General features: G+C 45.6%; 1 protein-coding gene across 1 annotated transcript; it reads right to left on the reverse strand.

The window, feature by feature from the left end:
* Positions 1 to 48,516: 48,516 nt before the first annotated feature.
* FNDC1 (fibronectin type III domain containing 1) lies at positions 48,517 to 121,356 on the reverse strand (the record flags this gene model as incomplete). Its single annotated transcript, XM_082481094.1, has 20 exons — positions 48,517 to 48,759; positions 50,212 to 50,334; positions 51,737 to 51,898; positions 54,154 to 54,183; positions 56,278 to 56,357; positions 64,746 to 64,854; positions 65,997 to 66,227; positions 68,167 to 68,328; positions 70,289 to 70,354; positions 75,071 to 75,451; positions 76,420 to 76,531; positions 78,305 to 78,438; positions 80,196 to 82,568; positions 83,269 to 83,457; positions 86,723 to 86,830; positions 87,480 to 87,667; positions 88,381 to 88,495; positions 90,339 to 90,437; positions 92,274 to 92,483; positions 121,269 to 121,356. The coding sequence occupies 20 exons, from the start codon at positions 121,354 to 121,356 to the stop codon at positions 48,644 to 48,646; spliced, it is 5,076 nt and encodes a 1,691-aa protein (XP_082337220.1). The 3' UTR covers positions 48,517 to 48,643.
* Between the last annotated feature and the right edge of the window lie 5,692 nt (positions 121,357 to 127,048).

Below are 127,048 nucleotides of genomic sequence, written 5' to 3' on the forward strand. Positions count from 1 at the left end.
TAAACATTTTAATTGATGAATATAGTCCCTTCGTGCCAGAAATTGCCTGTAAACAGACCATGACTTCTCCAGAAATACTTACTATTAGCTGAATGTTTTCCACAAGCAAACATCTGCCTGTGACTGACTCAAGAGTTGTTCACCACAACTATTTGTTCACGTATCTGAGATCCAATATTGGAGCTACACGATTAGTTAGCCAGTCATATGGTATTGCATATCTTGTCAGACACATCTGAATGCCTACAGGAGCAGCTTCAGCACAGTGCTTGTTGAATATACTGAATTTACATGATTTTTCACCACTGCCTGGCAGGAAATGCTGTTGAAAATGGAAGGTCCACCCCCCAATCAGTGACTTAAAAATTTGCAAATGTAATAAAATCATAATAGATTTAGGATTGACCAACATCTTTGAAGAATTCTTCGCCCATCTCTGGTTTCAGCCTAATTTGCTGTACCTTTAACCAGCATTCATAAAGAACTGAGGTTTCTGTAATCATAGTGTATAAGCATATAGGTGTATACCTTTGTATATATATCCCGAGTAACTTTTGTAATCTTCTAGCCAGTTTTCCTCAGATTTGACAGAGGAGAGATGCAGATGTTAAGTTGCTAAGATGCTCCATGCATCAGGGAAAGAGATGGCTGTGCAGAAGCTGCCCAGCCTATTAGTGCCACCAATTAAGAAAAGACCTTCCCTCACTACAGTTTGGAGCCCAGAAACTCCAAGGTTCAGCCTTGGCAATTTAAAACAAAGCAGATTTCTTTGGCACTATTACCCACCAACTCATGAATTATCTTGATTTGCAGCATACAAAATAGGTGGAAACTTGGTGGACTTCATTTAGAAGAGGGAAAAATGTTCTGTTTCACTTTATTTTTGTCCTTTTTGAGTATGCCCCAGTCTTTATATAATTTTTTTCAAGTCAATCATCTCCTTTGTCAACCTCACACGCTCCCTCTCATTTACAGGCTTTCAGCAGTGCACCGTGAACAACCTTGTAATAAAAGCCTTTCTGAAGAATAGAGACTTGTCTTTGTGGTCCTTTCAAGTGCTGCAAGCACAAGTTGAAGGAGCACAGGTATGAAGCCACTGGTCTTGCAGTATGGGAGGGAACAAGCTATGTTTCAGAAATTGTGCTAAAGGTTTGGAGTAAAATGTTGAGTAATTATCATCTGTTTGAGGTCTTTTCCACGCAGATGCCATCTTTCTTTTTTGTGGCAGGAGGTGTAAGTCAGCCTTTATTGACAGCCTAACTAGACTTATTTTCAGTCATCATGATTGAAATACATAGTTTTATAGACTGAGGGTAAGAAAGTGTGTTATTTTCCTACATGGGAGCACTGAAACTGAATGCTGGAGAAAAGATGAAGGGGTTTTCAAAAGCCTTGTCTGTCTCTGACTCGTCTTGCATCGAGATGCAATGCAATGCAGGAAGGAACTCTGGTAGACCCAGTCCAAGTATTTTTGAAAACCTCACCCAGATTTTTGCAGTGTTACTTTGTATCACTCAAGTTTACCCACAAACATGAAAGAACTTTTCGGTAATTACACAAGTCTCAGGACCTCATGACCTACGAAACAACTGTTGAACATTCTTCGTTGTTAATTGTTGCCTTTAAGGACTTTTTAAGTTTCATGTTGAAATCTGCTTTCCCAGATTCCCAGTCGTCTTTGAATACTAACACGTTTTTTAACATGCTTATGGTGCTAATAAGGCTTATACATATTCAGATAGGACTTCGGGGCGGTTTTCTCGAACTTCCTAGAACTGCCAGTACCGCAGGCTTGGATTTCTCTGTCCTTCGAGTCTATGTTCTAAAACCAAGAGTTTAATTTAATTTACAGGGGACAGAACTGTGCTCATTCCAATGCATTAAAGCTAATAGGACAGTTAATGATATAAATAAGAGAAGAACTCGGCCCAGAATCCACACATTTAGCAAACTATCTTGGGAAGAAGGTAGCTTATATGTTTAAAACATTGTTACCCAAATCATATCAAGGCAGCACTTTCTAGGAATATTCTACTACAGTTATGCAGGAAAATGTGTATGTTGATGTTAGCATTTGAGGGAAAAGTTACTGCAACACTTCCAGGGCAACGGTTTTAAAAATCTCTAAGTATAAATTGGACCTCCAGGTTCTTCATGGCTAATTAATTAGGAGTGATCATTAGTAAAATTACTGTTTGAAACATTAGCAATTTTATTTTGGAAATTCTCCTCATTTCTCTCAGAAAGACACTAGGTCTGTTGTACTTACCTGGAGGATGTATAAATCTGGAGCAAACCTTGGGGACTCTGCAGAGACATGTCTCCAGAAGCCTGCGGTAGCAGAAAGTTACACTTCCCCTAGAGACATCTTTTTTGTATTGTTTTGTTTTGTTTTTATTTTTTTGAGGTCCCTTCCCATTCTCTCCACACCCATGAGGGTAGTTGTCTCTGAGACATTTTGAGAAGTCTGGATTTCAGTTCTTAAAAGTTTCTGTTCTTTATCCTCTGAGAGCTTTGCCAAGGTGTTGGCAGCCTGAACGCCAGCTATTTAACTCCACACTGCTGTTCAGGCTCAGCCAACTGCAAGCGCCAGGGAGTATTTTCCACCTATAAGCCTATGGGAGCCCAAACGACTTATGGCAGGGAGCCTGCTGAGTTTAAGAAGAGCACAAAAGCAGGGAAGTTGTGGGGACCAAGACAGGTTTTTGTCGCACGGCATAAAAAAAAAGTGTTGCAGGTTGCTCACATCTTTTGCTGAATCAAATGGGAGAGCAGTCCCCTCCAGTCTGGGGTGTCCCCAGTCCCCAGGGGGCCTTGCCAAGGGCATCTGAAAACCTGGTATTTGCTGTTTCTGGTCTCCTTGGTCCAAGAGAAGGGGGCAGGCAGGACCTGGGCAGCAACACATGCTCTCACAGCCACTTTTACGCATATTTGGTAGCTCCTACCCTGCCAGCTTCTCCAGACACCCTGGTTGCATAGGAAGGGAAAGACACCCGAGGGACAGCCTGCCTGCCTGGGCTGGGCTGGTCAGGCAGAGGAGAGCAGCCCAGCCCCAGCCCGGCTGCTCCTCACCTTCCTTCTCAGCACGGGGTCCACGAGCATGCCGAGCCTTCCCCATGGATCAGGACATAGAGCACAACAATCTTTATGAAGAGGCAGGTGAGTGCACTGTACTTGGGTCACTCAGAGCACGTCGTCTGTAGCACTGAAAATTGTGTTTACTGAGAGACACTGCCCAAACCAGCATCCTTCTAGAGAGAAGTCCCCAGTTTGGAAGGACACTTGCAGCAAGTCTGGGATGCCACACAAGAATGTGTTATGATACTCTCTGATCTCCATTTAAATTGTGGCTTTCCGTTGAAGTGATGAAACAGTCAAGCTTTGGTTTTTATTAATTTTCTGGTGCTGGATGCCACCACATGCATCATTCCATCCCCTCCTGCTCTTTTGGCAGGTGTTTCACTAGCATCTGTTGTCTTATCCCGAGAGGACCCAGACCCCTTCATCAATAGCGAGCAGCAGGAAGCAGACAGTCATATGCTCTTTTAATGACTCAGACATCAGCATGGTGTCCATGGCACCATGTCTGTTAACAAAACAATTAACAAGGATTGAAAGAGAATGAGGGGATAAAAAAACATCAGCGTGATCTTGTCAAGAACTGACTGCCTCGGACCAATCTTGTCTCTTCCTCTGAAGGGATAATTCACCTGGAGAGTAATGGGAAAGCAAGCAAGATTATCTTGACTTGAGGTTTTTTACACTCTCCACCCTGATTTTCTTTTGTGAAACAAAGTGAAATAGGGTCTGTGGAACCACTGTGTACAACCGTTTGTATAACCACATGCAAGGAGCAGTTGTCTGTATGTCATGCTGTCCAGCCCAGCAGATATGTCCAGGAAGGAAATCCAAAGATCTGTTCCATAACTTTTTATATTTACATTTTGGACCTGGGCATAGAGAGAACTCCTGTAAAATTTATTGGCAAGACAGGTGAGAGCAGGCACTAAATCTAAAATTATTTTAATAAAACTGAGAGACAATACCAAAATTACATTATTGACTCATTTTAATTTTTATTGTGTATAGCTATTTGACCTTTCTCTGTAACATTCCTGTCTGGCTGACTGTTTTCCTCTTTATAACTGTGCCTTTCACTTCTGCCTTGTAGCACTTTCCATTTCTCTTTTGCTAGTTTCTCTGCATAGCTTAAGGGCAAGAAGAAATCTGCATGATTTGTGCCAAAGGAGGTTTGGGATCAATATGAGGGAAGATTGTGACTGCTGGGATGAGTAAACACTCCCTTCAGTGACAGAGAAGTGGTGGACTCTTGTCCACTGGAAGCTCTGAAAAGCAGATGTGATGAACATCTGTCAGGCCTGGTCTCCCAGCACTGAACCAGTCCTATGTTCCTATGGTTAACTTTAAGAGAGCAGCTGTGGATCCTGCAGCTGCACTGGAGACACATGTCTCTTGAAGACCCAGAGCTCTTGACTATTTTATAAAATCTACAGCTGGATTTTATTGAAAGGACAACATTTCCCATCTCTCCCTGCTCAGAGGCAAACAAGTCATTTTCAAAAGGAAAAGCTTCTGCTACTCAAGACTAATTGTATTCACCTAGAAACTCTTCAAAGGCATGTCCATGCCTTTGCTCTAGGTACCTCCGGTTGCCATTTCAAGGGTAATGAAGAAAAGTGGACATTTTGCACACCCCATTGATCTTCTCACACAGGACAGCTGTAGAACTGGAGCGAATCAGCTCGTCCAGCATTTTCACTGCCTGAACTAGTCATGCCAAAGCTCGTGCTGGGCTTTCCAGAAGTGGAGGAAAATTGAAAGTGGCTGCCCCAAGAAGGAGGGGCAGGTCTGAATCCGTAAGACCTTTCATGTCTGTCACAAGAAAGAAAAAGGGAGGGAGAAAGAATGGCAAGTGACGATCCTCACAGCTGTCACCTTCCCATCCCTCCTGTCCCATCCCTCCAGAGGTGACAGACAAAAATGCACACCAAAAAAAATGCACAGTGGGTCCTTGGCCACTTTGCTGTTCTCAGATGTCTATTGCCCTCCATAACTAGCCCTAGAGCAAGCCTGGAGTCGTACTTGTCCTACTTTGCTGTGTTGACAAATTATGAATTATTTCAGTTACACCTTTATAAAGTCCTTCTGGCACATTTGCAAGAGCAGAGCCCAGCTGCAGGTCACAGTACTGAGTGCTGGCTCTCAGGAGAGCCCTGCCTGCTGGGATGCCCCAGCCCACACCTGCTGTGGGAGCTAGGAACTAATTGACCCAAAACAAGTGCTGCAAATAGCATGATTCCCTGCAGGTGATGTGGTGCCTGGCTGAGTAGCTTTCGAATGCTGTATCACACTCAGGAGGAACGTCATTTCTGCATTGGGCTGCCAGCCTGTGCCTCACTGGTAGGGTAGGTGGCCTCTGATGGGAAATCCTGGGAGCAGCAGATTTTTGGTGATGTGTGTCGTGAGGGGCAGCAAGAGCAATTCCATGCAGGAGAGACACCACAGCTTTAACCTCACTGTAGAAATGAAGAATTCCTTTATTTCTTGATGTGGTTCCTACTCTGCCTGTCTGAGTGCCTGTGATGGCTATTTCAGAAGGCATGAATACAAATCACTGGCATTTTACCACTCTTAATGGCAAACCATTCCCATGCCGCTAGGAGTGATGGGGTATAAAATCCCATAAAACTGAGTCATTACAACAACACAGATAAGGCCACGAAGACCACGTTCAAGTATCTAGTTAAGTTTATAGCACAAGAAAACAGCCTTTAGAAGTATAAATCCCTGTATTCCTACAATTAACAAAAGCTTCATTTATGTCTTGGAGTTCTGTGGATCTGGCACTCCTTTAGTATTAATCCTTCCCTGTTTTTCTACATGAGCAAAATTCTCAAGAGGCTTTTTAAAAATCAGAGCAAACTGACTGAAGGAAAGCACATCAGGCCAATCTCACTTGTTAAAAATAAGTTTTCTGTAGAACACGGAAAGTCTCAAATACCCCTATGCAATCCATTTTGGTATCTGAAGATGCCTGTTCATTCATTCAGATCTAAGCTTCTCAATTTAATAAAGCTTGGCAGCACCCTAAAATGATCTAATTTGCTGGCACTTCTTTCCTGGTCTGCCAGCATGAAATTTAAAGATGCCAGCGTATCCATGGCTGTGCCTGTGGGTGACTGGATGTCTCAAGGGACTTGTCAGCAGGTGACAAAAAATCATCTGGATCTCAGCTCATCACTGAGGTTGGAGTTATGGGAGGACCATTCAGTAGCTGTCATTGGCTGGAGGAGCACCAAAGACGTTGAAGGGATGGTTTGCAGGAGATTGTGTGGGAGTTGGCCATCTTCCATTCACTGTAAACTAAGCTACCAGGGGAGATGCTAATTACTGTTTACACAGCCTCTTGGCAAACTTGGCAGCCCGCTCTGAACTGATCCTGCGAGCTGGCAGCCCCTGACAGAGGCAGGGTGAGGCCACTCTCAGTCGGTCACAGCGCTGCAGGCCTCCCCTCCCTTTGAGGCCACAGCGGTGCCTCCGCTCCTGCCTAGACAAGAACCACCAGTGACGGAGACGGCAGTTGCTGTGCACGGCTTTTCATCCACTGCTTTGGGTTTTGGAGCCCCACATACTTGTCTCCCTCAGTCTCTGAGATTTTTGCAAGCTGAGACCAACAGGGACACTCGGAGGGAAAGCTGTACCCTGTGTACCCTAGATAAGGGAGTGAATTGCGCAGCTTTCTTCCGAAACAAGTCATTTGCCCTTTCCTTTCACTCTGTGGTCCTTCACATATGGACGGCAGGGGCTTATTACCAAAAGGAAGGCATTTCTCATATCCAGCTAAGCCACCTTCAGCACATCTTTACACTCCACCCCAGCCACGTGCTTCCCCTCCATTATTCTTCTGGTATCAGCAAATGGAAAGGTTTAGAGATGACTGTGGCCGGACCTGACACACAAGCCAGTTTATTTTAGCGGGCTGCTATAATTCTGTGGTTCAACACTGGCAGCCAGACAGGGAGACAAAAAATGAGGCGTATTATTTCCAAATGAATTCCCGAGAGTGCATTCAATTAGAGAGGTTGTTTTTTGACCTTTCGCAGGCTTCGTTAAAGCCCCTATCACTTTTCCAGAAAAAACAATTTTGAAAACAGATGGGAGTAAATGAAAAATTTATGCCTGCAATGCCACACAGCCCAAAATGAGCAGTCTCGAATGATCTCTGCTGAGTACCAGTGTGCAATTAAAAGGATGCTTATGAGGCCTTCATACTGTGAAGTACAAATACTTGCCTATAACCTACTGGGAACCGCCTCACGAGAAAAAAAGCATACACTCTATTAACTCAGCTGGTACGGAGTGTTGCATGTAAACTATAAAGTGACTTAGGGGAGTTTATGGAGGCTGGTATTAATCACTATGTGCTGATACAAAGCAGGAAAAATACAGGAAAGAATTATTCCTTAGAAACAGCTTTATGAATTACGTAGGAAAACTCTGAGAAAAAGTAGGAAATATGTTTGGGAAAGACCCGAAAATTTACTTCAGGGGCCTAAGCTCTGAGAAGTGCTGGAGGAGTAAGACAGTTGTCCTGTAGTTGTCCTGCCCACACCATGACAGTAGAGCAGGCAGGTACTTAGAAGAGGTGCCATTACTTAAAAAAATTAAATACTCCTTAATATGCACATGTGATACCGTGTTATTTTTTAGCCCATGTGTGACTCTGCCTAAATTCCTTTTGGATCAAGCCTTGAGGCCCTTCTGATATCCGGAAGAGTTGTTTTCCAGCTTGTAGAGCTGGAATGTTTTATTGGAAGCACTCTGCATCCCACCTGCGTGGTGCTGCGTGCTCTGCCTGTAGCACAGTCACAGCTGAGCAATGGTCTCCGGAGTGTGCGTCACCACAAGCTGCTGTCACTCAGCGTGAGCTGTGGCCCGTCTCTACTTCCTCACTTTGAGACGAACCTAAACCGAGCAGTTTAGACAGGGAATAAATTTAAGTGACGTTCCTTTAACCCATTTTATCTCTATTTCTGTCACATGCCCCACTTAATATGTTGTTTGGGTAGTAAGCTGTGGCAGAAAGAATTAAGGTAATTTGGACCAACTCTACTGACAAAACTTTCTCTAAGCTACTTGAACTGTGTCACAGTCTGTTGCATTTCACAGAACTACAGAAGAGCTTTCAGATGTCAGAGCAGGGGCAAAATGCGGTTTTATTCCTTGTGAAAATCAGTGTAATCGTACTGGTACAAACCCAGGTGAATACCGTGCCCTCGGGTCTCACTGAACAAGCTCAGAATTTCAGTGCTCCATTGCATACATCGTTCCTGTGCTAGTACTTGATCGTCCACCTATCCTGACACCAAAAAATTTGACCTTTGGCCACAAAAGGAGCATACATGTCTGTAGCAGATTCATTTACAGAGACGCCATCTCCCCTGTTGGTATTGACACCTCGCAGGAGAAGTGACTACCCGTTATTAACAACATGAGTGGTGACTCTGCTTTACGGCGGGTGATGGGGGTCTGTACCCTGATGCCGCAGGCTGGGAGCACCCAGGCGGGGGAATTCCTCTCTGCCTGTTACGTGGTGAGGCACAGTTCGAGCCAGCCCCGCGGGGATCCTCGCTCAGATGAATTAATCTGTGGCTGACTACTGCACTGAAAGTATCTACTAGAGGCTGGAGCCAAGGCTGTGCATTTTGTTTGTAAAGTCTTTGAGTCTGTGAAGGGTGCATACGTTTATCTGCCTGGAGAACATATAAATCAATTTCTTTGTACCCAGATGCTTTCTTTATTTCTCTGCAAATATTCCTTTGGAGCCATTCGTGTCCATACGATGGAAGGCTCAGCTAACAATATGGCTAGACTAAGCTTCATCTGGAATGAGATTAGAAGTGGGTATTTTATTATGCCAGTCGCAGTCTGTTCCTGCTGGGTGGACGCATTTACCGATTGTTCTGTCATGACCAACATTAGATCACACAGTCCCCTAAGTCTTGACATTTTCAGCTGTGTGTATTTCTAAATGTCAATTCTAAATATAAATAAATAAATAAGCCCAGGACCATGCCTTCCTATGGAAAGAAACACTTCTTAACATTTGGATTTTTAAAGATCTTCATTTTATTTAATGTGTGAGCATTAGAAAATCATCCCCTGACTGATGACTTTCTCTGTGTACTTTTACAAATATTTCTTAAGAAATTTCAACAGTAACATTTTTAGGAAAGATAAGAGAGTAGGGTTTAGAGTTGATCCTAGCACCTTCTTCTACTGCTTATATGCAGCCAGCCACACTGAATGGACATGCATTCAGCTGTATGTAAAAACAGTCACTTCTTCCAGAAGGGGAATGACATAGAAGACAGAAGGAGGAATACTAGAACCTGCTTGCGCCAGGCTGACACTTGCAAAAGGAGGCTTCTTAAGCTTATAATAATTTCCTGCTGCTTCTTAATATCACCCTGTAGTCTATCCTTTAAAAGGAAACAAACAACAATAACAAACATAAGCTTATAATTGACAACATCAGTGAAACCTGCTCCTCCAGAGACGCCACAGGCATGTGCTCCCTTCCCCAGCTCTGCAAGTGCTCAGAGGCTTTCTGCCTCTCTTTATCTCACCATGTGCTGCTGACAAGGGGCTGCCCAGGGGCACAGCGTGCTCCCATCGGTCCCACTGGCTGGTTGCAGAAGAAGAGATCAAGAGGGAGTCTGCCGAAGTCAGCAAGGCCATCCCTCGCTGGGGGAGAGGTACAGCCGTAGGTGCTTTGTGTTGTACCCCAAGCTAAATTCCCAAGACCTTCCTCAACAAACGTGTCTCTGGTCCCATGGGTTCACCCCAAATAGAAAAATCTGCAGCTGGGTAGAGCAGCCCTAGGAGGAGACCCTTCGTATTCTCAATGGATCCATCTCGATGCTTGGCACTTCTCAAGACTTTTTCCAGCATATTCCTCATTAGGCCTTTGTGTGTCAGAAACCATCCAGCAGACAGGAAATTTGAAGAGAGGCATTAAAAGATGTACCCGAGGCTTTAGAGGGTACTGTGCCAGTGTTCAAATTTGCACTGCTAAGTGACTTCCTATGCCATCCCCATTTCTTTTTCAGAGCAATATGTGTTACAGTTTAAGAAGGGGCACCAGCCACTGCAGAGCAAGGAAAGGAAGCTGCTCGTTGTTAGCTGAAGTTAGCAATTGAAATTGGGAAAAGATGGAAGGAGTTTCCAGAAGAAGCGTGAATTCCCTCTGGTGAGACCCCATCTGTCTCGGCTGCAGGAAGGTTCCCACTGAGGTAGGCAATGTACCCTCGCCCACAGCTGAAGCTGATTGCAGTGGCATTCACTTCTGCAGGCTTCAGAAACTCTAGCCCCATCTCTTCTCTTTGAGGAAAGCACATGTAGGCAGCAGAGATCCAAAGTTATTTAAGGAAACACTATATAATAAGGAGGAAAACATTTATTCCATGCACCTAGCCATCCAGCTTCTTCTGTTTACATTAGCCAAGACTTTGGGGAAATACCTAAAAATGGAGGTTTATAACTGCATTAAGTCCAACAGTGTATCAGTGAGCAGCATAAAGTTATTAATGCTTCATACCAGTGTTTCCCCTCCTTTGCATGCTTCTTCCACGTGATCCAGAAGCTTTGGGACGATCGTTATAATTCAGTTTTTCTAAGAGATGACAGGTTACATGGCAAGGATATACTTTTTATTAAATCTCTGAAACTGGCACATTGCTTGCTGTTGATTCATTTAGTAACTCTTGTCTTGAACTTAAACAGATGGAATTAGTACAAATACGGTGTTGTTAAGGTTCAGCACTTGGCGAACAAAGTGCTTTGTTGCTAGGAGAGCAATTTCTAACGGCACATTTTTAAAACAGAAATTAATGATTTACCCTTTGCGTGTTGCGATCCAATGTCATGTGTCTCTAGAAATCTGCTTCTTAGAGCAAAAAATTCCACTCCTGGAGTCCAAACTTTCCTGTCTGCTCAGGAGCTATGAGAATACAGTGTACAGGAAAAAGTGAGGTTTATCCAGAAACCAGCCATTCCTCAATGTTAAGAGCTGGATATTGATTGTCTCCATGCTGAAACACCTCTGCAAAAACAAGCGTCCTTTGTTAGTGAGGAATCCAAGCCCTGTGTCCCTGATCCATGGGTGTCTTGCTGGGATAACTACTGGCCCATAATCAAATGTGGCCAACAAAACATACTTGTGAGAAAAACTGGAAGAAGTTAGGTTACTCCACTCTGGGCCGTTTGGAAAATGAGCGTGAAAAATGCACAGATCAAATCTGATTATGCTCTCCGGAGCTGAGCACAATGAAGCTGCTGACATGACACGACGGAGGCAGGAAAGTGCTTGCTATGCACCAGCTATGTTGAGAAGAAATCAGGTTAAACAGACATACGCACGCATGAAATTTATTTCAGAAACTGAGGATCTGACTCCAATACTGCCACCGAAGGCCATGTGGTTATGCAGCACTGAGAGAGCGTATGGGAGTGCTGCAGCAGGCTGCATAAATGACACTGCTTCGTGATAAATGACTGTCACTGGAGGCAAAGCTAGTCACTCAAACACTTTCTGAAACAAGTCCTGCTGACAGGTAACAACATATCTGTCAGCAAATTAAAAAACAGAAGGAAAGATCGTCTCCCGTATAACCTGTGCAATAATGCCCAAGGAGCGGCGCAAGCCTGCAGAGCCGAGGTGTTCGCTGGCCATAGCAGGTGGAGGGGCAGAGCATCTCACTGCGATGGGTTTCAGCATCATCAGCCACAGCTCAGTGTGGGAAGCCCCCGCTGCCCAGCTCACTGGGGCTGGCTTTGATCCCCCGCGCACCCCTGCCCCAGGGGCACTTCAGCAGCCGGCAAACCGAAACTGGAGGCAACTTTCTGCTGCCCCTCAAAGTACATTCCTCATCTCTGTTTTCTGGGAGTACTAACAAGGCAGCTGTTCAGATGGAGATCTGCAAAAAAACCTGCTTGCAGGGACTGGTGAAACCAAGGCCCAGGGGTCTGCTCCAACCCCACCTGGTATGGGGAGCCCCAGCTCACGGTGCCACTGCGGCGCATGCAAAGAGCTCATGGTTTTGGCATGTGGACAGAGGGTTTGCCTTGCCCACTGAGGTGGAACAGGGCAGGTGTGGAAAAGGCTTGTTTCCAGAAGTAGTCTGGTCTGGTCCTGATCTGCATGATGGCTGGCACTTTTAAATTGAGGCACCTCTGTGCTGGGCCAAGAAAGCCAGTGCAGGGACCCCCGCGATCCTCAGGGGCACCAACAGGACATAAACAGCCACCCTGTGACTCGCACAAGGCCTGCATGGGACAGCAGCCAAATCCTGGCTGCCTTGTACCACCAGGCTCATTCATGACGCCGCATGTAAAATGCCTTGCCAAGTGAGACAGCTTGTAAGCCCCTTTCCACACCCCCATCTTTCTCCCCGACTCCCAGATCGTCTCCGTTCTTTGAAGTCCCAGGGGCTTCAACAGCATTAACTCCGCACCTGGCAGCTCAGCCGACCCCTTTCATCTCAAAACCCCCACAGATCCACTTGCTCCGAAAGTGCGGGAGCTGTAATGCAAAGAGCTTGCCGGGGGCTTGGACCCCACAGGGATGTTTTCATTACACTGTTACAATACAAAAGGCCCAGAAGAAAAAGGCAAAATTAGGAGCCCTGCACGAGCCCGGTAGATGCGTTGGAGGTCTCTGCAGGCCTGTGGCGAGAACTAACCTTTCGATGATTTTGCAATCGTTATTGATGAGTTCAGTGTGCCTGAGCAAACCAACCAACAACGGGTCTTAGCACCAAGATTGCCAGGGCCTGATTTAATAAAGAAATCTGCAGAATCCCTTAAAATGCCGTCATGCCCAGCAAAATACAACACTAATCCCACAAGAAAGGAGCAGAAACCAGCGCTGTCCAGACTAAAACAAGCAACAGGACCAGTAGCCCACCGAGTCCCCTAAGAGCCTCAGGTGCTTGCAGCCTCTGACAGCAGAGCGCACCCCCCTGCTCAGCTCTGCCAACCGCCCCATGCCTCAGCGCTGCCCTGGCTGCTTTCCCGATGGCTTTTGGTGCGAGGCAGCCATCAACTCGGCACAGACCTGCTTTGTTTTGTCACCCCAGAGCAGAGTAAAGCACAGCTTGACAGCTGGCCCTGCATGCGAAATTACCTTTTCTGCTCTGATAACACGCTTCAAACAGAATCAAAAGTTGTCTTTCCTGTAAAGAGTTCTCATTTATCAAAATCACCTCAAGACAAGCAAACCCCATGAGGGAATGGGCTCAACATTTATATCAACAAGCAGTCATATATGTCCTGATACTTCGCAGCTTTTCCCTGAGACAGTATCTAAGATGTCACAAGTTTTTTAAAAGAAAGTTGGCTCCATTTTGCTGAGACATCTTTCTTTGCTGTCATGAAGGTGCGCAGTTCACGACTCTGAGACAGCAGAGTACTTAATCAGTTCCTGAACTCAAAGTATCTGTGCACTGCTGTACTAAGCCTTGGTACGTGGCCTCACTGAGCTCAAACCATTTTCTGCACTTGGAAAAGCTCCTGGCCTTCCTTGGGCTACTGTTTGCTTAACAGCATGAGTCTTCTCTGCTATGGAGCTGTGCCCGTGTAATTCTGTCAGATTTAAAAATGAAGGTAATTTAAAAATGCCCTTAGCCTGACATCTCCCATTTGGCTGACCAGTTGAACCCAGCTCCAGCAGGCTCTGCAGGCAGGGCTGTCAGCTGTGGTACGACCAGCACCCTGCCGCCACTGCATGCCCCGGACTGGGGCTGTGCTGGGACGAGAGTGGACTGGGATGGGGAGGGAGACGGCGTCTGGCACCATCTGGGAAAGGCAGAGGGGGAAAGCATTACAGGGAGGCAGGGGAAGGGAGAGCCATGTGGACCTCTGTGGGAGGACAAGGAGGTGCCTGGAGCCAGTGAGGAGAGAAGTAGAAGAAAGTTGCAATTGAGACGCTGTGGGAGAAGAGAGGGTGTCTGAGAAAGGGAGGTCACTTTGGCAGGCAATATAAAGATCCTTTCTTTTCCTATCCAATTACTGGCTGCTTTTACAGTCCAAAATTAACTACTGTAGTCCAAGACAATAACAGGCTTCATTAAAGCCATGGGAGAATGAGCTGTCAGACTGAAGAGCTGACAAGCCCTGTTGTCTAAGGAAAAGAGCGGGAGGCTCAGACTGCTGCAAGCCACGCTGCAAGCAGCCCCAGCAAACAGGCAGGGTTTTTCTCTGGTGACAGGACGGGGGTGTGTATTGGACATGTAAAGCCAGGAGGATTTGTGCCCAACGTGGGTGGCAGCTTGAGCCTGACAAGCTGCTGGGCCGGCAGGTTTAGGAACAGCTGAGTTGGCAGGCCCTACTGCTGCCCCTGCTTCCCTGGGAGATGGGGCTGCCATACTTCCCTAGGGATGCATGGCGAGGTCACGTCAGATAGCCTCCATTTGCATAACTGATTCTCATCCTAATGGAAACTGCCCTCCAAGTGACTTCCTCCAGTCACCAGCTGGTCAGTGTTGCTGGCTGGGCAAGGCAGGGCAATGCCCTTCGGATGGGATTCAGCCTACAAGAATAGCTTTATGTACCTTGGGGTGGGGAGGGGAAGGCAGGACTGATAAGATATAATATGCCAAGAATAACTGAGATGTGCAAATAGATGGCTCTGCACATTGGCATGAACAGGATCTGGTTCAGCCAGTCTCATGCCAGCCAGAAGTTGGTCCCATTGGATGCACCTGCCAGATAAGGCGTTCAACAGTGTGTACTCAACACAATATCTCTCATCACCCAGGGTGCGAAAAACTCCTTGCAACCAGACTGCAAGTCACCAGTTCCATCACCTTCCTCTTCCCAGCATTTGGCCTGCTGTACTACCTCTTCTCTGGGACATGGAGTGGGATTTGAAGACTATTTAATGCTTAAAAAATCCGTGTTCTACTTAACAGAGAAAATTTACATGGAAAATGTGTTGTTTTTTCCATTACACTAACTTCTCAGAGATCTGCCTGCCAGTTGTAGCTCCTTGCTTTCAAGCTACTGATGAGTCTCAGCATCTGTTCTTCTGGACATCCACGCCATTTGCAGATTCTTTAAAAGTAAACGCCATGAAAAATTGTTTTTGTAAAATGACTGGATGTCTCCCATGGTTGGAGTCAATTAGTGAAAGGGCCCGTCAATGTATTGCTGACATGATGTTGCAAGAAGAGTAGGTTGAGGGCTACTCCATTCTCTCTAAGGTTACCACAGCCTTCTCCCATGCTAACCCAAGCAGCAGAGTTCCCCTAGGCACTGGGAAGGGAGTGGAGAAGTCAGTCCTTCTAGTAAACAGCAAGTTGGAAAAATAGTTTTGAATACTGCTGACAGCCTAACTGCTCTTTAAACCTGTGTTAGAACAAAATCTCCTGACATGGAAAACAAATCAAACTTTTAACAAGGCAAAACTGCAAGCAAAATCTCTTGATAAAACCCTGATGGCATTTTCCAGCTAGTAATGCTAGAAACTTACATTTTATGGCCGGAAAGAAAAGTATTCAACAGATGTCTGGGAACTAAGCCAAAGTTTTGTGACAAAGATTGTCACTCCTTTGCTATCCAGCCAAATTTTGCCCATGGAGCTTTTCAGTGATATTGCTTTCAGTCTTTAGTGACTCTCACACAGGAAAGAGCACACCTTATCCATCTCTGTTAATATCCAGGTTGGCAGGAGAGCCCACACAGAGACATTATCTATTGCTAAGCTTCTCCAAATGAAGGCTCAGCATTTCTTCTGGACAGTGGTGTCGAAGGTTTTCCCAAGCCATGCACAGACTCTGCACTTACGTCACTGCTGAGGCGTTGTGGGGCATGTCATTTTTTCATACTAATGTCTGGGAAAGGCATAATATGATGCCTAAATGTGACTGCGAAGAAGTTTTCAGTGACTGCAAAGCAGTTTTCATTTCATTGTTTGCTGTGGCATTGTCGCCTATTCATCCTGAGCCACAGTCATTTCAGGGACATAAGGAACTGGAAACTAGTATGTTGGGAATGAGGACATAACCTTACGGTTTATCAGGGCACCCTTCCCATTCCTGTGCAGATACCTTTTGAGAAAGCCATGGGAGGAGAGATGTCAGAGCAACACGTGTCAGTGTAACCACCTTCTTGTCACGCTTGGCACTGCAGCAGTGTGCACATGGCACAAACCGGTCGAGCCCTTCCTCAATGAACTGGATGTGCATCAAAATGGGAAGTGAATAGGAATGAATCAAAGCGCTTTTCAGTGTATCTATCCCTTGGCCTGCATTCGAGTCCATTAATCAAGCTCTTTTTTGTTCTTCTTTTTTTCCCTTTTCATCAAGTTATTCTTCCTCAGACAGTTTGTCGCTGTCCGTTTTTCCCCTTTTAATCACACTACTGACAACAGCACTAAGATAAATGTGTTTACAGACTAGAACTGGGCTGGTATCTTGAATTCCTCCCCGCTGCAGGCAATTGCATGACTTCACCCACTGGCCCCACAGCAGAAGGCCGAGGGGCTGCCAGCCAGCTACGTCAGGCAGCGTGCAGGCAGCGGCAGCTCCCGCTTCACTTCTGGCACCTGGAGAGCTGGAATGCAGCAGGCGACACACACGTGGCACGCCTTTGGCAAGCAGAAAGCTGTGGGGAGCAGGCTGGGGATGGGCTGTGCATATGAATGTCTTCACCTCCCAGTTCATCCAGCTGGGGGGAGACTCTGGGCAGGTTCAGCTGCGTGTGGCAAATTTGCACCATCCCTGGGTAGCCACAGCCTGGCACATATGCATACGTGCAGCGTGTGCCCTGGGGCGCCCTAATGTGTAAGAAAGTCTTGTTCCTGATCTCTGTAGGACAGCCCTGCCAACTATTTCTAACCTTTGAAATGCAGAAAGGGAAACAAACCACCTTCTAAACAGGCCAATGTGGCAGGCAGCTCCGTGAGCATCAGTAACACAGATTTCTGTCCGCCGGGTTTCAAACTTAGAGGTGGCAGAAGGGCAACTCCAGTTGTTTTACAGTTTTCTTATAATACTGGAGCAAGGAGAAATGGCCATCTCTATTTTAACTTCATAAATTCTCTGCTGTTGCATGGACTGAGGACGGGGATGGTACCTTGATCTTGCCTTCTGCTTTCCTGAGGCACATGATCAATTTTTGGTTCCTGGTTTCACCTGCTGAAGGCCTGGAGTTTGCTGTAAGGTGTTGGGCAGTATGCTGTGGCTGACGGTGTGTGGCGCGTGGGGTCTGCCAGCCCTCCCGGCACAAGCATCTCGGCCCTGGACGCCAGACGGCCCCAGGGACAGGACCCAGCAACCCAGGGGGTCTTTTTCTGACTTAGCGCTGCCTGATTGTCCAAGCCAAGGGCACATGCGGATTTCACTGATTCAGGGTGCCCCAGAGATTTAGCGAGGCAAATCAAGTTGACTATTGCCATTCCAGTTTGGGAAAAAGAAGACAATTTTATAAAGGGCATTAGTTTTCTCCCACAGCTTTCTTTATAAATGTCCTCTAAAGCAATTTCACATTTCAAATAGTTTAGGAACACTCAGTCTGAAAACAAACATCTCTTTGTTTTCAGACTCTTCTGACTGGGGGAATATGATGAAGGTTGGTTTGCATTAAGCCAAACTCAGACAGCTGAGGCAGGGATTTTTGCTGCCCGCAGTAGATTTCCTCCTTTGCTCTCCTGCCTATTTCTAAGAAAACCTTCTCAATGAGAGATCGTCTTGAGACAATGTTTTTGCTTGGCTTTTCCCTGCTGATTTTGTGATCATTCATAGCCGTGCCAGATGTGTGGACTGGTAGTGTATTTCACCTCCTTCATTTCAAGTGAAGTGCCACTTTGGGAGCATGTCATTGATAGCTGGTCCCCTCACATACCTGACTTTCTGAATCTCTGTCTCTTCCTGGAGCGGAATTGTAACTCTGGCAGTGCCCGCTGCTTGGACAGTGCTAGGGCAAATGCACATTTTATCAGATATTTCACAAATGTAGAAGGTAAACCATGTTAAATTATCAGTGAAATAGATCACTGTGTACTCTTTCCAGTACTAGATCTAATGCTGGATGTGGTGTGTGAAAATATGAAACAACCACAGAAAGCAGAAACCAAAAGCTCCCTGCAGATGTATGCTAATAAAAAGGCCAAATCTGAGCTACAGCTTTGCACATCCCTCTCTCTCAACTTCCCTTACAAGCTTTTAAATAACAAGAGAAACACCTGTGGTTTCACCTGGTAAACTGCAGCTTGTCCTAGGGATTTAAAGTGGTCACAGACTACATTGTGGAGGGAGACAACAGGACACAACTAAATTAGGTATTATGAAAGACATTTTTTTCTACTCTGTCGTTTACCAACAGGAAAGCCATTGCAAATGGGGAATAAAGAAAAACTGAAGCTTTGCACAAATAGGTGAAGAAACAAATCTAAGGGAAACAGGTGCCTTGAGTCAAAGTGCCTTTCACAGGGCTGCATGGCTTTTCACAAATCTTCCACCCACCAACACGCAGAATCATCAGCTCCACCCACGAGGGCAGCTAAAAGTGTTTACAAGCCATTATGGCATCAGGGAAGATGGAGCTCTCAGGCAGAAGAGGTCAGATCCCAGCATGAAAATCCTTGATAGCACACTGTGACTGAAGTGAGTATCTATATTAAAATGTGCATAATTCCAAATTGTTGTACATGTCAACAAATTATAGACACCCTGCTGATCATGTCTTTCCAGTGCCCCTGTAAGAAAATGTAATTTGTAATTCGAAAGCGCACTGTTATTTCCAATCAAATCTCCTCCAAGTTTTCTTTTCATATCTAAAGCATAAAGTGAGAAGGATTTAAATCTGGCAAAGCTAAATTTCTTTTATTTTGTGTACTTATCTTTCTCATCTTTGCTTTAGACACCCAAATCTTAACTGCTTTGCAAATGGATCTTCTCGCATCATTAAAACAAGTGGGACCCATAACTTAATGAACTAAATGATGCTTGTTTCTAATGTGAATGCCACAAAAAAAAGAGAGGTGATGACCAATATTCAAAAGTGCTTAAGTAAGTGACTTGGTGATCTCAGCTTCACAGGAAAAAGCTTTAAGCCACTGCTGACAAATGTTTCTCATGGCAGAAAACATTTTTGGTGGGTATCACCATGGTGTAAGTTTGAGCGCGACCTTTCCTTGCTCTGCATTTGAAAGCAAAGGACAGATATAAGTCTGATATAAGTAACACGCTGCACAAAGCCAGCAGCTTGTGCCTAATATCCTAGGAGTAGCTGCTTGATTTGTCAATAGCTTTGAGTACTAACCAGGTTAGAAAGAGGTTAAGCCACAGATGGTTGGAGAAAAGAACAGAAAAGTTGCAGTCTGCTCTGTAGGCCTGATCTGCTCACTAAGGTGCCTCATTTAGATTAAATGGGACCAAGTCTGTAGTTCCCAGCTCAGGCTCTGACATTGGTTTAAACTTGGTTTGTGTCAGTTTGAGTCCAGAAAAATTCCTGGCAGCCATGTCAGAAAATATCCCTGTAAAAGACTGTGTGGATTTGACTAAACTTGACTAATATCATTGGCCTGTCTTACAACAGGTTTTTTGTAGTCCATTGACAGCTCTTCAAATCAGACACCTATAGAGTATGGACATGGGCTCAGTGAGAAGGCAACATCTTCCCCCAAGATTCACCAAATATTAACAAGATCCCAGGTTGTCATTATTGTTCTATTTTCTGTATTACTTCTTTGGCATTGGCATGTATTTTACAGTTATGTAAGGACCCTGCTTTGACATCGGGTGAGCCTTCAGAAAGATCCAGCCTGGCCAATGAAAGGCCCCTAAATAATACAGCGTTTTGAAAGGCAATGAACAGTTCAGGGTAGCTGGAGTTTAGTGAAGATGAGCTGGTCTAAAGAGCAGTCCTAGCAGCAAGGAACTTGTCTGCTGTGTCTTTGCATCTTGTAATTACAACACTTCCCAGGAACTGCAGACTTCAATGTAAGGTCCCCAGGGACCTTTGCACAGAAAAGACTGATGTCCACATACTGGCCTCGGCTTTTGGGGAAAAGGATGATGGGACCGAAGTGGAGTATTTTTGCCCCACAGCCTACGGGGAAGAGGGAGACATCTCAGCTAGCTTCAACTCAGCTGAGCCAGGCATCTGCAAAGCAGTCAATGGGGAACTTCGTGCTGCATTGGCTGTACCGTTTCTGGTATTCAGATCACCTTGTTCAAGGCAAGCTCATGTATCTCTGCACCATACTGCGGTCCATGTAGATCCTGGAAATATAATTTCCTGACTTAGGAGAACAAAAATGGAAGCTAGACTAAAACTTTTTTGAAATTTACTCCCTGGCTGTACTTAGTTCTGCATTAGCTTTGCAAAAACTCAATTGAAGCTTCAGTTACACCCCACCACCACCCCCAAGGAAAAGAAACCAAACCAGAACCTTAAACTATCCTCTGAAAGTTCTGGCCCTTCAAGGGTTTGGCAGGGCTAGGTCTTGCTTGTGAAATGTAACAGTCTCCCAGTAGGGGACAGCTGGCTCATTACTGTCTTCTCCTCTAGGACTGTGGAAGGTTTAAAAGGATCAGGAAAGTCCAATCAATATCAAGAAATTTTTGTTATTTTTCCAGCGTTAATTTCCTGTTCTCCTTTCATGTGAAAAGCTACCTGGACAAAGCACAGTGCATGATTGGCCTGGTGTTCCTTTCCACATTATTGTAAAATATAATCAGACCAGAAGCTATTCAGGGAGGATTAATACCAACTAAAAATGAAGGTTTACTGTGGAGAGCATCCAACAGAAATTTCCTTTTTCTCACCACAATTTTATATGGGATTAAAATCATATTCATCAGCACTTTTGTAAATGTTTTTCACTGACATTGCGACTGATGTTTTCTCTTACTATTTTAAACAGCTTGATCAATTACCAAGCACAGTGTGTTCCCCATAATTTTATCGCTGTTATAAGAAGGAAGGTGTTTTACCAAGGTCTGGAAATTTCTGTTTACCACAGCCATCTGTTCAACAAAGTCCTCCCAACTTTTGGAGCCACAGTGGTTCATTTTCTTCTTCCCTGGCAGGGCGCCTGGTCATAACCAAGGTTCCTTTGCTCGTGATATCCTTTGCAGTGATATTCTCTGCAAGACCATCCCTTCAGCGTGGGCAGGAGCGTGTTGCTCATGGGGAACAGGAATGCCAGAACTGATCCTGTAATGGGTGCAAAACTCAACATGTGTCTCCTTTGCAAGGTCTGGAGCACAGTCACTAACCGTGAATTCTGACAGTCACTATGAATTCTGACTGCTGATTGAATGCTGGAGAATGGAGTGAACAGCGAGTGCATCCCCACAGCGTAACACTGGCACTCTTGCCCCTTGACTCCGGCTCTCACTCATCACTCATCACGCCTGAGCTCTCCTGGGCATTTACACTTCCTCCCTAATCTCTAACACTCTGTGCAGGGTCTAGCCAGCCCAGCCTGCCAGTTTTTTACACTGTCTCCCAACTCCATGCACAGCTGGCCACCACAGAGCTGCTCCATACTTGACAGCAAAGAAAAGAACTCTTAGATAAAGGGTTTTACCTTATTCGAGTCACAAGCCATACTGAGTTCAGCATGCTCTGCATTCTCCCAGGTAAAAAGTGTTGCCAAAGGGTGAATGATAGAATTGGAGTCCAGGGTTTCCTTCACTTACTCTGATCCTTTATTGCAAAGATGATTCCCATACCAGTGACATAGCTTTAAGGATACGTTGTGTGAGGACAGATGGTGGTACTAAGTGAGGCATCAAGGTAGCCTTGACTGTCTTCTGGAAACTCTGTCAAGAGGCTCCTGTCTTATTTCTGAGTCAGATGCCCAAAGCTGAATGGTATGAAGACCCTCCACCTCTCCCTTGCCCAAGAAACCATGGGTTCCCTTCCTGCAACGTTCCTGTGTAATTCCTCTGCCAGGTGCTGTTGGCTGCAGCAAAGACCTGGCTCAAATCTGTCTTTAAATTAAGCTGAGACTTTAAGTCCTGACCCAGCATTCATGGTCTCACTATATACAATCCCAGTGTGCTCTTTCTAGGCATTAAGTTCCCATAAGAGCTAAATTCTGGCATGAAAGGACTTTGCAATGTGGAAAAGAGAGCATGGACTGACCTAGTAAAATAAAGCACCAGTCTTAATGAATAACAACTTAAACAGCCTTCCAGTGTAACTTTGAGAGCTTATTCTCCATATACTGGACTGAATTTGCAGAAATCCACATCAATTGCCACTACACCACCTCCTACAGCCGCATCCGCTGCAATTCCTATTCCTAGTTTTCTGCCAACAGGTAACATAGTTGCTGTATTGTCTCTTCCAGCCCTTGGGAAACACTTCCTCATCCTTGAATTTTGGATAAAATAGCAAGGAGAAGAAGATGTAACGGCAACTGGGATGTGACCACCAAATCCATGCGTAGTTTATTGTTTTCTGTTGTTATATATACAAATACGATCTCAAGCTGTTGACCGGTAGTTGTAAACCAGAAGAATGGGAAAATGCTCAGAGATATTATGAGAGCTGTCCAAAAGTAGTGAAGGTGGTTGTCATGATTAGGTGTGGTCATAAACAGCCCAGAACTGAGCAGAACCCCTCTCTACTAACTATAATCACCTTCTCACAGAGAAGTGGATTTGGCTTTCACTTCTTTTCAGCTGCTTCTGGAGATACTTTTCCCCTTTGCAGCCTCACAGCCCTCTGTTACTTTGGTCAGTTTTCCAAACAGCATTTCTCATATGAAAATAAGATGTATTTTTGATCTATAAATATGATTCTTGAGAGGCATGGAGCAAACAAACAGCCTGATAATATATCATAAACACGGATGTGTATGAGTTCAGACAGCATGGAAGCAGCCAAAGATAAATGCAAACCAGCCTCGACTCCTGGTCTGGCCCAGGGAATCACGCTGGATCCAGCACTTGGCATCCAAAGTGTTGTGTGTCTTCAAACCAGGATACTGGACAGCAGGCTGCAAGCTGAGGTCAGACCAGTCTTGCTACAAGCTGATTTAAAATCACGGTGTCTTGTTACAGCCCTGTGCCTCATGCTGACATCTTGCTGGACAGTAGAACTGGGTTCCCCATAAAATCAAATGGAAAATAGTTAAAAGGAGATGTATGATCCTTGTGTCCTTGCCATTCCCATTGTTGGCCTGGCTTGACCTAAAACTGGTCAAAACAAGGCAGCCTTCAGACCACTCTTATTTACCTGTGTTTGCTAGGAGCCCTTCAGACTAGCCTGCAAGCTTGTGTTGGGACACATGCACACCATAGCTCTGTACTCTCTGCCCCTCACCATGTCCCACACCATTTACAAGTTTGTAGCTGCAGGTTTGGATCTGGAGTGACGCAGGAATAACCCCTGTGCAGCTTTAGGACAGCTACTGTTCCTCTATTGTCCTGTGCCTCTGAAAGTCAGAGGCAAACCCTAACCCTCCTCCCCAGATGCTCTTACTTTGTGTTCCCTTCTGCTCTGTAAAGGCAGGGGACAGGGTGGACAGCAGCACAGAATGATGTCCTGGCTGTAAAACCAGGCTGGAGATGACCAGCTGATTCCCAGCATACCAGGGGTAGGATTTATCTTCCCCCTTTGGAGGGAGATCTGGAGCAGGAGGGTTGTCTCTTCCACCGAGGCAGCCAACGGGGCTTTGTATGAGCAATGGATGCACCTCATTTGCACAGGTTCATCTTTGTCCTGGTCACCAGCTCCTCACCCCCAGGGTACCTCCTTGAGCTGACACATTGGAGGGGGCCATGTGACACATAGACCTTTAGGCCTTGCCACTGCTGGGGAACAGGAAACTGGGAGAGGTGGCGCTCAGATTGACTAACCATGGCCACGTTTAAGCCTTCATGTCTTGACTCGCTTGTCCCATGTCTTTCTCCGAGCCTGCTGCGCACCATCCAGTTGGTTAGAGGGACTCGGGGAAGCTGGCCACACTCTGAACAGGTAAAAAGCTTCACCCAAAGTTTTTGTATTCACTGATGTCCTGTTTCCTGGAGCACAGGAGCAGGAACACCACAAGGAGCTGCACCTCCTACCATAAGCAGGGAGAGCCAGCCATGGGTTGTGTGGCCACCAATGCCCCGGGGTCTCTGGGCCACGAGGCACATTTAATCTCTCTGTGCCTGGTATATGCATCAAAATGAGCTAAAATGTGAGTTCCCTGTGCCCTGGCTAATAGAAGCTCCTGCTGTATTCCTGTGGGCTCACCAGCCTTCCCCAGGGGCTGCTCGGAGCCAGGAGCAACCCAAGTGTCCTCCTGGCCTGGGCAGCACTGGGGTCCCCCGTGCTGTGGGTGGGCATCTCTGGGATGAGGTATCACCTAGGTCCATGGGGCAGGCTGGGAGGGACATGGCTGGGGTCTCGCCGACATCCAGGGGGCAGGCTGGGCAAGATGTGGCCAGTGTCTCACCAAGGTCTGTGGGGTAGGCTGGGCAAGATGTGGCTGGGCTGTCATCAAGGTCTGTAGGGCAGGCTGGGCAGGACATGGCCGGGGTCTCGCCCAGGTCTGTGGGGCAGGCCATCACTGGGGCAAGGCCGCTTTGTGCTCAGCATCTGACCAAAATCCCAAAGCCCAGCGCTTCAGGCATGCTCAGGGTTTGGTTTTTTGATTCCCTTCCTTTCTTTTTAATCCAAATACCACAGGGTTAGCGAAGTATCGACTTACTCAGCACTCAGGGGCTGCTGCTGTAAAAACAACCTGACGTTGCCGAGTCTCTGCGGGGCCGTTGTCAAAATGTTTGACGCGACAGCGCAAAATGTCCTGGCCAGACCAGCCCACACGTCTGCTCGGCATCCAGCTGGGCTACACCCCGAGCCCTGCCATGTGCTGTGCTGTGCCTCTCTCAGCAGGCGGATGCGAGCCCCGGGAGGGCACAAGCCTGCCCGGCCAGGGACCGACCCTCGGGCTTTGCCTCTGCCCTGACTCTTGCCAGCGTCTGCCCGGAGCTGCAGGGCGAGGGTGTCGCGTCCCCCGCCCTCACCCCACAAGGCCTGTGCTCCTTTCTCATCCAATTTGAAATCTGATAACCTGTTTGTTATTATGTGGTGTGTGTCATTATGTTGCCTATTAGCGGTTTACTGTCCCTGCGATCACTGCTAAGGCACGGCTGCCACGGGCTGTGCCACGTGCTCTGTGCAGCCCACCTGCCTCCTGCCCGTGTGGGAACTGATCCCAAACCCCCTGTGGAGTCAATATGGATGTCAGGGATTTTTTTTTATTCTTCCTTGACTCTTCTTTGTGTACCTTTTGCATCTTTTGCTGACTGTACGTCGTGCCCCCTCCAACCCCACCACATTCCCCTGCCTCGCCGTTAACGGGCGACTCTGCTGCCTCTTCCTTGATGTTTCTGCTCAATGTTACACATCTCTGGTAGTCTCCCAGTCTCTATGGTTCTGTGGCAAAGAAATGGCAGGAGCAACGGGAGCAACATTTCCTGGAGAAAATGAGGCTTTTTGCCATGTAGTATAAGTGATAGTGCAAAATAACTCAGTTATGAACCAACTCACAGGTGAAAGAAGGGATGTAAGTTCATATGGCCGCATCAACTTCAGCACAGTTAGGTCAGTTTACCACAGGTGAAGAAAATCAGTCCCCATAACCAGTTGATCTGAGGCCCCAGGGTGGATCTGGATTTCAGACTCCCCATACATACAGCGTATAGTGCATAGAGGGTCAGGTACCCCAAGAATGGATCCCAAATTGCCAGTAAGTTGAGCATGGCATCCTCCAAGGGCAGTATTTGTAATATTAACTTTCCAGACCTAGACAGCCTCCTACCACTGAGCACTGTAAGAGCTCATAAGCATCAGAGCTTTTCTATGTGTAGGTCCTTCTGCTTTGAAAGACTGGAGTGAGGCTGAAAGGCTTACCAAATAAGATGAAAGGAAGAAGAGACAGAAGCAACTGCATAAACAAAGAGTATAAAGGTTTAGATGAATATACAGAGGAAACAGCAGCTCAGAGCCAATCACAAGATCTGAGAAGAAACTCAGATATTTGTGCAAAGAAAGATAAGCATAACATAGAATGTCAGAGCAAAAAGTAAAAGACAGGAAGAACATTTTGAGGAGCTATAAGACATACAGAATATCTCTTTGTACATCCTAAGTCTATGTGTTTAACAACTATAAGTGATCATTAGGAGCAGTGTATCCACTGCAGGGAAAGGGAGCAAGCACAGCAATTCTTTCCATGCAAAAACACGCTGGCCTTTTCCCTGTGGAGCTTCTTTCTAAGCATCTGAAGTAGTCTGATTGAAGGAGTTGTTTCTCAGTGGCCATGCCAAGAAAATGTGAAAGGGCATGACATTATTTCCATTTATGAGCAGCAGCAACAGGCCATATGCCTGGCTTCGCTTCTGCTACCAGGATGGAGGGATGGGAGCCAGGTTTACCCTACATGTCTGTGCATCAGACTATATGATTAAGGCAGAGCAGTTACACTGGGCAACCGAAGGAGCAAGGTGGCTAGCTGTCCTCCCCTTCTTCTGGCTGTGTAAGATGATACTCACAGCTGGGTCAGTTGGGTCAGGCTTCAGGACAGCTTCAGTGTGAGACAAATTTATGAGAGCAGGTTTGAATTCATGCTGTGCTTCTGGCTTCCCACCGCATTCTGCTGGATGTTGAAATATTTATGGGGAAAAGAGTCTTATGAGTTGAAAGAAAGAGATAATGAGCTACAAAACTGCTGATTACCATGAGGACTCATCCCCTTTTGGCTGACTTGAGTTTCTCCCATTAACTTGCAGAGATAGGCTCAGTCCTTCTAGCATGGAAATGTCTGCAGTCCAAGATTTCACTTGTTTGATGAAATGGGAAGAGATACCTCTGAGTAAGTAGCTCTTGATGAGATTCATTCTGTCATTATTGTCCTTTGCAGTTCAGAAAGGTGGGCTATTGTAATAAAGACTGGGTGGGTTCTCCTTAAATGCTTAGGCTTGCTTTCCGGGTCACAAAACTTTCCAGACTTAACGTGCCATGCCCATATATTTTTTTTTTTTTTGGTGGCAAGAAAATATTCCTTTGATTGATAGCAGAACTCAGGCTCCATCAAAGTCCAAGCCATAAATTCCCTATGGCAGCCAAAACCACTGAGTAAGGGAGCCTGGCTTGGAAGGATTTAGGGGAGAGAGGTTCTGGGAACTCAGATCTGGGATGCCTGGAAGGTGCTGGGAATGTGATGCAACTCAGTGGAGGGCTTTCAAGCTATCATGAATTGTGCTCCAGAGGAGGAAAGCTGGAGAATCATTGTTTCTGATAGGCAAGCGGATAGAACCGACAAAACTGTTTCTTTTAAATGTCAGCCTGAGATGCAATCCTAAAGCTAAGGAATCCTAGGAAGTCCCAGGATCTGTTCAGAAAGTCTTTCATGTCATTAAAATCCATCAGGTGGCTCTTTCCCCAAGAAAGAAGAACCTTTCCACAGCAGCTCCACATGGTCCTGCAGGCTGCCGGACCATCCCTTGCCAATTTTCTCTCAAATGATACAGTGGCAGGCTGCATGAGTAGAGAGCAGAGACGTCCCCATGTATACACTGAGTGAATATCTGGGTTGTGGCTGAAAGGGACAGGAGGTAACACCCATCTTTGAAGATGGGTTGATGTGATCAGAAGCAAACTGGAGCGAAACAGGACCATAAGTACCTCCAGCTGTCTCTGCTGACACACGACTGCTGGAAGGAAGACGAGTACATATGGCTTAAGTCAAAACCTCACTCGCACGTACCTTCTGTATGGCGTGGGAGACCACTCGGGTAGCGGGCGTGGGTCCTTTCAGGGCTGGTCTCTGCAGAAACAGCCAGCACCAGCCTGGCCACCGGAGCCGTGCCGTGGGCAAACACTTTCCACTCTCTGCCTCTAGCCACCCCCATGCCTCACCGAGCAGCTGCTGCTGCTCAAAGCTCTCACACTCATGCAGCGTCCCGGTGCGAAGAGAAAAGTTTGGGGATAGTTGGAATATTTGGATGCTCTGGCATCCCAGGGATTTGCTTTCTAACATTTGAAATGGTATTTCCTTTTTAAAGGTTTGGTAAGTTATTTGAGAAGAAAAAACATTTGGAAACATTTTTAAAAGGTCAAAATCAAAATAAACATTTGGAAAATAGAGAATCCGCTCACCCAGTCTGAAATGTTCATTTCCTTTGGATTTGCTGCGCATATTTTATTTTTTTTTCCAGGGCTTCAACATTTCTTCTTTTCTGGTCAGAAAAGAATGTCAGATCCTGTCAGTCCTTGTGGGGCTGGAGGAGCCTCTCCCACTCGGCCCTTCTGTGCATGCATCATTCATATGAGAAACGGGCCCTTGGACTGTAAACCAGTTGAACAATTTGCTTCCAAAAGGAAACCACCACCAGAGTAGAAAAAGATGTCGAGAACAAAAGTTATTGTTTAATGTGATAAAGGAAATCAGTGTTGAAAACAGCTTCCACTGTATCCCATTTCCTACAGCTTTGTCATTCGAAAACAAAGATCCCACTCTCTCTCCTCCACAGGCTTGACCTAAAGCTTATCTTTCTGCCAGTTGTGTCACTTGAATTCTGCGAATTTTACTCTCCCTGTAGTTTCTCTGACTTTGCTTGTCAGGTCCACAGGGCAGGGATACATTTATTACCCACTTTCCAAAGCACAGCGGGCTACTACTCCCCGGTGCAGGCACTACACCAGTACAGATAATAAATAAAGAGGAACGTGCCAAGCCATACAAGAATTGTAACTTTGAAGTTTTCTCTTTCTGTTTTTCTCATTGCGATTTTAATGTAGTTATTTAGAAGTCAATATATTTCACCCTTGCTGCTCACTAAATATTCTCAGATCAGCAGAGATGTAGAGCTGCTGAACACGCTTAAAGCAAGAAGGAGAAATTGTTTGCCAAACAGATGTAGAACATTATTACTAGTTTCTTGTTTTTCATCATTCCTCTCCCAGTCAAGAAAAAAATCAAGTAATTGAAGTCTGAAACTGGTAACAAACCTTATGGCATTTGGATTCTGAAATAAAAGAGAATGAGTGCGTCTGCAGTCATCCTGAATTTGTCCTTCAGCCTTAATATGTTTGTTGTCCTTGGCGTTATTTTTAAAACATCTCTATTTCAAAAGTTATCTTCTGACAAGTAGGGATTTCTAAGGTATTGGCGGTGCCCCCTCTCTGACCCTGTGAAGGCAACCGCGTGAGACGGCTGGGACATCTCTAGGTTTCACTCATGGGGCTATCAGTGAGTACAGGCTCACGTACCCTACGTTTATTCTCACTGCCCATCTGATATCCTAAATGCAATGAAGCCATGACAAATGCTTTGCTCCCACTATGGTGCAGGTTTCCGAATTCCCAGCAATGCTCCCTGTGCCCTAGTGGTGCTGCCAGGCAGAACTTCGTCTCCTTAGACCGCTTGTTCTCTTACCTCTGCTAATATTATGAGTCTTTTTGAATCCGTGCCACACGGCAGGGTTTCAGAGCTGCACCGAACGCCCAGCATCCCTCCCCAGAGGCAGGTTTCCTGTGCCCCCCACCCTGACAGTTCAAAGGACCCTACAAGCTATTGGCTTTGCTCAGAATGCATGAACTCTTCTAAAATAATAAACATGACCGTCCTTCTGCGTGGCCAGCCTCTAGCAGCCCAAGCCATTCACTTTGAATTGCCATGCTCTGATCCCCAAATGTGGAGGCTACGACCTTACTCATTCTGAGGTGGTGGCTAAGATCAAAAATGGACTGAAGGGAAGGCAGCTGCAGGCTGGGCAGTGATCTGGCAGCAGCTGCTGAGAGAGGCCATGCCCAGGTTAGGTCCCAATCCCTGAGGCTGTATCCTGGGCCTTTCTCCAGCTGCGGAAAGGGGCTGAGGGCAAGGTCCCCCAGAAGAGCTACCTTTTCCACGTAGTCTGCATTGCTCCAGGCCTGGATCAGGACCAGATGTCCTAAAGAGTCTAAACTCAGGTAACCTCAAAAGGCACTCATCTCACCTAACTTGAGACATCTGCTATGCTGCTGGCTAAAAGTAATTTTGGGCAATGAAACCTCCCTGCATAAGGCAATAGAAAGCAGCAGGAAACCTCAGGATAAAAGCCATCTGACCAACTTAGGTACCTACAATGGGATTTACCTCCAGTTATGGGCACCTAAATGTTTGTGTCCCTGTGTAAGTGCCTGTGGTAACATTTAAAGCCTTGTGCGAAGAGCTACCCCATGGAGCCAGCAGAGCCTACAGACCTGTGCAGTTCACCTTCATTCCCTTGCCTAAACATAGGTGTCTAAGGGTTGGCACTCTGTGGGGCTGGCAGGTACAATACGAGACCTCTGGGTGACCCACAGCCTTCCAGGGTCGTGTCTAGGGACCACACAAGACACACTATTGCATCTCAGGGAGAGGCCTGCATATAGGCAACTGAGTCCCACTGCTGGAGAGCATGTTGCCACCAACACTCAGGTGTTTGGCTAGAGCTAGATCCCTCCCCTGCTTTAGGATGAGCTGAGTCTCATAAACAGAAACGTGCCTATTTCTCTTCTTTGACTGTAGGGGAAATCCATCTGCCCAGCTGGGCAGGAGCCAGCAGCCATGCTGCAGATGCTGGATGCCCCCCATCTAGGGGCATGTCATGACCACCACCATGCCAGGTCAGGATTGGGGGGCCCTTCGTGTTTGTGTGAAAAAATAAGATTTTGCCGCCAATTTTTGATGGTCAAAGTATTTCCACAGGCTTTAGTTCTTCCCCAGCATAGGATCCCCAGCTGAGGTAGCTCAGGCCACCACAGGGAAAATTCAGGCAAGTAGCTCTGAGATCTGAAAGTGGGGCAGAAATACCCTGGAATGCCGTGCACTTGCACAGGGATGCTACAAGGGGATTCAAAAGCAGCAGAGCAATGAAGAGCCAGAGGAGGCTGTCAGGAGTGGAAGTGGTTTGGGAGGAGGTCGGAGGAAGGCAAGGTGAAGACTTTTCTTTGAACTGCATGAAAGTGCAGCTTGAAACTGGGTGAAAGTTCAGAGCTGTGCTGCCTTTATCCAAACCAGATTTCCTAGCTTCACTCTCTGTGTGCAGGATTATTTTTTTGGTTATTATTTCCTAGCTTTCCTGTTGCTGTATGTAATCACTCCGAGGAATGTTTAGTTGTTTTCAAAACTCTGAGATTCATAACTGAGGTGGATTTTGGAGGAGGCCGTGGCTTCGTCTGCACCGACGAGCAGCGCAGCACAGTTGGAGCAGACCTGCAGAGTGAGTCAGTGCTGAGGACCTGCCTCACACTACTCGTCACCTTGGGGTTTTCTTCAGCCCAGCTCCGGCCTGGAGTGGGTGCCCATGAGGAAGTGGCACAGGCTACAAGTGTTCCCAGGGACCACTCTCACCCTGGTCTCACCTGGCCCGAGCCCAGCTTGAGCTCCCCGAGGCCAGTCTGCAGTACAAATCCTTGCAGGTTGTGCACGGGGAAGGCAGATGCTCCCTTTAAAAGCGCACTCCTGCTCCAACCAAGTGCTGGTGTCAGCACGGCCCTGGGTAGCTGTAATGCAGGCACAGCAGAAGAAAGAGGTCCTCTCTTTGGCCCCATCAGAGCAGACTGAACCACGGTGCTCCTAGCTACAGCAATGCCGTTCGGGAAGTGCCGGTGTGGCACCAGGTGGGAAATGAGACTGCAAGGACGGACGTAGCTGCTACCAAGATATTAACTACAGGCAGCTCCAACTATTTTTCCCACAAGCCACAGCAAACCACACTGATCCAACCCAGCCAGCACGCCTGGGGGTACAGAAATGAGTGTGTAGGAAGTGGTTAATGAGGAGTTAAACACTCAGCTGACATTATTAAGAAAGGGAGAGGGAGAAAGCTCCTTTCCAGTCACCTCTCCCTAAGCGGTGCTAACGAGCTGGGCTAAAATGCACCAGCTCAGCCTGTGCTAAGGTGCTGACAGCTACCTGTTGGGATGTGAGTAACACCTGCTGGGCTGCTTGCAGCTCATCCAGCCTGGAAAAAACGTAAATCACTTAATCTCTGGACTGCGCTTGAAGGGAGTCACTAGTTCAGGCTCATTTTAATTGTCATTTATATGATTATTCCTGCTTGGAGGAGCAGGCAGCGAAGAGGGAAAGCACTGACCCCCCCTCCTCTTTGTGATCGCTGACTCCCCCTCTAGCCCTGCAAGGGTGACAGATGCAGTTAGCGCAGTGCAACACTGGGGTGTTCTGCAAGAGCACAGTGCTGCCCAGGTGCAGCACTGTCAGCTCTTAAGGGCAAATTTGCCCATCTTTGAGGGTAACACTTGCAGTGATTGGTGTTCTGCTTGCCCTGTAACTTCTGAAATAAAGGTAGCAAAAGTGTATGAGGTATTCTATTTCCTGAGCCCAGCTTTTGCGACCTCAGAGGAAATCTCGTGAGAGCAAAATGCTCCAACTCAAGAATGGAAGTGAAGAGAACTCTAAATTTGCTGTTTAAAAAAATGCTTAATCACTACAGCTATCCTTGGGGTGAGAAGTCCGGTATCACTTGGTGGTTTTGTGTCAATTACAATAATTAAGCAGCACGCTCTAAGGCTAAGGGCTAGCTAAACTCTTCTCTCTTTCCAACCTCTTTTATCTCCCGTGTACTTGTTGCCTCCTTGTCCAGGAATGGATTCTTATCCCTGACAAGAGTTCAAATTATTCATCTTGAATGACCCAAACCTTTTCCTGGATCCATGAAGACATAACTCCTGGGCTTGAGTGGGAAATTTCTTGGATGCAAACCAAATATTTAATGATCTGATCCTGCAAATGCCCATGAGTCAATAAATCTATGGAAGTTGTTCGTGCACATAAGTGTTTGCAGAACTGGGTCCCCAAAAAGGATCTTTTTAGCAATGATCAGCAAAATCCCTGATGGTGAGGGGTCCAGTGCAGAGATTTGGATGCTTATTATACTTATGTAAACCTTTTGGATCGGCAACACTTGGCTGCAAATACGAGGAGTAAGACAGCGGAAAGAATTGTAGCACTTCTACCATTAGTCAGACCGCTGAAGAGCAGAAGAGCATCACGGAGGAGAAAAAATGCTGGAAATGAAATTAACCAAACTTTGCTGAAATGGCAATAAAAGCTTGTTGCAGATGGAAAGAATATGATGCTAGCCTTTCCAGGTCCATGCCAGTCAACCCTTCAGTGGATTTGTAACTTGAACCTTCTTGTTTTCTGAAATGCAACGTGTCACCGCTCCAGGCCCCTGATCACAGTAATGCTGCTGTCAGCATCCTGCTGGCTGGTGGCATCTCTCCTCCCAGGCCTCCAGGGTGCTGTGGGCAGCTGACCTCGAGCTGGTGCAGATGTTTCACAGGCAGTACCATGACCATAAGTGCATAAGTGCAAAGTATGTACAGAAGGAATCACAGATCTAAACAGGCTGCTCAGCTTGATGAAGGAATACAAACATTTTCCTTTGGCTCTCACTGACTTCATAAAGCCGGCATTTCACCACATCTCTGAATTTCCATAACGGTTTCACATTTTACAATGGATACAGCTCTAGTATGACCAGGGACTCTGTACAGTCCTGCATGTGGGGACAGCACCCACTCACAAGGGAGTATGGGCAGCGCTTTCAAGGAAATCTAGAGGAGTGGTGCAGGTACCCTGACCCCCAGCAAACTCATGGCTGGTGCTGTGTGCATTAGTCATATGGGTGTAGGAAAATGGATGAGCAGTTCAAGATTCAGGCTGAGAGCACCGTGGACTTTGGTCTGGTATTAGGTGGGAGGAGGTGCCTGCCCAGCAAGGTCTTAGTGTGTGGCTGGGAATCGAATTTAGTTGGATGGATAAGATAAATAAAGAGTTTCCTCTTCTTTCATCCCTTGGAGTATTAGTAGTTAGCAGTTTAAAAATTCATTGGGTTTTGTGGTTCAATGTATTTTAGTTCCTTTTAAAATTGGTTTCTGCATCCCTCTGTTGCTCTCCTCCTCAGCTCATGATGGAAGACAAAGCTCAAGTACTGTGGCTGAAAGCTATTTGATCTGGTCCAAATTCTGCCTTGGGGTCCACTGGGATAAAATTAGCGACTAATTTAAGTGTGAGCAGTCTGGACTGTTCTCTCTGCCCTTTCTGTCCAAAGGCAGCAGAGAAGGCCAGCAGCTCCCTGGGCTGCATGAACAGGAGCACAGCCAACAGATTGAGGGAAGTGAAGCTCCTTCTACTCGGCACTTGGCAGACCACATCCAGAATACTGTGTCCATTTTTGGGTACCCTGATACTAGAAAGACATCGATAAACTGGGGAAATTTCAGCAGAGGGCCAGTATAGTCAGAGCTGAAGTACTTGCTTTGTGAGGAGATGCTGAGGGAGCTGGGTCTGCTCAACCTGGAGAAGAGACAGTTTCAATGAGACCTGAACAGCAGCCCCTGGTACCTACAAGGACAGCCTCCTCCATCGAGGATGAAGTCAGGTTCTTCACAGTGGTGCACAGTGGGAGGATGAGAGACAATGGGCATAAGTTGAAACAAAAGAAATTTAGTTTGGATATCAGGAGAAGCTTTTTCACCCTGAGGACAGTGTGTGGGAGGTGAATAGGTTGCCCAGAGATGCTGTGTAGTCCAAAGCAGGTTGAGGACAGAGGGCGTTCCGTCAATGGACTGACAGACTGATGGGCTGACAGACAGGCATATTGCTAAAGGCCTGGACACAGGTGGAGTCCTTCACTCTACATCTGTGCAGTGCCTGTACACTGAGGCAATGCCATGCTCAGGTACAGCAGCAAAACCTTTATAATCACTGCATTTGTAATTACTATTTTTGGGGGGGGGGGTGTCATTCTGAATTAGGCTGGATAATTAATCAATGATTATGAAAAGCCAACTGCTTTCACTGTTCCTTTAATGAGTAAATAAGCAAACACTATCCAGCTCTGTGTCTACACCAATTTCATGTCTGTGCAACTTCACTTAAGCTTCAGTGGAAGGGGAAAGGACGGTACCATGAGCTATACGCATCTGATCACATGCCCATAGTTGACATACGGCATGTACATACATCACATATGTCAGTGTTTTTGTTGCTCCTTTTCCAGATATTTCTCTTCTGGCATTTGCACGATACATGCCTTCCCTCCCTGTGGGAACAAAGTCTTCTGATGCAGACCTCAGTGCAGAGTAATACAGGCTTTGGGCCAGCAAATAGTTAGAGAGTAAATAAAATGTTGCCGTATGTTCACAAAAGGGATTGGGTTTTTCCCCCCTATTAATTTAATATAATTACATATCAGAAAATACAGACTAAGCTTTTAAAATTTGCCTGGCCCATATGATGCTAGGAAGCAGGGGTAATACTGATCACGAGGGGAACTACAACAGCAGAGTCTTCTGATCTAATTTGTGGAGAAGGTCATGGGTGACCAGGTTGTCCAGGGAACAGCTACGACCTGTGATGTCATTCTTATGGTCCCCAGCCATCTGACTTCCCTCCATGCTCATGTTATTACATTACTGGCTATCGTTAAGAGACCTGGCCTGCCAAATTCTTGGGCCTATTCAACTGTCAGCAAGGAAAATGTTCCTCACCCCTGCTCTGAAGGATACATCACATTTCAAAAGTTTTCAGGTATCTCAGCATTTCCCCATCAGAAGATGACGAACTCGGATCACGTCTTTGGTAACTAGTGGATTCATAGTGAGACGTAATAGAGATGGGGGTGCTGAGGATCTGCTGGTGGTCACTGCACTCCATGAAGCTCTAAAGGGCTTGTTATAGTACCTCGAAGTGCCAAACGGGGTATTTAATGTGCGTCTGCATTTCAATAGCATTCTAGTTTGGGAATTGCATTTATAAAGTGGAAAATGAGCTAGAGTTGTAGAAACTGCTTACTTCGGAAAAATTACCTGTGGCTTCCAGAAGGCAGGAGAGACCTGGACCTGGAATAGGATGTCTCAATTGCAAAGGGAAATTATTTGGCTTGGAAAGTAAAGGTTTAGAGCTGCCCTGTACCAGTCTGTGTTGTACTGGCAGTATAGAGCTGACATAAACTCATCCTGGCCAGCCACGGTCTCCATGCAAAATGTAGGTACCCACCTCAGAAATGTTCTGGCTCTGTTAGGTCTTCAGGCTTTCCACTCTTGGCCCTTTTTTCTACTTTGTATGTTTGAGAAGACTCTATAAAACATGGGTGAGGGAGCAATCCTCTGGCAGTGGCGTTAGCTGGAGCTGTGTATTTTGGAATGCCTTCTCAGCACAGGCCAAACAATGAAACCACTGAAACACCAAACCAAGCTGATGACTTTTCATTTCTTGAGGGATTTCTGTCCCTGTCCCCAACATCCTGGAAATGGCAGGACTTAGGGATGTAACATTTTTGTCCATTTTAAGATTTCCAGGGACTTTTGCAGCATTCTTTAGAAAAAATTTGTTCTGACACTTCAGTGCTTTGAAAGCTTTATTAGTGGTGGTGGGGGAGAGTAAATATTGGCATATGAATAATGTGTGGATTACAAAAAGGGTAAATATAAATTGGGTTAAGTATTTTTTCTTATCTATCTCCTACTCACTGTACTTTTGTCCTTTTTCCAGCTCAGCAGAACTTTTAGCCAGCTCAGATGTTTCCTCAGAGACTCGTAAAAGCTCTACAGCCCAGAGCAAGCCCCATAAAATAAGTAAAACCTCCCAGTGTGAAGTTCTGCCTCCCTCCCACTCAGCAATTAACTCTTCTTCCTCCCGCTAACATACAAGCTGGCTTCCCACACACTGAATGCCAAGTTTTCTGTTACTTTTCTTTCACACCAACCTCAAGAGAAGGGAAAGGGATTTTTAAGCATCCTGTCCTTGGGCTCTGCTGGGTCCTTCTCATCTCCAGGTCCCTCCTGGGACAGCTGCAGTCTGCTATGGGCTTGTCTCAATTTTCTTGGCCATTGAAGGACACTCAAATCTCCTTACTTCCAATCATTTCTCATACGGGAACATTTCTTACCCATACCTATATGCCTTCACCTCTCTTACTACCATCTATGCTACAGACTTAGAAAGAAACACTCTGGCTCCTGCAAGCAAAGTTCCGGTGAAGGCCTTGGCATTTGGCAGCTCTTTTACCTTGTGCCAGGAGCACAGAGACATAACAGTAAAACAAAGCCCCATGGTCTCAGGAACACCCACATCTCCCTGTGACAACCCCAGCACTGTCCAAGTTCACATCCCTCCTCTGTTGCTGGCAGACCTGCAAAAGATCTCTTTGAACACCCTCATTAGCCTTCTTAATCATTTTTTGCCCCTTTTATTTTCTGGAGGATGAGAAATCACTTCTACTCTGCATTTCCTTCTACTACAATTGTAGATTATGATTACTTACTGTCTGAGCCTGTTTGCTCAGAAACTCTGGAAGTACAGTGCAGTTTGTTTTAAAGACCATTTGCAAGAGCGAAATATCAAATGCTGGTAACCGTGCCAACATTTATTATACGGAGTTCCCCTTGTAGCTAGTTCATATGAAGTATTCATCATACGACATTGGAAAAAGCGTGTGACTAATTGACTGACTGTTTTCAGAAACAGCGATGTCTCTTCTATAGCTGGCTCCCAGCCCCTCTGCAGCTGGCTAGCTCCTGCCAGTTTCACAGGGACAAACTGGATAAGCAAATACATGTGTCTGAATGCGTCCTATTTAAGCTCCATATAAAAAGCTGAAAGCTCTGGAAGACAAGTCTAAGCAAGCAAGACGTGTTCAGATGTGGATGCACCATTCCTTGAGATGCTTTCTGCAGTTCAAGAGCAGGTTAAGCTGTCCATGTCAACACAACCAACAACTGGAGCATCTGCACAGCAAGGGAGCCAAATGTAAACCTGGCACTGCTCTGTTGGCTTCACTGTGCTTATTCCAGATATTAAGATCCCCATTTCCTACCTAAGTGGAAGAATTTCAATTCGTCTGAGGTTTGACTGTCTCTGTCGAACCACATCTGCACGTTCTGGCGTGTATTATTTCCCATTAGATCTCCTCAGATCTTGGGGAAGAACCACTTCCCAGTTCAACGTCGTAAAACACAAAGCAACATAACAGTAGCCAAATAAACATTTTTCATAAAATAGGGGAGCACAACGATAATATGCATGTAAAGAAAAATGCGTTTGCTGTGCGACTAGAAGAGACTCCTAGAATCAGTCAGGAATGGGGGAAATGGCAAAAAACTTTACACAGCACTGTTTGCGCTTTCTGAAATACTAAGTTTTCTATAGTCACTTCCAACCCTAAGTAATGAGCCTCACAGGTGAAGGACAGCAGGCACATCTCTGCCGACACACAGGGTGGGTATATATTCCTCCTGGCAGCACAGGGAGGCAGAAATGGCAACGTGAGCCCAAACACAAGCATTTAGTTTATTGCATCTGTAAACAGACATTGTCCGATTTTATATACCAATTCAAATTCAGGACGCTAAATGTTCTTCTCCTGAGGCTGACAACTGATGTCACACCATAACTTGTGCACAACCCAGTACTGAGGCAACCAACTACTGTTTATTAATGCCATTTTTTTTAGGAACCTCAGCTTTCAGAAGGTAGATTTTGCATTTTCAAGAAGTGAAAAGGTTTCCTACTGCAATCTAGGGAAGAAGGTGGAAATTAATCGGCTGGGCTGGAGCCTCCAGCTCCAGCCTGTTTCGTGGCAGCTGTTAGCAGCTGGCTAACCCACACCCTGGGCATCCAAATGACAGAGGAACCTGCAATTCTGGCTGTTAGTTGAGGCCCTGAAAAAGGACTACAGACCCATGTGTGTGCAAAGTGTGGGTCCTGTACCAAAGTGGCTTTTCACAAAGTTTTTCAAGGCTCAGTGACAACAACAGAAACAAAAGGTGGTGGAAAAGACCAAGACTGAAAACAAAGTCCCATACAGAGGAGCTTTCTCTATAACTGGGCTTCCTAAACAATGCACAAGTCTCCCAGGAGCAGTGAAACTTGGAGAAACCCATGGCCAGATTTTGACCCACACTGAGGGATCTCCAAGATATCAGAGTCCAGTCCTGTGAAGCATCAAGAGTCAGTGGGGACTCCAAAAGGTCCCTTTTATGCTTCTGTAATTGCATAAAGCAACATTAAGATAAGGATAATATTTATCAGGGGATTCTCTGATACAGGAAAACCCTCAGAGATGGCACCATTGACACTCTTGCAATCTCCTTTCCTGTTATTCCTTGGCAAGGTGAGATCCAAGAGGACCAAAGCAGCCTTTGTTTGGTGTACTGCTATTGAATGAAATGCCAGGTGTTGAATGTAAGAAGACCTCAGGTTTAGTTGCATGCCAAAGACATATATTAGCATCGTGAAGGGATGAACGAGGGAGACACGGCGAAGTCAGCAAAAACCCAGAGGACAACTCGCTATCATACCAACTCTTACCATTTTTTTCTGTTTGGAAACAAATGTGTTGTGTTTGATGTGGCTGACAGCAGCTGATAGCTATAGAAAAATGAACGCATACCGTGGTGAAGCACACTCTCCTCCACAATAACAGAGCCAGCAAATAAAGCCTTGAATGGAGAGCAGCAAATTAGGCAATATCTTGCTTGTTTTACACAACAGCTATAAAAATCCCAATATTCTATACGCTGCCGAGATTAACCCACATTACAATATTTTTACCTCCCAACTGATACATTACGCGATTATTTCAAGAAAATGTTTTTCCTAACCCCGAAGCTCTTCTTTGGAGCTGTGACCCCCTCAGGTGCACAGAATATTTGTACAAATGAAAATTTGGATGACAAGAATGGAAAACTGCAGTTAGGCACCGGAATGATAGGAACGCCCCTCAGGGTGGAGAAACTCATCACCTGTCTTCAGCAGCTTGCTTTTGCTGATGACAGAGCAAAGATCCCTGAGAAACATGCTTGTGCTGGTAGCCCGTGGTTCATCTCTCCCTGTTTGCAAAGGAAGCCAAGGCCTGGGAATCTCAGAAGTCTGAAGGGTTACAAGAAGTGCATCACATTTTGGTCACTCAGCTGAACTGACCCCAAGCTGTTTAGGGTCACTGGTAGTAGCAAGAGACATTGTGCAACCTCTTGAGAGTGCTGCAGCAGGTGGACCAGTGAAAGATTTCCAAATGTTTTCAGAATTTTCCAAGTTCTTGCACACAAGTTTCACATGCACTAAGTCACTCGAGGGAGTTGGCACTTAGCATATATTTCCCTTATCTAAGAAGGATATTTTTTCCTCCCACTGCTGGGATTCTAAAGCAGGTCCAATAACGTTGCAAAGTCTGCAGAAGTGTCTTGTGGTGGGTCTTCAGCACGACAACAACCCCGTCCCCTCACTCTGTTCAGTGACACAAACTCAGTCTTGGCCAAAATGCATAAGCATCGTAACTCTTCTAATATGTACATAATCCCCTTGTTAGAAACATTATCACTAAGACTCACTAAGAATTTGCTATGTAATACCACGTGTTGTACATCTGCTGCATACTTCAGTGCCACACGTTTTTCTCCTCAGATGCAATTCAACCCATCCTTATTAATGTTTTTGTCTCTATATCTTATATGATGCTTCTCTGAAGCAATCCTGGTTTTTGTACAGGTTAATCAAATGTGATGTAATATAATATATGAATTGATGTATAGAATGTTATAATATACTTCAGATACACACAAGAATTCAATAACTGTATGAATAAATGGCATTTCAGTTACTCTGAGGAACACGTTTTTTCTTGTTTCTGAACCTTTGGACTTCTAAAGAAAACCAGTCCAAGCAGTTTTCTCAGCACACATGATTCCAGAATAAATTTTCAAAAGAAAATTTCAAAAGGAGGAAACCTAAGCAGATTTCTGTTTGGAACAAAAAAAAATCTTAAAGCATATTTATAGCAGGACAGTTGAAAAATCCAGAAAAATAGTCTAAACTTTAAATGTAAAATGAAAGCTGCGGCAGCAGTAAAGGCAACAGGGAAATGGCTGGTCAGTTATAAGAATCTCTGACATAGCCTAGACCATTTCTGTGCAAAAAGCAAGCAGCAAAGCTGGGAATCATCAGCTTTCCCAGCAGAGGAAGATTCCCCATCATCACCTTGAAAGTCATGCCGTGTTTGTTGGAAAGCTCAGTTTTGAGCTGCTGCAGACAGAGGACCTAGTAGAGCACTTGGCAGGAGACCTGGTGGGCTGCAGCATGACCGGGGATGCTCTGTGCAGAAGCCCAGGCTGATGCAGTACGGCAGACAAGATTATCAGTGTGTAGTTTCAAAAGGTAAACATTCAGAGCAGGAAAGTACCAAAAAATGAACTGCAAAGATAATAATAATAACCCAGAGTGCTACTTGAAACTAATGGACGAGTCCTCATTCTGGTTAGTTATTTCTGTTTGGTTCAGGTACCGCTACCTAAAGCCGATGTTGACAATACTACTCATTTTATAGGTCTTGTTTTTTCTTACATTCAGGGAGAGGAAATGGTAACATATTCACAGCTTGGAACCATTTTCTATTGTTTGTTCACTGCTGATTAGCAGCATAAACTAAACATAACCTCAGCTGACTTGTGTTTACATACTCTGCTGTTCGGGTAGAGAATACAAACACAGAGTGTATCTGCTCTTTGCAGCCTGTGGACCTCCCTCATCTCTACGCTGGTGCCTTTAGGTAGCTCTGCCTGTACGGGTGACGACGTCACACAGGTTTTGGCTTTCACCCTGCCCTTTCCTGGGAGATGGGACTCCCAGAATCTGCCCAAGGAGGCCTGGTAGGATGAGGGATGCAGCTCTGCAGATGGCCTCTGCCTTTCTCAAGGCGGTCCCAACTAAAAAGCAGGGCAGCCAGGACCCTGGAGGAGCCATCTGGAGCAGCCCTTTCCCTCTACTCAGCGCTTGTCAGGCCACACCTGGAATACTGTGTTCAGTTTTGGTCTCCACAATACAAAAAAGATGTGGACAGGCTGGAGAGGGTCACAAAGCTGATCAAAGGACTGGGAAGCCTGCCATATGAGAAAAGACTGAGAGAATTGGGCTTGTTCCGCCTCGAGAAAAGAAGCGTAGGGGAGACCTTATCACCATGTACCAGTACTTAAAGGGTGGCTACAGAGAAGATGGAGACTCCCTTTTTACAAGGAGTCACATGGAAAAGACATAATAGACTGCATGTTTTGCCTTGTGAGGGATAAGCTCTTTCTTAGAGATTCTCTCTAAGACCTGGGAATGGACTTTACTGCTCCTGAATCAAAACTGTGCTCTCACTAAAACAATTTTCTCGCTATGTGTGTGCAATGCTGAATGCACATGCCATCTGCACTCCTGCCACTTATCCCCTGCTGCAGGGGCCTGCTGCAAGGCCTAGCCAAATAGCATCTCCTGCCATCTAGAGGCTTTTTGCATAAGCATGTGGGTATCTACAATGCCCACGTTTTACCTGATCCCCAGACGGAGCTGTGAGCTTGCACAAGTCACATTTGGAAAGCATGTGCAGGAACTACTCGCAGCAAGAAACCAAAATTGGAAATTCTTCATGAGAGTCTAGGAGGCTACACTCCTTCCCTCCCTTGGCCTCACAGCCTCCCTCACAAATGGCCATGCTTTGCTCTCGGAGCCAGCTTGCAACATCATTGCAAAATAAATTAAAAAAAAACCAAACACAACCTTTTTATTTTAATTAAAATGTTTATTTCCAAAAAGGTGATCCTTCCTCTTTATTCAGCGCTGGTGAGGCCACACTAGGAGTACTCTGTGTTCAGTCCTGGGCTCTCCAGTACTAGAGAGATAATGGAGAAAATTCAACAAAGGGCCACAAAGATGATGAAGGGATCGGAGCATCTCTGATACAAGGAAAGGCTATGAGAGCTGGGAATTTTCAACCTGGAGAAGAGAAGGCTCAGTGGGATTTTATCCCTAATGCATGGAGTAAAGAAGATGGAACCAGGCTTTTCTCAGCGGTGTCCAGTGACAGGACAGAAGTCAATTAGCACAATACAGGAAATCCCATTTAAACAAAAGAAAAATACTCTTTGTTGTGTGATGGTGGTTAAACGGTTTGCCAAGAGAGACTGTGGTGTTTCCATTCTTGGAGATATTTAAAAGGTGAGAGGACACGGTCCTGAGTAACCTGCTGTAGCTGATTCTGCTTTCAGCAGAGGGGATTGGACTAGATGATCCTCAGAGGTCCCTTCCTGCCTCAGCCATTCTGAGACTCTATGATCATTTTTGCCCAGTAAATAAATCCACTGTGAAAATTTCCAGGAGTTTGAGCTTTGCTTCTGTGAAATTTTGGTTATAGTTTTGTCTGGCTGCGTGATATAGTGGTTGAAATTATCCATAGACTTCTACACTTCTTCAGGTTGGAAGTTACCTTTGGAAGTCAGGTCCAACACGCTGCTCAAAGCAATGCCAACATCAAAGCTAGATCATGGCCCTCTCCAGGCCAGTTACGAGAACCTTTCGGGATGGAGGTTCCCCCACCTCTCCAGGGTACTGTCCCTGTACTTGATCACCCCCATGATAAAAAATATTTTCTTAATACTTCATTGGCATTTCCCACATTGCAGTTTATGTTCATTGCCCTTCACCCTTTCACTATGTGTCTCTCAGAAAAGTGTGGTTCCATCTTCTTTACAATCCCATTAGGCTGTTGAAGATCAATTTGATCCAATACCATCAGACAAGCCTTCTCTCCCTGAGGCTGAACAAACCCAGTGCTCAGCCTCTCCTTGTACGTCCTATGCACCAGCCCCCTAACCTAATTGTGGTCACCCTCTCCTTGATCCACTCCAGTTTCCTTTGTACTGGAGGGGCAATGTTACTCCATGTGCAGGCTCACCTGTGCTGAAGAGAGGAGCAGTACGTCACCGAACCCACTGACTGTGTCCTTGCTAACGCAGCTCAGTCTGTGGCTGACCTTCATGGCCACAAGTACGTGCTTCCTTGGCCTGTGCCATGTAGAGGTTCCCCCAGCTCCTATTCTGCTGGTCAGACTGTGTTTGGAGCTGGGTGACACAACTGACACTGAGGAGTTATGGCAACTGTTTGCACCCAAGGACCTGCCCCCCAGGCTGTTGGCATAGCCTTTGACACTTGACATCCCGATATTGACACCACGATTCTCGCACTCAACTACAGTTCTGGAGTTATTCTGCTCCGAGTGCTCATTCCCACCAGGGCCATACTTTTCACCCACTGTTGTGGTGCAGCTGGCACAGCGATGTGGCACAAGTCCTGTGGGAGTGCTTCCTGCTTTATGGGACACAGAAGCACTAGGAGAAAGGCAGCAGCAGTACAAGGCATGGCTTTGTTTTCAAATGTTACCAGCTAAGGGCCCTCAGACAGACTGGCAGCTCTCCAGGGGTGGGATTTTTTTTATACATCCACAGATGCCAGTCTTGCCTCGGGAAGCAGAGACAGGCTGCTGCAGCATTGACCTCATTCCTTTCTGCATTTACCTCACTCCCTTCTGCCGGAGGAAGACAGCTCTTCACATGAATAACATCTATCTGCCTGGCTAGAAAAAAGGCATGGGTTTTGGGGAGAGAAAACTGTGCAGTTTCTTGTAGGGAGGAACCACAAAGAGCATTTCACATTGTTCAGTGGGTTGGGTTACCTCCTGCGAAGGCTTTCAGTTATCTTTCCAAGTGACGCCCAATGTTTCCTTCATTACCAAAGAGCTCTTCTGTTCATATCCCGGGTCCACATGCTGGGCTTTGGCTGCCCCCGAGAGCCCTTGGCATTTCTCACATGCTGGCAATTGTTTCTGATGCCTTTGAGGCAGAAGTCCCAATTCTCACAAAAATATGGTACAGTGATCAGAGATTAGCATCTGGAACTGACCAGGGACAGACAATGCTTTGAGTGACTTCTTTGCCTGTCTTTTCCTCCCCACCCCTTCCCCCATGGTGTTTTTCTCCCTTTCTTTTCCAGCCCTGTACAACTCCCCACCAGGCAGGGCCCCGGCGTCCCTCTGCCCTGAAGAGACTTAGACCAGAGGCGATGCAGGCACAAGCTGTGCATATTTTCTCTCTGTGGGGATCGTCCCTCTCCTCCATCCTGTGCCCTGAAGGATCGCTCCAACAAGAAGGCAGGGTTGGTGCAACATCCCTCAGAGCCTCTGAAGGGACACAGCATTCTCCAAGCTGGCGCCAAGGGCTTGGTGAACAGATGCAGATGTGGCTTCACCAGCAAGGGGGGCACGGCAGGAGAGCTGATGGAGGGAAAGACCCATCCCTCTCCCATTAGCACCATCTGGAGCCGTACAATGTCCCCTGTCACACAGCACAGTCACAAAGCTGTACAGCTATTTCGATGGAGATGGGGTTTACCTCCAAGCAGACATGCTGCTTCTCCTGTGGTGGCACAGCAGGACTACTGTGTCACGGGGACAGCAGGGAAGGGGGCAAGGAAAGAGGAGGATGGCCCATTGGTCAGGGCGTTGCCAGGGTCTTGGAGAGAGGATCTGGATGGGAAGTGGCTTTCCTGACCCACATAGCTTTAGTTGCCTCTTTAATCCCACTCCCTCTTAGATAAACAAAGAGCAAATATAGTATCATCTCTGCGCATGGGGCAAAGGATGCAAATGTGTCAATCAGATCACCTCATACAGCACAGAGGACTTACCCAGCCCTCAAAGTGAAGGGAACAGACTGCCTATCATTGCACTTCATGTGTTTCCCTGTTGTGTCCTACTGCTGACTCCACCTTGGCTGGTTTAGCCTCAGAGAAGATTTACACTTGAGGGGAGCAGAGCACAATGCCCTCCACCGCTGTCCCCAGCACCCCCCTGCTCCTCCCTAGCTGAGGCTGCAGAAAAAACAATGGCCTCAGCTCTTCACCCATGATGACATCCCTGAATGGGATGTCCCACACCAAGGGTATTTCCAGCAGGGAATGAAGGAACCACATCTCTGCAGATGAACAAATCAAACCCCTGTGGGCTTTGAAGGTGAAAATGCAGAATGCACTGGATGTGGGGAGGGAACATCCATCTTTAGAGCAGTAGGCCAAACTATGACTGGTGAAACCAGGCCCTGCTCTTTAGAGTCAGTGGCACAAGCCCCACTCACACGTGCTGAAGACTGGGCTCTGGACCAAGGCATGACTTTGATTCAATAAAAGAAAACAATACATTTTATTATTGGATGCTTCCTCTAGAATTATAAAAAGTCACTGAATAATTTAGGTGGAATGGATCTCTGAAGTTCTCACGTTCAATCTGTTGTCCACAAGGACCCCCAAGTTTGCTTCTGCAAAGCTGCTCTCTCAACAGTCACCCCAGCCTGTACAGCTGCGCGGGGCTATTCCATCTCACGTGGGGGACTTCTCACTTCCATTTGCTGAACTGCATGAGGATCCTGACAGCTCATTTCTCCAGGCCATAAAAGTCCCTCTGATGAGCAGGTCTGCCCTCCAAAACATCAACCGCTCCCCAGTCCCAGTTTTGTATTAGTTGCAAGCTTGCTGATGGTGCACTCCATCCACTCACTCCATCCCATCGTCCAGGTCATCAGACAGTACTGGGTCCTGTAGGTTGCAGTTGCAACCATCTGTCATTTGGACGTTGCACTATTTTTGATCACAACCCTTCGAGCTTTACAACCCAGCTAATTTCATGTCTACTTTAAAGTCCAACTATCCAAGCCATATTCCACCAGTCTGGCTACAAGCACACAGTGGGAGACCACGCCAAGCACCCTACAATAGCCAAAGTAAATGACATCAACTTTTCTCCCCTTGTGCACAGAGCAAGACATCTCAACAGAGAATATGATCAGGCTGGCCAGGCATGATTTGCCCTTGGTACCTCCATGCCAGCTGCTAACTACTTTTGAAAGGGAACACCACAATCACATGCTTCCAGTCCCTTTGAAAAAGTTGACACCTACTCCTCTCCCAAGGAAGACTTTTTGAAAGCTTTGTCACTTTTTCAGATTACTTGACACAGATGACCAGAAAGGATGAAATAAAAATGGAACCATGTATCATAGGTTTATTAGGGAAAAAAGTTATACTTCAAGACCATATATTCAGCACTGTACTGAAGCAAAAGTATGTGAGAACAATTAAAATGTTAAAACCCAAATCACCATGAAAAATAAAATGCTCTTTTAATCACTTATTTCCTTTTTTGTCCCCATACAATTTACAATAACTACAGGAAGCAACTGATAAGGTATTAGTCCTACACTACATGTAAGTTGGAATGAGAGTGAGAGATGGACCAGAGACCGGATCCACCCCCTAGGTATGCTGCTCCTCTCCCAGGCTGTCAGAATGGTAGAGTCTTACTAACACAAGCAAAGTATGTTGAGATGCTACCATGAAACGGTAAGACCATTAAAGTTACTGAGTAAAACATTAATGCTAGATTTCCCAGAAGGACTACTAAAATCCTACATTATTGCAAGCTTTCAAATGCCTGCTAAACAAATAATGATTATACCTTTCATCCATGTCAGCTTTTGCCTTCTGGTCTGGATGGAAGAGATTTTGTTAGTATTTTAAATAAACTGTATCCCACTTTGTCCCCAGGACGGATCAAAGTCAAAGGAGTTTCCTGCTAATTGACTCTTGTATTGGTGGCTTGGGCTTCTTTTTGGAGGGCAAATAAGTTAAAAGCAGTTTCTAATTTGCAAGTTACTCATCCCCTGCATCCGCACAGTGAAGTGAAAGATTCTGACAAGGAATAAATAACATACCAAATAAGATGAGAATAGACCGAAGAAAAGTTGCACTAAAACTTTTAAATAGCAAAGGATAGAAAGCTTAACTGATGCTGATAAAACTGCTGAATATGTGTTTTTGCTGGACTATACAGTGCCATTCTAACATGGATAGAGGGGTAGTTTCCCATTGAACACCCAGTCCAAAGGCTGCCAAGGAAGTGGGACACAGGTCTTTGATCAATATTTCAAATGTTAGACCAACAGTACTCACAAGAAGAATACAGCTCTTTCCTTGGTTAATATATTGTGCATAGCAGTATCTCAAAGAATTAACAGCACCTTTTACGTAACAATTCCAAACGTATTTATCTAGTGAACAAGAAAAACTCAGCATCTCTAAACAGTACTTCTGCAGATGTACAGTACTGTATTTATATAGCTATAGATATAGATACCTCAAAGTGAATTTGCACTGTGACGCAGTGATTAGTCCAGCAGTGGGCAAACCCACAGGGTAAGTCTTCAGGAGCATATATTGCCTTTGGTGGGCAGCCGGTTACATGGCATGATTGCATAGGAGAGCCCCATCAGGCAGCAAAGGACAGTTTAGCATCCCATTAAGCAAGCACAGCATGCTTAGGTCGTTCTGCAAGATATAAGAAACTTCCAAATTTTCATGGCTAATACAGTTCTAGTTTTCACAGGTCACGCACATTGCAACCACCTCTCCGTGCCTTAAAGACCCAGAGGAAGAAAGTAGGAGACCAAACTTATATCTTGTCCCTGCTTCCAAGCAGAAATCAAGCAGCACCACAGATTTAGGCTGGTAAAGTGGGAACCATATTTGACTTCACAGGGGTTTCTTGAGCAGCTGGTCTTCACTGGTCTGCCTCATTTCTTTTTTTTTTTTTTTTTTTTTTTTCCTTTTTTTCTTTTCCAAATCAGTTGCTCACAGTCCGCTGGTAGAAATCTTTTGAAAAGCACGGTCAGCCTGCCCTGCCTAAGACAGGAAAGCTGACTGCTACCATTTCCCTGGGATAGGCACGCCGCACTCATACCAGCCCACGTAGTAGTAGGGTGTTGTGTATCCAATGCGTCCAAAAGATACAGGCTCCTGGCGGTACTGGCGGTAATACCCTGTCAGAAGAAAAACGCCCATTTGCATTTCAAAACAGAGACATAATAATTTAACAAAAGTAACAGAGGCAGTGAGAGTCAATCCCACAGCCCAAATGAAAACTTAGAAGCTGTCTGGTAGGGAGCTTCGCCAGCCCTGGTATTTGCTTTAGATCTTTCTTGAATGATTTCACTCTGATCCTTCATATTTCTTGTAGTTTTGATTGGTTTTACTGTCCAAATCTTCTGAACTATTGTGTAATGCTGTAGTCTGCCAAAGCGCTTCTGCATTTGACTGCAAAAGGTGGTTATATTCCATCTGTGTTTATGAAGTTTGCAAGTCAGTTTAAATATATGAAGGACTCTGGGGCAAAAAATACCATCAAATCCTATTATCTCATAGGGCTCAAGAGACTATCAACAAACATCAGCTTTTCACAAAACAAAAAGGTATCATTTCATGCAGTAAGTGTGGAGTTAAGCCCTTTCTCCTTCCGATAGCCTTTTTCTTCATCTTCAGAAAGGCTGTGACTGCTTAAAGCATTAGGAGAGGTGTAGCATTCTTCTCCACATAGCTCGTGCACTGGAACATCTGAAACACTCATGTCTTGTGCCAATAATATAATTTCTGTGCGCTCTCTATCTCTGTCTCCTAGACCTAGTTATACACATCTGGATTAATCATCCCTCTTTTGAACTGAGAAAAGCGGTACTTCCCAGTGATATATATCAGGGGCTATTTCAGTTTCTTCCTGGTAACACCACCATGAAAAGAATATCAACAAACAACTTAACATGGAAACCATTAAAGCCAACGGAATAATTTAAATCAACTGACTTATTGAAAAGATTGGCTGACTTTCATGACTGGGTTCGTTTTGTGGAGAAAGCCATCACCCTCTTGGCTATGTGAGCCGAGCAGTTTACTCAGAGGAACTCCTTCAAGGTGAGAATTTTCACTTGGAGGTAGATATCCACCAGGCCAGAATAAATGTCCCACACTCCTACCTTTAATCACTAGACACACTCCTATGTGTTTTGCATTGAATGAACTGGTCAGAAACCATTTGCAAAAGCCGTATTTGCAAAGATGCAGCTGGCCCTATGTGGAAGAGTTTGCACCTCTGTTCAATGAGGCATGTCATACAATCGGGACAAAGGTTTCATAGACCTTTTTTCTTTCTGTTTTTGAATTTTGTTCCTGTAAATTATCAACATCACATGCCCCTCTCTTTCTTTCTGTCTCTCTCACTCTCTCTCAACATTCACAAGTCCTTCTGGGACTTTCATAACCTGTTCAGCTGGGCCTGAGTACAAGACCGTCTCATCACCTATTGCATCAGCAGGACTCCTCAGAGAGCAGCCAGCAGCCATGGACAAAAGAGCCTCACTCTGTGCTCTGCTCTGTACGCCTTAAACCTACGGATGGGACAACATGCACCTGCCCAGTACCCGACTCCCACGTTGTCATACCTCGGATGGTGGGCAGGGCTTCAACATACGACTGAGGTCCCGTTCTTCCATCCAGGTGTGAATCCACAAACTGGCAGTGGTCCTCGCCCCTTCCCCAGCTATCCCCAATGCTGTAGAAGGTGTCTAAAGGGTGATACAGACAGATTATTTGACTCCGCATTAATTAAGTTGGGGATGCTCTTTACCACCAGGAAAACGGATGTGGGAGAAAGCAGAAGAAGTACTACAGTGACAAACACAGTATTACCAATGAACAAACAGTGGCTGAAAAGAGGGAGAACGCCACCTTCACAGTATGGAAGAAGATACTATAGAAAAAACTAACGCGTTATTGCTCAGTAAGGAATATTCCCCATTTTGCAAGTCCGTGGACACTGCACCACAGGTGGAGGGAATTTCAACCGAACCAGTCATTTCAATATGTCATGAGAAAGTAAAAATCACTCCATTTGTCAATACCATCAGTTTGACTGCAGTCTCAAATGAAAACTAAAAACTGAGGAGCTCTCCCTCTGGCAGATGAGGTGGGTCCTGCCACCCTGGTTGTTTCTTATTGTATATTCAAACACTGCCTTTAAACTATACAAATGCATCACAATAAAAATAACACGTAACCTGAAAAGCCATTGAGATAATCCCAGTACCCCACATCAACAATATGGAAAGTTTTCTTCATTAACTCTCATCAAATACACCCGTGTAAGAGCTACTGTTAACGCCTAGGAGTACTCTTCACCCAGTCACTGTAATACCAGTCTTTCCTCTCCCGTTCCCCACTTCCATCTGCCCTGGGGCTCTCTAGGGGGTATTGCTCTGTCTGTCTGTGCAGCTGGGGCTCACCCATCCACGGAGCAAGCATGGGACTACCCAAGGAGATGTGTGGGGAGCAGAACTTTGTCCTCACAGTACAAAGCATACTGCTTTCTCAGGATGCAAAACCACACAGGCTTTTCAAGGGAAACTTCCTCCCGTCCTCTGTCTAAAGAGCTCTGCTTGAAAGCTAATGCCAGGGCGTGAGCGTAACACAAAAGCAGGGCAGCTCAGCTATCACATCCCACCTTCTCCCACCCTACTGCGGCCTTCCAGTACCTAAAAGGGGCTTACAGGAGAACTGGGGAAGGACTTTTTACAAGGGCATATAGTGATAGGACAAGGGGGAATAGTTTCAAACTGGAAGAAGGTAGATTTAGATTAGATATTCGGAAGAAATTTTTCACTGTGAAGGTGGTAAGGCACTAGAACGATTTGCCCAGAGAAGTTGTGGAAGCTCCATCCCTGGAGGTGTTTAAGGCCAGGCTGGATGGGGCTCTGAGCAACCTGGTCTAGTGGGAGGTGTCCCTGCCTGTGGCAGGGGGGGTGGAACTAGATGATCTTCGAGGTCTCTTCCAACCTAAACTATTCTACGATTCCTGAGAGAAGGACTCCCAGGTAGCCGTCACACAATTCCTTCACAGACAAGGTGAAAAAAGCGAGAAGATGGAGATGACAAGTAATCATATATCAGGACATTAATCTCGGTGCCTACCTTTCAGGTCATCGCTGAGGTAAATCTTGTACCTTAAGGAGTTGCAAAGAACCACTCCTACAAACTTGCGGTACCAAGTTCGTTTCACGTACTGCTTGCCACTGCAGTCTGAGTAGGTGGGGTCATATTTAAAAGTGAAGGGGATCCAGATAGGCTCACCACCTTGGAGAAAAAAATATTCATCATTAAGGACAGACCTTAGCATTTCAGTCTGAGTTTTGCTGAGGTTAACATCTGATAATATGTTTTACAAGACATGCTGCTGCAGATTAATCCAGAAATACTACTTCAAGAACAAATATTAAAAAAAAAGAAAATTAAAGCAAGGGACTTGATTAAATCCCTTCTATGTAGTAGAAAACAATCACAGTTAAGATGATAAAAAAATATGATTTCACGTACTGAACCACAGTTTTAAGTAAACAAATAGTCTCTGTTTTTAGTAAGACATCTTCTCTACCAAGTGATACCCATTTTGTTTTCTAAACAAAGCCTGATCCTAGGTCTGACAGTGACACTGTCTAAATAGTCACTTGCATTTTAATACTAAGTACAAGACTTAAACCTTTTGCTAAATGACAGATGTTAAAAATTCTGTGGTAACAGCCTGTGATGTGAATTTAAGTCTATTCTTGCTATTTGGTTAAAAAGATCAAATCAGAAACTTACTTTTCTGTTTTGGTTTCCCACATTACATCAAAACAGATGAGGTTTCAACAACAGACAAGTGAGACCTTTCCTGGGGAACTCTGTCCAGAGCGCTGCTGCAGAGGAGACTGCTTAACTGTGTCGCAAAAGACTAAATATTCCTACTGGCTTGCCTAAATGTTTGCTTTATGCTTATACTAAACAAGTATCTTTTGAAATTGCTGTTGCAGTAATGTATATATAATTACACAAAAAGCTTCCAATGTGATAATTGGTATTTTTCTCTCTAGTTACAGCACAGAGCTCTGTTTTCATGGTGCTATTTTGAGGTGCTTTACAAATGAGATTGAAAGTTTTTTCTGTTAGTCATTCTTCCTCCCTGCCACCAGGCACATGGACCAAATCCTGCAAACACTTGCATGTGAGAAGCAATCACCGATCAGCAATCCTCAAAACACCACCAGTATGGACACAAACACAACTGGACTGACTTTATGCAATTAGTCATGCAGTGAAACGATTGCAGGATTTTGGCTTTAGAATAAAGCAATAAACTATCTATTTCTTGAATGCAGTTTTATTGCTGTGAATGGTCTGCTTTTGTCCATCACTTCTGCCCACCTCCAAAAATCATGAAGAATAAACTTAGCACGTCCTGCAAGAGCTGCGCTGGATGTTCAGAAGCTCTTCACTTCCACAGGTTCCCAGAGCTCTGCCACCTCGTTTTGGTCTATCTTATCCCTACCACTGCAGCTACACAAAAATATTTTCTCTTTGTCCAGTCAATGCAGAAACTACGAGTGCAAAAGCCAACACCTTCCAAAACCTACTTTCCATGATCAGACCCACAAGATAACTGACAGCAAAAAAACTTGAAGGTGACCAGTGACATGGGAAGGCTCTCGGAGGCCTCCCACACTGACTGCCAGAGACACAATGTGCTTGTGCTCTCCGAATTTTGCGCATCATCAGAGACATGGAAGAGAGGACATGGAAAACAGACTAACAAGCGTAATAAAACATAGAAGGGAGGGAAACACTGGACATTGTTTTCATGAACAATGTAGTCAAAAAGCCCCAGAACCAACCATTTGAACTGCTTAGGAAAGCTGACAGAACGTAATAACCATGAGGTCTTTGTTCCTGCTTCTCTCCCCAAAGCATGTGCTGTCTGGGATTACCCTACCAACATACAGGCCAGCAAAGGGGGTCCCAGCACCAGGACATCAGCTCTTCTGAGGAGGGGCTGAACCGGCTTATTGCAAAGTCAGTAGGCTTGGAAATGCAAAGCAGGCTCAACAGCTTCATGGCATATCCCTGTCATCCAGGTCAGCCACAAATCCTTGATTTTTTATTTTTTTTTTTATTATTTATAAGGGCGTGATGATCAGCATAGATGAGCCTAACAAGTAGAGACAGGAAAAACTGACCCCACTGTCGCAGCTATGCTCAGGTAACTAAGGGACACAGATGCAGAAGCAAAACAGTTTAGTGCTTATTACTAAGCAATTAAAGCTGTTGTACCAGGTAAAAGATGGGCCAAAATCAAGTACTTAATCGAACACATCTTCACAAGGTTTCTTTTCAAAGACCAGAATAAGGGATGTTAAGACAGAAAATGTTTTTTGAATTAGCATGATGAATTATTGCCTGTTCTCACTTAAAACTGTAACTCGAACTGCCTGTTAATACGCTTCTAACACCTATATTATAGCTGTTTTCCACAGGATTTACACACGTCATGAAAGAAACAGCAGAATAAGACTTACCAGGTGGTCTGACAATGAGGAGGGGATTGTCTAGGAAAAAAAAAAAAAAGAAAAAAATTAATATTTTGTTGCAAACCTTGTTTTATGATATGAAAGATACAGTGTCACTCAAGAAAATGTCAGTTGCAAAGTAACTACCTTTAGCTACATTATGAATGTGGGATTTACATGTCTTGTCGATTTGCAGAGCTAACGAGTGTTTGTTATTCCACTGGTTTTCGCTGTTGGTGAAACTTGCCACAGGATTGTATATTTATTCTGATACTGTAAAAAAATCTATTAAGAATAGTATCAAAGTTCAAAGCCAACTTTGAAACAGATTTCCTCCTCTCGGAAGGTCCTCAGAGTAGGACAGTTCCCCTGTAAGCTTCTGAATATACGGTGTCAGTTACACCTGCAGGCATAACTTCCAAAGGGAAACGTAACCTACCTCTTGCATGCAAATCTCAGTCTCAGACATCCGTCGCGTTTAGTACAGTTGTTTAGTGGTATTCATTAACAAGTGAAATGCATCACATTAATTCTTTTTGCCGTAGTGACAGAATTTTTGCAGAAGCCCCCTGGGGAGTGCAGGGACCACTGTCTGCTAGCTCAGGAGCTTCTGCTCACTTGAAATGCTCTCTTTTTTTAAAGAAAGAAGGATGGAATAGGCACGGAGTAAGGATAACAAACCAACATGATCTAATGCATTACCTTGTCTGTATGCATTATGTTGCAGTTTCTGTCACCTCTTAACTAGCACTTATTGTGCGCAAAATACCTGAAGAAAAAGTGCGGTGCTTGTTTGCTGGTGGGGAAGAAAAATTCCAGGGAGTTTTTCCAGTTTGATGAAAGGGAACAACGGTTTTGTGTTCTCTTCAGTGGGTTACCAGGGGTAAGATTGAACGTTTTCAATAAGCTGCTTGATTCTACGATGGCATTCTTTATCGAATATTCTCATCAGCTGAAATCTTTCAATTGGACTAGAAGAGCACTCTGAACAAACAATTCCTCTCTCTTCTGACCTACTCCATCACCGTAACTATACCATCTGGCTTTAGATTCAGCAACTGCTTTTGTACTTGTGCCAGCTGGAAAGTCACCTTTGGCCACGTGACAAACGAAAGATCAGTGTTGCAAATAAAACTTTAAATCTGGTGGATTTAACCGGTTAAATAAAGCTCACAAGGTAGCTGATTTTGGATAGGAAAACTAGGCATTCAGGCTCATATAACTGGCAGCCAGCTAATCAGCAAAACTCTCTGCAAGACACAGCATGCCGTATTTGTCCAGTGTTAAACATTATGCTTGGATTTATACTTGAGCTTCTTACTCCTTTAAAAGAAATCTGAGTATGTTATGCAGGACCATTTACGTATCTTGCATCTTTGTCTCCCTTCTGTGGAGACTTATTTCCATGGTTCTTAACGGAGCTTCTGAAGCGAGCACGACAAGTTGAAGTCAAACGAGCAAAGCCAGAGATTGCATAAACCCCATGTTGTCAAAAGGGCAAAATTTGCAAGAGACTGCAGACCTTTCGCTCAAGTAAAGACTGAATAATTTCCCTTTTATTATTCAGTGGAGTCATTGGCCTCTGGCTCAATGGAAGAAGAAGGAACGGGTAAATATAGCTCATTTAACATACTATTTTTAGAAGGGGGTTGCTCTTGAACACACTATTAGCCCTGTGAAAGAGCAGCATGCCTTGTCAAAAAAAGAACACAGAACTCTGCCTGTCTAGTGGAACAATTGTTTCCTATATTTCTTCCAGAGCCAACCGCTTCCAACTGCTCAGCTGTTCACAATTAGGAAGCTAATTTACTAAATGTTTGGTCAATCTATCAAAGACATTAAACTTCCCATTGCTTCTGTATTGTTGAACATTAGTAGCCTTTTGTGTTTTAAATTCAACTTCCTGTTCCCCTGAAGCTCACTTTAATGTGACTTATATTGTCATACTGGCATTAGGAGTGCATACTATTTTCCCAGCTTTACTGAAAACAAATAATTAACCTAAAACTAAATCTCTCAGAAGCAGCAAGTTCAGGATAATCACCAGTACTACCGTGCTGGTTTCAGTCATTGCCCTGTCACATCTGTTATTAAGAATTCAGTTTTGAGATGAAAATAAAAAGCAAAGCATACCAGATTCTGTAATAAATGAGACTGAAGAGCTAACAGGTCCATAACCGAAGGGATTCTTTGCTTGGACTTTAAAATAATACCTGAAACAAAAAGAGAGGGAAAATAAGATTAAAACATTGATTCCACTACAATTGCTTTATTATAAATAATACTAAAACAGGGTGAGAATCAAACCAGCAGAATTCTGCTGAGTTCAGGTGTCCTTTGCATTAAATGGCATTGTTTACTCAGCCAGGGTATGAGCTGGCTGGCACAGACAAATTTCTCCTTTTTGCAATTGCTCGCATGCGTATTTTTTGATCATCTATTTTTATCATCCCCCTTCCAAAAAATACACACAACTACATCCACTTTATATGAAGCAACCAACAGCGACAGACTAAAAGGAAAAGTTGCAAGGAAATTAAATTCTGATCTCAGGATCAGTTTTAAACCAGATTAACCACAAAAGCAGCGGTGTGAATTGCAAACTAAAACTACATCAGATTTATAAGAGATCAGAAGCTAAGCTTTTGACCTTTCTGTAAAAAGTCCAGCAGCATTAAGATCACGATACTTCAGAAATACGAGAGTTTCACATTGCCTTATTGATTCCCCAAAGTATTTAAATCACATGCTTAACTCGAAGCACATGACTCACCACTAGAACTCCATTCTTTGCTTGACAGAAGCAAAATTATTCTCACTCTTAGAAAAGAATACGTGCAAGCACATTTTTATTTCATTTCCAAATACAATAATTTTTATTTGATGCCTATCCTGACATTTTTCCCCAGATTAATGTTTTCTTCTTTCCCTTTTTTCTTTGTATCCAGTTCAGCAGAAATCAATTAGAGCGGAAGATTACTGTAAAAAGTTCCAGCACAGCATTTTTGAAGTGCCTGAGTTTAGGTTTTCCTTTCTTGCCTGCTTGCTCAATTTCATTCTTGTAAAGAAATTAATAAAAAAACGACCGTGCCTCTGTAATACCCACATAGCATTTGGATCTTGATTTAGCCTCTCATCCAAAAGCAGACATTTCCAAAAGCGCCATACATGACCCACATAACAGGGCAAGCGCTTACTCGTGCGGACAGGTGCCACCGAGCGCTGAATTACCTCCCATTGCGATGTCCCGCCTGAGTGGCAGGCCTGATGCTCCTGGTGAAAGTGAGCCTGTGCCATTAAAAACATCAGGCTGCTCTTGATGGCAAAGCTCTCCCCATCCTGCACAGAAACCTGCTGGGGCTACTCCGCTTGCACAGCTCACGCTGGGCTGAGGCAGCGTGGCTCACGGCAAACATGGTGTGACATCCCCTGGAAGCTATTGTCACCTGGCACAGTTTATGCACCAAGCGTGGACACCGTCCACATTACAAACTTTACTCCCTTTTCTTTCCTTCTGTCCACAATAAACGACAGTAGCCTTTGCAACGTAAGAGCGTAACGTGGTTTAATGCCACGTTAAGATGCTTGCACTTTACAGCCTACCAGGCAGCAGGCAAATTCACCACAATCCTGGTGCAGGATCTTTGCTATTTTTAGTCTGCCACTCGAGTTTTACCGTGTGCACTCCCCTGTACCACGAGATGTATCTGTTCCTCAAGGACTTAGCCACAGAGCAGGGCTTGGAGGTTGCTCCTGAAAGGAACCTCTCTGGCCTAAGCACCGGCAAAGCGCATATGAAACTATTCACCCTGAGAAACCAGAGGTGACCCAGTTGAACCAGGCCTTTGGCAAAGGTGAATCTCTTTTTTCATTAAAAAGAATACATTTTTTCATGCACAGTGAACCGCTTCACCTCAAAATCAAACTGATCCCGATGAAAAGACTAAAAAGATGTGCAAATAACACCCACTTCTTCAGCATAAGGGTGGCACTCATGTGAACACAGGATTTTGCTGTGAAGCAAGCTGCTTATCTCCAGGGTATGTGCCAGGTCACCTTCTCGTTCACCCTGTGAAAATTACAAGCGGGTCTTCTAGGAAATATCAGTGTGGAAGCTCCAGGAACTGAAATGCTCTGGGCTGCATCCGTGGCACAAGCTTTATCTCGTATCTGTGCCAGACCTGGAGCACACGCATGGTCAGACCCTCTGTGGGACACGTTCCCGCCCCTGCATGGGGGACATGCCCCCTGTCCCTGCTACCTCCCACAGCTGACGCCAGAAACCGGCTCCACTCCTGCTTTCTGCAGCCAGTTCTGCCTGTAATTAACGACTATAGGATGCTCACAAAGGACCCGCAGCTTTCTTTTAAAAGACACCGTGGCAAAAAGACACCGTGTTAAACAGTGAAATTCGGCAAGGCTGTGTCTTTTGCTCGCTCCTAGCACTATCCTCCTACTGGCAGAAATAGTTGCCAGGGGTTTTAACTATTGCCCTTGATTTCTCGACCGCAGCTTGTGCGCGTTTAGTGTGGCTGGAGAAAGAGGAGAGGGGAGGTGAAAAGCCTCCCATGTGCTCCTCTGCTGTGGCCACCTGAGCAAACACGGCAGCCTGCGCACCGCTCCAATCCCCTGAGTTGCCAGTGCTCTCACGGGACACCTGCATCCACCCACACCTCCTTCACCTACTCAGACCTTCTCCATTCGGGTTGGGGCAGGGGCCGACGGCGCAAGGCTGAGCAGAGGGACAGGAGAGAGGGCAGCGATTCCTCACGCTGGCTCCCGAGCCGGCTGCAATGCAGCACCACGCTGCACTGACTTAGCCCTGCACTTGGTGTAATTACTTCGGAAAAGCAGGAGAAAAATGTTTTCCAGCCTGCAACTTTTCCATAACGCTTCAACGCATGGTGAAAACATCTGTACAGATGCCCGACTGCCTGACGCTTCCAAAGAGGTATAATTAGATACCACCTTTGCAACACAGTGGCACCTTCTGAGCAACCCTTTACATGCACTTAATAAGTGTGTATTAATGCTAGCTCCAAAACATTCCCATGAGAAAACTAAGTGCCATGAACCACATCTGAAGTGGCAGAGAGCAGCCCAAGAACCTCGTGCTCAAAACACATCTATTTAAGTAGGGAAAAGCATGCAGTTTTGTATCTGATGCGTAATGCAGGAACTGATTACCTCCGCAATCAGGGCAACTGAGCATTCACGTATCCTGTTACATACATAAAAGCCCGTCTGGGACACATAATTGTTTAAGATGCCTGCCTGACTGTCTGGAAAAAGCAGCGATGAAGTTATGAGCACATTTTTCTTCGCTAAATTGGAAAATTAGTTCCTAAGCCTTTATATATACAAGAAGCCTTTAGTAGTGCCAGAAAGAGAGCCAGGTCTCATGACTTGCTGACCTGTGATTTAAACATAGACGATGCTATGATTGCTGTATTAAGAACGTCAATAAAATAATGCAGTTGGAATATATTTCTTTCTCAGACATGACAAATAAAACAGGAATTGGCAAAGCGCTCCTAGGTCCAGGCATCTGACATTTTCATTAGTCAGAATCCTTCAGCTGGTGAATTTGCCAGGAAATCTCAAACCGGTATAACTCAACTGTTCTTCACCACATAAATACACGAACAAAATTTGTAATATATAAGTTGATTGTACTTTGGTTACACTTTGCTTAGGCAGAACTGCAATGAATTGTTACCAATAGGCACAGAAAAATCACAACTGCAAGAGATGCAATACCATTTGTTGTTTATTTTCAATATAGTCAAGAAAAAAGCTTTTCCTCCTAAGAATAAATCTCCTTAGAGATTTTAAATATCGCTTCCACTGACATGTCAAAAAAGAACATAATAAATTATAATGGGGCATTGAATACGTAATATTTTTATTCATTTAGACTGTATGACTAATCGTATCACCATACCTGTCACTTCGAGCAAAATCATTTTATGACTTAATTCAAGGTGTCTCCCTTCTGTTCACATTAAATAGCTGGAACTCGCAGCCAGAGTGAGATAATCGCTCAGCACGCTAATTAGGGAAACAGCTGTTTTAAAAAAAAATTCGTTAGCCATCAAATCCTTTTTCCCGCCTCTCCAAAGGCATGCCTGCATGCTCCCCCCCAAGCCTCGCGCCCCGTCCAGCGGCAGGCTGAGATGGGGGGACACCAGCCAGCCGTGGGACGCCCAGCAGCTCCGTCCGCAGGTGCTGCAGGTGGCAGGGCAGGATCCATAGCACCACGACCGCATGCCAGCCACGGGGATGGTGGGATGGCTGCTGCCGGACCTCCTGGGTCAACGCAAGGGTGGGTGCGCAGAGGGTACACGCAGGTGTCGGGGAGGGAGAGCCACGCGCTGCCCAGGAAAGGGAGGGGACCAGCCGATGTGACAGCACACCATAGACCCACTGCCCAGTAGGACCGGTGGATGAGGGGGAAAAGAGGATGGGAGGGGGTCAGGAAGGACCCACAGGTTTCCTCCCATGAGCATGTGGAGAGGGCAGCAGGGGCTGAAACCCTTCTCCTGCAACTGCACTGTCCCTCCAGAAGAAAAACATGTAAATCAGCTGCCTGCAGGTTCACGGGCTCATGCAAAGTGTCTTCCTCCATCAAAAATGGCCTAGCACTACATCTGCCATGAATATTTACAACAAATATTATATAAGACACTCGAGCAGAGCTGGAAGAAGAGCTTCCGACACAGCTGGTATGAGGTAGGTATGCCCCACACAGTTCTACCTCTTGCACAGGACAAGGGTTTCATTGACACCTGACCTCTTGTGCTGTCTGGTGACACACAACAGCCAGTTGTGGCTGATGCTACTTGTTGGACATACTGCACCTTTGCTTTAATGGAGATCCAAAAAGAGAACAGAAATTTGCACTGCATCTGGCCCCCAGAGCCAGAAGATCCAAGCTGTGTTTGCAGTTGTGAGCCCTGACTAAATGTTTGAGAGCCGCCTATAAAATGCTCTGCACAACACTGGAATTGGCAGCAGGCACTGTGGGATCAAAATGTCCCTGAAGGGAACAAAAACCAAGTGGACAGAGATGAAGATTTGATGAGACGTGGAGACATGGTGGTAAAGGATGGTGTTTTAAATCATGAGACTATCTAGCCACTCCCATCAGGCACTGACACAGCTTTGCCACAGAAAGGCAGGAAAAAGGCTAACCGTGCTCAAGAAAGAGACTGAAATGTTTATGACAAGGATTATAATGTTTGTGACTGCAGGAGACGGGATTTAGCGGTTGAGCAGATGCTGTCCAGCCCTTCGTCTTCTGTGATGGCTGAGAATTAAGGATAGGGAAGGGACATTGTCAAGACTGCTGTTTTTAAGATTTAATAAGGTTTAAAGTAATTTTAGTGTTTACATTCACATGTCGCAAGGAAACGGCTCCTGTGCCCACTGAAGCTGACCAGAGTTTTGCTAATGGAAAAACTTCCACTTCTCAAATGGAGGTTAGACCAGGCCTCGGAAGAAAACTTATGACATGGGTTAAACATAGACTTCCGTTTTGTTTGTAAAACCTAAACACCAGGCAGATGTTTTCCAGGATGTGTTGAAAGCTTCAAACCTCTGGGGCTGACTTCTGCCAAGATGCCAACCCGTTTCTGATACGCTGTGGACGCCACAAGATTGCACCACCAATGGCACCCTCATGGGATGCCGAGCGGCCAATAGCATCTGCATAAAGTAAATCTGACTTAATCAGAGATTTCTCACAAAATGCACTAACAATGCAAACACAAAATTTTTAGACTAACTTCAGATTTCATGCCATATTTTCTTAGTTAGGCACGGGGTCTTTTCCCAGTGGTTAGGGAGTTATTTTTAAGACAAAAAATATGCAATCCATTCAGTCTGTGGATTTGGAGAATGTAAATGAGATTGTACGATACACACAATTTCCCTGTTATAAAGAACCCTCCTTCTCCACCACAGACCCCACATGAAGACTTTACTGCCTCCACAGAGCATACAACAGAGGCCAACGGATTATACCATTCTTCAGTAACATGCTGGGGAAATAACATACTTAAAACAAATAGCACCTGATTGAACCTCCCTACTTTGAAACAGAACCTTCACACTTGACAGGGGAGATACTAGGTTCATGGAGATGCATGAACCTATAACGTTGATCCATTCAAATACAGCTAAATTGTGACCTTCTGAAGCCTGGAGTTAACGTACATCTCGGCAGATGTATCACATGTTGGCAGCTCAATTCCCATCAGTTCCCCTGCACCAAGCACAGCCAGGACAGCGGCTGCAGGACTCCTGGGGGCTTTCACTGCAACTGCACTTTTGGTGACCTTGAGATGTTGGGCACGAGAAGCAGAGAGCTATCGCTGGCCTTTAACACTGTCCTTGGGGCAGCAGGAGAGGGACGGTTGACTGAAAGAGGTGAGGAGCCGGGGCTGGAAGTTGGAAACGGCAGAGAAGCAAGAGATGGAGAAGCCCAGCCAGGGGAAGCTGGGGCATATAGGCAATGCCTCCCTGGCCTGCGTGGGGGACAGGCTGAGAGTCGGGGAGCAGAGGAGAGGCTACAGAAAACCGGTGATGGGGAAAAGGGCTGGGGATATACAGGAGTCTGGGATGTGGAGGCAGGAACTGGGACTAGCGGCAGGAGGAGAAAGGTTAAGGGAAAGGATGTTCTCAAGGCACAAGGACGTGGACATGCAAAGGCAGGAGGGTCTGCACCCACTTCTCTCACTATCTAGGAACAGAGTGCAGGAGATCTCAGACGTCTTCCATCTTGTTACAATGGGTTAAACCCACAGATAAACTGTGCCCCACACTTCCCTCCATACTTTTGTAACAATGATGTTTTATAACAAGGGCACTAGTAGATGCAGCGCATACAACTGCAGCTCCCTACTGGGCAAGTAATATCGCTTTAATCCACCACCCACGGTGGTGGTGGATGGTCTAGATTATTAATCTTCAAAATAGGTTGCCTTTTTTTTATCTCTGGGATATGTGAGAAAAAGTCTCATGAAGCGTGTGACTGACAGTGCTGCAGACAGAAAAGCAGAGGATAAAATGGCACAACGCATTTCCTGTAACAACTTATTTCCGTTTTTTTCTTTTAACTCTTTGGGTTTCCTGTGTATGCTTATCCTGCCTCTCCATACACCTTTTGCTTGCTGATTTCCCATATCTCTGGTGCTGCAGGTGTCCTCTGGTGGATGTGTCCCTGGTGCACCTGCCTAAGGAGCTGCTGCTGAAGTTGCTCTGGCTCTCCCAAAGAGATGCCATATCCCCAGAGAACTCTTTGGTTGGAGGGAAATCTCCAGGGAGGAGACAGGGGAGCAGCACCCCCTTCCTAAGACATACGGTGATGTCTCTGTGCGTGGATGTTTCAGGGCCAGCAGTAGCAGCTGCAGGGGCAAGGTGTGTGTGAGTCTATGCTAAAGCCAGGGCTGTGCGGAGAAGCACTGTAAAGTGGTCAGAAAAAATATACCTGGTCATATTTGAAACCCAAATGCTATACTGCATTGACTTTTCATAATTTATTTATTTTTTCTTATTTTATTATTTAATCTATTAATATTTTAGATGAGGGCCATGCTCAAACAATTCTTCTCTGTTTTCTAGGTTGAGGTTCTCAATTAACTGCTTTTAACCCACAGAACTTTCCCTTCATCTATAAATCATCTTGGAAAGAAAAGATACTTTAGGTGACACCGTTCCTCTCTTCTGTATTGCCCTGGCACAAACCCTGCGTGCCTGTCCTGGGAGTGGATGCTCTGATCTGCAGCTTGTCATGAAGTGAGGCATGCTAGTCCTAGCCCACAATCCCAGTGCACCTCCCATGTTACCAAATACAGAAGCAACACCTGCCACCAGTGTCTGAGAGACTGAAGGCATCAGCAAGTGAAGAGCAATCACCTAGCCCAAGGCAGCACCAAAAGTATTTTGGACTCAGAATTTGAGAGGAAAGTATGAGAGCCACTGATCATCTGTGAAAAGAAGTAATTTTAATGTAGTCCCTTTTTGGCCATTTAGTACCCGCCCAATTGCCACGAATTATTCCAATATCACGCAAAGCATGCATTTTTGTTCTGCCATTTCAGTGAGATTTTTCACAAGATAAAGACCTAAAGCTCTTGCCAAACTGACTTCTGAGCAACTGCCACAGCCTCATGATATACCACCAAGCCTTCTCTTCCAGCACAACTCATGTGAACATCCAGCAAAAACAGACCAGAGCACCTCTCCTCACATCACACCAAGGGTACGCTTTAGTATACTCTTCCCCCGAAAATTTGATTCAGTTATGCATAAGACTAGAAAATGCATTTTTAAAATAACATTTTCTCTGTTACCGATACATGTTTTTATACACATAAACATATATGCAAGTACACACAGTCATCTGCTCCAGAGTTAATACGGTAAAGTTACCATGTAAGTAGCTGTGCGGTTTATATAACAATTTGCTGTCAAACAGAATGAGTGAAATCTACATCAGACGTAAACATTTATACTAAGGCCAAGAAAAACCACTGACAATTCTCAAAATTTGTTTTGCTTTCCTAACAGACCTGAAAGAGAGTGGATCAAATCCTTACCGTGTGTTGGGCTTCAGGTTCTCAATCGGCAAATGAGTAGTCCCTGCAGTCCTGGTTGACCACTTATTCTTTAAAAAGTCATCATAGGATGCACTGTAAACCAGGTAGCCTGCAAATGGTAAAGACAAATAGTTGTGAGGATTCTAAATAAATTTTAAATGAATAATATCCCTAGGAGTTGTGGTATGGATTAAAAGGAGTGAAAGCAAGTGATTTGATGCCTAACTCCCCTGGAAAATTCCAGGCTACAAGAATTTCCTGTCACTAGCTAATAATGATGGAGCATTACATCAGAAGATGGTACTCAGGTGCAAATACTGGATTAAACCAGTGAAGGCGAAAAGATGACAGAGACAACGCATTCACTGTTTTAAGTGATAACACTGACTGTGCAGAAACTAATATACTTAGAAATACTGTGGTTTGTTTTTTTAAAAAATGTTATGCAAACTGCGCTCGGTAAGGTATTGGATCAACAGCCTTGAAGAATGAAATGCTGTGGGACAGACACCACACAGCCTGTTCAAGTGCCACCTTCTCCCTTCCCAACCATTATCACTTCTTCAGCTCCACCAGCTCCCACCCCTCTGTCATCACCGTCAGCCACAGAGCTGGGCCAGGCTCCTCGAAAACTGGACATTAGCACCAAAGCAGTGGCCTTTTCCAATGCTTACTTCAGATCTTTCAGGCCCCTGTGAAAAACAGGGGTTGATTAATTTTGAAAATATTTTAGCTATTTATTTACTCTAGTGTCTTTCCAGCGACTTTTGTGATTCTTTCACAAGAAGTCGGTTGCACGGTCACAGCCAGGCAGGACCCAGACTGGTTCCAGCCAGACAGTCACCTCAGCTGGGCGCGGACTGAAGCCAAGTGTGAAAGATGCTCCAAAGGCAGGTTTGGGAGGTGCCTGCAGTAGTGCTGAGGGCATTACCTGGAGGCAGAAGCGCTCAGTCAAGCAAAGCACTATCACAGCTACCATCCAGGTGAGAAGTACTGCTTTCGGAACCACTGGCGCAAAAGCAGCAGCAAAATTTTTTAGACACCTGGACCAGCACGAGCTGGTCGGTCTGGCACTGAGGGATGACAGAGGGACCTTTCTTGCTCTTCAGAAAGTATCTCACCTCCCTCAGAAAATTGCAGAGGAGTGAGAACTTCATGAGCCATTGGCTCAGTTTAAGGCAAAAATGGTCCTTTAAGAAAACCCTCCCCTTCCCCACTACCCCATAAGGAAAGCAACCCTCAGGAGAGTACCTGTTACCATGTCTCCTCGAGCAGGTTTGGCCCAGTCCACGATGACAAAGGAGTGACAGCCTTCAACTGCCACGACGGTGATGTTGTGAGGGGCTTTCAGGGGACGCAGGTCTTTCTCTCTGAGGTCATTGGGGATGATTTCATCGAGGCTCTCCACTTGGAAGTGCTCCAGGGCCTCTGTCAAGGAGCAGGGGGCTGCTGGATCTTTATTGAGATAGGTCACATAAGGAGCTGGAAGAGACAGGGAAAGGCAGCGTTCAGTTCACAGTTTGTAGGTACTACAGAGTAGCACACAGGCTGGCAATTTCCTGAAGAGAGTCACGTTTTGTGATGTATTTTAAAATTCCTTCCCTCCCAGCCCAGAGATGGCTCCCTGCTGCCAAAAAAGCATGGCTCACACTCTATTTGAGCGCAGGGGGAATGGGACGCCAATGTTCAGGTCTAGCCCACGCTCACAACTGTACCCAATTATGCAAAGACAGAAGGATTGCGTTTGCTACGAGAGACAGAAGAGAGCAGTCTGACTGCAAGACCCTCTGCACGCTACCTCCAGGTGCTCTGGAGGTGGAGTGGAAATGTCACCCAAACTCTCTGCTTTTCCACATGTGGGAACAGATCCCTGCCAGGCCCTTAGATCATCTAAGACTTTACCAGGTCTTAGTGGTTGGCTCTTACACAAACATCCTGAAGCTGGGGTGAAACAACAGAGAGAACAAGAAGAGTCATTCCAAGGTGAAGTCTGACCAGGTTAAATGAAGGGATTATTGCTGTGGTTCCCTGGGTACTAAAGGGCCAGGAGTCAGGAGTCCCTACCTTCCCAGCATGCGATCCCAACCTGTAACTTCTATTTTCAAAAGCGTTATACTGACTGGAATTGCACTTCAGTTCAGGAAAAGATTAAACCATCTTTTTATTACCTTAAAAGTCACTGTAACGTTCGAAGGACTATAAAACTTGCTTTGGAAATGTTTATTCAGTTGCAATAATACAATTCATTGAAATGGTAGTATTATTTCTCTAGTGCCCTGAAATGTTCATAAACCAACTTTTCTTGGTTTATCTTATTGGATTTCATGCCTTAAAGGGATTTTTTCCAGATTTTGTAATGAAGTTAATTTTAGCCTCTCTAGCTAAATGAATCAAGAAGCACTGACAGTGAGAGGGCCGAATAGAAACATCATGAAATTGTTTGGACAGGGAAACTGGAGATGCACTGGAAAAAAATCTTGGCACATATAAAAACAAATCTTTACTCCAGCAGCAGAGCTCCACTCTAAGCCATGTGAAGCTTGTGGATAGTGGAAGGAAAGGCAAGACATGAGACTCTCCATGCACTGAACTCTCATCCGAAATGCCAGGTGAGCCAGCAGCTGACCTGACCTCAGTTCAAATGCCAGAGGTTTGTAAAGGGCTGTGGGGGAGTCACCAGTATGGGGTGGAGGCTGGAATGCAGTGCCCTACCCCCTCCAAATCCCTCTGCTCTGGCCCCCAGTCACTTCCCTGACAAAGAAGCAGAGCAGCTCTGAAGTCAGAGCTGCAACTCCTACCTACACCCTTGAATGGCTTACATACACAGGAGCCAGCCTCGTGGCTCATGTCAATGTATTGGGGGTTCCTTCACCAAGTTCCTTCTACAGAGCAAAGATACAAATAGCAAGGTCAAATTTACCTCTGTTGATTTTACTTTTTGGAAAGTTCATGTCCAAAATCCCATTCATTCCTTGATTTCGAAGCACACCTTTGACGCACATGCTTGTGCAAGGTGGGTGAAATCACTGGGGTTGCATGGGTCAGTGGAAAAGAATTAGGTGCCCCAGAAGAAGACTCATACCTATCTGCACTGATTGAACTACTGGTGTGAACTTAAAATGATGCAATTGAGCTGAACTGAGCACCAGAGGAGACACTCTTGCTCTCTTACGAGTACAAAGAGGTTTGCACTGCTTCAACAAAACTGGTGTGGGTCCACACGTAGACATGCAAGCATCGAAGCTATGAACATAGTATACTGCTGTTTGGGTTTCCTGGCTGGCAGCCCTTACAAGGACCACACACTAGTCTGTTGGACATATTTGTGCAATCGTCTCAGCTTAAGGCCTGACCTTGCTAGAAGAATTCTTTGCAGCCCAAGCCCAAGTAGTAAGCTACATAAACCAAAGGACATCCTTACCAGTGAACCGTTTCTTCCCAGCAATATCATATTCTGACACAGGGCCGGTGCCAACAACACTAGTCTCCGGATAGACAACTTCCAATTCTGCCGTTGTAGAAGCAGTGGTGGTTCTGACAGTGGTGGTGGTTGGTGGTAAAGTACTCTCAAAAAACTCATAGTCTTCAGAGGAAACAAAAGATGAAAATGTTAACTTGCTTCATGTTATTTTGGCTTAACTATGAGAAGGGAAACATTTCTGTCACCAGCCACAGTCCCAAAGGAGTGCCACACACCCTGCCCTAGCTGCCGCATGCTCCATACGGGCCTCTAAGTCAGAGTTGGTCACACTTCGGCCTTGCAAGGGTTTCTACCAAACTGATGGACAGCAAGCATGAAGCCTTTGCCTCAGAATACTAGTGGTATTGCTGATTTAGACCTCGCTTACACAAGTAAAAAGGGTGACAATAAACATATGTATTCATACAGCAATATCCTGAATGCACTGTCTCCCACCGCCCCTTGCAATCCCCAAAGGAGGACAGCACAGCAACTGAATCCCTGGCCACAGCCCTCAGATGCCAAAGGAAGGAGATAAGGGGGTGAAAAAATGGCTTTGTAAGAAAACTCTGTGTTACTATTCTGAAATGCTAGAACTGGTTCATACTGCCCTTAAACCTTTCTGCAACTGAGAGACGTGGAGTCCTGTACTTGCCATTCGCGGTCCCATTAGGGCCATGAGGGAAGGCAAACTGGCATACATGAATCTCCTGATTCAGTCCTCCTTGATACTGAGTCCCATTATATCCAGTGCTCTTTGCAAAGCTACTGTGCTACCAGATGGACACACAAAATGAAGGGAAAGAGGCATTTTGCATCCCTGCTGGGTCCTTATACAGGCTGTGGGACTCTGTTCATGGCTTTTGAGTGTTTTCTGCTTAAACTGCTAAAGCATCTGTTTTCCGCAGGTGACGTGCCCCTAAGGGGAGGCCTGGCAAAAGACCTGTGCACTGAGGACATTCTGTTTTCATGGGGATTTAAGGAACGTGGGGTGCAGGACTTCTGCAGTTTTTAGTTCATCCTCTCCTCCCCACATTCTTAGTTGGGCTCAGTATGAAGCAATCGGAATAAAAATCAATAAAGTCTATGACATCTTCCTCTCAGTTGCTGCACTCTCTTTTTAAATGCCTTTTGTTGTTGTTGTTGGTTTGACTTAAGATGCCAGTACTGCATCCACAAAGAAAAAAACTTTTATTATTCTAGAGCCATGAATTCTACCAAAAATCTAATACTAGAACACTTTGAGTTTAACAGAGCTCAGTACTTATCTGCTTTAATATGTGGGGGTAGGAGAAGGAGTCTGAGGATTAAAAGCAGCAGAACATCAGAATTCAGTGATGGCAGAAAGTGAGTGCTAGTTCCAGTAACTGAGAATTTGCATTTCCTGTGCAAATTTAAAATTAAATGCTGGGACTTGAGGCTTCCTCTTCAGCTAAGTTTTGTGTGTCCTGAATTACAGTATCAAGATGGCACAAATATAACTGCAAAAATATTTCCCCTTTCTCCCTTCATCTGATTTCAAATTTCTTTAATTTAAATTCCACATGAAATCAGCAGATTAATTATTTTATATGTAGGTGATCTCATTCAGTATGAGCATGTTTTATAGTCTAAATGCAGACTACGCATCAAAAAAAGATAAAAAAATATATTCACAGTGCTGCAGAGTGCTAAAAACTTACTAAGGTATTTCAAGTTTCCAGGGCTCAGACATTATTTCGGTTTTCTGTTTTAGAAGAGTTCATTGACTTTGAGTGGGCTGGAGTTAGAAGTTGTACCAGAGAAATTAAGTCTAAGATTGAAGTGGTGACTGTATGACCCAGATCTGAACATAATTTATTTCCACAATAGGTTCCTGTTAGACTGCAGGACCGACAGAAAGGGACCTTCATGCCCAGAAACAGTTGCCTTTGCACCCTTGAACTTCACATGTGATGCGGGACTCTGGAAAGCCTTTCCAGCTCACCACTGCTTGCTTAAGCTTCCATTCACCAACCTGTCCCCTCGAACCCAATTCCAAAGAAAGAAGAGTGGAAAAAACCCAACATGCCACTTGTGATAGACTTTTACATTTAAACAATACCATCATCGTATATCACATATGCCTCTGGAGTAGCTGTCACATCTGAATCCAGTCCTGAGAACGTATCTATTGAGGGAGAAAGAAAAAAAAAAAAAAAAAGCTGTAGGAATTTAATGGTCTCATCCTCACCCTCCTAGTAAAAGACTTCTGAAATAAAATCTAAAATAAAAATCTTTAGCCAGTTGATATGTAAAGAAATAAGACAACTGCCTAGTTTCCACATAACACAGTGACAACCATTCTGCATATTTAGAATAACAGCTGAGCAGCTAACTGTAGCAGCCAGGAGTTCTGCTGGGGGAAAACGGGTTCAGGGCTGCTACCCAAAATCGAGAGTAACACACCTTCCAGGAGCTCTGCCCCAGCCCTGGGAGCTGTGGAGCAGAGGCAGGCTGCCAGTAACCGCGTAACCCTCAGATCAGGATTTGACAATGTTTTATAGTCTCAGCAGCAGCAAATGTGAGAAATTTATATGCAAAAAAAAAAATAAATATCAAAACAACCAACTAAGCAATTCAAATAAATTGAAAATTTCTATTCAACTATTTTGCCAGGGAATAAAAATCAAAAAACCTGCAGATCATGATATTTACAGACCGTGTCTATGCTAGCAAGTAATGCAGCCCAAATGGAATGGATTTGTAGAATAAAGTAATCGGCCCTGGGTTTTGCAGGGTTTTACTTTGCACTAGCTCTATTCTGATCCTATGGACTGAATGCCCATTAGAGGTTGGGGCACATACTCATCGTCCCGAAGCACTGCTTCTGCTTTAGTTTCATCCAACGGGAATTCAGTTTGTACGCACCGAGATTGCTCCACGATGCAAACGAAAGCATGGCAAGAAGAGATGATTGTGAGGTGCACATCAAAAACACTTTCCTGATTCACCCCAAAAGCCAATGCAAGTGCGCCCAAAGGCTTCCCAGACGCCTATGCCTATATATTATCAATATATATCTCAGTATCCCTGCAGGTCATGCATCCATCTTGTGAATCCTGGAGGCTTCCTCTGAGAAATGCATTTCTCCACATGTCATACAGGGAAGCCAAAGAGTACACAAAACTCAGATTAGCCATGAAAAGCAATGCAAACAAAGCAAAAGCATCGTGCTGGAACCCACTGCAGCTACAATCAAAAGTCTTCAATGAAATCCTGGGGCCAGTGTGTGACCAAAGACAAGAGAAAGACAGCTTTGACCTCAGGATAGTACACAGAAACTGATAATGTTCCTGTAACACTTGATATGGAAGCAACGATGTTATTTTTACTAAGCCAGTAGTACAAAAAATGCAAAATTTCAACTGCCAATGTCAAATAGCTCACAAATATAATCTGAACGATATATTTTCATTTTGCAGGGATTTTTTTTATTTAGAACTAACAATTATTGTACAAGACTTTTTTCTACTACAATAAGTATCTTTTAAATACATAGTAGTGATTTTAATTCAAAAGTAAGTTTTGAAAACACAGGAGATGGGTGAATTCTCGTCAGACTTTCATATAACAACATTTTCTAACATTTTCTCATGTTAGACTTCTGCAGCCGCCCTTCAGGAGATCATCCACTTGGAAGCCACTTGACTTCTGTGAGGGTAGTTACTGACAAAGTAGATCCTTTGTTGAATTCTGCAGATCTTCTCACCACAGTTGGTCCGTATCAACCAATGTTTACAATACATGCCCTTATCTTTGACTACATCCAAATAAACAGGAGGCTCAGATATGCAGAAATTTGAAGTCTTTCACAGGCAGGATTCAACTACACACCTACTAGCTAGTCAGCCTTTCACCTATGTACGATCCATCATAAACAAATTTTATTTTCTATTTTTGTGCTTGTTCTGTCTCTTCTACTTCACTTTCCGTGCTTCTTTAGCAATAGCTGTGGCATGAACATGATGGGGATGGGGGTACTTTCCAAAAGACCTCTCGCTTTATAATTTTCTCCACATACACCAGCTGAAGTTCTCCAGTTGGCTCCACCACCCTTTGTTGCAGCTCTTCGGTGAACCCTACCAGTACCAGATGAGGCTAAGTCTTGCTATGGACCGCTTGCCGTAGTCTTTTGGCATCTGTAAGGACAGTGGACTGCACAACCACCGCTTGATTTTATCACATGTAACAAGTGGTTAAGACTCCACCTTTTTTTTCCTTTTGATTTCATGAAAAAAGTTTAGCTGATTTCACTGACAGATCACGTTTGTGTTGTCAAAGTCTTTCTTGAAAGTTAAAGACTGCTGAATTTACTGAAATGTTGACAATAAATTCTGCTGGGTCAAGCAAAAATCCTGCCAGAGAGTAAGCAAATTTGCCAAAGCTTAAGCAGAACATTTGGCAGTGGGTTTTGGCACTTGCAGTCCCCGGCTGTTTGGGAGTAAAGCACTTAGCAACAAAATATCAAGCTTTGGCAGAATGAGTATTTCATTAAATCATCTGGGGTATTTTCCAGACCCAGATTAACGGGAAAGAAAACATAAAAATATGATTTGGAAATGGTCAAGGGAAAACTGCATTAAATGTTTTGATACTTCAAGTAGTAGTTGTTTATTCCTCTTGAAATAGGCACTGCACTTGTTAAACAAAACCAGCCATCATTAAATAAGTACCATAAAGGTGGTCTCTTTTCAAGCAAGTTCCTCTGGAACAGGCAGGTTGTTTTTGCTGCATTTGTCAAATGTTGAGGCAGGTCACCAAGCAAAAAAAAAAAAAAAAGAAAAGAAGAAGATCCAAATAATTACTCTTCAGAGAAACTTTCATAATTGCCAGGTAGGGGTTAATATTGCTCAAGCTATATAGCAGGTAAAAAATGGAAATCCAGCAACATCTTGTTCTTTCAGTCTTCCACTTCGATGCATTTGCAGACATACTGTTGAAACGCCAGACAGTTTAGGAGTGACTTAAGAGCCGTTCTCATTGAACACGCAGCCTGTGTAAAAAGACTACTTTTCATCCATGCCTCTAGGAAAGCTCAAGGATCCAGCAAGCTCATCTGGTAGAGGGAAAAAAAAATCCCAAACAGAATGTTTTTAAATGTTCATAAAATCACATGAAAATTCCCCATCTCACAACTCTACTAAAAATAATACTGCAAAGCTTTTTGTTGTTCAGCTTCTGGAGCCTATGCTCAGATTAACCCAGCCATATTTCATAAACTCTTATTGTTCTTGTAATATGTACACTCAGAAGATATCCTTCAGGTATGAAATAGCACAGACATTACAGGATATAAGCAGCATCTAAGATAAGAAAAAGGAGCTGGTGGGAGTGGGAAGAACTCTAACCATACCAAAACCCACGGCGCCCTTTAGGCACCTCTGAAAATACCAGGCTGACCATATAAAGCAATATTTGTAAGACTTTTGTAAATACAATTAAGAACAATGAAAACACCAAAGGGAAAATGAAAAATCTTCAAAGAAATATTTAATGATGGTGGTCATTTATAAATACATACGTTTGTGTGTGTGTGTGTATATACACATCTATGCATATGTATATATGCGTGCACACTTCCATAAATACATACTCAAACAGGGGCCTAATTGTTAGATAAATATTAATACTATAAATCATTGTAATTCCACCTGTACAAGGCAGTAACATTTGTGACTCACCCAGGATAGCTGGTAAGGGAATTTTCAGTCTTCTGCATCTGAGATCCTTTCCAAAGATGCCATCCTTAGACTCACTGTGAGTTGCTGAAGTCACATCTTTCCATATCTTCTGCACTCTTCAAAACCGATAGTTCAGCTTCTCAGGCCATGGTTATATGACCTACTTGTAAATCTACTTAGGCTTCAGAGATACAGGTGTATGGGGTAAAGATAAGGGGGTTTAATTACCCACTAAAACTGGCCACTGCACTTGGCAGATGTCTGACTGCCATCATGGCCATGCTTCTACTGCCCATTTGCAGACTGAGTTGGGGATTACCTACAAATGGAAAGGATAAGGACTACTGTGGTGCTCCCTGATCCAGTTTTGCGAAATAAGGAGGTTACTGGGTTGCAATACAACATTCAGGTAATGAAAGGGTAAAACACGGTAGGAACCAGGTCAACATCCAGAGACTCTAATGCATTTATGTTTGTTTACTTTGGATTTCAGTTTGGCACCACATCCTAAGCTTGTATAACTGCTACAGGGAAATAATGACATGTACCAACCCTGGTTTTTATTTTCTGATGAGAAAGATATCAGTGTACAACTCTCTGGCTTATCTATGCAGAGCCGGAGTTGTCTTTCCCCAGCATCACCTGTGCTGTGCTACATTCCTGCCAGACAATCTCTATCTCTGAGGACTGGCAAGAGAACAAGAATCTCATTTTGCAAAAGCCGGTTCCACTATAGCTCAAAAGAGAGACTTTTAGGAATTTAAGGTGAGAAATACACACAAAATAGAAAAAATGTATAATGCCATTAGGTCCTTCCCTGTCCTGAACTGGAGTGATGACTTCATTATAGGTGAGGGCTTTGACCACAAAATATGTGCTCACGCGCATGAATACATGTGACATGACTTGATCCAACACAAGGTGAGAATTCTGCTAAAATCAACATATTTCCATGAAAAACTTCAACTTTGAGGAAAGCTGACATTTTCCAATGAAAAACCATTTAATGCCCATACCCTTCTTCAGCTGCTCTAACCTCAGCTCCTACCTTATCACATCGACAGAAATCTTCAGATGCAGATTCTCTCCTGCTTCACACTTATGCAGCTGCGCTGTATGAACAGCACAACCAAAGAAGTCCAAAGAGCACAAAAGGAAGTTACCTTCTGCGTTGCACTCTGGCAGACCATCGAACCCCAACAGCAAGTTGCCCTCATCATCATACTGTGCGTAGGTGCCTGGAGGACAGGTTGGGGGTGGTTTCTCCGTGGGTGGTTCAGTGGTGGTCGGTTCAGGAGTGGTGGTGGTAGTTGTAGCAACAGTTGTTGTAGTGGTCGTAGTAGTTGTTGTGGTAGTTGTTGGGGGTGTTGTTGTAGTAGTAGTTGAGGGAGTGGTTGTTTTCTTAATCATTTCAAGACCAATCAGAGGTTTCCCTCCAAGGCTTATTATCGGTTTATCTTGTGCACTTGCTACAGGTTTACTAAATCTGCCGTGTCCAAACAAAGGTAATCCATCAGGACTCACCATTGGGGCACCCTTTTCATCTAGAAGAGAAGAACAAAACCAAAATATCTCACCATTAATCAATTTCAGGCTTATAGCATGGTATTTATCAACAGCAGATACCACAAGAGCACTGAGACTATGATTACAGACTCCTGTAACTAAGCTGACAGAGAAGGTGGTTGTTATCTAGGAATGAGCCATGGCTAAGGAAGCTGCAAAACGGTTCAGAAGAACCTCAGATAAACTACAGTGCTGTTCACTTTTATCAGCTGTTTGATAAACACTTCTTGGGAAGACTGCAGGGAGGCTTCACTGCAGAATCACAACAGGCAGACTGTGGCTGCATTTAATCTGTCAGTCTCATAACTGTTGATGAAAGGTATGAGGAATCCATATTCTGCTCCCTAATGTCAACCACATGCAAGGTAAAACTGGGACGAGCTGGTGAGATGCAGATACATTTTTGTGCCCAATTCGGGGTACTGCAAATATTCACGGTGACCAGTTTAACAGCAGGCACTGAATTTGCATTCAAGAGATCTATATGCGTGGACTGGTATGCAAACAGCAGTGTTTTCACAGACCACATAGAGCAGTTTTTACTGTTTGTGGTCAGTTTCAGAACAAAAAAAAAATAAAATAAACCACACGCATATGGCTGGTATAGTGCTAGTGGTGGGGAATAAATATTTCTATGTTTACAGAGATATAAACAAGCATCAATCCTTATTCTAGCTCAGTTCTGCGGTCGTTTCTAATGGTAATACAAGTGAGACGGTCTTGGGTGATTCTTGCCACCTTGTACTCAGGAGCCCCACAGGATGGCCCAAAGCTTCCCCAGGTCCTGAAATGTGCTGACTGTCTGATGGAGACCTGAGGTATAAGCAACTCCAAAAGGCTTGCATGGGGCCTGAGGATGCGTGAAGCATTTGACAGCTCAAAGACTTGTAACATGTGCACAAAACCAGTAGATTTTTTTTTCTGTAAGAAGGAAGCTGTCACTTACCAACAATTGTACGTCCATCCCCTCCTAACTTCACTCGGAGAGGGTTGCCTTGGGAATCTTGGAGGTATTTTCCTTCAACATTTAACACTAGCCCTCGGTCAAGATCTACAATCTAAAAGCAATAGACGGACTCAAGTTTAGCTAACACAAGAGGAGGCGAAATGAAATTTCGCAGCAGCAGAAATCCTGGGGAAATTCAGATGCTAAGTGGGATGTTCAGGAATAGCTACAACACCCACCGACTTTTAAGAGCGAGTCACTAATTGTATAGTAATCGCTGAAAAATCACTGCTGAAGAAAGCAAATCCCCAGGAGCTGGGCTCCAGACTTGCACAGCAACCATATTCATATTGCCTACTGTAGTTCTCACATGCAAAGGAGCAACTCCCTTGATTTTCTTCAGCTGCACAACTCCTAAGGTGGATTCCTGTAATACTGATTTGAGTATGACCCCGAGTCCTTTTGAAGACGGGATTTAAAAGTATGTCTACTAATCAAAAAAAAAAGGGGGGGGCGGGGAGTGGGGGGGACACCAAACTAGTTAATTTAGATCAAAGCAGCAGTGAAAACAAAGTAGCTAAGATTTTAATTGGGGTAGGAGACTGAAGAAAAGCCTCTGTCTCATAAAGTTTGGATTGAATTCAAGAGGTAACTGCCATTAAAATCCAGTCATCATTGCTATTTCAACCCCAAATAGCTGAACTCCATGCTGCTTGAACCTGAGGTAACAGACACTGAGCCACAGAATACAAAAATGCAAAAGGTGTTAAGCGCTGGGAGGAAACTGGGAAGAGGATGTGAGCAGCAGTTCCAGGTTGGCAAGAGAGACTTACATTTGGTGCTGGGGAAAAGAATGCAGCAGGAGGGACAGCAGATCATGAGATCAGTCTCTGAAGACTTCCAGGCCCCAGATGTTCACACAGAACCTGTTGCTTTACAAGGTCTTCATCCTGCTTGCAGCAATGTCCTCCTCGCATGGCGCGGAGAGAGACACCCTACAGCCTCCCAAGGACCTTTCCAGCCCACTTTCTGGAATCTATTTAAAGGGCTTTGGGGATGCTTTTCAAAATGCCTCCCTTGAATGTGACATACCTGATGCACCTTTTCATGTTCCTCTAATGCAAATGCTAGTGGCCATAAAATAAATGTCTCCATGTTTCATGCAGCTCTACTGACGCCAGGGAGGCTGGTCACTGTCTCCTCCTGCTCAGTGTTTGGGCAAACACATAGGAAACACCAGTTCCTTCGCTGCATTGGGTGGTTATAAACTCACTGGAAAGGATTCTAAAAGACAAGGTCTGGGCTTGTAGGCACCTAGTGGGGCTTTCCTATCAATAGCATCTGAGCTCTCCTGAAAATACCACTGAAAATGAGTCTGTATGAACAGCAAAATGCTTAAAGATACCTACATATGTACATTTAAAGCATTGTGACACTTATGGAGTAACTTCACATTTCGATGCTCTTGCTCATGAGCTTCTCCCTGGAGTGTGAGTCTGAGAGAAGCATTGCTGAATATGTCCTTCACAGCAGTTATCCCTGGCAGTCCCCACTCACACTGCACAGCAGACAAGCCCTGAGTCACTGGGGAGCTTAAATCCCTCTGACTTCGAGGATAAAATGATTTTCACTAAACCTGTGGGAGTAATTCTATAGTTGAAAATTCAAGCCATCAGGCTTTAAATCAGACATTTAAAATGCTCCAATAATGAAATTCAGAATTTTTCATTAGATTTCAATGCAACAGTGGAAACTAGATCACCAAGTACAACCTCACTTTACAGCTTCATTGACTGAGGGCACTATTCTCCTCTCATTTCTTAATGAAAATGTAAGTACAATAAAAGGCCAAAACATCTTGAATTTGGAGAGAAGGTCACCCTACCCACTTTGTTCCTTGAGGGCCATTGATTACTCTCTGTCCACTTGGTTTTCCATTATTACCAGGTATTATTTTTCCATTTCCATTGCCATTGCCATTTCCATTTTTTGTTGTAAGATTAGGTCTGCCATTGTAACCTGAGAGAAGAAAACACAGTATGCTGAAGAAAGCTGTGCATACTACAAACCACATTTTAAAATGCAAAGAAATGCATTTGCTGCCTGATCTGGACATAAATGAGAGCAGAAAGAGCCCTCACCACACTCAGAAAACCAGGCATTTCAGTTCTGCTTGGAGCAACTGTTGTGACAGCCCCATGGCTGACTCAAGCATCCGAAATGGTTTCTTCTGAAGAGGTTAAGCACTCATTGTTTGTTTCTACCCCGTTTATTTGGTCTCTTTACTCCCTCTTGGTTTTTTTAAGAAAGTATGGCAACATTTCTAGATGGCACTACAGCCATTAAAATGTTTGTGATCTTCGTAAATATTTGAGGAGTGGGGTGAGAGAGGAAGTCATTATTCAACACAACCACTCATTCAGTCCCATTCTTATACAAAGCTGTAGTGAGGAACTGAAAGGACAGGGGATGGCAATTAGCTGCCTTTTTTTTTTTCCACCTGTAAAAGGAAAGATTCTCCTTCTCTAGCTGAAAAAAACACTGCTACACAGAAGCACACTCAGCTCAGAAGTGGAGAAGCAGTGACACTGAGCTGCAGGCACCCCAGCTCAGAAAGGGCAGCAATTTTCACATCCTAACTCAGAGACTTGCCTCCAGAAAAATATATATGATAATATATACATATATTAACTGGAAAAAAATATATTAACTGAACACTCCTCAGCTATTAACTTCCCAAGTGCATGGTTAGCAGTAAGCTGGTATACAACCTCCATAGAGAAATCTGTCATCCTTTCATGCAATGCATCTCATTCTCCATGGTATTATTTAAGGTCCACTCCCATCTTAAAGCTCTGCAAGCTGGTGGACCTCCACACGACACTGAGTCTGACTAAAGCATAGCAAACACAATAGCCCAGTTGCATGCTCCTCACTGTATAACAGTGAGGCCACGTTGAACAAAACATTGTTGTCTACGTATAGTATAGAAGGTATTTACTAAAATAGTCAGGTCACTCAATACTATTTTGGATGTCCACGCATTGGAAGGAGAAAAAACATTTCTACCTAGCAAAGTCACTGAGACTGTCTGGGATTCTCCATAGGTGAGATGAGGAATCAATAGGTGACACACCTTGATGTGTGGCGGACCCACTGTTCCGCTACCCAGCATCAGCAGATATTCTGCCAGAAATGGAGCCTTTAACATTTGGGGTAAATCACAGCCATAAAGGTATTAGAGGGTCTGGCTGTGACGTAAGCAGTCTTCAACAGGAATGTGCAACCCTGAGCTGTCACTTAAAAAAAGAGGAAAGTGGCTTAAAAATTAATTAAAGAAAACATAGAATGCCTGGACAGCATGAGCAAACACCTTACTGCCTAGGCATGGGCAAGGCAGCACTATATAAAAGCCTTTAGTAATCCATATGATGAAGAGCAATATACCTGAGAGGCTGTCACGTTCTGAGTAGAAATGTGCTGTCAGTGTAGTTATTGCTCAATAAGGAACATACAATTTAGTACATAACCCTGTCATCCCCTCTGTGGATCAAGGGATCCTGCGCAGATCAGACCACAGGACCAAAGGTCTAGGGTACCACATTACACTGATTAGGCAATGTCCTCAAGAATTGGGCTCCCTGAGAACCACCAAAATAAAAAGTAATACATTATACTAAACAACTGAACCTGCATTCTGATGGAGGGCATTCATCTAACTGCTGATCTTGGGAAAAATACAACTCGGTGAGATTACTACAACAAAGACAAGATACCTTGTCTATAAGGAGGTCTAACAAATTGCCGTTGCGAAGGACTCCGTAGCCTGGAGTTCAATATTCGCTGGCGAGGAGATAAAGTGGAAGAAGAAACTGTTGGAGAAACAGTGTGTGTGGTGGTAGTTGCAGAAGAACGTGGCCAGACAAAGCTTGGTTTAGATGCGGTGTGCTTGTGAGAGGACTGAGTAATCCGTGATGCTATGGCAGAGCTTCCTGGTGATTCGGGAGAAGATATTTTTAATGTTGGAGTTTTTTCCTTCTCTTCCTCTTCAGAGCTGACTTTGTGAGGTAGATGAGTGTCCATAGATTTCCTTTTATTGCTAGTAGTGTCATCATACGTGTTTTTGTTACCTCTAGAAACAGAAGGGGACCATTTTGCTGCCAAAGATGTGGGCTTCTCTTTCACTTCTTTCTGATCGTATTCACTGTAATAATCATCCTCTTCATTAGAAACTGACTGACGAGATTTAGATGAAGAGGACGAAGGAACTTTTCGAGGAAGTTCAGGTTTGGATATTTTTGAGGGCAACAGGCCATATTTTTTCTCTGTTTGGGACGCTGTTCTTGTAGCGACCATTGAGCGAGTAGGTAATGAAGGACGAGCTTGTCTCGAAGAAGTGGATGACAACCTTGGATTATACTGATTGTCTTTTGCTGTATCACTGGCAGAACTGGAGTCTGGTTGAGTAAGTTTTGGGTTGTAGGAAGCTACCTGAGAACCTGGCTGCTGTTGCTTTGACAGAGATGAACTTGAGCTTCCCTGAGAGAAAGATGCAGGTAATCCCCTAGAAGAGGACACGTCTTTAGGAAACACAGAGCGGCTGCTTGCTCTGTCACTGCCTTCTGTTACATCCTCATCGTCGTCTTCCTGCAATTCTTCATTACTCTGGGATGGGACATGAGATGGGAGGCGCCGGCCCCTTGAATGCAGTAAAGAAGGACTTGTTTTTGCCCTCTGCGGAGGCTCTGAGCGGGAGGTCTTCTCCAAGGGAAGATGAGAGGGGAACACCTTTTTAGGCAAAGACACACTTGGTTTTGATCGAGCAAGGGTGTCTTTTACCTCTCGACTGTCCTGGTCTTCAGACTTACGTGTGGAAAGAGAAGATTGCAAAAGAGAATGCTTTTCTGCAGCAGCCGCTCGACTCTGTTCTGCTGCGTCAGAGTGGGGTGACTTTTCACCGTGTGTGTCTCTGAGGTGAGAATCAGAATCAACCTGAGGATTTCTTCTCTTGGAAGAGATTGCTGAAGAAGACTGCCTGGAAGAGGGTAGAGAAGGAAATAAGGGGTTTTCATCTTGTGAGTCCTCCCTATAACTCTTATCAATATCCTTTTCGTCAGATTTGGCACTGCTGGAGGAGTGAGAGTGAGGTGAAGTGTGACCAGAAACAGGAGACCTTGATGAGACTGCCACTGCAGCTAATTTTGAATCCTTCCATGTGTGAGAAGTGGAACCTGAGGGCAGCCTTGTTTGCTGTGTTCTAGAACTGGGCTGTCTTGCCCTGTCCTCTGCTTCTTCACTGTCAAACTCATTATGGCTATCACGAGCATGCGAATCTGCTGATTTGGAAGAGGGTTGATGTGAATGACCTAGAGAGCCAGGCCTACTGGGATGGCTTGGGACAACCTCATAAGAGACAGCAGACTTCCGATTTGATGGCAAAGCCAGGCGATTAGGGTCTGAAGGTTTAGAAGACACTTTCACCAGCACGGGGTCTGTCTTTCCTTCCACATTACCTGCAAGATCATTATTTTTGGCAGGCAGAGGATGGGAAGAGGTTTTAGAAGGCACATTAGTGTTGCTTTGCCTCATTTGCTTTGTTTCATTATCTGTGTATTTAGGAACTGACGAGGCAGAAGAATGTTGTGCTGATGATGGTAACAGTGCTGGTGGCTCATGTTTCTCTGTGCTGGTCTGCCGTGACGCTTCTGATGTATGAGTTCGAACAGGGGTCCTCCCTGAGGCAAGGACAGGGTGGACCGGCCGATGAGGGGACAAGGGTCTAACAATTCTCCCCTGATCCTGGGCTTTTGGGGGCGTCGTTGGAGCTTCCTGGGAGGAATCATGATCGTCTGTCACTTCAGTGGATTGGAGATCAGGTTCCAACTCAACTGTCTTTCTAGAAGGTAACTGAGATTTACTCAGGACCCCTCCTCGAGTCAATATTTTATTCTTATATTCAGAAAGAAGACTCTTTTTATCACTAACATTAGGTGAACGAACAGATGACTGCTTAGAGGAAAGCAATGGCTGGACTTTTGAAGAAACAGAGGAAGTTTGAGAAGGAGATGAGCCAGCATTCCCAGGTTTTTTAGTCTCTGAATTATCCTGAATATTTTTTTTTTGCTGAGCAATGGAATCTTCATGAGCAGCTGGGGGGAAAAAAAAGTGTTTATTCATAACAATAGAAGCAGCACAAAAAACTGACTAAGAGAAGAAACCAGCCATGTAGCAAGAACAAGACAACTTACGAGAATATGAGACAATAATTATTTCTGTATTAACCAGCCTACATGGAATTATTGTAACTTGGGTAAAACTTAGAGCAATTAAAATCAAACATTTAAAAGCAGGGACCGCAACATCATATCAGTGGAACAAAATCTTCAGCAGAGCTTAGTCATGTTGGTGGCACGGTGCTGCATTATCCCATCTGAGGCTGTGGCCCACATTCTTAGTTAACTCAGCAAATCTCCCATCCCCACAACAGCATCTTTTTGGCAAGAAGCAAATGCAAGGAGTAGTACCTGAGTAAGCCAGTTTAACTGATTTTCAAGGGTAGGAATTGTCAGGAATAGCACAACTGAAGACTCAAAGCACTGTATTCTTTGGCCTTTGGATAACAAGAGCCCATAGTGCTTTCATGCAAGAAATAGAGTATGGTATACGCTTATTTAAGTTGTTAAAATGTCCATAAAATGTCCTTTTATATGCTGCAGAAACAATACTAAGGAAGTAAAATCTCACGGGTTAGATGGAGTGCAGAGGAAGAAAAGTCAGTAAAAATGAACATAAGTGGGATCAAGGCAAGAATGGGCAGACTACACAATCGATGCATGGCATGGTGCTCACCTGCTGGGATGGCGACACTGAAGGCTTTAGACTGAGGACCTGGTCCTCTCCTGTTTGCTGCACGAATTTTGAAAATATAGCGCTCCCCGGCCTGCAGACCATCTATTATGGCTGATGTTGTAGCTCCAGAGTAGGTGATGGACTTTGCTCCAAATGGCTTGAGAGCCGGGGCGTATGAAAGAATGTATTCTGAAATGATTTGGCAGACGGTTGGAAGGAGGAAACTGAAAACAGTCCTGTTTCCAGCGGACAGACTGTATGGGTAGGATGAATTAGAACGTGCATTACTAAAATTAATACACTAGCAATGCACGCTGAGTCAACAGCTGGAGTATAAAGACATAAGAGAGAGAGATATACACACATATATGTAGGTAAGTTGAACATTTGTTCATGTTAACAGACAAAACCAAATCGCATCGATGACCTAATGACTGAGACAGAATGTGTTAGCTTATACCTTTGTAAAAATACATAAACAACAATGCCCATCAGAGCGAAAAGTCACCAACAGGATCCGGATGACAGCTGTGCATTCCAGAGAAGGTACGGGGACACGAGAAAGTTACAGCACTAACTACTGTGTGGTTCGGTGTGCTGCACCAGGATACCTTTTTTTGTTTATGGACACCAACTAATAAAGGGAAAAAACGAGTCCTCTGAAAAAAACTAACGGCCCTAAATCAGAAATAAGAGGAAATCTACAAAGAGAAAAGGCACTGTAAGCAGAAAACACGTATGAACATTGCCAGGAAAATACGCACTATTCTACTACTTGTGGAAATCTAGTCTAAAAGACTGTGCAAATGTTAGGTAGTGCATATCGCTAAAATCAGAATACCTATGCTTTTACGACTGATGGACCACAAGCAGATTTTAGACTTCTCAAGAGAAAGAGAAATCCTGAACTCACTGATTAGCTACCAAGATATTTCCAATAAACAACCCAGAGAACATTATTCCAAAACATAACTTGCTTACAATAGTGGACAACACACAATTGCATTGCTGACTATAGCTAGGTCCACAGCAAGTAAGAACATTAAAAATTTTCTTTCCCACAGAAATTATTTGGAAGAAGAAAAAAACGGTGTATTCCCATAGTTAGCATTCAAGACGTCAGTACTAAAATCAGGTGACATTATTAATTAGTAATAATTACTTTCTTATCTTACATTCCCAACAGAGCCTTGACACAGCTAGAACTGCACTGTATTTTAAGACCCTCATCATGCAAGACCAGCTCTGCCAGTCCACTGTGATGAAACTCTACCAGCTCCAAAGGCCATATACTCATTCTTCAGCAGTGCTGGAGCCTGAGGGGCATACCCATGAAAACACCAAAGCACTTACTTCAATCTCGGGAACAATATTACTGCAGTCAAATATAAGTGTTTCCAGCTGAGTCTTTGCTTAGAGGGGTTTTAGCTGTAATCTACAGGCCAGTAGGTAAAATTCATGCCTGGATGACTGAGGTTCTTATTCAGAAAATATACTTCTATCAGGAGACAACAGCACTGCGTATTGCCAAATGGTAGCAATAGCGCATCTGTCCAACAAAACCAAAATTGGACACACTATGCTTAACTATAGCTGGGGCCAAACACCTCTGCAGAGAGAGCGACGCAAGGTCTCGTTGCCACGTACGGAACTCACCCTGCTCTCACCTTTCAGCTTGGGATTACTGTGGTACCTGTGTTCTGTATTAGCTTTCTGTATTGAGAGAAATTTCACCCCTGTAGGAATAATTGTAGGCACGAAGAGGAGTCTTCCCGTTACACTCCCAAGGAGTGTAGGTAAGATCTCAGCCAAGTGCAGGCTTCCTTTTCTCTTCAGCCCTCTGTAAGAGGCACGGGTATTGGACCAAACCCGGACTTTGAAAATAAATTCCAAGGGCTGCCAGGTTTTTCCCTCTATACCAAGAAAAAACATAACACTTGAGGAGTCACAGTGCCAGGAAACCTCCAGAACATAGTAACACATTTAAAAACAGGAAACTAATTTTGGGTTTTTTTTAAATGAGACCATATGCATTGCATTAAGAAATAAGAGATGCTTAGGTCATCAAAATCAAGAGAAAAATCTTCAATATTTTATATGCAAATGTAAAAATGTAAAAAAAATGAAAACAATCAATGTATTATAAAGCATGGTAAGCTTTGGGTTTGGGTTTTTTTGTTGTTTCAATATAACCTGGAGTTGCTTTAATTGCAGAGGCACTGATGTTACTTCTGGTAACTCTCAAATGGCTACTGGAAGCCATTTTCTCCCATTACTTTAGTATATGGTATAAATATATAAAATGACAGAGTTGAAAAACAAATGGACCAAAAGACAAAAATTCCTGATTACCATGTGCTAGCAAAACAGCTATAGAGTGCTAATTTGGTGGTTTCATTTAGCCAGTATAACTGTTGTTTGTGTCATTTATTTAGTTTAAAAATAAGACATCTCCTGTAATACTTCATATTCAAGGAAAACAATGAGCTAATTAAACATATATAAGGGTTCAGCCCTTGAATATCAGGTATCATTAAAATGATTGCCTTGGATGAAACATCTCAAGATCAGCAGACAAAAACAGACAAAGGTCTACAGACGGCTCAAAATTAGGAGCAGATTTGAATTTTCAGATAGTGTCCCTGCACGACCTTACTTTAAGAAATAATAATTCTTGGACACAATTGCATTTCCATTGAAGCAATTGGCAAGACTCCTACTGACTTCAAAGAGGAAGGAATTCCACCACTGCCCTGAAGAACACATATAAAGTAGGTCTTGTACGCAGACACGGTAGACTTCCCTCCGGGCCAAAGGTTTTTTAAATCCTGAGATGCTACAGTGCTGATAAGGCACCTTCAGAAACTTGTGTAACTTGAGAACACAATCCCATCAACCGCTGGAGAACAGGAGCAGCCAAAATATCAGCCTGTTCATTTTCAGAAGGAGAAAGGAAAAAAAAATCCCAGAAAAATCCTGGCAAATTAGCTTTATGACCGTGTATGATAATGCTATAGTACACAAGGCTATTTGTGCTTGCTTCTTAAGCTGAGGCTTTCCTTCCGCGATAAACTAGAGATAAAACACAGCATAAACCCACTCACTTTCTTCGCAACTACACAACTTTTCCTTCTTTGCCTAACTATTACAAATCCTTTGGGAAACTTCCTTCTTGAGCTCCGTTTCAACCTGCTTATTGACGGAAGAAGACGTATGTGTGCATGCATGATACCCCGGGAAGCTCTGTGACATCCCAGGCACACGGTGGTGTTGGCTTCCCGGAGGCAGTGGGGAGATGCTGGGCTGGAAACAAGAAAATCTTGCTCAGGTATAAGACATTAACTAATGAAAAAATCCTGGCACAATCAGCGGTTCCAGCTTGCTGCGGAGTGGCAGTCTGACTTCGAGAAGACCAGCTCCTTGAGGGGGTTAAAACCCAACAGGGATGACTTACCTTTGACTTTTCCTTCACTTTCTGGGAGAGCATCCCAGGATGCTGCTACAGAGGTTGGTTTGCCCTTTAATGGCCAAACATCCAAATTTTCAGGCGCGCTGGCAGGAGCTGTGAAACAGCCATAAGCAGAAGAGGCAAGTAAGAACAGTTGACCTACACAGCATACACCTTCTGCTCCTTCTCATAGCAAAAATCCCAGTATGGCCATTTCAAAGATAAAGAAGAGTGTGAAGAGCACACATGGCTCAGGTCGATGCGTGCCTGTATCTCTGTATCAGACTCCTGTCGTGAAATTTTATTCCATACTTTTAGGCAGGCTGCCTGCATGAGACTGCTGCTGTGGCTTAGCTGGAATAATGTGGTAATTCACTTGTTATGGACCACTTCCCTGTACCAAAAGGGCCCCATGGCTTCTCCATGGTGGAGGCAGGGTTTAAATCTGCTGCACACCGAGAGGGACAGGCTGCTCCTCCCAAAGGAAGGGGCAAATCCAGCTGCAGGGGTCCAAGCTGCTGATCGGTCCCCCAAAAATACCCAAACCGTCTCCCCCTGTTCTTGTCCTGCTGCAAGAGCAGCCCCGATGTGCTCTCCAGGGCACTGCTGCAGGGAGGCAGGCAGCAGGACTGAGGGTTTCCCCAGGTTCTCAACCCTCTGCTGCCCCAGGCAAGCACTTAATCTGCCTTTCCCTCAAGTCAGCCGTATTTCACGGCTTAAACCCTAAAACTTGTATCACCCCAAGGACCTTTTTAATACATACCTGCCTCTGGAGTCCGCTGGTAAACAGACACGCTCCATTTGCCTTCCTTTTCTCCCTCCAAGATCTGGACGGCAAACTCGTACATGGTGTCTGGCAGCAGATTCTCCACTAGCGCCCGCCGGTTGGACACCTGCTTGTAATCCCACCTTGCCGACTCCCCCTTTTCCCGATAGCGAACACTGTACTGCCTGGGACCAGAAACACATGAAAATAAAAATTCACATGATAACCACTTCCACGAGGAAACTGAGAACATCTAATATGACCCCTTCTCCCGCTGTGCCCCTCAGGGTGTTTCAGTGCTGGGTTGCACAGCCCTTTCCTGTTCCCAGGCTGAGCAACACAGACCAGTGCTTTCAGGCCTTTGGCATATTCCAACCCATTTCTCTGTTTATTTTAGTCTCCCACTGCTGTGGTATGCTGCTGTGAGCCGAGCTCTCCTGCTCACGGGAGACTCTGACCGGCTCAGCCTCAGCTGCACAGGGTTTCTGGAGGGTCAGTGGATGCAGGGGGCAATTGATGGGCATCTTTAACGTTGCAGAGTGATGCTTCCTTCACCCGCGGCATGGTCATCTCAAAGCACAAATATCCCAGGCTGGTGCTGACAACACTTCAGAAGGGACCTAAACGCCTGTAGATCTCTACATACTAGAGATCAGGGCACAGGGAGGCAAGGAGGGTACATGACCCCACATCCACCCACGTCAGGTTTCTAACAGCTTCTCTGAAGCATCCTCTACCAGCCACTGTCAGAGGTAGGGATGTACAAATTCCTACGCCCTAAGCTAAATTATTCTCATAACCAACTGTAATTAAATAAATGCAAAAGCAATCAGCAGCGTGTGTTGGCAGCAGTTCACCTACAGTATGCATTCAGAAAAGAAAACACAGGGCTAACTACCTATTTGCTGCAACCTTCTGTTTTTCATACAGTGGGTCTGTCCAAGCAACGAGCACAGACTGAGAGGACATAACTCGAACAGTTATGTCTTGTGCCACCTCCACCTCTTCCTCCTCTGAAATGGCAAACCAAAATAGCATATCAATAACAACATCGGAGTTCTCTCATAAAAAACAGTTACTGTCTTCAACTGACATTATAATACGCACACAGCAGAGATGAATAACAGATACAGTGGTGGTGGGAAACCAAGTACATTAATTACTGATGGTACCCCATGGAAACATCATTTCTTCTGTTAGTTGTCTGTTTACAAGACCAGAGCACTAATATATTCTACAGTCCTTCAATATTCTATCAGTCCCCAAACTGTTACTTACAGCGAATGTCTTATTAACATACTGACATTCATCGTCTCTGGCAAACTCACTGCTAGAGCTGCCTGGAAAGCAGAAATTTTGCCTTATGAAAAACCTTGAGATTTTAAAATTTGGGTTCATTTTGAAGGGCAATAAAACCAGGGACTGTCAAAAATTCTTCACAAGGGAGAATTCCTGCATATTTTACATTTTTGAGTGCTTCAAGCAGGTTGTTTGAATTCAGCTTTTCATTTTTTATGGTATATAAGGCAAAAATAAAGAAACATTGAAAGAAGAAAAATAATTGACGTCTGCTTTTATGACATATCAGAATATCTTTTGCAAATGACTTACAAAACTTCTAAATTAAGTGAAAATAACTTTTTTTTGAGGTTTTTAATTTTGATGAGGCTCCTTTTTCTATCTGTCGATCAGTTTTTCCAGTCTAGTCTACTTACTGCCCCAAGAAAGATTTATTACTCTTCCTATTAGTGTCACAGGAGCCATTCCCAAACCTCTCAGAGGCACAGAATGCACAAGGTGCAACTTTCCAGCCCGCGATTTACAGAAGAGTAACATTGGAATAACATTGATGTCTCAGGAAAGGAAAAGGGCCGGTAAACTGGAGTACGATTTCATTCTCTAGGGATTCATGTACGACTGAACTCCAGGGAAAGACTGCCCTTCTCTTCAGTGGGTGGCACGCTGCCCTGGAACCCAGCTCTGCCCGCAGAGAAGGCAGGCAGCAGGGAGGCACATCTCACTTCTTCCAATCAGGCTTTTAATGCAGAGCGTTCTCAAACAATTCCAGGTTTTCCAAGCCAAACAGCTACAACACAGAGGTGGCTGAGAGGAGCCATCTACTACCCACAAGTGGTTTAGGGGACCTATTCACAAAGTTTTGCAGTGGAAGAACCTGAAGAGAGAAAGCAACCATGAGAATTGCATGGCATCATGTCCCCAGAAAAGGGGTGAGGTGGGATTTCAATACACCACGGTTCCCAGTTCTGATGAAGGTGTTCTCCATCACCATCAAAATATCTGAAACACTCTGCCACCCCCGTGACATTCTCATCGCAGTGCAAGGGGGTGAGAAAGCGGCATTGGCATGGAGATGACTCAGAATCTCGCTCAACCTTTTTAACCTCGGCAGCAGTATGTAAGGACTTCTTTTCAAAAGAAAGTGAAAACGTTTGCTGACCAGGTTTAGGCTTCTGGAAATCAACCCTTCGGGAAAGGGTGTGGAGGTCTGACAAGAAGGCATACTGTTGTGGACATCCTGGCTTTGATTTAATCAAGTTTTTTCATGGGGATATTGCAGTGCATAACATTTGCCAATAGCTACAGAGGAGGAGATTTTAAAAACCAAAGCAAAAAACTCAACAACAGAAACTCAACCAACCATGTTGAAGAGTCGTATCATTTTATTAATACTGCTTGAATAAGAAAAACAATTGGAGTCAGCCATCAAGCTCTTTAACGCACAGAGAAAAACCTAGCAGCTCCAGCACCAAAAGACTTGCAGTCTAAAAATCACAAAGCTACCTCATTGCATTCAAATATCTCCAAGAATTGTCAGCAGATGTGAAAGAAACATACCTGTGACTTTCCTTTTAGTTAAAGATGACCTATAGACAGGTTGGCTCCGTCCTTGGGAGCTCCTTGATGGCAGCGAAACCACGTGAACTGACTCAGAGGCTGCACGTGTGGGGAAAAATAGAGGCTTTTCTGTAACCTTTTTCATTGCAAAAAGAATTATTCAGTCTTTTCAGGCAGAACTCTGTATTATTCTTTTCCGAGATATAAAAGGAGAAACTTCCTTGAAAGGTAATTTATTTAGATACATACCATTTATGTAAGAGGGTTCAATATGCATGCAGTAAGAACAGTAAAGTTGGTATTTTAGAAGTAGGAAACCAAATTATTAACATGAAAAGACCATTACAAGAGGCCTATATTCTAGCCTTGAGTTCTTCTCCTGATAATTTGATTATTTAAAAAGATTTGTTCTGTTCTTTAAAAAAAGCATAGTATAAAAGTAATGAAAACAAGAAGTAGATGCTGAAAACCATGTTACATAGTATTTCTCATAGAGATTAAGTTTGTTACTGAACTCTCACTAAGTCCGCGTACTGCCTAGACACGCTCTCAGCCTGCAGAGCAGTGGTACACACTGTGCATCAAACAAATGGGGAAGCGTCCTCCACACGTCCGTGTCTCAGCCCTGCCACCTTGGCACAGATGCCAGAGTGGCCCCTTCGTGAGCGGTGCAAAGAAAGAGAAAAAAGGGAAGGGATACTAGAGAAGGGATGAGACATAAGCAAGAGATTCCTGTTAGGAAAAGGCAGAGTAACTGCTGAAGTTGACTGAGGAATTCTCTCTCTTTGGACAAATGTAGATAAAGATGTGCATTTAATACCAAACCCAGAAAGCAGAAGGGGAAATAGACATTTACGCTGCAAAGCCAGGAATTCTGGCAGCCACGTGTGATTTTGGAATCATCACCCACTTTGTAACCCAAGACCAGACCGTCTGTGGGATGGGCTTCCAGCCTACAGGAGAGATTTTGAGAGGAAGAAGCCTGAACTTGAGCAAACACACCCAAACAGCAAAAAGCAGCTGAAGCTTGCAGGAAGAGGATCAAAGTAAGGCTCCTGAGTGCTCGGTGAGAGGCGAGAGGAGCCCAGGCAGCAGGACAGGGACAGGTCAGACACGACACAGGCAAGTGACACAAAGAGCGCGAAGGGGAACGCTCAGTCTCTGGGGAAAGAAAACTCTTGCAAACCCCATTGCTACCGTTAGATGGGAAATCCTTTAAATCAAGGGCAGGTGATCTAGGGCGTGAGTACAAACTATCACAGCATGGCAGGACAGAGAGCATGGAAGAGGCCAACATGACTGTCTTAGGAGCCCTTAGTGACCAGGACCTCATGAAGCAACTGGAGAGAACATGGGCACACGAGTGTAACACTCTAGTACGGAGCCCATGAAACAGTTTTAATGGTAAGCGTGCATCCATTTAATTAAAGAATTAACTTTTTCTCCACTGGCTGAAATAATGTAGGGCCACAAAGTGTAAGAAAAGGACAAGACAAGGAACAATGGATATGAGAAGGATCAATGGATATAAGAAGGATCAATGGATATGATATGATAATGTAGGGTCACAAAGTGTAAGAAAAGGACAAGACAAGGAACAATGGATACGAGAAGAATCAATGGATATGACAAGGAACAATGCGGCCCCACCTCATGCAAGGACAATCTGAGCTAAGCCTCTCCTCCTCAGCCATTCCGCCTGCTATTAATATGAATAACTTGCACATGGTGTCTCTTCAACGCAGCATCAAGGTCTGCTGCGCTTTCTACCCTGGTCATCGTATTTTTCTATCAAGAACATGTTACAGAATGCAATTATAGTGAGCATTTCAATTTAAAGGAACAAGTCATTTTGATCTGCGATCACCGAGCAGCCGCAGGGGATTAGCGAAGTGTGCTAGCTCAGCTAGATGCTGTCAGGGAAATCTGACTCACCTAGTTTTCTTGCTTCCTGGTTTTGTCGCTCTTGCAGCAACGGAGCATAGCTCATCCTTCGGCTGCTCTCTCCATACCCACGGAGGGAACCTTGGGATCTGCCGCGTGGACCCCTGAAGCCTGCTCCGTAAGGTGGCTTCCACCGAAAAGATAGTTTGCCATCTGGAGACTGGGCACGCACTCTCAGAGGTCTGTTTGGCATGTCCTTCTCTTCAAAAAATAAGCAAACACACACACAAAATCCATCACAGTTATTATGAAGCATGTGATGTATAGCAGCCCACATATGTCTGTTGCTAGCACACATATCAAATAAAATTAAAGAACATAATTTTATAGTTTCTTTAATTTTGCTATAAAATCCAACTGCAGTAACAACAAGTTTTCCAAGAAGGATGTACAATACTCAATAGCGTCTTTTCCCAGGCCCTTCAGACAGATTGGTGCAAGACACTGAAGGTGAAAACATATCACCATACAAGGACTTCTGCCAGAAACAGGGGATGTATTGTAGCTTTCCTGTTTAATTTTTTCCTTTTTGAAAAAAATCCCCTTTCCTTAGTTCAGGCACACCAGAACATTATGTTTTCGGCAAGTGCTAAAGGTCAGCGTAAAGCACAGAACTGTTTCACTATTTTTAAACTTCCTTTTAGAAAGTAATCCACATTAAAAGCAGGTTCTCTTCTTCTAAACCCATCACTAATGGTTCTGCTCTCCGACAGCCTCGTATTTAACAGTTCTGTTCTGCACATGCTTCAACTTTTGACTTCCCAAACTCCCATTATATGATCCCTCGAGCATCCACTGCTGTAACAGGTACCGTATGCGAGTCATTTGTTTTTACGCTTGCTGGCGAGTTAGTAGCGCTCTTTAAGAAGTGACACTGATGCAGAGATCACTCAAGCAACCAGGCTGGTTGCTCTGGACAGCATCTCCAGTTTTCGTGGCATTCTCCATCGCGTACGACCTGCACCACGCTACCGTGCAGGCTGCAAGCAGAGCAGACAGCAGGAAGAAAGGTGCTGGCAGCACCAGCCAGGACTGAGATCTCCCACACGTGTAGTGATTTTTTGCCTCTTATCTTTCACATTTCGGACTCAAAGCAGATCTCCCCCAATCTCTTCTAGCAATGCCACTCCACCAAGCACAATGTTGTGTGAACCTGCCAGCACCGAGGTTACACCTTGTATTCGAACCCTCTCACTCGCTGGCTGAGCCAGTCATTGCAATCACAGCAATGTCAAGACAACAAGAGGCTGGGACAGCCACAGCTGCCAGAGACATGGACAGGCAACAAAAGACAATGCACCCAAGTACCCCCTGTCAGAGCAATAGTGAAATCCTCTTTCCAGCACCCATTCAAGAGCTCCAATTTATTCATGACAGCACTTAAAATATGTTACTTCAAGTATGTATTGATGTCTGCATGTTCCTACATACACCAAAAGCAGATCCTTTTCCAATATTTCTGCTCAGTGACACCTTCTATAACCGAACTGCTCACTGGTCCTGATTTGCTGACAAGGTTGCATTTTCCTACACATGCCCAACAAACGTTCTTCTATTAAATTACCCTTTGGAAGGGATCATAGTGACTCTCAAAGCTGTTTGCAGGGCTTCTCTTGAAACCCCTGTGAGAAATGCAAGGTTTCAGTGCTGATGAGGCGTATAACATACGCAGAGAACAGTACACTCCCAGGGAACTCTGCTTTTCTACTGAAACATTGGGCAGCAGCTCAGCATGGTAAACCTTGCCATTTTATTTTGCCTACAGAGAGACTGATCATCAGTTTAAACACATGGACTTCAGCAGCTTCTATCTTCTAGCTGCTCCTCACCACCCCAGCAAAACGAAGCAGATATAAACCCAGATTAACCAGCCAATTAAGCTGATTTTACACGCACTGTTTGTTGCCAGAGCAGCGTATACTTGCTGGATCACAGCAGTGGATCTGGTCATAAGTGTTTAACAAACAAGAAATGCTTTTTGCTATACAATAAATATGGTTGCTTTGATGAGGGTCCCTGACCACTTTTCAAGGAATGTTCTCAGTCATGCACTCTTATTAAAAAAGACACCTGCTCCCACACAATTTCTTTTTCTTGCTCTCCTGAGCAGTTGCTCAACAGATTTCAAAAGCCTGTTAGTCACTGACCATGTAGGCACACAGCCTTCATTCACAGCACCACCATGGAGAACCGAAAGAGGGCAAAATTCAAGCTGGACCTCTGGAGGTCTCTTCTCATCCTCCTGCTCAAAGACAAACTATCTCCAGCACTGTATGAGGCCAGCCCTGGTTTTCCCTAGCTCAGTCTTCAAAACCTCCCAGGATGGAGACGGCACAGCCTCCCTGTGGACCTGTTCCGGTGCTGCACCAGCTGCCTAGGGTGAAAGCTTTTCCTAATGTCCAACCCAAACAGCAACTTGTGGCTGCCGCCCAGCACTAGATGTGGCCTGCCACCACCACAAAGTGGCTTCCTTGCTGCCCTCAATCAAGTAGCAGTTAGCTGCTGTGGGATGTCCCCCTACCCTCCTCTTTGCCAGACTGGACCAGCCCTGCTCCCACAGCCTCTCTTTGTAGCCCACGTGCCATAGGCATCCACTACCTTACCAGATCTCAACATCTCTCCTGAGCAGCCCAGCCCTGGCCAGAGGGGAGTAACACCTCCCTTCGACCAGCCCCACTCCCCTGGGCACCTGTGGATTGCCCAGCTGTGGTGCGAGCACACCGTTTGGGTTTCCTCTCAGTGGCTCTGTGGGTCACTGAGCGCCAAGAGCCCACTGGCTCAAGATGGCCAGGAATGATGCTGCAGCCCATCAGCTCTGCTCCCCCAGTCAAAGCCACAGCTTCCAACTCGAATTGAAATAGCGAGTTGTAAGGGACCAAGGACGCAAAAGGAACCAGCCCAGCCAGAGAGCCATACAGGAAGTACTCAATTTAAAACAAATGTGGCTTAGGCAAAGAGAAGTTTATCAACCCTAATGCTGAATGCAGGGGATAAACTGAGATTTTGAAACCAGGGCTTTCTAAGGCTTCAATTACTTTCCTCATGGTAGCACCAAACTTTACTGCCTGTTGTTCCCATTTCACTGTTTAGCTCCAGTTTCTATTTATCCTTGACACAGTTTGACCATCACGAATCTGAAGGCATCCAGAATGGTGGTGTCAGAGAACGGTTTAAATGGCTTTGCTGGTAAATGCCGACCCATCAAAACCAGTATTTTTGTGTGGAATATGCGCCAAGCTTGACAAGAAAGGCATTTCTCATTAAAAACAAAGAGCAGCAGAAGGAACTTGGCACAGCCCAGGAGCCACCAGCGATAAGGCTGAAGGCCCTGACCTCAACCACAAATAGGAAGAAGGTGAATCTGGGCTCACGCCACCTTGTACAAGCCCTTGTAGGGCTGCTGTCCCTCAGGCTCAGGCACACTGCAGGGCCAGCATTCCTCGCCGGTCAGGACATTTCCCACTCTTTAAGCCCCCCACAGGACAGCAAGTCACTGCATCCTTCTGTCACAGCCCCTGCACCTGAGCCCCCTCCTGCCCTGGTCTCCTTCTTTCAACTCGGCTCCAGGAAATAGCTTGGGTTTCCACAGGGAGCATAACACCGGGACTGCGAACTCTGAGCTTAGGACACAGCCTCACTGTGTCCTAAGGACCAAAGTTCGGTCCTGCTGGCCAGACTCATTCATCTTAAAAAAAAAAACCAACCAAACCAAACCCAAAACCCAACCTAAACAAAAACATCCTAAATTAGCTACACTTGTCAGGACAGGCAAGACAAGGAAGAAATGAATCCAGTGCATCATTTAAGCCATTCAGTTCCCAAAGTGGCCCCGTCCTGTGAGGACACTGGACTTCCCAGGAACAGTAGTCTGGAACAGCTCACAGCTAATGAAAAAGGAATTAGACGCAGGTCAAGCACTATAAAGACACATCCCATGACCTTCCTGCATCACTAGGATCCCATTCACTGCATGCCTGGGTGCTGGATGTAAACCTGGAGATGGCAAGATCTGAACCTGCTCAAGAGACTATGCAGTGGATTTTTTTGCCGTACTGGGCTAAAGAAAGCAAAACCTTTTGAGAAACCAAAGCATCATTTCAATCCTAGACCAAGGGAGACGAGAATAGGTCCAAGAGAAGGGACATGGAAAGAAGGAGTTGAAACAGGGGAGATAAAAGTCAGTGAAATAACTAGTATAATAATATTGAAAGTGACATGGAAATAGGAACACACATGGAAACCTGATGCAGACAAGGAAGAAATGTAGTGTTGAAACTGAGAAAAGGGTAAGAGTGAAGTAGCATGGGTGGAAAAGAGGGAAGGACTAGACAGAGCTGTAGCCACTGGATGCTGGGCTTAACCACCTTCAACAGGACGTTGCACAAATACTCCAGCCTCCTCCAAACAGATCAATGTGACAATAAAAATTGCCTCACTTAAGCACAAATATCTACCAAGTATACGAGTACACCAATCTCAGCAACAGTGGTACGGAGATCTGTAAATAAAACATCATCCTCCCAGAGGGAGAAAAGACACATTGGATTATACCTGGGAGTTTGCACTCCCAGTGACGCAAGAAGGTTTACCAACAGGGGGACCAAGCACAAACAGAAATCCCAGTATCTTGCTTGCTACCTGGCGTAACACATCCCCATGTCACAGGATGGATACATCACACTGCTACTCACTCCCAGCATCAATACCACAGCTCCATCCAGGCCAGCTGAGTCCAACTCAGATAAATGGGCATCCAGAAATGGCCCAGGACATCAGTCATTTCTAGGGCTTCTGAGTAGTGGGGAGCATTTACACCACTTCTCTAGGCTGCAGTCTGATCCTGCCAGGCATCTCTCCCTACCTTTTGCAGTGGTCTAAACTTGGGCAGGTTGCCTGAATCCTTAGCAGAAGATGACCCTAACAGGTCCCAAGACAAGACTTTGGATCAGCATGAAAGCTGCATAGCTGACAGCTACTACAGTGTCTGTGGCTTCTCCTATCAGAGACAGTAGATATGACCTTTATGAAAGCGTACAGGACGGCAGCTGTCTGTTCCCCATTTAACACCTATTCTGGAACACCGGGAACTCAACTGGATTTCAGCAAACTCTGGATGAGGTCCCAAATCAGTAGCAACAAAAAAGCTAAGCCTTCAGATGCATTCGCTCCCACCCCCTTTTTTTCTAATAAATTTTGGGAACAGCTACCAAGTGCTTGATTGAACTGAAGGTTCATTCTTCCCCATCTCCCCACTATTTGCCACAGTAAACATCACTAAGTTTTTTTTCACTTTTGGTTCCAAAACTGATTTAACAGTTTTCTGGACCTCCACTCTGGCCAAACTAAATCAACTGGTAAACACCTTCAGACCTCATCTAAAGAGCTACCTGCAATTAAAATAAAATTAAATCCTTTTCTATGTTCTGGAAAATAAGAAGGAGTCACTCCCTTGTGCTCTCTTCAGAGTAGAAATCCAACATTACCTACAGCTGCAGGAATTTGCGTACAGTATCTTGGCCCCAAAAATGCGGGGCTGATTAAAGCCTCGGTATTGACTTTTCACAGTTGAAATGTCCACTAGTATTGCCAAAGTTTCTGTGCATGTCAGGACTGTGGGAGAACATTTTACAAATGATGTAATCCCAGAGCATGAGGTCTAAGATGAGGGTAAAACATCCTCTAAACAACCACACAAGGAGGCAGCTTGCACTTGCCAAATCACACAGATTCTTCAGAGGGCCTCATCAATTATCTAGCAAAGGAAAACACAAAATAGCTCCAGAAGAAAAGGGAAGTACTGACCCCTAGTAATCATTCTATAACTGTGGGGGAAAATATCCCAAGCAACTCAAACCTATTAAGATGCAAGAGCAATAATGTAGTTGAAATATGAGGTCACAAAAAATCAGGCACTTTGATTTACCACCACAAGTCTGGGTACAAAATGTTCGCTTTTGCCTTCCCTAGTCAGCAAAAACTTTTCTGCATTTTCCTTCTATGTGCCATTACTTCAAGACTGGAAAACTGGACCTATAAAATGGGTTCTGCTGCAGAGAGGGCACATATTTGGCACAGTCATATAGTCTACCAACATCTACCAACCTATCTTTTCACTTCAGGCAGAAGGTTGGGAAGCTAAGCACAGTGACCCAGCCATGGGCAAAGTAACAGTTTGAAGACACAAGTTGTAGCAGCTTAGAGATAACAAACTCATCAAAAAGGGATCAAATGTCTTCATTAGAAAAGGCCAAAGATGCCAGCTGGCAAATGAAATCCTGTCGTGGGCAACTTGACCAAAAATCATCATCAAATGAGACTGATTGACTCTAAACCCTGGATTTGAGACTTCTGCTCCTTTACCAGACAAAACAGTATGGAAGATATTAATTAAAATGGGCCAAGCTGATCAGTTCATTCACCCTCCTCAAAGAGCAGATCGTTAAGTCTTAAGAGGTGTTTAAGTGCTCCCTAACCACAACCAACCCGTCCTCTGAGATAATAACCTTGCACCACTGCCAATCTGCAAGAGCAACCCAGTTTCAGAGCTGAGCAACTCAGTTTACGAATGCCCTGCAACTTCCCTCCCAAAACCCACCACCAGGGCTAGAGAAGTACCTCAGCCCACTGTGGTTCCCAGATCTCCAAGCTATTTCTTTGGGATGTAACACTCCTGTACACCATGCATTCTCATAAGTGTCTGAGTCCTACCACCACGGAGGTATCAGCCACACTTACAGAAAAAGAATGACAGTGAATAAGTGAACAGAAAAAAAGAGACACTACATTTTGATTCTTCAGCTGGCAGCTCTAAAATCAATTCCATTTGTGAGGTAAGACCTTTTGTAAAACAGCCACAGTCCTAAAAATTATTGCATCATCCTCTCCTAAATGCAACTGCTTGAGTGATGACACTCAAGTTCATGGCACGTGTGACAAATACAGCCCAGGGCACCTCTACAATTGCCCTTGTTTGGCAACCTGTGAAACCAAGACAGGCACCTGCCCAGAGGTGCAGAAAGACTGAGGGACACCAGCCCCGCAGGAGGCACCAGGGAAGGCGGGGGGAAAGCCCCCCGCTCGGATGGCAGTGTTCATGCACCAAGGGCTGTACCATGGCCAGCCCTTTGCCAGGGAAAAGAGTTTACTGGTTTCAAAAATACTTTGCAACATGATCATCCATCCCTTCTTCATGCCTGCAACAGGCATTGTTTTCCACACGGAGCTCTACAGTCTTCCAGCACGTAAATCACTTTGTGCATTGGCTTTAATTGGGACAATTCCGATACACCATTTTATTTTTTCACCTGATTTGAAATAGATTATAAAACAGAGTGTATTTGAAAAAGGAGAAAGCAGAGCTTTACTAGCGGAGCCAGGTGTCTAAAGCTCTGTAGTCCTTTGTGCAACTCAAGATTTTCAATCCAGTTGTTATTCACGAACAGCAAAAGAAAAATGGCATTTTACCATCACTCAGAGGCACAAGGGAAAGAGAACATCCCCCCTTTCTCATCCAACAATCCACACAGGGGCAGCGGCTTTGCTCCTTGCCTTCACATACTCTCACTGTTACCTATCTCCACACAGCTATCCCAAAGCCACATCAGCAGGAAAGTAAAGAAGAAAGAGGACAGACAAAATACCACAGGAAGATACTTGTTTTCCACCCAAAAATTAAAGCACCGTGTCACTTTGGCAAAGTATTACTGGATTTTGTTGGTTTGGGTTTTTTTTTTAAGTTGATGGTTTGAGCCAACCTCCGTTGAGAAAATGGGAGCAGTTCCACCAGCTTCAATGAGGGCTGGATCGAGGCCATCCTGAGAAGAGTTCACTCTGCAAAGATATTTCCTGCAGCCGGTGAGCCAGCTCAAACAGTGCTGATGTGGCCCTCTAAATCGAGATCTGCTGACTGCTCTAACTCCAGAAGACTCTGGGCTCGATGATTTACTTCAGACCAGCTGTGGCACAGAGCACAGCACTGAGCCTAGTGGGGCTCTTTGTAATATTGCAGCAGTTAACACGTGTAAAAGCGCAAGTGTACGATCAGGGAAAGTAGGACTGAAATGGGAGAAGTCGTCCAGCCTCAGGCTTACCAGGTTGGTAGGACCCCTAGCATTTTAAAATGCACTGTCAACCTTGTCCCTGTGGGGGCTGATCAACTTTTTTAATGCCACTAATTTATACACTCAGCATCAGATCTCCTCCTGGAAATAAGCCAATCAGTTAACGCAGTGGAGACAAGTGACACATAAATCCTTTGTTTCTTGCAGCAAAAAAAAAAAAAAAAAAAATGCTCAGCACATTTCCACACACTCCTGCTTGGCGTAGAAAGTGGGGACTGGAACGCTTCAGTTCCTGCAAAGCACAATGGAAAGTGTGCCATAATTCACCAGGCTCCAGCCAGGAGGTTTGGGCAGGGGACCAGTATCCAACGGTAATGCCTGATTTAAGCAAAGCGATTCATTATACATCTGTAGAGGAGTTACCTGGCATCTGGAGGACATTCTTTAAATTGACAGCATTAACAGAAGTTTCCAGCGCTCCCTTTGAAGAGCCCTTTGAATGCTAAGTACAGTAGGACTAGGGCATTTTCCAAACTCAGCAACGTATTTCTACATGTTTAATACATCTATTATGACTTAAGAACAACCGACAGTGAGTTATTGAAGGCTTCACATTCTCCGGCTGATGTCCATGCACAGATTTCCTTCTGCGTCAGCGCCCTTTGAAGGAAGTCCACTGGGCCTGGGCTACCCTTCTCTCTCATGCCTACTGCTTTTGAACACATCCCATCTGGGCTTCTCCAGTGACCAAACCACTGTGGTGGTAAAAATCCCCAGCAACCCCAAAAGGGGCTGTGAGAGCACCCTGCAGCCATGGCCCTGGTCTGCAAGCAGCCATCCGGGGTGTCGTCCAACACCTGCCTCTTCACTAACTTGGAAGAAAGTTGGTACTGGAGGGATGTCATCTTTGGGGTCTCCTTGAGAGGACAGAGAAGGCAAAACCAGCTGGCAAAGGTGCGGGGATGCCCTGACCATGGCTGACCTCACCACTGGGCTGAACCATGGGTTTAAGAAGCACTTGTGCCACAGGGTCAGGAGGGTAAAGGGGCTGCAGCCAGTTTATTTCAAAATACTTTCCACTGCAGATCCCCTTCTCACACCCCAGCCCCTGACACTACCTCCATTCATCCCATGCATGGCAGAGTAATCATGTTAAAAGTCAAAACTAGTCTGTGCCCTCCTCTGCAAGCTTCACAGCTCCATTGTCAAATACATGTCCTAAAACAAGATGTTTTCCTAATGGCTCAACATCAGTAGGCTTGGAGGACAAGGCAGAATACCCACGCACGGTACGGCTCTCTGGGACACCACAGCATCTCTACAGACAACAGCTTCATCCCTGCCTTTCCTGCGAATCCGAAATGATAGATGTACATACTTGTACTATGATAGCATCTAACAGCAAAAATCATTCCAAATACTATTCCAGACCATGAAAAAGAGCGTAGTAGCTGGTCCATAAATCATAATAACAATTTAACATTTACCCTCAACTGACTTTTTACTTAACTAACTGACCACATGAACAGGATTCCACGAGCTCCGCTGCAGAAATGGCATGGGGCTGCTCCCTCTAACGCAGGTGGAGGACGTGATGCTCCCAGCTCTTCTGGGACAGACTTCAGCACCACTGTGGGGACAAGACTGCAACTTTAATTTGGAGTTTCCTGAATTTCTATTGTTCAAGGCTTTTAACACTAACATTTGTGAAAAATAAGATATACACATAATAATGAAGACATTCTAGTAATATGTATGCGCTTGCAGGCTTAACATTTCCCTATGGTTACATATACATGGATATAAAACACAGATATATGACTCACAGATGAAATTTAGAACATTGGAAAAATCATAAAAAGACACCACAAAAGTAAACACAAAATGGAGAATATCATACAAAGCAGTAGTATTCAAGACAGAATCCGGTGGTTGCAGTTGCTTGCAGATTAACCAAAATCGCAGAGCGATGGCAACCAAAAAACCCCAATATACTAAGATGATTGAGGGATTGGAGCATCTCCCTTATGAGGAAAGGCTGAGAGAGCTGGGACTCTTTAGCCTGGAGAAGAGAAGGCTGAGGGGAGACCTTATTATGGCATACAAGTATCTAAAGGGTGGGTTGAAGGAGGATGGAGCCAGGCTCTTTTCAGTGGTTCCCAAAAACAGGACGAGGGGCAATGGGCACAAGTTGGAACATAGGAAGTTCCATGAAAATACATGGAAAAACTTCTTTACGGTGAGGGTGACAGAGCCCTGGAACAGGCTGCCCAGGGAGGTTGTGGAGTCCCCTTCTCTGGAGATTTTCAAGACCCGCCTGGATGCAGTCCTGAGTAATGTGCTCTGGGCAATCCTGCTTTGGCAGGGGAGTTGGACTAGATGATCTCTAGAGGTCCCTTCCAACTCTGAAGATTCCATGATTCTGTGATTTCAGGCTGGATCGTTTAGAGATTATTCTACACTACTGTGCAGTGAAAACTCACTGCTGTAAGAACTGTGTGCCATAGCCAGTCACTTTGCTTTAAGGAAGATACAGGCCCACTGAGAAAAGTCAAGAGGGCAGTTATAAACACAGTAATAGATCTAGAAAACATGACCTCAGAGCTAGAAGAAAGGAGAAACATCACAGCACCCAGGGACCGAGGCACTATGGGCTATCTCTGAAAATGTATTGCTAAATGGATGCTGGAGTTCCCACAAGGAGCATTGGCAAAATTTTTGCAGAGGGCACTTCCTACTGAATCCACATATTTTCTGAGGAGTTACCAGCAGTTTTCTACTCTATACAACACATCCTATTCCTTAGATCTTCTAGGCAATGCAATGTATTCAGGAAGTTACAAAAATCTTTCTTCTTCAACTCCTCCTGTTTTGATTCCATATTATCTACCGACAGTAAGTTCCACAGATACACTATGCATTGTCAAAAATCCTAAGGCTTCTCATGGGTTCCAAAAATACAGGTTTCCACTTAAAGAGCTGGTCTTCTCCCTTGTGTTGTACAGGGGAGGTTAAATACAAATTATTTAGTTATGCCCTTTACCATATCTGCTACTGGTGACTCTAAGCCTCTTCATTTCTTTCCTTGGCAATTTTTTGAGAGATTTGCCCTTTTTCCTCTGGAAATTTTCTGCTTAAAGATTATAGCTTTCTGGGCTGTATCTCAAGCTGAACATGATCGTCTCATGACTAACTACTAGCGCCTCTCTGAGCTACCAGAATCAAGCTGGATCCCAAGAGACAAGCACAGAAGGTTTCAGATTACTTTTCCATCCTATGCCCGACAGGGACCAGGAACTGACTGATACACGGTGACAGAGAAGTCATTCCTTTCCATTGACTTATGGCCTTTGTCTGTCTGTTCTCCCTGAAGACTGTGCCCTTGGTATCTTGCTCCCAGTCACGATGCTGCTCATCTAATTCTGCTAGTACATTTGTGTAGCCAAAAACTTTAAACTGCAAGAAGAAACGAGTGACTGCGTAGCTATGCAGGTACGGGCACTACAAAGAACACCAGCATCAAAACAATGAAGTGCACTGAGACCACACCAGAGATGACAGGTATCTGGTTTGCACACTCAATGGCAGGATGTCCTCCTCTTGTCAGTCGCCACGAGGACAGAGCCACCCTCTAAACCTGCTGCCTTGTAGGTGTGGCTGGTTGGCTTGAACGGTCATCACAGGAGATGGAAAAGCTTCATTTGTATCAGTGTGGCCACCCGAACCATACCCCTTGGGAAGGGCTTGTCAGCCAAGACTCCCAGACAAAAACAATGATGGATTAAAGCCCACCAACAGTTCCATGCAGAAAGGCAACTACAAAAGGCATTGATAACGTCTCACACGCAGCTAGTGACAACAGGGTAAAAACATGACATTTGGCAGGGGAGAACTGAGACTCAATAAGTTGTGCTTTGCTGCATGCCTAAACTAAGCAACGAAAAATTCATGGAAACAGTTCCTCCAACTGGGCCCAGAGCAGCAACAGCAAAAGCCACCCATTCTGGGCCATGCAGCTCCTGGATTCATCACTGTTTTAATTTTAAAAAAAGGAAAGCTTGTTTTTTCAACCTTTCCCTTTCCACACTCTTCTCAAGAGATGCTACAGAGAGCTATGCCTTAAGAAAAGCCCCTTCAAAACCTTTTCCGTAATTGTGTCACGACAGGATGTATTTTTCATTTACGACCATCACTTGGAGACTGACGTTTGTCTCACGAGCACTTAAAAATACTCCTCACCACATGTATTTGAATTCTGTGATTCAAGACTTCATCCAAAGCTCTTTGGTGCACTCCCAGCTGAAACCTTGATAGCACCCTCTATCTCCAGCTTATTTTGAAACCTACTTCCTCTCTGGAGGGAGAGGAGGAGGCAGCAAATCATTGCTCCTTCAGGTCCACCAAGACAACAAAAAACCCACCCCAGAGTCCGGAAGAATTGAACAGGAGGGTCACAAGCTCTCCTGGCTGCATGGCTCCGGCACACGGGGCTCCCTGCTGCCACCCACACGAAGCGGATGACCCCAGCTCCAAAACACATGGTTTACATCAGGCCACTGTTTCAGTTCCTGGAAACTACAGCCCGCTGTTTGACTCAGCAGCCACTTCTGGGAGAATAAAACATGAAACCCAGTCCAACACCAGGCGTCCTGAAAACTTCCAAGTATAAGGCAGTGAGACAGACATGGATGGATATAGCATAGACTGTAAAATCAGGTACTGTACGTAGAGCTGCAACCCTTCTACAATAAAATCTTCAATTGCTGAGAGAAAATGGAGTGACATTTAGTGAAGAATGTACTTCGTATGTCGTAAAAACTTTAATTATTCTCCACTCCCCAATAAACAAAAAATGGAAAAAGCTGAACATTTGGCAGATCCATTTCGGAAGTGTTTTTAAAACCGGCTACTTCAAAAGCAGCATTGGAAGCTGCCTTTTAAACCTGCCACTCGAACTATCCCTTTGTCTAGATACATCTCCTCCACCTGGCTGTCTAACACTAATTCACATTGGTATTATTCTATGTTTTTCTTGCGAGAGCTGCTCTTTCTAATTTTGCTTCAGGATTCTCTTCAATGCATCTTTCAAGGTCCTAATATTATCAGCTTGCTTACATTTGAAGTACTTGAAGTTCTTCATCTGGCAAAACCAGTTTTATTTCTGGTGTACAGTCCTCTTTGACATGACTCAACCATATCAGCCAGAGGTCCTTCCAGAACAGCTGTCAACGTAAGGATTTGGCTTCCCATGCAAGACAGAGCCACAATACTGACTCCTCCTATTCCTCGAGAGTCCAGTACACAGTTGCAGGATGACAGCACAGCTCGATTAGATGGCACCTTCAGCAGAATTAGGTTTACAGCCTTCAAGCTTTTGATAAATAAATGTCAAACCTATCATATTTGAGTGAGTTTCAGTTGTATATGCAGGTATCCTTTAAATCTTTGTTTACTGACTTGAAGTCTAACTTTTTCTGGGCTTAAAAATGGAAAGGGGTAAGGAGGGACTGGACCTCTGTGGTACTCCAGGTTTGACCCAAAGCTCCCTGGCTTCAGTAGGAACCTCTCCTTTATCATGCCTGTCACTGGAATTTGGTTTGCAAAAACGGGGACTCGCTGATTTAACAGAAAAACAACTTTATAGAAAAGCTAACCTATTTCTTTTACACCATCCATATGACAAGGAGCAATAGTATGAGCTGTCAACCAGCCATGATAAAGCCCAACCAATTCTTCCATGTACATCTGTTCAGTCCCTTGTCCTCAGGAAGGAGGTAATATTAGTCCTTCTTGCCTGAGATGCACCTGAGGTTTCCCAGTGCTGACACTGCATCGCCCCACAGGACTCCTGGCTGTCTCAGCTGGAAGCTCCCGTGATGCTCAGACCCATCCTTGTGGGCAAGAAACTCACATTCCTTAGCTTTGGTGGACATCCAACTGCAGAAATAGCACAAGTATCAATTTACAACATCTTAAGCCCTGTTTCTGAGATAAATCACAGCCTAAGGGTGCTTTAAGTGGTGAAGTCTGAATTTAATTTGACTGCAATCACAAACATGACAAAAGTACAGGATAAAGTTAACTGAGCTTGTTTTCCTCTAGATAATCCAGGTATAGGCTGTTCTGTAGCCCTAGTCAGAAGTTCATCGATGGGAAGGAAACCTGCCTGAGAAAATCAGAATGTGAAACCACACCAAGAAACTCAAGCTGTGGCAAGACACGATCTGGAACAAAACACACCACCTTCAGAGCTTGTGTCTTTCCATGCTGTATTCATGACTGTAATCTCCACATTGTTTTCACCTCCAATTTGTTCTTGGTTTTATATTTGCATTTTGAATTTATTTACTCAAAAGTGAGGTAACTTCTGTGCTTCTGACAGTCAAAAATGAAGCATACGGTACCTCAAAACCCTGTCAGGAAACTAAACAGCAGACATAACATGGCCACAAAGCTAACAGACCTACAATTTTGGTTAGTCTCCTCTTCAAAATCAGGGTCACCTGACTCATACTACTTTTTTATGCACATTTTGCTGTCAAATCAGGCACTGCCCATTGAAGGGAAGAGGTGGACACCACAGAAGAGAAATCCACCAAACACTGATGAATACTTGGAAGCCACATCTTTCCTGAGACATCCCTTACTTCCATCTGCATGCATGGACCACCGTTACACACTTCTCACAGCTGCCTCGACAAAGCCTGGGGTCTTTAACTGCAATGGCCCTGGACGCATGTTTACTTGATGTTAAAGCAGCCCCTTGGTAACACAAGAGGTAACACTTTCCTGAGTGGAGAGAAAGTGGCTTTAAGCCCACTTTGCATTTCTCTCTCTGAGTGCAGGAGAAGAAGGTAGGAGAAGAAACGAACCCTTGAGAGACTCCTGAGGCAGCAGGACCCCCCTGAGCAACTCCTGGGCAGACCCACGGGCAATGCACACGTGAATGTTACCTGCCTGCGTGGGCAGGATCCATCTGTCATTGGTGCCCAGGGCAAACCCATGGGTTTCAATGGGCCCTTCCACTGCAAGCTCCTGGAAAGCAGGGCTCTCCTTCGCTCTCTGCTGCCCCAGTCTGCTGCTCGTTCCCCAAACAGTTCAAAGGCCGTCAGGGGCGTGGGGCTACTGGACACTCCCCTTGGAGCCCAGGCACGATTTTGGCTCCACAACCTGTGATAAGCAGCAACTCTCTCATTCTCCTCTAACAACCTCGTAACTTTGACCCCAACAACAGGAAAAGGATGCATGAAGCTAATGCAAACCTTGCACCAGGATGGCTTTTGTCCCTCTTGTAAAACAGACTGACTCCCGTGCTGAGAGCTGACGCTTCCGAGCCATAATCTCTCCATGTGTTTCTATGGGAAAGAACTCACCCCTGGTACATATGCACATGGTGAAACCCACCATGGCAGTAGGAAGAAATGACATCACCTGCTAGCACTGCTCCATTTATCTGAAATTTCTGATGGTATCATCCTGAAAACATGACATAAAGAATTTGCTCAGACTGACTTAATCTCAGTGGCTTTCTCACATTCTGTGAAGCTGCCACCGAGGAAAAGCTTTCCTTAAAGACTTCCACGTGAGTGAACATATGCAGAGCATTCTTTAAGCCGAAGATGAAAACAGCACTTCTCCATCCACAGCTGATGCCCACACAGGTATGGCTAGAGAGGAAGGGTGACCCAGCGTTCTGCAGGATCGCAAGCCCTTCTCTCCAGCACTGACACCAGCATGGAGTTCACATGATGCTGCTCTGCCCAGTCTAGACATGGCACCTGTGTCTGGAAGTCACCGCATTGCAGCCTACACACATTTATTCTCACCCCTGTATAGGTGGCTTGCAGGGGAACGAGCCTATTCCCCTCTAGATGGGCCTCAAATGATGTCCACAGGCAAGGTAGTAAAAAAGAGAGAGTATTGTTTCTAGGCTGTCATGCATCCCCTCCACCACTGCTCCCCCTCCCCGCGTCCCAGCGGCCTGAGCTAGCTTTGAAGTGGGTTGGCAGGGGACACAAGCCGGAGTTAGAGCATGCACTCCTGTGAGCCAACCTCCGCCCTGCTCCCTGCAGGTATGGCCATAGATCTCCAGGGAGGAAAACACACCTACTAAAATTGCACTGCTCGTTAGGAGGCTAACCAAACCGTGACAGCATCTTTATGCTGTGCACCTGGATTACTTGTTATGAACTAAATCTTCACTCCATTGCTCTGCTTTCACGTTAGTGCAATCTTATAAAAAACCATGGCACATTACGGAGGCAGTCAATTGAAGAATGAGGCCCTGCATCCTTCAAAGGCTGAAGAAAACATTGTCCATAATTATCCTGATGGGAAATATGGACGAGGCTTATGGAAAGTCACAGCAGGCAGCACAGTTCTCTATCTGCACCGGCATTCACTCCAACCTCATCAAGCAGTGGTTACCCACATCCATAAAGCATAGAGCTTTATATGCTTAGTTCATATTATTCACTTCATGTGCTTAGTTTCATTTAATGAAATACCCCTATTCAAACACCTAATTTCCTTCCAAACCCTGCTCAGCTTTTGGCTGCTGGGACACTTTATGGCAGATCCTCAAAGCAGGAGACAAATCCTAACCTTCTCTGTAGTGATTTGGGGTGCTGGGTTGTTGGGGGGAAATGACAACTTTCAGCCACCTTTACATCCCCACTCTTCAGAGCTTCTGAAAAACCCATCCATCTTGGGCACTTTAACGCCCATCAAATGGATTGCTTCAGTCATTTGTGGAAATGGTAACAATTGGTAACCAAGCTGCAACTAGCCAAAAACTCATGGTTTCAAATATTCTTTAGGTACTTAAACTGTGATTTAAAAAAAAAAAAAAAAAAAAAGGTGTCAGTGAGACATTTCTGAAGCAAAGATTTGCTTTGGATCCAAAGTGTTGGCAATTTGGACACTGTGGCTCCGGTTTTGGTTCATTCCTTTAGCACACCACAGACTTCACCAAATTATCGTCCCTAAGGGCTCTGGATTACTTGCAGGGGGGAAGTCGGGTTGGTTTACACCTCTCTCTAAAACCACCTCAATATATCTAAACCTGCTTCCTTACCCTATAAAGTAGCACAGATTTTTTAATCTACCGGAGATTCACATGTTTATGTGAAGTCTTTCCATTCCATCTCTAGCTGAAGTGCACGCTTAACTTTCCACTAGAAACTGCCAAAAATGCCTCAGACTCGCAAAGTCAGAGAGCAGGAATTCAGGTTTCATCATGCATTGAATAACAACAAAAAAAAGTTAAAATTCTCCATTTTTATTTCACATTACAAACCCTTCATAAATCAGAAAAGTTTGAGACTTTCCCAAGGTTCAGTTTTGCTAAGAGCAGAACGCCAGCTCAACATTAGTCTCTGCTCTTTCATTAGTAGCTTTCAGAGATTAAGTTTCTTCGTAGGGACTGGAAAAAGTACATCCTAAAATAACAGAGTTTTCACTTCTTCCTCTTCACAAAAAAATGCAAATAAAAACCACTAAAACATTATTTATCTACCTGTAATATAAAACTGTTCACAACTCGTGTCTTGAAATAACACCAGCTCTGATTCTTCTAAATAACTTTATTCCACATTATTTATTGTAGATTATTTACTGTTAAGTAAGTATTATTTATTTAAGATCTTTCAGCAAGTACATACATAGCTTTGTACCCTGGAAAAGGAAGCTGGCAGCGCACACTCTACGTCTCCTAAAGTTCAAAACTCATAGATAGTAGATAAAATTCACGCCAAGGAAATGGCCAGAATAATATTGCTCTTCTTGGGAGCTCTGCACTAGGTTGGGCTCAGATAAGAAAAGGATAGATACAGATCTTCACTACCGATAAACAACCTTCTTACTTAATTTCATTTTCGAAAAGCAAACCCCCGCAGTCATAGTCAAAGCAATGTCTTCACGCCAAGCCCCGGGCTGTATTACACATTACTCTATAACCAGTCCTATCACAGCTCAGCAGACGTGACCGAGGCAAATGGCAGCAGCTCCCCGCAATCACCACATCAGTGTGCACATCATGGTCTGTCAACTACCAGCTGGGACGGTCAGCAAGGATTTTACCCAATTAATACCCTTGAAAAGCAGCAGAACGTATCGACAAGATGCACTCACAGCTCTGCAAGTTTGTGAAAGAAAACCTCTGCCATCTGCCTTGGTTTAGCCCAGGGATATCGAGAACTGAACATACAAATATCTACAAAGCAACTGATGGTTTGGCCTCCGATGCTGAGGTGCAAAACTTGCAGCTTTTCCCCACGCAGCACAGAGCACCCCTGACCAGTGGGATATACAGCAAGAGAGACATCTGGGGAAGAAAATCAACCCTTTGTGTCAACAAAGCCTCAGCAACGATCAGGAGAGCAAGTCCCAGGAAGGACCATGGTAGACTTCCAGAATCTTTAACGTGCCATAGCTAGCAGCCCGCCAGAGCCATACATTACCAATGCACGTGGACTCCTATTTTGTGTTATTCGTGTAACCTTGGTTGAACACCCAAAGTGGGAGATTTGGAAGGAGAGGTGGAGTGAAAGGGTGTATTGATACCATACGGTCTCTGACTGCTGCTAGGTGACCCTCTGACACTGAGCTAGCACCAGTGCTGTTCAGAAGCAGTGAAGTTTTCAAATGCTAAAACACCCATTTGGCACTGCCTGCTTTGCTTGTGAGCTCTGAACATCCAGTCACCACGGTTGGCCAGTCCCTATAATGAGGTTCTGCTGAAAATCAACTCTTATTTCTGTGACAGTAACGTCTTCTACTATCACAGTGCTTCGACTCGACCTGCATAGCACACAAGGAGATGTTGCTCAACATAGTTATGGATCTGTATGTCCTGTTTGGCCAACACTGGGGAAGCAGCCCTAGAGTGACAGCAGACAAAGCCCTAGCTTGGATCCCTCAAACCAAGGCTAGCTCCTGCTAGCAAGGCACAGAAATTTGCACTGCTTTACAAGTAGCTTAAGCAACTTGCTACCATCTTCTGGGTTGGCCATCTGCTACCGTTCAGAAGCACAAACATTTTGTTAGAGCAGCAAAGCTTCCTGAAACACATGGATTTCCTTCCATACAAAGGGGCCCCAAATTACTCAAAAGCTCCTGCAGACATTTCAAAGGTTCACTATTTGCCTTCTCAGTTTTTACAAGGACTGCTTGTAACCATAATAAAGTGTGTTTTTAAAATATATATATATTTATACAGCACAAGCAGCTTAAAATATATATTTGCAAGAGGCCCCTCTTACTGCAAAAGCCAAATGGCTCCTTTCTCATTGCCAAAAGTCTTGCAAACCCTATGGCTAATTTTATGGAGTCTCTTATGTTGGGATTCATAGTGTCTGTTTCTGCCACTCTTACTGCAATTATTAGCAGCTTGTGCCGCTTATTCTGGTCTCAAGAAAAAACTTGCAGCAGGTAGAATGGTGGGAAGAATGCCCCCTCTCTTAAGGCACACCTTCTTCTTTCAGAAACATCCATATTGACTCATCAGCTACTCTGATGCTTAAACCCCACCAGACCCTGAGGTCCATCAGTTATGTGAGCTCTCACTTCAGCTCTCTCCACTGGGCTGACGTCCTTCCCCTCTCCCTGCTGGTGCTAGAGAAAGACTCCTTTTCTCTTTTATTTCCTTCTGCCCGCTGACATCACATATGGATGGTTGCTTCCCTCTGTTCCCAGTGGGGGGTGTGGAAACCATCCTCTACCAGACACGCTCCCACTGCATCGCTGTGCAGACGCAGCCATGCCCACACCAGCCTGCCTGCGTAGCGCTGTGCTAGCGCAGCGCGGGACAGCTGGCCTGTCACCACTGCAAGGAAAGACTTAGGCCAACACACAGCCATTTCTTTTTTAACTTTACTAAAGTGGTGGTCTGAAATCTATTTCCACCCCTCCAAGGTTTCACACTCATTCCCATTCCCACGTCACATCATCAGCTGCAGGTTTCCAGCCCGACCTGGACAGCGTGGTACCAAACACGAGCAGAACCACACAATGTCTCATACCACTCATCATACCTCCCCGAGCTGTTTTTGCAGAGGAAAGCGAGCATGTAAGCGGAGGTGTCCGGCCCTCAGCAATCAGCACTTCCATGGGCATGGCGCGTCCTGCGCTGGGGACTGAACTGCTGGGAGGGCAGCTGAGGAGCACGTATGGCCTGAGACATCTGGTGGCAATAAACAGGTATTACCTTGCACTCAGCAACTGAAACCCAGAGCTCTGGTCCAGACTGGGACAGCCTTTCGTGAAGACGTACCTGGTGCCGGCTGAGCTCTCCCCTGACCTCGATGTAAGCACGCGCTCCAGATCTCAGAGGGCCAACTCGCCTTACAGTAGCCATAACGAGTGAAGAACAGGAACTCAGTGCTCTGGCACAGCACTCATTGCGTTGCAAACAAAAAAATACATTAATATACACATCTAACAAGAAAATTTGGCTTGCTAATATTGCTGTTTAAGGTATAGACTTTCTAGATTTTCAATACTGTAGCTATGCCATCACAGAAGAGCTTATTTTTCTGTTTTATTTCATTTTTTGTTGGGTTTGGTTTTTTTGGGAAGAGAGAAATTTCTTCCGTGTCTGCAAGCACCAGACACTTCAAGTGCTTTCTTGGTGGGCCCTCATGGTGGGAAAAGATATTCAGGTCTTTACAACCACGCACTCCCAAGTGCAGCTCTTCCCCTCTCCTCTGCGTACATACAGCTTTGGACCTGAGACTCAGGAGCAGGGCTCCAGCACCACCGAGGATGCACTAAGATCCTACAACATAGCAAGTATCTAGATTGATAGCAAATCATTGCAATCCCAAAGCTCAGGACACGTATGTCAACAAAAAGCAGAAATTAAAAGTAATTTCCTAAAAAGTCCCAAGTAGACTCTGAAGTTTAATGACTGGAATAAATGGAAAGCTGGGATGCTCCACATTTTCAGCTCTCCAAGCCTGTGCTCACAGTCTCTTTCACCAGAGAAATGTGACCTGAACACTAAACTGAATTCATTCTCAATCCCCTTTCTGTGGTACAGATAGATTAACATCCCCAGACTGGAGAGGCAGACACCAAGCCACATCAGTCTGCAGGTTTGATCCAGCAAAATAATATGCATGTACTTCCTTCAGCTGTGTCCAGTGATTCCAGGGAGTGCCACCACACACAGCAGATAAGCGCGTGTGTAAGACTATCGCAAATCATGGCACAACACACAATAGACAAGATGGGGTCTACAGCAGGGACAGCATCAGAACTTGTGTCCTGAGTCGCAGAGGGGAACTTAATCCCATGTACCCTTTTGCACTTCAGGGGACAGTCAGCTCACTGCTTTGCAGTGATGCTAATGTGCGATGACAGGGCAAACCCAACAGCCTCTTACTGAAGATTGATAAAACCCTGCTGAGGTATTACTGAGCATCTCACAAAAGATAATAAAAGCCATAACTTCTTGTTTGGAAAGTTTCAAGTAGAAGAGAACAGCACCTTAGGTTGGGCAGTTCTCCAGCACCACGGCGCGGAAAAAACACTCAACCCATTTTTAAAACTGGGCCAATGGAGCCCAGGAAAGGTGAGATGTCACTTCGAACATTCATCTCAGACCTATGAATGAAACTAGGTCTTCTGATGCCCAGCCCACCTCCCCAGGAATAAGACCTCAGCCACATACCAAATACATATATTAAACATACATACAAGCTGAAATCTCAGTCCTGAAGTCTCTACAACCTGAAGTCTCAGTCCAGCTGAGCCAGATGGAGCCTTTCCATCACTGCCATTCGCTCTTACATTGTTTATAATACATTTACTTTGGGAGAGCAGAAATGTCAAACCAATGGCGCAGCTAGGAGAGAGCCGACGTGAAGCTCAGCTGACACAGACAAGTAAGGCTGCGAGCACATAACCCAGAGCACCTGCTCCTCAAGTGCGGCAAGCCTTCTGCCAAGTCCCCAAATCGCCGTCAACTTCACCCCACTACAGCCTCTCCGTGCGTGAGCTGCAGGGCCATCTGCAAAGCATCCGATGCTAAAGACCACGCAATTATGTCACCAAATGGCATGGCTTCAAGAGGTGATGAAAGGGAAAGACATTCAGACAACGCGAAAGCGCAGCTCAACGGCTCATGCGGGGTGGGATTCTGATGCCGTTAGGTATGCGTGCCGTGGTGCTCTCGGAGCTGGCCCAAGGACCTCAGCAGCACAGGTAAAAACAAACGCTGGCGTCCCAAGGCTGAAAACGTGAGGTCTCCTCAGGCTGCCAGAGGGGCGGCAGGGGTGGGCACGGGGTGCTGCTCCCATGCTCCCCTCCCTCAGCAGCGGGAGCAGCCGGGGGCTCTGCGAGGGCTGGCCAGGCAGGCGGCAGAGCTCGGGCTGGCCATTGGGCATCGCGAGCCACCAGCCACGGCAGCATGGTTTGTCAGTCACATCTGCTGCTTTCTGTTGCGGGAGTTTTAAGATAAACTCAGTAGTTGTTGCTTGTTGCTAACTAAACCCCATCCCACCGTGTATGCCCTTCCAAGGACGCCACTGTGAGAGGAGGGATAAAGCACTTCATTACAGAATAGCACAACAAATTATGCTATTAAATTTCTCATATTTTTGTCTTCTTTTCAGAGACAAGGAAAAACTAACATTCCAGCTCCACCAGCAGTTCTGCGCTTTTTCCCAAAAAAGAGTTTCAGCCAAAATATTGCAGCCAATTATACAGTAAACATGACGACAAATAGCCATTTGAAGAGTTGCCTCTTATTTTACAGAAGATGTATATATTAAGAATGACCAACTCCTCCAGTGGAAAAATAATCAGTTTAATGCCAGAAGAATACAACACTCGGAAAGATTGGCTGGAACCAGGACCATTGCAAGATGCCCAGGAGGACTTGATGACTGACTAAGAGTGAAATAGCTGCACTGGAACAACGAAATATGAACACACTCCACAGTCCTCAAAGGGTAATTTGCTCTGTTTAATGAAGAGCTGATTTGATGATCAAGTTACTCACTGAAGAGGGGTAATTTAAAACGCACGCTTCTCCAGACCACTTTCTGATACATACATAGTTAAATTTGGATGTACCTTTTAGGTTTTCTTCCAGGGCGAGGAGAAGCTTGGACTGACTTCCTTACAAGAGGATTTCGGTATTTCATCTGATGTAACTAACAAATTCTCTTTGTTTAGGAAAAGCTCTGTGTTTAGAGCATACAATTTCTACATGACTTGGGTATTTCTTCTGCCTTTCCTTGCTTCTCCGCTCCTTGGGCCTATTTGCCTTAAATATAGATCAAGTCTGCCAAATGCAAGCACCTACACCAAAATAGAGCCACACACAGCGACTGATTTCAGCGGCACCGAAGCACATTCAGCTCCTACCACAGCACAGGGGTGTGACACAGCCACGGTACACACCCCGACCTGGCACATGGGAAGAGCTCCCACGTCCCACGGCGCAGATGTAATTTATGAAGAGTTAACGGCAGGCTAGAGGTTACAAATTCGATGGGAGTGAGGTCTGGTGACTGCTGCTCAGGAAGTGTACAATATAATCTACATAGATTTTAACCGTCCTGAAAATGCTGAGAACGGTACAAAACATGCTGAATCTGTAACATACATTTGCAGAAACTCTGAGGGGCAGAGGAGGAGAGAAGACCTTCCAAGAGGAATCGGTGTCTGCAGAGCAACGTGTGTCAGAAACCCAGAAGGAGGGCAGGACATGGGACGAGAGGTGTGGAGAGAGGTGGGTACCAGGATACCCTCCAGGATGAAGGAGGCGGAGGGAGCTCAGCAGCCTGCACAGGTCTTGCTGGGGACCAGAGGCACATGAGCTGTCAGCACAACCTCCCATCCCCCCAGGCAAGCCAAGACCATGCAATGGAGGAGCCACCCTGTAAACACTGCTGGATGTTGGTCTTGTTAACTCTGCTACCAGTGTAGTAGCTAAGCACTTAACCATGTGGTCCACTGTAGAAAAAGTTCCTTTTCATTACAAGCTTGTCTACAGTTTAAAGAGGAACCAGGGAAACCCGACACTTTTCAGGTGCTTGTACATCCCCAAAGGAAATGAATCCAACTAAGGAGGTGCTGCAGGCAAACACGGCTGGAAAGAGTAAATAAACACACAAATTAATGCGACAGCTGGGATGAGAGCATCAGGAGTCCATCTATCCAGGTACAGAGTCAGTGCAAAATCCCCTCACTGGCCTAAGTGCCCCTTTGGCAAGAGGCAGGCAGTGGAGAAGCAGGCTAAACCATACTGTCCCTCTCAATCCCTAGACATCCAGGCTGTGGAGGGAAGCTTAGAAACGTGTGTCCCAGAGACTCAGAGAACAGACAGCAAAGCAAAATATCTCAGCAGCTCTTGTTTTTTAAATCTTGTGCTTTTTAAGCCACTGTCTTGATCTTGGCAGTGCTTGTTTTGGCACTGCAGTTTGTGAACATTCAACACAGACTGTAGGTTTTGCAGCCAACAGCGCAGCAGAATAAGCGGCAGTATAGCGAACACATATAAGAAAATGTAAATCAGAGTTCAAAGGCTTTATACTGGGTTACGCACAGCAAAGGATCTTCCAGACGACCTCCCATTTCTTCAGGAGACCCATCACTCCTTTACTGCCCTGAAGACATAAGCCTTACCTCTCCTTGGAAGCTATGGTGTCAGTGCAAACATAGTGAAAATTTGTACATATTAAGAATGACCAACTCCCACATGAACGACTTCACATCCCACAGGGAAGCAAAATACTTGGGCTCCTCATCAGCCAGAGAGAAAGGATCTCCCCAGCTTCAAGCCCTGCTGCTCCTCTCTGGATTTCACTGCCTCACACCCGGGTGGTTCACCCCTCTCCCCCATGCCAGGCAGGGGCACGGGCTGCCGAGGTGAAGCGATCCCTCATCTTGGGGAATAACAAAAACACCCAGTTCCGAGCAAACAAAATTGGGGGGGGGAGAAAAGCACAAGAGGGAGCTCTGGTACCTGCCCGAGGGATGGGGGCAGAGGCTGCAGGGCTGGGAGTGCCCTCTCAAGGCCACTCAAGAGCCCAGGCCGCCTGCAGCTTCGGGGAGAAAAGATTAGCACGGGGCTTCCTGAGAGGAAGGCACATCAATGTCCACGCCATTCCCTTTGGAGAAGTGACCACCGCACTTGCTGAGTGCGTTAGCGGTCTAGGGGAGGCACAGCTAAACGTCGACGCTCCCTCCTCCCCCTCAGCAGAAATCACTCATGCAGCCAAGTGGGCAGTGTTCTCCTGATACATGCACGCACCTAGTTACAAATGGTGCGCTTGGGCAGGCAAGGAGGGGAGTTAAGGAATACTAACTTGTGAAGAGAGGTAACGTTAAACAGCGTAAGTGGATCCTGACATTTCAAAACTAGGGGGGGGGTGGGGGTGGGGTGATGGTTTGACTGCGGGTTGTTGAATATTTGGGATCACACTCAGGCTACCAAACACAGGGTCACTCTGGAGGTCTTTGGTCAGGAAACGGTTCCGGTCCTGGTTATACCTGAACTGCAGTAGTGTAAATGTAAAAGACCCAATGCCTGATGAAGACCCAATGCCTGATGCCAGCACATCCCGATGCCACCTTAGCCACACACCTGAGTACTTCCCTAGTGATGGAGAGAGCTGGGTGACACAGTGGCACAGCTGCCAGCTGGAGAAATCATGAGTCCTAGAAGAGCACCAGAAATTGAGCCTACTGAAAGCACTGCTTTGCTTCACTGATCTGAAGATAACGAACCACCTGCGGGTGGCTACCTACAATTTGCAGCACACATGAAGTCCAACCTCAGTTATCTTGAGAGTCAGAAGCCACATTTACCCTTTCAGTGCCCTGCACGAGAAATGTCTATGTCACTTGAGCACTGAATGTGTCTGAGGAAAGAGCTATATTTTTGGGGCATACAAATGCTCACTCAATACATTGGATCATACAGAAAAGATCCCATTTGCTCTGCAGGCAGAGAGAAAGCATGCCACGTCTTTATTTTGCTCCATGATCTACTCAGGTCCCCCTCTATTTTCTTTCTGTATAGCTCAGCTTTGGAAAGCATCTCCTTAACCGCATGTCCAGCCAACCTTGGTCCATGTGCTGTCTGAAGAGACTGAATTACAGACTTGGACAGCACAAGGGCTTTCATACCTCTGACAAAACCAGAGGCTGGTACAGAGCTATACATTTAGGACCATTACAGCATTGTCCTAAATAACTGAGAAGATACATTCCCTAGAACTAAATGAAGTGGAAAATTCCCTTGGAGATCCTTCTGCTTTCTCTGTTTATGTCACACAGTCTAGACAAGGAGGGAAAATGAGAGTTACTGCTGCTGTCAGCAAGGCTCTTGTCTCAGTCTCTTCCTAACGTTCCTCCCAAATTTCTCCCACTGGCCACAGGTGGTGCTTAAATATTGTTTGTATAAAATGAACCGAGGAGGGTTTCTACAGGAGGTCTGCTTTCTGCTGTCAGTATGTGCTCTATATCCTTCCACATGCGGGATCTGGCTGCAAGCAACAAAAATCTCTCTTGGCAAAACACAAATGGGATCTGCTCCTAAACTGGCTCCAGCACAACACCCTTCTCTTACGCTTGCTTGGCCTGAGAGACTGCACATAGCAACCCCGGGCACAGTCTCCACGCTGACTTTCCATTTTGATAAACAGAAGCAAAGTCAATGAGAGCACCAGCCCAATGCCAGCCCCTCACTGGCAAAAACGTCTTTTCTTTCTTTCCACAGACAAAAAATGAAGGGCTCTTTCATTCTGTTTGCCAGAGCCCCTCCGCTGAGCCAAGTCAGCCTCCCCATCTCCCAGACACAGCGCTCAGCCAAAAGTTCCAAAGTGCAGAGTGAGTTTGGGACAGGTCACCTGGACAGAGTGCATGCTGGAAAGGTGAGAAAAGGAGAATGGGAAGGGACCACTTCAATCATGGCTAGAAGATGAGGAAGCAGGCCCAAAGGCAGCAAAGGCACTCAGCAATAGCTTTTATCCCCTGAGAAAGGACTCCAGCACCCGCTAGCCCTCCTGCCCAAGACTGCACTTCCTTGGGGGACTGTCTGGGTTTAGTGGCTTATAAACCACTCCCTGGACTGGAGAAGGAAAGTGGTGCCCACACAGGGTGGCCAGCACACCACCAGGGACAAGGAACACGTGTGCAGCCCACACCCAACTCCTGCATGGCCCCTCCGGGGGTAAACAGCACAGCGTTCCCACTCCAGCAGGTTTTGGTGGACTCCAGAGGTCCTTAGCTGGGAAACACGCAGCGCTCTGTGTAACGTTATGCCAAGACATTTGGGTTTGTTCAGAAATTGGCTTGGTTTTACAGCACATTGGTGTGGGACTGCAAACGAAGAAAGACTGTACTGAAAATTTTGGATGTAATATCCATAAAGTTTCAGACTCCCCTAGAATCACTTTAGGCATTGCACAGCCAGAGAGGCAAAAGCCTGCCTGTCCTCAAGAGCTAACGCTTTTCCTCACAGGCTATGACATTTCCCATGCATGTTTCCCATGCTATCAGCACACAAACTCCCCCGTTCCCTTCCCTCCTTCTCCTCTTGCTTGCCAGCAGGCAGCCCCAGGGACAGCAGATCCGGATCCCCCTCCATTCCCCACCGCCACACAGCAGCGCTACTGCAAACCCGCTTCCAGGAGAGCGATCCCAGGCTTAACCTGGACGGGCACAGCACGTCACGGAAAGAGAGACAGCAGTGGATTTATGGGCACCTGCCAGCAAAGCTGCGCTGCGCTCAACCTCCCGCAAACACAGTCTGCTGCTACTCTGCCACGGTGCACCCTGCGAGCCACACACCTCCGGCAGCCCACAGAGAGAGGGCTGTGTGGGGTCTCCAAACCAGGCTTGAAGATCTTTTCCATGTTTCAGGTTAAGCAGATCTTTCCCGTTTGTTTAGCTGCACACTAAAGCGCCCCAGGAGGCGCAGGTGACATTAGGTCCTGCCCAGCCCTGAGCTCCCGTGGGGTGAGATGTTACCGTCCTTGACTGGATCCTCTGCAGCTACAGCATCGGGCTGGGGCAGCCGCTGCGTCCAGAGCCAGGGAGCAGGTGTCCCCCTATCGCCCTGGCCACTGTAAGCCCGGCAGTTCAAATCTGGTGCTGAAACGCCTCCATATGTCCCTCTCCGCCCTGCCTCTAGCCCTGCTCCGGCGCAAAGACCTTGCGGGCACCAGCTGTGACAGACCCGGGACGCAGCATTGCCCGCGGTGCGGACGGCTGCAGTTAACGCACACCGCTTCCCCGCGGGACAGGACGGGGAAGATCTGCCACCCCACGCCACGACCCGACCTCCAGAGCAGCTGAAAGCAGAGGCTGAGGGCCCGGGGAATCCCGGCAGCAGCCCCGGCCTCGCCCGGGCTGATCCAGGGTCCGATCCCGACGGGATCCGCCGGCGGGAATGACGAGAAGAGGGATCCCGCCTGACCTGCAGCGGAGATGCTCAGCGCGGGGGCTGCGCGCTGTCAACGCCGTTAACCGAGCGAGTGGGGCTCTTCAGCCGAGCCCCGGCGGGGCCAAGGGACCACCAGCACCCGGTGCCAGCGGCAACAGGGCAGCCACGGGCCAGGGGCGAGAGGCGAGCAGCCCTCCGTTGCCCTCAGCTCACGTTTGGCCCTCGCGGGCTGCAGCCCGCAGCTGCCCCAAGCGCAGCCGAGCCGCGGCGGGCTCACCTGCGGCGGGTCCCGCTCTCCCAGAGCCGCGGGGGAACCCCCCCTCCCCCAAGACCCTCGGCGCCGGGGCTTGCCCCGGATTTGCAGACCCCCCCTCCCCCCCGGGTCCCCCTCCCCAGCCTCCCAGCGGGAGGGCAACGCTGCAGCGGCGGGGCCGCCCGCCCCCGGCACCGGCGGAGGGACCGGCACAAACCCGGGGCAGCGGCAGGTGCGCGGTTCGGGCGCCGGTCCCCGGGTGGGCTGCCTACCTGGGGCGGCGGCGGGCAGCAGGGCGGCGAGGAGCAGCAGGGCGGCCCAGGGCCGCGGCGGAGCGCGGGGGGCGGCGGACCCCGCCATGGGGCCGGGGGTCGCGGGGCGCGGGGGCGGCGGGAGCGGCGGGGCGCCGGAGCTGCCGCCCGCCCGGCGTCCGTCTCCGCGGGGCTGCCCCGCTGCTTCCTGCGCGCCCCGCCGTCTCCTCCTCCCGGGCTGCCGGGAGACTGCAGCGGGGCGGCCCCGCGGAGGCGGGAGCCGGCCCTCCGCCCCCCACCCCCCCACCCCCTCCGCGGAGCCCCGCCGCCCCGGCCCGCCCGGCCCCCGCTGCCCGCCCCGGCTCCGCGCCCCGGCACACCCGCCCCGGCTGTCGCTCCCCGCAGCATCCCCCGCGCTTTGCGTGCGCTCACCTGGTGCCTTCAGAAAACTTCTCCTCGGGGAGGTGCCGAGCTCTGAGGCTGTCCCTCTGCACCCAGGGCGGGTTTCAGCTGGCCCACGCGTGTCGGGTGGGTATTCAGCCCCGGGTGGGCACAGGCAGGCCCGGCCTGCCCACCACCTTTCTGCCATGCAGGGGTTGGGCGCCCATCCCTCCCACCTGCACCTCAGCTCCTGCCCAAGCCATCGAGAAGTTACACGAGGCTGGGCGTGAGGCTGGGCTCAGGCCTGGGTGTAGGTGACAGCATGGACACTACCTCCTGCCCAAGCACCTCCTCCGGGAGCACGGTGGCACGGCAGTGCTGTGCTGCCCGCACAGCCCTGCCTTCGCTGGGTTTGCCCTCCTTTCCCCTAGCCCACGGGCGCTGCAGCTGACTCAGTAGCTGCCTGGCAGCGGCACATCCGTCACGGAGCTGTAACTCAGTTAGAAACATAGAACCATAGAATGGTTTGGGTTGGAAGGGACCTTAAAGATCACCTAGTTCCAACCACCTTGCCATGGGCAGGGACACCTCCCACTAGACCTGGTTGCTCAAAGCCCCATCTAGCCTGGCCTTGGTTCTGCTGCTGCAGGAGAGGGCAGATCCGGGGGTACCCCTGTACACACCCCACAGCTGGAATATGAATGGCTGCACAGGACTTCTACATGGTGTCTTTCCTTCTTCATATCGTCTTTTGTTCTTTCAGTACTTCTACCTCACATCTGGCTAAGGGTTTTGCTTCAGTGCAGTCTTGCACTTCCCAGTCTGACTTCGCTGGTTCCCTCCACCCCACCACCTATGTTTTGCTGCATCACTGAAGGAGACCCATATTTTCTCAACAATCAATAATGGGTCCTCTGCTGCAGAAACTAAGCAAAAAAAAAAAGGGGGGGGGAGCATTACAGTTCTTGCCTGCTGTGGAGGGAGAGGTAAGATACAAGAGTTTCTGCAGGCACTGGGAAAAATAAACACCACATTTTCTGGGGAAAAAAATCAACATCCTAAATAGATACAAACAAGAAAAAGCACAATTCAAAGAAAGGCAAATAACCCAGGCAGGCTTTGCACAGGAACATGGCAGGTGCCAGCTCCGCACCTGTTTCTGCCCAGACAACCTGTCCTGGCATGCTGCTGCAGAGCCCCGTGGCTGATGTGGGGGGCTGGCACAGAGCTGGCTCCAAAATCTCAGGCTACCCCTCTGCTGCTGGACGTACCTGCTCTGGGGACTCTGGCCCTGCTCGCTGCTTCGGCCCTGCCACCCGAGCTGCTCAGAGCCCCCTGCCCACGGGAGCACACCGTCAGTGTCTCTGCTCCTTTGGGCCCCGGCTGTTACGTGTATGCCTTTTCTTCAGTTTGCAGTGTCCAAAATGAGGGGAAGACAGTATTAACCAGTGAGCTGAATGGGATTTTTACAGCAAAATGCTGTGGGCTGCATACCCTGGTGACGTTACAGCAGGGATGGTGTTGGAGGGCTCTTCGGGGCACAGGGAGACAGTCCTGGTGCCTGCTCATCTATACTGGGAATGGGGCAGCCCCCTGCAGAACTGCACATGGGTTTTGCTTCAGAGCAAGGTGACTACTGCACCCCAGATGGGAGCCTGGGAGTGGGCTGGGATTTTAGCAGCCATGTGCAAGGTGGGGACCATAGCCCAGAACTGAAGCAGGGAGCCAAATTACACGACAGCATAAGTGTGCTGTGACAAGCAAAGGGAGCTGGTCCCAGCCCTTAGCCATGGGGGTCTCCAGAAGACTGTCTTTCACCACTCCTGGAATATTTCCTCCCAGAACCTGACTGCTACAGCCTGGGAGAGGCTTTTAAAAACAAAGCAGGATATTAAAAAGAAGTCTTTAGTTGACAGGGTTTCAGACAGCTCAAGGTCCAGCACATCTGTAATGCCACCCATGCAATATATTGCTGCCTCTTGCAGCCTGTTGGCTCCACACTGAAACAAGCAACGTTGGTAACTTTCTCCTCTTCTCACTTTTCACTGTTCCCCTGGTTGCTCTGAATGCTGCCGCTGTTGCTTGAGCATCACTGCTTCATCATCCCCCTTTGGCTTCGGTTCTCCCCCGCCTGAGGGGCCTCCTCAAGGATGGGGCCTGCAGCGCAATAGCAGCAGTCGTGCAGAGGGGTATTAAATGCCACCTGTGCCCCGAGTGCAACCTTTAAAGGCTTTTTCTGGATTATGAATCAAGGACTGTCTTGAACGCTGACTAGTTAACTACATATGCAATTCTCACGTGGGGAAGCAGCTATTCCTGAGAGAAGTTAAGCTCCACTAGCAAGACGTGACAGCTAGGGGGAAAAAAACCCACCCAAACCAAGAGATCTGAAAATTAGGGCCAAAAGTTGTAGCAAATAGAACTGGGTAAAGATGTATTAGAGTCTGGGATCTCAGCATCACAAAAATCCAAATCCTGCCTAAAATCTGTAGCAAGAGCATTCCTGTGTGGGGAAGGTGTTGCTCACCATGGTGCCATTTGGGAATTGCAGTGGCTGTGGATATTGGACAATGTGGCTGTGCCGGTAGTCCCCAACAGGGACATCTGAGCTTGCTCTCAGGAGCAAAGAGTACCTGGCAAGGCAGGAGGCACCGCCTCAGCATGGCCCTCCAGCACCCACATGCCCCTCTGGCTGGTTGTGGGTGGCAGAGGCAAGGCAAGGGACCCTCCACAGGAGCTGACATCGCTCAGCAGGCTCGTGCCCACTCACTGCTTTTTAAATAACAGCTCTGAAAAGGGCAAAACACTGCAATTTCCAGCTGGAGGGAAAATGGTATATAGATGTATTTTAAAGGGTAAATCTTTGCAGAGTTCACAAATCTGAAAGGTTTTATGTTTCCCTCAGCTGTTTCTTCTCAGCTCACCCGGTGCAAGTGCATGCAGGGGAGACAGAAGATTGAAGATGCAGGAGTGTGGCCACCCACCTGGATGAAGCTACCCACCCTGCTCACCTGCACCTGCTGGGCAGCATTAGAGGTTTTTCATTTCAAAGGCAGAATTCCATCAAGAATGTGAATAACCCAGTAATCAACCAAGATGCCACGTTTCAACGAGTATGGACTTGTTCCCATGGTAATGTGGACTTTGGATTTTTTTTGCAGGAAAGGCATTTTCTGTAACTAGCCCACCTGACATTGGTGTAACATCTAAGATTAAATTATAGCCCAAACCAAGACAAGGGATATTTGGGGTTGCTGATACTTTCTCTCTTGTTTATGCTTTCAAGCCACATGAGGCCAGACAAATAATCACTGTACGCTGGAGAATCCCTGAGCAAAGAAGATGCAGCACACCAGCAGCTTGCTTTCTGGATTTCTAAAAAAACTCATTGGAGCAGGCCCTCAGCTGGCACAATCTAGCAGAGTTCCTTGCCTCATCTCCTTTCATCCTTTTTTGAGCTCTGCTAATTATACCAGCTGATGAACCAGGTTTTTGCATTTGGCAAATGAACTTACTCACTCTTGACTTCTAGAATGTTTGTCATCACTGCAAAGGAAAGATAGCTGCAGCCTTTGGGGTGGAAAAGGTAATCCCACCAGTTTGTAGAGGCAGGTTTATAACTACAGGAGACAGACAGACAGACAGAGAATTTTAGTAAAACAAATTGCCCAGATATTTATAGGCAACCTCAAGGGTTCTGTACAGAGAGTTTCTCTCCTCTGCCATCTGGAGCACTGGCTGCAGCTCACTTGGACACGAGCCAGCAGGATTCAGCCCCAGCATCAGTACGGGTACAGATGTGGCAGCATGGGCTGTGATACAGGCATGGTTCAGCACCCAGCACCTGAAGCCACATCTGCTGTGATGAGTGTCTGAGAGAGCTAGCTTCCACACAAGCTGCAGTCACAGCTTTGGACCCAAGTGAAAACATCTCTTTGAAGAGGGGTAGAGGGGAGCATGTCGGTCCCATCTGGGGTCCCCCAGGTCCCCAGTAGCCAATTTGGCCTAAACCACGACAGAGCCTTTCACTAAATTCCAGTGACATTTGCTTTATTTATGCACAAGAAAATCGGAATGCTGCATTCAACACTGCTAAGGGAGTTTCTGACCACTTATTCGAATGGCTATCGTTGCTCAGCACAACTTTGTTTAAATGATTTGAGACCCTTGTCCTGTAAACATTTCGCATCTGTTTAACATTAAACCTGCACAAAGTGAAAGGATTATTTATATGCATAAGCCTAAGCATCTATTTTACTTCAAGATGAACAGAAACAGTTTCAAGCACCTTAATCATGTAATGCTTTTGAGTTGAAGTCTACAATTCTGTTGGAGGCCACTAACAGAAAAAAGAGAGAGTAATTGTTAATTACTTCTGTTTGCATGTTTTGATAATCCTCCCACTGAAATCACAGGAAAGATTTCCATTGTTTTAATAACAAAATGGTTCAGGCTCATGTTCATGAAGCTATTTGGGATATTTACCCAATTCAGATTCAAGATACAGGTTAAAAAAAAAAAAAAAAACAGTCAGAAGAAATAGAAAAGTTGTTTAAGTTAAATTAAATTACCAGATGAATGTCCATGCAGTCTGAATTCTTGTGTGCCCATCTGGTAGACTCATTTAAACAAAAACTAAAGAAGAGGAGATTATGTCATTAAAGAATGTCTGCACACAAACAAGGAGCAACTAAGGTGTTTCAGGCAGCTGTAGAGCTGACGTTCCTTGCTTCTAAAGTCATTTATGGCTGAAAATGTATCTTTTCCACGCCATCCTCCTCACAAAAATGCCAGTGTTTTTTGACTTTCGTTGTACTTGGATGATCTTAAGGTCTTTTCCAAGCTAAATGATTCTATGACCTTTAGGCATTAAATGCCCAGCACTACTTCTGTCGGGCTCCATTTTAGCAGCTCCTCCTTCCCACAAAGCCAAGGCAAGGCGGTTTGGTTTCCAGTCGTGTGTCACCAAGTGCCACAACATGAGCCGTAACTTTTTCCCTTGAACAGACACCATTCCGCCTGACGTGCTGTGCAAGCACTCCTTGGTGGAGAGAGCAAACCTCACGAAAACGGCTATCGAGACAGCTGGTCAGGCCACCCAGCCGGGAGAGCTTTGGTGAAGGCTGAGCCGACCACACGAGGCAGAGCAGCATGAGCAGAGCAGTTGGGAAGCACCATGGCGTCATTCAGGTTGATGGTTTTACAGTGAGAGCACGTTGGGAGCTGGGGGTTTGTGGGGTTGCAGCCTTGAGAACATATGGCACTCCAGCCTGCTGCCTCCAGAAGTTAGTTATATTAGTCAACTTATTCTAAGATTCTTTCATTCGGTCATTTTTCTCACATTTGTATCAGCCTACCTCAGCAGGAACATCTCAGTTATTGCTATGATGGTAGCATCTGCCTCCAAATTCTGATTCTCC

The sequence above is a fragment of the Vanellus vanellus genome (assembly GCF_965231255.1).
Source record: "Vanellus vanellus genome assembly, chromosome: 3".
Lineage (NCBI taxonomy): Eukaryota > Metazoa > Chordata > Aves > Charadriiformes > Charadriidae > Vanellus > Vanellus vanellus.